We start from the raw sequence: 129,358 nt of genomic DNA on the forward strand, positions 1-129,358 counted from the left end.
CCCAACAGCCTCCAACTAAGATGAATGCAAAGAATTCCACACCAAGACACATGATAATCAAATTGTCAAAAGTCAAAGACAAAGAACAAGAGAATTTTAAAAGCAGCAAGAGAGCAAAGAATGAGAGAATTTTAAAAGGAGCAAGAGAAAAGCAATTTGTCACATGCGAGGAAACTCCCATAAGCCAGTTTGTTAGCAGAAACCACATAGGACAGAAGGGAGTGGGATGACATATTCAAGGTGCCGAAATTTAAAAATAAATTGCCAACAAAGAATACTATATCTGGCAAAAGTTTCCTTCAAAGATACAGAAAAAATACTTTCTTAGATAAATAAAAGCTGAGGAAGTTCATCATCACTAGACTTGCCTTGCAAGAAATTCTAAACAAAATCTTTCAAGTTGAAATGAAAGGATGCTAGACAACAACATAAACCATAAAAGTATAAAGCTTTCTGGCAAATATATAGACAAATACAGAATACTATAATACCATAATGATGGTACATAAGTCACTTTTAATTGTAGAATAAAAGTTAAAGGGCAAAAATATAAAAAATGAGTACAACTATATAAATATGTTAATGGACACACACTATTGAAATGTAATTTGTGGCATCAATAACATAAAATGTAAAAAGGATAAATAAAAGTAGAGTTTTGTACAAAATTAAAGTTAAGTTTTTATCAGCTTAAAATAAATTGTCACAATATATGGCATTCCCAAAGAACATGCCTATAGAAGATATACAAAAGAAAATGAGAGAAGAGTCAAAGCATTTCACTATAAAACATCCATGAAACACACAAAAGAGTAAAAGAGGCACTAAAGAGCTACAAGATAAACAAAAGAAAATTAACAAAATGGCAATAGTGAGTTCTTTATCAGTAAAAACTTTAAAAGTAAATGGATTAAAGTGCCCAGTGAAAGGACATAGGGTGGCCGAGTGGATTAAAACAACAAGATCCAAATATATGCTGTCTAGATTTAAGGCAGGTATAGGCCGAAAGATAAACAATGGAGAAAGGTATTTAATTCAAATGGTAACCAACTGAGGGCAGTAGTGGCCATACTAATATCCAACAAAATAGACTTTAAATCAAAAACTGTCACAAGAGACAAAGAAGGACTGTATATAGTAATTAAAGGGTTAATTCACCAGGAATGTATAACTGTTATGATTATGTATCCATCCAACATCAAAGTCCCCAAATATATGCAGTAAACATTGACAGAATTGTAGGGAAAAATAATACTAGTAAAAGATTTCAATACTTCAGTTTCAATAGTGGGTAGAACATCTATACAGAAGATCAATAAAAAATAAATAGAACTTTAACAATGTTACAGGCCAAATGGACATTTAACGTGTAACATTTAACAATGTTACAGGCCATATACAGAATGTTTCACCCAATGGTAATAGAATACACATTATTCTCAAGCACACATGAAACATTCTTCAGTATAGCTCACATTAGGTTATAAAACATGTCTTAAATTAAGAACATTGACATCATATCAAGTATCTTTTCTGACCACAGTGAAATAAAACTGGAAATCAGTAACAGAAGGAAAACTAGAAAATTTATAATTACATGAAAATTGAACAACACACTCTTGAACAATCAATAAGTCAAACACAAAATCAAAAGGCAAAGTAGAAAATATCTTGAGGCAAAAAAACAAAACAAAACATATAAAATATTGTGGGATTCAGCAAAAGCATTTCTAAAAGTAGAGCTTATACTAGTAAGTGCCTACGTTTACAAAGTTTAAAGATCTTGAATAAACAACTTAACTTTACATTTTGAGGAACAAGAAAAACTAAGCCCAAAGTTAACAAAAGCAAAGAAATAAATAATAAAGATTACAGCAGTATAAATAAAAAAAAGAAAAACAACAAAAAATCAGCAAAACTAAAAGTTGGTTTTTTGAAAATATTAATGAATTGTAAAAGCTTTAGTTTGATTAAGAGAAAAAGAAAACACAAATGAAATAAGAAATGAAAGAGGATAACTTGTTAGCTTGAAAGTAGGAAAAAAATTTAAAAAAAAGAAACGAAAGAGGAGACAGTACAACAGAAACAAAAAAGACTACAATAAATTATGATGAACAATTATTTGTGATTGAATTAGATAATCTAGAAGTGAATAAATTCCTCGAACGTACAGCTTACCAGAACTGAACATTGAAAAAATAGAAGATCTTAACAGACCTATAAGTAGTAAGGAGATTGATCAGGAATAAAAAATATCACAACAAAGAAAAGCCCGGGGCCAGATATATTTACAGATAAATTCTACTAAACATTTAAAAAATAACTATTGCCAATCCTCAAACTATGAAAAAAAGTTTAAGGAGAGGGAAAACTTCATAATTTCTTTTATGTGGCTGGCATTAGCCAGATACCAAAGCTAGACAAAGATACTGCAAGAAAAGAAAACTATAGGGAACCAATAATTCAGTCAATCAATCAATCAGTCAATCAAACTATTCATTCCTGATGAATGTAGATGCAGAAATTCTCAATAAAATAATAGCAAGATGAATTCAACAGTACATCAGAAGGATTATGCACCATGACCTTGTGAGATTTATGCCTGGGATGCAAGGATAATTCACCATATGAAAATCAATCAATGTGATATACCACATTAACAGAAAGAAGGATAAAAAGTATTTGATCATCTCAATAGATGCAGATAAAGCATTTGACAAAATTCAATATTCTTTCATGATAAAAAAACACTTAACAAACAAGGAATAGAAGACAATCAGATCAGCATAATAAAGACTTTATATGAAAAGCCCACAGCTAACATTACACTAAATGGAGAAAAACTGAAAGCTTTTTCTCTAAGATCTGGAACAAGACAAGGATACTCACTCTCATCACTCCTATTCAACATAGTACTGGAAGTCCAACTCAGGGCAATTAGGCCATAAAAAGAAATAAATGGCATCTAAATTAGAAAGAAAGACGTGCAATTATGTGTGTTCTCAAAAGGCATGATAATGTGTGTAGAAAACTCAAAGATCCTCCAAAAACTTTTAAAACGAATAAATACACTCGGCAAATTTTCAGGATACAAAATCAACACACAAAAATCTGTTGTGTTTCTATACACTAAAAACAAGCCAAAAAGGAAATTAAGAAATATTCCCATTTACAATAGCATCAGAAGGAATGTTTCACCTTATACTGAGGAATAAAGTTAACCAGTAGGCAAAGGATGTATACACTGAACTATAAAACATTGCTGAAGAAAACTAAAGAAGTCTCAAATAAATGGAAATACATCTCATATTGATGGATTGAAGGAATTAATATTGTTAGAATGTCCACACTGTGCAAAGTGGTCTACAGATTTAGTGCAATCTCTATCTCATATTCACACAAAAAATCAAATAATTAAAACAATCTTGAGAAAGAAAAACAAACCTGGAGGCCTCAAACTTCCTGACTTTAAAACATATTATAAATCTATTCAATGCAATCTCTGTCAAAATCCCAATGAAATTTTTTTCCAAAAGAGAAAAAATTATCATATTCATATGAAACAACAAAGGATATTGAATAGCCAAACCAATCTTGAGAAAGAACAAAACTGGAGACCTCACCACTTCTGGCTTCAAAACACATTATAAATCCATAGTATTATAAACAGTATGACCCTAGCATAAATACAGATATATAGGCAAATGAAACAAAATAGAAGGATCAGAAAGAAACCCACATATATATAGTCAAATGATCTTTGAGAAGCATGCCAAAACTACACAATGAAAAAAATATGTAGCACCCAGTACTTCAATAAATGGTTCTGGGAAAATTGGATATCCACATGAAAAAGAACAAAATTGAACTCGTATCTTACACTATACACAAAATCAACTCGAATTGAATTAAAAACTTAAGCTTCATTACACTGGTGTTGGGAATGATTTCTTGGTTATGACAGCAAAGGCACAGGCAGCAAAAGCACGGGCAACAAAAGCAAAAATAGACAAGTGAGACTACTTTAAACTAAAAGCTTCTGCACAGCAAAGGAAAAATGGGTTAATATCCAAAATATATGAGAAATTTCCACAACTCAATATTAAAAAAGCCTTTAAATGTGCAAAGGACTTTTTTTTTCAAAATAGACTTACAAGTGGTCAACAGGTATATAAAAAGATGCTCAACACTCATCATAGGTGAAATGCAAATCAAAACCACAATGGGATATGGCTTTACACCTGTTAGGATAGTAATTATTCAAAAACAAGAACAACAGAAACAACAAACAGAAAATAGCAAGTGTTGGTAAGGATGTGGAGAAATTGGAATACTTGTGCACTGTTGGTGGGAATAAAAAATGGGGCCGCATCTATGGAAAACAGTATAAAAGTTCCACAAAAAGTTAAAAATAAAACTACCACATGATCCAGCAACCCTACTTCTGGATACTTATACAAAAAGTTGAAAACAGGATCTCAAAGGGACATTTGTCCTCCTGTGTTTATTCTGCATTATTTGCAAAGGCAAAATGGTAAAAACAACCTAAATGTCAATCAATGGATGAATAGTTAAAGACAATGTGGTATATACATATAAAAGAATATTATTCAGCCTTGAAAAAGAATGTTCTATGATATGCTACAACATAAATGAAACTTGAGGACATTATGATAAGTGAAATGAGAAAGTCATAAAAGGACAAACACTGTATGTTTCCACCTATATGAAGTATCTAAAGTCATCACACTCATAGAAGTAGAAAGTAGAATGGTGAGTTAGTATCTTAAAAAGATACCTGCCTCTCCTGTTCAGTGCAACATTATTCACAATAGCCAAAATATGGAAAAAACCTGTGCCCATTGATGGATGACTGAATGAAGAAATTGTGGTATGTATATACAATGGAATATTCAGCCTTAAAAAAGAAGGATGTCCTGTCACTTGTGACAACATGGATGAATACAGAGGACATTACACTAAGTGAAATAAGTCAGACACAGAAAGATAAATACTGCATGATCTAATATGCAGAATCTAAAAAGTTTAACTCATAGAAACAGAGAGTAGAGATTCTGGCCAAGACAGCCAACTAGAAGTAGCTAGTGTGTGCTGCTCTCGTAGAGAGAAGAGAGTGGTGAGTAAACACTTGCTCTTAAACTGGATCATCCAGGGGAACACATTGGGATTCATCAAGGAAGCAAAGCAACCCACAGAGAATGGGAGAAGAGCAAGACTGGACAACTAACCAACCAGGAGTGGTATGGAGCAAGGGGAGGCCTCTAACTGTGAGGAAACAATTTGAGTGAGAGTCCCTGGGGATTCACACTTCTTCCATGGATCTTTGCAATACTAGTCTCAGGAGATCCCCAGTGAGTCACCCTACCTCCAGTAGGGCCTCAGCTCATCCAGAAAAGAAGTCAATTGACTGTAATCAAATTACACCACTATTAAAGAAACAGCAGCCCACACAGATGAGAAAGAACCAGCACAAGAACATTGGCAAGTCAGTAAGCCAGAGTGTTTTCTTTCCTCCAAATGACCACACCATTTCCATAACAAGGGCTCTTAACCAGGATGAAATGGCTGAAATGATAGATATAAAATTCAGAATAAGTATAGGAAGATCATCAACTTTCAGAAGAAAGTAGAAATCCAATACAAAGAAACTAAATTACAATACAATATTAATTACAATAAAATAATACAAGAGCTGAAAGACAAAATGGCCATTATAAAAAAGAACCAAACTGATCTGATAGAGCTGAAAAACACACAACAAGGATTTCATAATACAATCACAAGTTTTAACAGCAGAATAGACTAAGCTGAGGAAAGAATTTCAGATTCTGAAGATTGGTTCTTTGAACTAAGTCAGTCAGACAAAAATAAAGAAAAAAATTAAAAAGAATAAAAAAATTCCAATAAATATGGGATTATGTAAAAAGACCAAATATATGATTCATTGACATACCCAAAAGAGAGGGAGAGTAAACAAGCATCTTAGAAAACATATTTGAGGTTATGGTCCATGAAAATTTCTCTAGCCTCACTGGAGAGGCCAACATTCAAATTCGGAAGATGCAGAGAGCCCCTGTGAAATACTATGTAAGATGACTGTTCCCAAGACACAATCATTAGATTCTCCAAGGTCAATATGAAAGAAAAATATTAAAGGCAGCTAGAGAAAAGGGGCAGGTCACCTACAAAGGGAAATCCATCAAGCTAATAGCAGAACTTTCAGCAGAAATCTGAAATGCTGGAAGAGAGTGGGGGTCTATATTAGGCATTTTTAAAGAGAAGAAATTCCAACCAAGAATTTCATATCCAGCCAAACTAGCTTCATAAGTAAAGGAGAAATAAGATCCTTTCCAGACAAGCAGATGCTAAGGAAATTTGTTACCATCAGACCTGCCTTACAAGAAGTACTTAAGGAGGTGCTAAATATGGAAATGAGAGACCATTACCAGCCACCACAAAAACATATTTAAGTATATAGACCATTGACACTATAAAGCAACCACACTATCAAATCCACATAATAAGCTAACAACATGATGGCAAGATCAAATTTGCATGTATCAATATTAACCTTAAATATAAATGGGCTAAATGCCCTCAAATAAAAGGCATGGAATGGCAAGTTAGGTAAAGAAGAAAGACCCAACTGTATGCTGTCTTCTAGAGACCCATCTCACATGCAATGACACCCATAGATTCAAAGTAAAGGGATGAAGAAAAATATACCAAGCAAATGGAAAAGAGAAAAAAGGAGAGGTTGCTATTCTAATTCCAGACAAAACAGACTTTAAATCAACAACCATCAAAAAAGACAAGGAAGGGCATTACATAATGGTAAAGGGTTAAATTCAGCATGAAGACTTGACCATCCTTAATATTTATGCACCCAACACAGAGGCATCCAAATTCATGAAGCAAGTTCTTAGAGACCTATGGAGAGACTTAGATAACTACACAATAATAGTAAGAGACCTCAATACCCCACTGACAGTATTAGAAACATCATTGATGCAGAAAATTAACAAAGATATTTAGGACCCAAACTGAACACTTGACTAGATGGGCCTAACATGTATCTACGGAACTCTCCACCACAAAACAACAAAATCCTACATTCTTCTCATTTGCATGTGGAACATACTCTAAAATCAACCACAAAATTGGTCATAAAACAAACCTCAGCAAATAAAAAAAAAAAGAAAAGATACCAGACACAATCTCAGGCCACAATATAGTAAAAATAAAAATTAGTACTAAGAAAATTGCTAAGAGAGGAAAAAAAATGGTGGCTGAGAAGAAGGACTAACTTGCAGCTCCTTTTTGGAAAGATGGAGTAGTGTGTGGAGGCTCACATCATGAATTTTTGCTCCTGGAAATACTGCAGGAATATACCAGGAAAGCAGAGAGAATCCACAGACCCTTTGAAGGAGGTGAAGTCCTGCTGCAGGCACCATAGGATAGTCAAAGAACTGTAAATTGGCTTGCTTTCTCAGCTGGGAGGCTGTAACCTGGGGCACATTCCTCACCTCTGCTCACTGACTGCCTGGAAATAAACTCGGTGCTGTTGGAGGTGTACAATGGGAGTGAGACTGGTCTTTTGGGCTGTGGGCTGCCTGGGAAATGGGTGAGGCCGGTGGCTGCCAGCTTTCCCCCACTTCACTGGTGATCTGTGTGACAGAGCAGAGGCAGCCATAATTTCACTGGGAACATAACTCCTTTGACCTGGGAACCACATGCCCATCCCCCACAGCAGCTGCAGCTGCAGCAAGCCCTGCCCAAGAAGAACTGAGCTTAGACACACCTACCTTGCCCCCGATTGATGGTCTTTCTCTACCCACCCTGGTGGCCAAAGACAAAGGACATAATTTCTTCGGAGCTCTATAGCGCCACTCACCACCTGATCCTCTCTACACTACCACAGCTGATGCACCCTTGAAAGGGCCACCACTTGGCTGGAGTCCAGCCAACACAAAACCAGTGTACTTAACAAAAATACAACAAAGGACCCTCAAAGGATCCACTTCACTCCCCTGCTACCTCCACCAAATCAGGGGTTGGTATCCACAGCTGAGAGACCTGAAGATGGATCACATTACACATCATAGGACTCTTTGCAGACAACCCTCTCTACCAGCCCAGAGCCTGGTAGCTCTGCTGGGTGGCTAGATCCAGAAGAGAAATAAAAATTAGTGCATTTCAGCTCTCAGGAAGCCCCATTCCTAGGTGAAAAAGGAGAGCACCATATTAAGGGAGCACCCCGTGGGAGAAATGAATCTGAATAGCAGCCCTCAAGTCCCAGATCTTTGCTCTGACATGATCTATCCAAATGAGAAGGAACCAGGAAAACAATTCTGGTAATATGACAAAACAAGGTTCTTTTAACCTCCCCCCAAAATCACTCTAGCTCAACAACAATGGATCCAAACCAAGACAAAATCTTTGAATTGTCAGAAAAAGAATTGAGAAGGTTGATTATTAAGCCAAACAAGGAGGCACCAGAGAAAGGTGAAGTCCAGCTTAAAGGAAAAAAGAAAAAAGATACAGGATATGAATGGAAAAATCTTCAGTAAAATAGATAGAATAAGCAAAAAACAATCACAACTTCTGGAAATGAAAGACACACTTAGAGAAATGCAAAATGCACTGGAAAGTCTAAGCAATAGAATCAAACAAACAGAAAAAAGAAACTCAGTGCTTGAAAACAATGCTTTTGAATTAACCCAATCTTACAAAGAAAAGACAAAAGAATAAAAAAATAAATAAACAAAGCCTCCAAGAAGTTTGGGATTATGTTAAATGACCAAACCTAAGAATAATTGATGTTCCCAAGGAAGAAGAGAAATCTAAAAGTTTGGAAAGTATATTTGAGGGAATAATTGAGGAAAACTTTCCCAGCCTTGTTAGAGATCTAGACATCCAAATACAAGAATGTCAAAGAATGCCTGTAAAATTCATCACAAAAAGATAATCACCTAGGCACATAGTCATCAGGTTATCTAAAATCAAGACAAAAATTGTCTTAAGAGATGTGAGGCAAAAGCATCAGGTAACTTCTAAAGGAAAACCTATCAGATTAACAGCAGATTTCTCAGCAGAAACCCTACAAGCTACAAGGAATTGGGGTTCCATCTTTAACCTCCTTAAACAAAACAATTATCAGCCAATAATTTTGTATCAAGTGAAACTAAACTTCATAAATGAAGGAAAGGTAGAGTCTTTTTCAGACAAACAAATGCTCAGAGAATTTGCCACTACCAAGCCAGCACAATAAGAACTGCTAAAAGGAGCTCTAAATCTTGAAACCAATCCTCAAAATACACCAAAGTAGAATCTCCTTAAAGCATAAATCCCACAGGACCTATAAAACAACACCACAATGAAAACAAACAAACAAGGCACTCAACGAAAAACACAATGAATAGATTAGTATCTCACATCTCAATACTAACATTGAATGTAAATGGACTAAATACTCCACTTAAAAGATACAGAATGGCAGAATGGATAAGAATTTACCAACCAAGTATCTGCTATCTTTAAGAGATTCACCTGAAGCATAAGAACTCACATAAACTTAAGGTAAAGGGATAGAAAAAGATATTCCATGCAATTGGACAAAAAAAAGTGAGCAGAAGTAGCTATTCTTATATCAGATGAAACAACCTTTAAAGCAACAGCAGTTAAAAAAGACAAAGAAGGACATTATATAATGATAAAAGGACTAGTCCAACAGGAAAATATCACAATCCTAAATATATATGCATCTAATACTGGAGCTCTCAAATTTACAATTAGACCAAAGAAATGAGATACATAGCAACACAATAATGGTGGGGGACTTTAATACTCCACTGACAGCACTAGACGGGTCATCAAGGCAGAAAGTCAACAAAGAAACAATAGACTTAAACTATACCCTAGAACAAATGGACTTAACAGATATTTACAGAGCATTCTATCCAACAACTGCAGAATATACATTCTATTTATCAGCACATGAAATATTCTGCAAAATAGACCATATGATAGGCCACAAAACAAGTCTTAACAAATTTAAGAAAATCAAAATTGTAGCAAGTACTCTTTTAGACCACAGTGGAATAAAAGTGAAAATCGACTCCAAAAGGAACTTGCAAAACTGTGCAAGTACATGGAAATTAAATAACCTGCTCCTGGATGATCATTGGGTCAATAATTAAATGAAGATGGAAATTTAAAAATTCTTTGAACTGAATAATAGTGACAAAAACTATCAAAACCTCTGGGATACAGCAAAGGCAGTGCTAAGAGGAAAGTTCACAGCATTAAATGCCTGTATCAAAAAGTCTGAAACAGCACAAATAGACAATCTAAGGTCACAGCTCACAGAACTGGAGAAGCAAGAACAATCCAAACCCAAGCCCAGCAGAAGAAAATAAATAACAAAGAGCACAATTAAATGAAATTGAAACAAAAAATACAAAAGATAAATAGAAGAAAAAACTGTTTTTTTGAAAATATAAACAAAATTGATAGACCATTAGTGAGATTAACCAAGAAAAGAAGAGAGAAGATCCAAATAAGCTCAATTAGAAATGAAATAGGAGAAGTTACAACTGATATCACAGAATTACAAAAAATCATTCAAGGCTACTATGAACATCTTTTGAAAAATAAACTAGAAAACCTAGAGGAGATGGATAAATTCCTGGAAATATACAACCCTCTAGATTAAACCAGGAAGAAATAGAAACTCTTAAAAGACCAAAAACAAGCAGGAAGATTGTAATGGTAATTAAAATATTACCAACAACAAAGAGGTCCAGGAACAGATGAATTCACACCTGAATTCTATCAGACCTTCAAAGAAGAATTGTACCAATTCTACTGATACTATTTCAAAAGACAGAGAAGGAGGGAATCCTCCCTAAATCATTCTATGAAGCCCATATCACCCTAAATCATTCTATGAAGCCCATATCACCAAAACCAGGAAATAACATAACAAAAAAAGAAAACAACACACCAATATTCCTGATGAACATAGATGCAAAAATCCTCAACAAAATACTAGTTATCCAAATCCAACAGCATATCAAAAGAATAATTCACTATGATCAAGTGGGTTTCATACCAGGAATGCAGGAATAGTTTAACATATGCAAGTCAATAATTGTGATACACCACATAAACAGAGTTAAAAATAAAAATCACATGATCATCTGTATAGATACAGAAAAAGGATTTGACAAAAACAAGCATCCCTTTATGATTAAAACCCTCAGCAAAATTGGCATAGAGGGGACATACCTTAAGGTAATAAAAGCCTTCTATGATAAGCCCACAGCCAACATTATACTGAAAAGGAAAAAGTTGAAAGCATTTTCCATGAGAACTGGAACAAGACATGGATGCCCACTCTCACCACTACTATTCCACATAGTACTGGAAGTCCTAACTAGAAGAATCAGATGAGAAAGAATAAAGGCCATCCAAATTGGTAAAGAGGAAGTCGAACTGTTGTTGTTTGCCGATGGCATTACTGTATACGTAGAAAACCCTAAGAACTCACCCCAAAAGCCTTTAGAACTGGTAAATGAATTTAGCAAGGTTTCTCGGTACAAAATTAATGTACACAAATAAGTGGCTCTGCTATATGCAAACAGCAAGCAAGCTGAGAAACAAATAAATAACTCAACCTCATTTACAATAGCTGCAAAAAAAAAAAAACAAAAAAAAAACCACCAAAACTTAGGAATATACCTAACCACGGAGGTGAAAGACTTTGACAAGGAAAGATACAAACCACTGCTGAAAGAAATCATAGATGACACACATACACAAAATGGAAACACATCTCATGCTCATGGATGGTAGAATCAATACTGTGAAAATGGCTTTACTGCCAAAAGCAATCTACAAATTCAATGCAATTCCCATAAAAATACCACCATCATTCTTCATAGAACTAGAAAAAATAATTCTAAAATTCATACAGAACCAAAAAAAGCCCACATAGGGGAAGCAATACTAAGTGAAAAGACTAAATCTGGAGGTATCAAATTACCTGATGATAACAGTTTGGCTCTATGTCCCCACCAAAATCTCATCTTGTAGCTTGCATAATTGTCATGTGTTATGGGAGGGACCTCATGGGAGATGATAAAATCTTGGGGATGGTCATTCCTATGCTGTTCTCATGATAGTAAATGAGTCTCACGAGATCTGATGGTTTAAAAAATGGGAGTTTCTCTGCACAAGCTCTCTCTTTGCCTCCTGCCATCCATGTAAGATGTGACTTGCTCCTTTCCTTCTGCCATGATTGTGAGGCCTTCCCAGCCACGTGGAACTGTAAGTCCAATTAAACCTCTTTCTTTTGTAAATTGCCCAGTCTTGAGTATGTCTTTATCAGCAGTGTGAAAATAGACTAATACACCTGACTTCAGATTATAAGTGTATAGTCACCAAAACAGCATGGTACTGGTATAAAAATAGTCATATAGACCAATGGAACAGAATAAAGAATCAAGATATAAAGTCAAACACTTGTAGTTGACTGATTTTTAATAAAGCAAACAAAAACATAAAGTGGATAAAGGACACCCTGTTCTACAAATTGTGCTGGGATAATTCACAAGCCATATGTAAAAGAATGAAACTGAATTCTCATTTCCAACTTTATACAAATATCAGGTCAAGATGAATCAAAGACTTAACATCTAGGATCTGAAACCATAAAACTTTTAAAGGATAACATTGGAAAAACCCTTCTAGACATGGGCCTAGGCAGACCTCATGACCAAGAGCCCAAAAGAGAATGCAATAAAAACACAGATAAATAAATGGGTCTTGATTAAACTAAAAAGCTTCTGCACAGCAAAAGAATCAGCAGAGTAAACAGACAACCTACAGAATAGGACTGGGTAATTTATAAAGAAAGAGGTTTAATTGACTCACAGTTCAGCATGGCTGGGGATGCCTCAGGAAACTTACAGTCATGGTGGAAGCTAACTAGACTAATAAAGAAAAAAAGAAGATCCAAGTAAACACAATCAGAAATGCCAAAAGGGACATTACCACTGACCCCACAGAAATACTAAAAACCTTCAGAGACTACTGTAAACACCTCTATGCACTCAGACTAGAAAACTTAGAACTGGATAATTTCCTGGAAACATACTACCTTCCAAGGTTGAGCTAGAAAGTAATTGAACCCCTAAACAGATCAATAATGTGGTCCATAATTGAATCAGTAATAAAGAGCCTACCAACCAGAAAAAGCCACCAGACAAATTCATAGCCAAATTCTTCCAGCTGTGTAAAGAAGAGCTGCTACCATCCCTACTGAACCTGTTCCAAATAAATTTAGAAGGAACTCCTCTCTAACTCATTCTATAAGGCCATCATCATCCTGATACCAAAACCCGGCAGAGACACACATACACAAAGAAAACTTGAGGGTAATATCTTTAATGAACACCTACACAAAAATTCTCAACAAAATTTTTTGGTTCTGTATGAATCCAGCAGTATATCCAAAAGCTAATTCACCACAATCAAGTAGGATTTATCCCTGGGATGCAAGATTGGTTCTACATATGCAAATCTATAAGTGTGATTCACCACATAAACAGAACTAAAAACAAAAACCACATGATCATCTGAATAGATGCAGAAAAGGCTTTGAATACAATTCAATTTCCCTTTATGTTAAAAATCCTCAACAAACTAGGCATTGAAGGATCATACCTCCAAATAATAAGAGCCATGAATGATAAGCCTACAGCCAACATTATGCTGAATGGGCAAAACCTGGAACCATTCTTCTTGATGACTGGAGCAAGATAAAGATGCCCACTCTCACCACTCCTATTCAGTATAATACTGGAAGTCCTAACTGGAGCAATCAGGCAAGAGAGAGAAATAAAAGATATTCAAATAGAAAAAGAGGAAGTCAAATGTTCTCTGTTTGCAGATGATATGATTCTATATCTAGAAAATTCCATAGTCTCTGCCCAAAAGCTCCTAGATCTGATAAGCAACTTTGGCAAAGATTTAGAATACAAAATCAATGCACAAAAATCATTAGCATTCCTATACACTGACAATGTCTAAGCTGAGAGTCAAATCAAGAGTGCAGTTTCATTCATGATAGACATACAAATAATAAAATACCTAGGAATACAGCTAGCCAGGGAGATAAAAGATCTTTGCAATGAGAATTATAAAACACTGCTCAAAGAAATCAGAGATGACCCAACCAAATGGAAAAACACTCCATGCTTATGGATAGGAAGGATCAATATTGTTGAATGGCCATACTACCCAAAGCAATTTGTAGATTCATTGCCATTCTTACAAACATACCAATGATGTTCTTCACGAAATTAGAAAAAAACTATTCTAAAATTCATATAGTACCAAAGGAGCCTGAATAGCCCAAGTTAACCCTAAGCAAAATGAACAGAGCTAGAGGCATCACACTACCTGACTTCAAACTATATTACAAGGGTACAGTAAACAAAACTGCATGGCACTGGCACAAAAACAGACACATAGACCAATGGAATAGAATTGAGATCCCCAAAATAGTGTTGCTCACCTAAAATAATCTAATCTTTGACAAAGCAAGCAATGGGGAAAGAAATTCCTATTCAATAAACGGTGCTGAGATAACTGGCTAGCCATATGCAGAAGATTAAAACTGGACTCCTTCCTTACACGATATAGGAAAATCAATTCAAGATGGATGAAACACTTAAATGTAAAACCTAAAACTATATGAAGCACTTAAATGTAAAACCTAAAACTATAGAAATTCTGGAAGATGACCTAGGAAATGCCATTTCCTGACAATGATTTTATGACAAAGACACCAAAGCAATTGCAACAAAAACAAGAATTAACAAATGGGACCTAATAAAACTAAAGAGCTTCTACGTAGCAAAGGAAACTATCAACAGAGTAAACAGACAACCTACAGAATGGGAGAAAATATTCGCCAACTATGCATGCAACAGAGGTCTAGTATCCAGCATCTATAAGGAACTGAAACAATAAGCAAAACATGAACAACCCCATTAAAAAGTGGGAAAAGGGCATGAACAGACACTTTTCAAAAAAAGGCATACACATGACCAACAAGCATATGAAAAAAATGTTCAACATCATTAATCATTAGAGAAATGCAAATCAATACCACAATGAGATACCATTTCACAGCAGTCTCACTGGCTATTACTAAAATTCAAAAAATGACAGATGCTGAACAGGCTGCAGAGAAAAGGGAATGTTTATACATTACTGGTGGGTGTGTAAATTAGTTCCACCATTGTGGAAAGCAGTTTGGCGATTTCTGAAAGAACTTAAAACAGAATTACCATTCAACCCAGAAATCTCATTATTGAGTATGTAGCCAAAGGAATATAAATTATTCTACCATAAAGACAAATGCGTGCATATGTTCATTGTAGCGCTATCCACAATAGCAAAGACATGGAATCAGCCTAAATGCCCATCAATGGTAGGCTGGATAAAGAAAATATGGTACATATACACCACGGAATACTATGTAGCCATAAAAAAGGACAAGATTATGTCCTTTGCAGAAAGATAGATGGAGCTAGAGGCTATTATCCTAAGTGAACTAATGCAGGAACAGAAAATCAAACATTATACTAGATGTTCTCACTTATAAGTGGAAGCTAAACATTGAGAACACATGGACACAAAGAAGGGAACAATGGACATTGGGGCCTACTTGAGGGTGAAGGATGGGAGGAGGGAGGCAATAGAAAAACTACCTATCAAGTACTTTGCTTATTACTTGAGTGATGAAATAATCTGTACACCAAACCCCTGTGACTTGCAATTTACCTGTATAAAAAAACATGACTTGTATCCCTGAACCTAAAATAAAAGTTAAAAAAAAGAAAAGAAAAAAGAACCATACACTAGAAGAATGGTGGCCAGAAATTAGGGAGTGGGGACAATGGGATAATGTTTGTTAAAGGGAACAATCTTTCAGCTATGGGATGAATAAGTTATAGAGACCTCATGTACAGCATGGTGACTATGGTTAATAATAATGTATCTTTGAAATTTGCTAAAAGAGTAGATCTTAAGTATTCTCACCTCTCTCACACACACAAGGTAGGTGAAGTTATAGATCTGTTAATTAGCTTGATTGTGGAAACTATTTTACTGTATATATATATATGTATATAACATCATGTTGTATATGTTGAATGTATACAATTTTTATTTGTCCATTATACCTCAGTAAAGCTGAAAAAACAGTAATCTAAAAAAAAAAAGAAAATAAAGTTGAATGATAAAGAAAATTGTATAATTTTGGAGTGGAAGGAAGGGTTGAATGGAGAGTTGCTGTTCAATTGGTATAGAGTTTCAGTCATGCAAAATGCGAAAGTTCTGGAGGTTTTCTCTATAATAATATGCATAGAGTTAATGCTGTACTATACACTTTTTTTTTTCAAGACTGAGTTTCTCTCTGTTGCCTAGGCTGGAGTGCAATGGCACGATCTCAGCTCACTGCAACCTCTACCTCCCAGGCTCAAGTGATTCCCCTGCCTCAGCTTCCCAAGTAGCTGGGAAATTTTTGTATTTTTAGTAGAGACAAGGTTTCAACATGTCGGCCAGGCTGGTCTGGAACTCCTGGCCTCAAGTGATCCACCTGCCTTGGCCTCCCTAAGTGCTGGGATTATATGCATGAACCACCTCTCTGGCCCTACACTTACAATTTTAAGTGGGTAGATTTTATGTTATTTTTTTTCTACAAAAAATTTTTAAATTAGTGTTTCTTAGGAAGGAAGAAGGGAGGTTGCATAGATTCTTGGTAAGTAAAAACAATGTTAATGATACTCTATTCAAACAGAATCTTTGATTCATGAGGAATCAAGACTGTACTTCAATATCCAAGGCTGAGATGTATTGGCCTATGATCTATCCATTTTAATTAAAAATAGAAAAATCAGAAAGATGTATATGTTGTATTGGGCATAATATTATTATCTACCAGTTGTGGAATTCCTACTACATGTCAAAATACTAATCTAAGCTCTTTACATGCGGTACCTAATTTAACCCTTGCAATAATTCTATTACAGTAGGTACAATGATATCCATTTCATAGATATAAAAATCAAGCCTCAGAGTTTCAGCAGCTTGCTCCAGATAAGTAACGTATGGAAGAGAGACTCAAACCCAAGCAGTAGAATGGCAAAGCCCACTCCCTTAGAACATTCCAGAGAAAAGTCAGAGGGCTCTATTATAAGAAAACTTGCCTTAGAGTTAATTTGCCTTAGGTGATTGACAAAATCACTATAGAAGCATAAAAGCAGCAAAAATAACATTGATTCACAACATTTTGTGTAATCACTTGAAGGTAAAGGAAAGAGCAAGAATCATATAATGATCACATTTTGTCTCTCCTGATATGGCTCCAGCTTGTATTTTCCCCTTCACTGTTCTAGTGTGGGATGACCTTGACTTTCTAACACAAAAATATGAATTCTGTTGTCTTAAATTAATGCAGAAATGGAGACTCTTAATGTTTCCACTCTTCTCTTTTAATTTCTGCCTAATTATATAAACCCCGAATATAATTAAATGCTCAGAGAGGTTGCCATAATCCTTTAAGGTAGTTAGCTACTCTCTGCAGAAAGTTTAGTTCTGTGTTTCTTTAGAAAAGTTGGACAAATTGCTCTCATGGACTAGTAAGCAGATTGTCGATAGGACACTTGCTTTTTTATTCTAAGTGTTGTTTTTCGTCACTATGGGTAGGGGCAAGCCTGATGTTTCACATCTTAATTTTTACTTGGTTAGGAAAAATATGTATTTCCCTTCACAGGTGACATACTAAGGGCCATCACACCTACTACTTGGTGCATTTATAACAAATCTGAGGTCATGTTCCTGCATCACTTTTCCCCTGTAAGGCCATAAAAGGGGTCCAGGGTAAAGCAGTCACACTTTTCATTTTTCCTTTTCATGCTATACTAAATTTGTTCCCATCCTTGGTTTTATTCTTGCATTATTTTAGAGAGTATTCTCTAAGTTCCATAAAAAGTCTGAAATTTAAAATGTGTCAAGCCATATGCATATTATAAAGAATTTGAGAATAATATATTCAACTGGTGTTTTCTTATCATTTCCTTTTCCCAATAGCTCTTCTCATCCATTATTCTCAAAGGAATTTTAATTTTCATTTTTATGCATATTTTCTCCATTAACTTTGTTTTCTTTGGCTAGCTCATGGAAGAATTTGAATACTCAGTAAATGTTTTTACGGAGTGAACATTTTGTTTATTGAAAGGAGATGAGTTGAAGTAGAATCTACAGGTCTAAAGCTCTAAGAGTTATAATCTTGGGCTTCCTCCAGAATCATTCTGTTGTCAAGATCAGAACGAACCATTTACTTGAATAATTTACCATCTATGCTCCCAAGTGAGTGTTTAAAATTGTCTCTATTTTCTTTAACTTTTTATTATGGGCGTTTTCATACACACAGAAAATTAAAGAGAATAGCATAGCAAGTCCTATATATCCATAACTGTGCTTCAACACTTAGCAACATTTTCTCAATTATTTTGAAACTTTCCACTACCCTCACTTTTTCCCCCTAGAGTGTTTTAAAGAGAATCCCAGACATCACATCATTTCACCTGTATGTAATTTTATTTGCATGGAGCCCTTGTTAAAGGTTAAGGATTGTATAAGAAAAATATTCAAATGAATGTGACAAACACAAGTATCTCCCCTGGATATGCTCATGTGGTACAGTATTGAGGAGCCCTGGGAAGTTTCTAGTTCCCTTGAGTTAGAAGTCCTGACTTAGATATATGCTACCAGTGGGATTTTGGTCATGTACCTTGTGTTCTATGTCCTCAGTTCTCATCTCCAAAGTAGGAATTAAAAACTGTCCTTTAGCTCAGAGGCAAACACTGGCTTGTTATAGGGATGAAATATATAAAGAATACAGGTTCACTTTAGAAACTTCAAATACAAAGTATTAAGACACCTTTTATAGAGAATTGAGCATTGTAAACACCAAATAAATATGTTAAATGGAAGAATGTGCATGTAAAAAATGAATTAAAGTTATGTGTACAAGGTTGTGTGGAAAGTATAAAGTTGGATCACTTAAACAAATATTTTGCTCAATTGACAGAATAGGCAGCCATTTGGAAATAGCAATTGTGTATATAGCCTATAAAATGTATGCCTTTAAACCGTTTGTTATTTTAATCTTTTGTCATTAAAACGACCATATAATTGACAGATTTTTTTACTTTGGTGCTTTAAAATGCTGCGTTTTGCACTCTACTGCTTATGTTAAATGTCAGATCTTTGCATCTAGTTTCTAACCTGTGTCTTTAGGGAACATTGCTGCCTAATGTGATCACAAAATGGATCTTCTTGCATGGATTCTGGTTGATCATAGATTGTCCATAGTGATCGCAGTGGTTGACTGTTGTCAATAAATTTTTTTTCTCCCTAAATCTCTTAAAAGTAAGATTTTTTGACCTGGTTAGTTAAACTGAGTTCAATCAGACAAGATGTCTCTTCGGAAGCTACATTTTTTGTGTGGCTGTCAGGTATGCAAAGATGAAAAAGCCATGTGCACCACTCTCTTAAGAGCTTGCACATCCTTCCATAGAGAAAAACACGCAAAAGAGATCCACTGCTGGACAGAATAAAACAAGTACTTTTATGGAGGTCCAAATAAATGAGGACAGAGAAAGGAGCAATTAAATCCAGAGGAAAAGAAGAGTGAGAAAGAAACAAAATGCTTAACTAGAGGGTTGCAATTTATCTCCAAAGCCTGAGAAAATCAAATATAAGGTAATATATTTTCTTGCACTGAGAGACCACTTAAAACAAAACAAAACAATTGTATGAAACAAGTTTGAAGTCTAAAGAAAACAGCATAGGTTTTTCTTTTTCTTTTTTAATCCGCAATCTCAAAGGAAGGTTGACAATATGCATGGTATTTGTAGTCAATAACAGAAAAAAATTAATAAGATAAAAGAGGGTATAATGAGGAGTTTTTCTAAATGTACCATATAACATTGTAGGTTTAAATAGTTTCTGTGAAAAAAATAGCATCAAATTATAGTATGGTTTTTAGTCAAAGCAGCTGCTCTCATGATTTGTATATGGTTTACTGAATTCACACAACTCAAAGAGCTTTTTCAGGCACCATGTGGTTGTTCTTGTTTCATTGCACTGCAATGCTCAATTGTCTGTACAAACCAAAAAGGTTCACAACATTTAATAAATGGAGCTGATGAGATTTTTAAGGCCTTCACTCTCGCCATCCTAGTGCTATGTAACAAAGTGTGTAAAATGTAAGAATTTGTTTTTTCTCTTTTAAGAAATGTTGGGGAACCTTTGAGTGTATCACAGCAGCACTGGGAGGATGCGGTGTGAAACTCAGTTGTTGGGAAGTAGAAGGTGAGGGATACATTGATACCCACCAATTTAAAGCCATGTACCTTATCCTTCCAACTTTTATTTTAGGTTCAGGGGGTACATGTGCAGGTTTGTTAGATGGATAAATTATCTGTCCTGGAGTTTTGCGTACAAATTATTTCTTTACCCAGGTAACGAGCATAGTACCCAGTAAGTAGTTTTTCAGTCCTCACCCTTCTCCCACACTCCCACCTCATGAAGACCCCGGTGTCTATTATTCCCTTCTTTGTGTTCATGTGACTCAATGTTTAGTTCCCACTTATAAGTGAAGACATGTGATATTTGGCTTTCTGTTTCTGTGTTAATTTGCTTAGGATAATGGTTAAACATAGAGTTACCATATGACAGCATTTCTCCCCAAGCAAATGAATATCTCCCCAAGAAAAATGAAAACATATGTCAACACAAAACATGTACGTGAATGTTTAAAGCAGCTATTCATAATAGCCAAAATGTAGAAACAACCAAAATAGCCATCAACGGATGGATAGATACACAGAATATCCTAACAGTGGGATACTATTCAGTCATATCTAGGAATTTATTGACACATGCTACAACATGGATGGACTTTGAAAACATGCTAAGTGAAAGAAGGCAGTCACAAAAGACCACATATTACATAACTCCATTGATATAAAATGTCCAGATTAGGCAAATAGAATAGAGACCGAAAGGAGATTGGTGGTTGACTGGGGTGAGGTGTGGGAGGAGGAGAAATAGACAATGACTGCTAATGGCATGAGTGATGAAAAAGGCCTGGAAGTAGATAGTGGTGATGGTTGCACAACCTTGTGAATATACTAAAACCCACTGAAGTGTACACTATAAAATGGTGAACTACATTGTATGTAAATTATAGCTTAATAAATCTGTTTAAAAAATAATAAATGGGAACTGAGAAGGAAAGAAAGAAAAGTAAAGGCAGATGGTTTTCGCTTTTGCCCTGAGGAATGCACACTGGCTGGCTCTAGTGAGAGCAGGGGCCTCTTCTGTCCCTCATCCAGACACTCACCTTGGTTCAATCTTCTTTGTCTTTGGAGAAGTCTTGGGTCTGGCTCAGGACAGCAGTTCACAGAATTCCCTCTACAGTTCCCTCTACAGGCTGGCTGGCCACTAAGTAAATGGAGGGGTGTGTGTGTACAGGCCTGTGTCTAGTGTTTCCTTGGCCACACATCCTTTGGGACTCACCCTTATCTTTCCTGAACTCCAATATAGCACTAATGTGACATACAGTGCCCATCTCTTTTCCTAGCTGTCTGCATGGCGCCTTCTCCAAGAGTGAAGGGGGGAGCATGCTTATTATACAGATAGAGTCGATTGTTTGCCATTCACTGTGAGTCATGTTCACTTTAATTGGTACATAATCAATATCCATTCTACTAAGACAGTCAGTATGCTCTTTTGATGAATTGCTTTTAATTTTTCTGTGGCAGTTTGTGGATAGATTCTCAAAGGTGATATTACCTTGTTCATCTAAAACTGAAATTCTAGATTTATAGCCACATGGCAATGTTCCGACATTAAATTAAACTGATTTGAAGAAGTATAATACTAACGTTTGAAATTCTCTATGCCAGTCTCTGTATTTTTCTAATTAAAGAAGGTAATACATAGAAAGATACTAATAAAACACAGAGTCAGGGGAAATGACCATTCAATTGATAAGTGAGTTTGTATCTAAGGTTGAATTATAGTGGTTAGAATTGAATTACTAAGAGAAGATTTAAGAGTGGGTTTTAAGGCGCCATTTGTAGTTGAGATAAATTGTTTTCCACTACAATTTTATTTAAGAATTAAAATTTTCATTCAGTAGCATAATCACAAAAACAAACCAATTTATCAGGATAGTGTGAAAAATATTAGTCAAACATTGATGGCTTACAAAGATATTTTTTTCTCCCACTTTTGTTTTAAACAACTGAAGTAAGTAAACTATATTGTTAATTATTTGTCTGGGAAACATTTGTAACTTACATAGATTCTCTCTACAGTCAATTTTATTATCTGATTAGAGGATTTTAAATTTGAAAGAAATATTAAAATTATCTAACAACAGCACAGCAAGTAAGAAAGATGTAACTAATATTGGGTCTCTTGAATCCCACAATTTCCACTATGTAATTTATAAAGCTATTTATTACATGTTTTAAATTAGTGCTATTATATTTCACTTGATATATTAAGCTTTTGCATTTCTTTAGAAACCTGATATATTCTCTAAACAAGAAAGCCAAATACTGTTATACATTAATTCAACATATATTTATCACATTACTACAAAACAAATCCCTAGCTTTACAGAATTTATGCACACTAGGGAGGAAGATCAAAAAGAAAAGAAAAGAAAAAATGCATTATATGCCTGTATCAAAGTATCTTATGAAAAAGAAAAGAGAAAAGCAGGTACTTACAGTGGAGCATGATAGATGATAAAATGTAAAGATCATCATATAGCATTTTGATTGCAAAGAAAGGGCACAGATCAAACTTTGGATGTGGTGGGTGCCATATAACGGGGTTAATTTTAACTTGAGTTCTAAATGGTCAGTTGTTACCATAGTGAAGAAGGATGGAAATATGTTCCAGAATTAGTGAAGGAAGTGTGGAACAGAGTATGCAAAGGCTCAGAAGCAAACTGTGCAGTACTTTTGTTTCCACGGGGTGCTAGAAGACTGATTTTGCTGAAGCTGAGTTTGTTAAAGCTGGGTGAATACTAAGATACATGAATAGAGAAGTAAGCAGGGGTCAGATAATACTTGGACTTAAAACTGAGGGAAATAGAGATCTGTTGAAGGGTATTAAGTAGAATGTACAAAATTCACTCTGATTTTGAGGGCAGGGACAGACACCCCTGTGGCCAGGGTGATTATTTTACTACGTGACATTCTTGCTTCAAATCATACAATGGCTCCCATTCTCCCTAGGACAGAATGTAATATCCTGATAAAGTTTACAGGACTCTGCCTTGGTTTCTTCCACTCTGATGACAACAGCTACACTGGAACAGACTGTTTCATGCTAAGAAGACTGGCCTCCAGAACACTGAAAATGTTGTTTCTGACCTGGGACACTTCTCCTTTTCCTCTTTGTCTGGCCAACACCTCCACATACTTTAGATTTCAGCGCAGATGTTGCTTCCTCCAGGAAGCATTCCTTGAAATAACCTACTCTAAGCTGCTTTTCATCTACTCTGTGTCTTTGAGATTCTCTGTACCATCACTATTATAACATTGTCATCCTATAGTTTGATTGCATTAAAATGTTTGTGTTCTTAAAAAAAATCGAACATGAATAATATATGTGTATGTGTGTATAATATAGGAAATAAGAATAACCACACCAGCACTAATGAAAGCAGAATTTATGATTGCAAATTTACTTGTTTCTCTCCCCAGTGGTTATAAACTATGCTCAGTAAATGGTTGTTGAGTAAATGAATTGGGATGGTATAAAACTGAGGCAGTGAGTTCAATAGGAAGCAGTTACAGATATTTGTAGGATCTGACCAAGGGAATGGCAGTGGAGTTGGATAGAAGTGGATGGGCTCTTGAGCTGTGAAGGAGATAAAGGGGAAGAATCGACTGGACACAGGTATCAGTTGTAAGGGATGATGGCAGAATATTGGTTGACTTTCAGGTTTCTGGCTTGCACAATGGATTGATGATGGTATTAGGCACTGAAATGGGGACCTCAGAGGCCAAATACTTATGGAGGGTCAAGGTGAAGACTTTGGCTCTATGCTTATTGCATTTTGGGGCCTGTAGGATATACAAGTAGAACTGTGCTGAAGACTATGGCAGGTGGGTCTGGAGCTTCACAGGATAATTTGGCTAGAAATATGTGAGTTATTGGCATAGGAATGTCAGGGGAAGTATAATAGAGTGATAGAAAAGAGCTGAGGTGGCAACCCTACTGAACAAAGCATTAGGATTGGGAGAAGAAGAATAATGAAACTACAAAGGTGCAATGAGGTAATAATAATAATAGTTAACATTTATTGTGGGTTTACTATGTCTTACAGACAGTTAAACCCACAATAAATCCAGGCAAATCCTGTGTCATTTAATCAATCCGACAGTACAATGAAGTCTATTACGTCCCTATTTCTCACTTTCTCTTTCACATTTTATAGCTTTCAAAGTAATATATGCTCATATAAAATTCAAAATGATATAAATATATAATTTAGAAGGTAAATATCCTATGTAATCCACTCTATAAAACAACTTTTGGTAAAGCATATTGCATATTTCTTTAATTTTTCCTACTCTGAACATTTATATTGCTATCAACAATTCTTTTTTTTAAAATGTGTTATTTTGTGCAACTTACATTTTCCAAATGATCATAACTGATTTCCTTTATACTTTAAAATAGTTGCTTGGAATTCCTCTGTATGGATACAATAAGCAATCTGCTTCAATGAGTAATATTTACAGTGAAGAAAGTTAGGCTTATAGGGAAAATTAGGTTTAGAGTAAAACTGTAAGGAGAAAGTGGCTAAGTGGTGAAAACTGGACTCAGAAGAGAAAAGCCAAGTAAATATCTTATTATGGAAGCCTAAAGATGACAAGATAATGTGACAAGAAAGATGGGAAGATTAACATGCAAATGCTCAGAGATTAAGTAAGATTTAGCAAGAATTTGTTAGTGACAACTACTAATGCATGACTTCAATGTTAATGGAGTGAGTCAGAGGACACAGCTGAGGATGAATGGAGGGTGGCTAAGAGGAGATGGTTACTTTAAACAGCTTTTTCAAAATGTTGAAGAGGAGACTAAGAAAGAGGGTGGTAGTTAGAGAGGTTTATGGGGTTGAAGAAGCCTATAATCAATACCATTTTTTACAGATGATAGATTTTGAAAATCTAAAGCCATTTCAATAGCTCATCAAAATACCTTTCTTTGATTTTTAATTAAATAACTATAAAAGCATCAGAGAAGAGAGGCAATCACATTCCTAAAGATAAAAATTTATACTAAATAAATATGTAGCACGTAATTTGACCTGTATATAAGGTCACCAGAGTATATGTATGAATGAAGTAGCTATGATTTTTCATCTTTCTTAAAAGCTTGCTATGAAACATTTAAGATAGAAACAGATACAAAGAGTATTACAAGAAAATCTTTATACTCACCATACATCCTAAAATATAAAATAGTGCCAGATCATTTAAGTCCTCATGGAATAACTCTTTTGTCTTATCCCTCTGCCTTTACCTGAATAGTTACAAATATTATGAATTTAGTGAATCCTCTGCAAGAGGTCAGTTTTTTCTAAGAATATATTCTCATTTTGTCATTTTCATGGAGGTAAGATGACAGCTAATAAAAATTAGTATAATGTTGTTCTACTATTTGACAGTATAAAAATCTCAATTTTGAAACAGTTCAAAAATATATTTTATACAAGTAGTAAAAGGAACTTTAGAGGGTGACTTAAGCCATACCAACTAAGTGAATTTTCGTGTCAACCAGACAGTCTGGGCATTAATGTGAAAGATAAAGCTTACGATATAAGCTAAAACATTTGCTTTGTCTGATTCTCCTAATTTCATATCATTTCCTTGTTCTCATGGTATCTAATATAACATTTTATGCTCAAAATGACATCTTCCAGGGTAAGTCTCTCAGGCTGAAGCAATTCCTTCTGAACTATGCTATTCATCTATTGGAAAGGACATGCTGAGTCTCACAGCAGTCTTAAGTTAGGGCAGTGGACCAGGGATGTGAGATGGAGGGAGGCTAAGACAGGACATTATTCCAGACACATCAGTAGATATTAAGCTCATTGCTCTTCCACAAAGTACTCCTCGTCCATCCAGTGATTTAAATCCAGGTCACATTGTGATCACTCTGCCACCAGAGTATAGCTAACCATTTTCTGTAAGAGTGGAGTGTTCGGTTGTGCATAGACATGTCAGTAGTTTTTAGTGTTCAAAGAGAAATAGTAAAATTTTATCTAAAGAAAGAGGAACATTTTTGTACCAGATTACTTTTACTTTCTCTTTGTTTTTTTTAAAAATTCTCAATTATACCTTGATTTATTGATCATTTTAAAAACAAATATAGCTCTCGATGCTGTAAGAGACCCATTTATTTTCTTTGGAGAAATACTATTTTTAGTCTCATAACTATAACAAATCAAATCGACAGACACTTAGAGTCATGTTTTTTGAAACAAGTTTGTATCCATTAACTGGAGAGTCAATGATGAACAAGGTTCTATTCTTTTCTTGAAGAAGCTGAAGGATCTTGTGGATGCAAGACAGACATAGTTGTGCCTGCTGTTTTTAGTTCATTTAAGCCACAGGATATCTCAAAGGCTGGAATTATACTCAAAGACACATTTAACTCAAACGTCCATGAAATTTCTCTGAACTTCCAATTCTTCACCTCCTTGGTTCCCTTTCATGAGACGGGGCAATGTCTTAGAGTCTCTGCCCTACTTCCAAAAGTATTTAGGGCAATCACATAAGATAGGTCAGATAAGTCAAATGACTGCTTCCCAGCCTGTAGGCCTCCTTATTGAGCTCCTATGCAAAGTCCCTCTGGAGTCCACTCCTTATATTCCACCCACTACCACTATCCCATAGTCTAGCAGGCTACTCTCCTGCAGACATTTGATCATCTGACCTGGCAGGTGCAGTGCCATCACCATGAGGTTGATGTTGCTAACCAGCTCCTTCCTGCTTCCGTTTCTAGTATTGATAAAAGAGGCCCTGTCTTTTACTGTTAAATGTTACTCTTCTTTCTTCCCCTCTGTAGCTAACTGACTTTTCAACCAGCGTTGCTGGAGAAAGGATACGATGTCTAATTAGATTTAAGTTTAACTTTAAATTTTTAAATTATGTCTCTAATATTGCATACTCTATACTTATTTTGAAAATTTTTATTTGTTGTTTATCTAAAATTCAAATTTATCTGAGCATCTTCTTTTCCCTCCGTAAATCCTCCAACATGGCATTCAATAGCCCAGGGCCCAAGTGACCACTAAGCTTTTGGTCATGGGATGTTTGTCAAGCTCTATCAAGTTTACAGCTCCCTCTGCTGGGAAGCCACACCAAATCTTGAACTATAGCTCTGAGGCTGGGAGCATGGAGGAATGGATGGCACTGGGAGAATGGATATGTTGATTATAGAAGACAGTGAGTGGATCACTTTGCATGAAGTAGGCAGTATTTTGAATATTTGGGTTGAAAATTTTTTTCCATAAGTTGTTTTATAGTTAAGAAATTATTACAGCCTTATTAAGTCAGTTATTCTTTGACTAATTTTGAAATTATGATGTCAGTATTTTATTTCTTCTATTTGACAATAAATATATAACAAACTCTTTTGCTATTCCCTTGTACTGCCTTTCAGCAAACTTGAAGCTATCTTTAGTGTCCTATTTTGTAGCTTTTAGAGGATTACAAGATCAGAAGAAAGAAGTAAGATATGATTTTCAGGGATTATTATTCTAGCAATAGATAATTTGAAAGGACTAGATGGAGAAAATTGCTAGTAACAGTTTAATGAGGTAATACTATGTTTTGCCTCATTGTGAGAGTTGCTTATATCTTTTTCAGAGTGACTTGATAGGCGTATGCTACAAAGTTGCTGAGTTGTAGGAAAGTATTTATAGTGAAGATGCCTCTTAACTTTTGCAACCAAGCAGTATGAAAATGGACCGCTCACAGTTTCACAAAGCTGCTGGCTGCTTTTACAGGGCAGAGTATCCTGGTCAGTATATTATGAGTGGTTTTCACTCTGGTGATCAACAACAAATTATCCATAGTTTCTTCAAATGTGGAGAGAAACATACATAATTCAGAGGGTGGAAAACTGAAGTCCTATTCTGGCCTATCCATTGTATATTCTTGAATTACAGTTTTGGCGAACTGAGGAACAATGTTTGTTGGATAAAGAAGGAAGGATGGAGCCCTAAAATTTCTCTAAGATGCTGCTAGGCTTCAGGTGCTTATATGGTGGGGACTGCATTCTTAGGTCACAGAATCAGAAGAGAGACCTGCTCTTAACCATGATTCTAGTAGCAGTAGATTCTAGGACCTGGCTGCATGTTCAGGTAGACAGGGTGCAGCCTCCAGTCCCCATCAGGGTGGAAGAACATTCTGAAGTTGGTGGGTTTGTGGTCAGCTTCTGGAAAAATTGTCTATTAATGATGGGTGCCTAATTTCAGATACAAGGCAATGTTCCAGCTGTTACAGGTAGATAGGCATGAGTAGAACAGCAGAGGTCTCTCCCCACACCCACTAGAAATGTCGGGTGATGATTCAGCAATCATTGCATTGCTTCTCTCAAAGTGATACATTGTCAGCCTGCACCAGTGAGAGGAGAGTTCCTGATTGTCCACACCTGTTAACATTAAAGTGTTAATTAAAGGCAGACCCCAGGGAAAAGCAACTTCCTGGGCATGGACATTAAGAGACAAAAATGGCCGGGTGTCGTGGCTCACGCCTGTAATCCCAGCACTTTGGGAGGCCAAGGCGGGCAGATCATGAGGTCAGGAGATGGAGACCATCCTGGCTAACACGGTGAAACCTGTCTCTACTAAAAATACAAAAAATTAGCCAGGCATGATGGCGGGTGCCTGTAGTCCTAGCTACCTAGGCTGAGGCAGGAGAAAGGCGTGAACCGGGGAGGTGGAGCTTGCAGTGAGCTGAGATCGCGCCACTGCACTCCAGCCTGGGCAGCAGAGCGAGACTCCGTCTCGAAAAAAAAAAAAAAAAAAAAAAAGACAAAAATGGTGAAGTATGATCTTCCAGGTAGGTTCCACCAGAAAAAGGAAGAAAGCCTCAGATAGTCATGTGTACAACTCCGTAAACACACTGCACGTGCTCACTTCCCAAGGGTAAGGAGGACTCTGCTCATGGCGGGCAGCCCACCCTAAGGGAAGAATCATGGGAAAGAGGTGAGCCTATAAAGGTCCTAGGATCATGGTTAAATGGGGACTTGACCTCTCTCTTTAACCTTCACATGCCCTCTTGAATCTCTTCCAAGTGAACTTTCCTTTCTTTCCTGTTCTAATGCCTTTTAAATTAACTTCTGCTTCTGCTCTGAAATTTGCCTCGGTCTGGTCTCTTTTTCTGCTTTATGCCTCTCAGTTGAATTTTTTCTTCTGAGGGGGCAAAGGCTGAAGTTGCTGCAGAGCGTATGGATTTGCTGCCGGTAACTCGGAGTAACTTAGATCTCTTCCACCACTAACACAGTCACAGGGAGAGCAACCAGAAGGAGCAAATCAGAGTAACAGGTGGCTAGCCAGTGTGTAAGGGTCTGGGGCATGCTTCACAGCTCAGTCCTGTGGATTGAGTCCACCTGTGGGTCAGATATAAGGAAATTTTCAGGTGCTGTTGGGGGAGGTCAGTGTGAGTGCACAACTTGAGCATCCAGAAACTGGAATGGTCCCCAAAATCTCAGGTTTGAAGAATGAGAGAGGAGTAGCTTCGGCAGAAGGTTTTATGTGATGTCAAGAGTTGCAGATTGGTAGCCCAGCAGATGGTTTGGTTGCCTGTGCAGTATGAAAAGAAATCAGAACATGTGGAGGCTGAGCATGTTCTCTAGTTTGCCACATTACCATCAGTTCTTGTGGCCTCATACAGGCAGCTTCATATCTTCAGATGCCCTGCTGGGCCCTTAATGACATTGGGGACCTTTGGTTTACACTTTACTTTTGTTTTGGTTGATCTGGAAAGCAAAGAAGGACCAGAATCTTCTAATGCAGCCGACGTTGAATTCAGCTATGCAAACCTGGGTCAATCGGAGGCAGAGAAAGTAAAGTTGCTGCTGACACTGCTAAAGGAAAAACTGTCATCAAAAGTACTGTTATCAAAGCATCTAATTGTTCAGACACAGAAACTAGCTAAGCTTCAATTCAATTGATGAAGCCAAGGCCAGTAGCTCTTAATTACAAGGAGCTGACACACACACTTTGTGAATGATCAGTTGTGGTGTATTGCATATAATGTGTTGCCACTAGGACTTGAAGGACTGAAGTTTGAAAATTATTGACCTTTACACATAAAATCGACAGTAAAATTCCTGGTTATATTCTTATATCTCATTCTCTTTTTTTCTGATATACTTTTTTGAGTGGAAAAATACTGGACAAGGCAAGCTTTCCAGGGATTAAACAAAACCTAAAGGCCTATTTTCTCTGTGGGTTCATGGATGATGTTCTCACATGTGTTGATATGCTAAACATGTTGAGAAAACATAGTTTGAGTGGCTAAGAAAAACAGAGCTGCTCCTGAAGGGATGCTAAAGGATACCATTTTGGTATAACATTGATTTGAAAAGCCACAGTATCACTGGTAGTGGCTGGTCGCTATCCTGACCGGTTCTGTTTGAGTTTATAGATATGTCCCCATCTTAAACTAGAAAACATGACTATAGCAATAAAATCCTAAAAATAAGCTTTTGGGAAATAAGCCTCTATTAATTTAGATAATTTACCTGCAATATGTTCTACAGCAGTGAGCTGAAAATGAAGCAGAGGGGAAAGTTGCCTAGTACAAAGCCTGCATCATAACTGGTTCTCAACAAATATTTTGTGAAAGAATAAACACATTAGTAAGGGACTGAAACTCCATTTGTATGTTAAAACAACATCTTTTTCAAATTTCTTGTGAGGATTCAACCCATAACTTATTTGAGTGATTTTTAAAGTGGCCTTTAACATATGGCAGCCAAAAAACATATGAAGAAATGTTCAACATCACTAATCATCAGAGAAATGCAAATCAAAACCACAATGAGATACTGTCTTACACAAGTCAGAATGACTTCTATTAAAAAATCAAAAAAACTACAGAGGCTGGCCAGGCTGTGGAGAAAAGAGAACATTTATACACTGTTGACAGGAATGTAAATTAGTAGAGCCACCATAAAAAGCAGCTTGGAGATTTCTCAAAGAACTTAGAACTATGATTTGATCCAGTAATCCCTTTACTGGGTATAAGCCCAAAAGAAAACAAATTGTTCTATCAAAAAGACACACGCATGTTCACCACAGCACTATTCACATTAGCAAAGACATGGAATCAACCTAGGTGCCCATCAACAGTGAACTGGATAACAAAAATGTGGTGCATATACACCATGGAAGACTACACAGTCATAAAAAAGGATAAAATCATGTCCTTTGCAGCAACTTGGATGCAGCTGAAAACCATTATCGCAAGCAAATTAATGCAGAATAGAAAACCAAATACTGCCTGGTTCTCAGTTATAAGTAGGAGCCAAATATTGAGTACTCATGGACGTAAAGATGGAAACAGTAGACACCGGGAACTACTAGACGGGGAGGAAAGAAGCGGGGAAAGGGTTGTAAAACAAACTATTGGGTACTGTGTTCACAACCTGGGTGACTGGATCATTCATACCCCAGACCTGGGCATCACACAATACACTCATGTAACAAACCTACACATGTACTCCTTGAATCTAAAATAAAAGTTGAAATTATAAAATAAAATAAAAATAAATCTCCCCTCCTCCTAAAAATGTGGTTTTCTAAAAATATGACTAAGGATGTTAACAACCCATCAATGAATATCCAACTGGACAGGCTCAAGGTCTTCTTGTACTGTATAAGCAACACTAGTTGCCTAGTAAGCCAGAAGATAAACAGTTTGGAAAGGCACATGAGTATCTGTAACTATTGCCAGAGAAAAGATCAACCAATGGAAATCTGAGAGAAACAGTTTCAAAGGACTATTCAACTGAAGTGCAAAAGAAATCACAGCAATTGATCACACATTGAGTCAAATGTCAAAAAGAATTACTTTAAATAATTTGAAATATTTGTAGATTATATGATGTATTTCCATAAGGAAAACATGGCCTATATCTGGAACATACCACTTTTTTTTTTTTTTTGCCTTCATGAGTTTCACTTTTCTTCCACTTGTTTCCCTACTGGTGGCCTTTTTGAGTGCTTAATGCATGCTAGACATGAGGGCTATGAGGCAGGACAAACAGACGTATGATTTCCAGGTTTCTGGAACCCTGGAAACAAACTTACTTGTGCTTGTGGTAAAAAACGTACTTCCAACGCTTACAAAGTTTAGCTAATCATGTTCCACTAAAACAAACTCAGGTCCTATTGAATGATTTTTAACAGATAGGACACAATTACAAGATTGTCAATATTTTTGAGAAGAAAATTACTCCTGAGAAAATGAAAGGGGTTCAAGTTTGAACAGTTGGTAGGAAAATATGTTACAACTGAAATTACATGTCTTAAAACAAGAGCAACGAGGCGGAACTGACTTTGTTCTTATCTACTGATGAGACATCACCAACAGGGTGACATTTAGTCACAGGCATGTTTGCTGCCATTGCCAGTCCTAGATATAACTGAATTCATTTAAGAAATGACAACTCTGGGAGAGTCAGCAAAATAGCAGTTTTCCATATGTTTATCTATTGAAGTATCTTCACCCTAAATAGATGCTTTATGGGGGTTAGCATTGCTCATACCAAACTGCTGCCCAGGGAGTGAGCACATGGTTGCTGATTACGTTAAAAACAGTTGAGCCTCTTATATATCCATCCAGACCTTCATCAGTTTTTGCCTACACATGTGCACACACACAGTCACACATACATACCCCTGTCAAACCTGTTAGGGTGTATTTTTCTTTGAGGTGGCCCTTGATGATTATTTCAATCTAGTTCTACCTGTATAATTATGTTGGAACTATTGACCCATGGAATTAAGTGACTCAAGCAAATTATCTCCTTTTATGAAAGCCCTTATTAAAAGTAGGGTGTAACATTGCAAAATAAAATAACCAAAAAATTGACTTAATATGATCCATGAAATGAAAACTGTTAAAAATATTTGTATATAGTATGTCTTATAATTTTAGATAAAACTCTTCAGACTAATAAGATTTAATATAATCACCTCCTTATTACCGCTAAGAAAGAAAGGAGAGCACTACAATCTCCACTGCATCTAACCGGATATCTGGAAAGCATTTCTATCACAAAGGGACTAGCTGGATCAATTCGCTATTACTGGCTTCTGTGAAGGTGTGATATTATTGATAACTCATCACTAAGATGAAATGAGAATTTGCCAACTATATCTGCACCATCTATTCTATGCAGTGCTTTTAAAGGCAATACCCTCATTTTAATTAACTTATCTGTAATTCTACCTAGATATGAAAAAGAAATAAAAAGAAGAAACTGATGTAAACATCTGGAGGTAAGCACTTTGCCTATTAAATACAACAATGACAATGGTGATTGTGAATTATTCTGATGACAATGATGATTGCCAAATTATTCTTTCATTGTTCTTAGTGTTCCGCTGTGTTTAGGAGACTGCTAGTTATGAACTCTCTAATACAGCAGGCCTCCCCAGAAGCAGAAGCTACTATGCTCCATGTACAGCCCAAAGAACCGTGAGCCAAGTACACCTCTTTGCTTTATAAATTACCCAGATATTTCTTAATGGCAATGCAAGGAATGGACTAATCCACAAAACTATAGTACTCAATCAGGATATAGATATTGATACAGAAAAGAGTCTGTTCTGATAATTTGCCAACTACATCTGCAACATCTATTCTATGCAATGCTTTTAAATGCAATACCCTCATTTTTAATGTAACTTATCTGTAATACTATACTACCTGCAGATAATTTTGGGATCTGTTGTCACTTGTCTGTGGGTGATGCTTGAAGATGATGAAATAAATAAGCACTGAAAAAATAAATGCTAAAGGGAAAATTTAGAAATATGTTTTAATGCTTAAGTAAAATGCTTTGTTGTCGTTATGAACAGGTGAGCTTCCAGTAGTGATTTAATAATGCAGACATAGTTTCTTTTGTGAAATAGTTTCTAAATTATACATTAAATATAGATACAGATATAGCAGAAAGAAGATTTGGAAGTCTTTGGTGCCTTTCGATATATTAGGGGAACTGGTCTTTTGGGGTCTGAGGGCTAAATAGAACTTATAGGAAGTAAGTTGGCTTTAAAAGGCAACATAATGGATCCCTGTGTTGACTGTTTTAGTCAGACTCTTTTTTGTATCAATATCCTGATTGTAACACTGTACCATAGTTTTGTTTATTAGTCCATTCTTACATTGCTGTTAAGAAACACCTGAAACTGGGTAATTTATAAAGAAAAGAGGTTTAATTGGCTCATGGTTCTGCAGGCTGCCTAGAAAGCATAGTGGGTTCTGCTTCTGGGGAGTCCTTAGTAAACTTACAATCATGGCAGAAGGCAAAGAGGGAGTAGGCGTCTTACGTGGCAGAAACAGGAGCAAGAGTTGAGGGAAGGTGCTACACACGTTTAAACGACCAGACCTCATGAGAACTTACTATCATGAGGACATTACCAAGAGGGATGGTGCTAAACTGTTCATGAGAAACATGGTCCCATGATCCAATCACCTCCCATCAGGCCCCACCTCCAACACTGGGAATTATAATTTGACATGAGATTTAGTGAGAACACAGATCTGAACCATATCATCTTGTAAGATGTTACCATTGGGAGAAACTGGACTAAGGGTCCATGGGATCGCTCTGTATTATTTCCTAAAACTGCTGTGAATGTGTAATTTTCGCAAAATAAAAAGTTAAATAATAATTCCTAAATTTAAAGTTTAATTTAATTAAGTTTTAAACCTATAAATCTTTTCTCATACTTTTGGGATCAGCTATCACTTGTCTGTGGGTGATACTTGCAGATGATGAAATAAATAAGCACTGAAAAAATAAATACTAAAGGGAAAATTTAGAAATATGTTTTAATGCCTAAGTAAACTTATTTGTTGTTGTTATGAACATGCGCACTCCCAGTGGTGATTTAATAATGCAGATGTAGTTTCTTCTGGTGGAATAGTTTCTAAATATCTTCTAATTATACACATAAATATGGATAGAGATATAAAATTATAATCTCTGACCTTAAAAATTCCTCTACCAGTAATAAGAAAATTTGGAAACTGGCTTAAGTTATTCTTCAGTCTTGTAAGAAAAAAGAATCAGTTTAGGTATTTTGGAGATCAATCCTCTGGCTGAGGATGTCTAGAAGTGACAATAAGTATAAGCAAATTCTGCCTAAAGATATCAGACAGTTACTATGGTAGAATCAGAGGAAGTTTAGATGAGGTAAGTCCAGTACTTGGGGCTACTTTTTTCACTGGAGACACTTTATGACTGAAGAGAGAGCAACTTAGGGTTTGAGAGGCTGACCACTACTTTTGACATCTTTGAAGTTCTAGGGGATTGGGTAGAGTCCATAGCTCATAAAGGGGAAGTGTATTAGAAGCATCTTAGTCTGTTGTGCCTGCTATAACAAAAAATACCATAAGCTGAATGGCTTATAAACAGCAGAAATTTATTTCTCACAGCTCTGGAGACTGAGAGGTCCAAGATCAAGCCACCAGCAGATATGTCTGGTGAGGGCTGCTTCCTATTTCACTGATAGCCATCTTCTTGATGTAATCTCACGTGGTTGAAGCAGTGAACAAACTCTCTGGGGTTTTGAAATATCAGCATTAATCCCCCCATTCATGAGAACTTTGCCCTCATGATCTAATCACCTCCCAAAGGCCCCACATCCGAACACTATTAAATTATGAATTAGGATTCTACTTATGAATATTGGAGGGAACATAAACATTCAGTTCACTGCAAGAAGTATACTTATCCTGACAAACTGTGCAGCTCATTTCCAAAAATTTTATTCCCTGAAATGGGATTGAGTTGATCTGCAGTTCTAGTACCCAATTGTCCATCAGTGCTAGTGTTTTTAGGTGACTGATAGAAGCCAATGTAAAAACTCTTTGGAGACAGATAACATCATCCTAGGCTTCAATTTATTTTGCAAGTGTAAGGACAAGTATATAATAAAAAGATAGAGCTATACACTGAAAAAGATAATGCAATACAACTTAAAATAAACACAATCAATAGATAAAATAATAAATAATAGAACATATCTACCAGGGACCCAAATATTAGAGTTATTAAAGACTTTAAAATAACTGATTATTATGTGCAAGGATATAAAAATATTTTTGGTGTGTATATGTCTGTACATGTATCAAGTAGAAATCCTAAAATCAGAAAATACAATAATTGAAATTAAGAGTTCAATGAGGCCGGGTGCTGTGGCTCATGCCTGTAATCCCAGAACTTTGGGAGGCCAAAGTGGGTGGATCATGAGGTCAGGAGTTCAAGACCAGCCTGGCCAAGATAGTGAAATCCTGTCTCTACTAAAAATACAAAAAATTAGCAGGGCATGATGGCAGGTGCCTGTAATCCCAGCAACTCAGGAGGCTGAGGCAGGACAATCGCTTGAATCCAGGAGGTGGAGGTTGCAGTGAGCCTAGTTTGCACCACTGCACTCCAGCCTGGGTGACAGAGCAAGACTCCATCTCAAAAAAAAAAAAAAAAAGAATTCAATGAAGAGACAGCGAAGACAGAGAACAGCAAATTAGAAAGAGCTGAAGAATGATTTAATAAACTGAAAGCACATTAGACAGAAAATACTCAAAATAAAAGATGGAGAGAAAAAAGATGAAAAATGCACGTGATACAGGAAGAGATATAGAGAAAATAGTGAGGAGATGCAATATGTGTATAATTGGGATTCCAGAAGCAGAGGAGAAATAAAATGAAGCAGAAGTGATATTTGAAGATGTCAAGACTTAGATCACTCCAAAACAGATAAGAGCCATCAAGATAGAGTCAAGAAGCCCTATAAATGCCAGGAAGAATTTTTAAAATGTATAAAAAGTAATACAAGAAAGAAAGAGTGATAAAAGAGTAAGGTAATAGGTGGCTGGCAAGATGGCTGAATAGGAAGAGCTGTGGTCTGCAGCTCCTAGTGAGATCAATCTAGAAGGCAGGTGATTTCTGCATTTTCAACTGAAGTACCTGGCTCATCTCATTGGGACTGTTTAGACAGTGGGTGCAGCCCACAGAGGCCGAGCCAAAGCAGAGTGGGGCGTTGCCTCACCTGGAAAACACAAGGTGTTGGGGAACTCCCTCCCCTAGCCAAGGGAAGCCATGAGGGACTGTGCCATGGGGAAACACTGCATTCTGGCTCAGATACTACACTTTTTCCACTGTCTTCACAACCTGCAGACCAGGAGATTCCCTCGGATTCCTACACCACCAGGGCCTCGGGTTTCAAGCACAAAACTGAGTGGCGCTTTGGGCAGTAACCGAGCTAGCTGCAGGAGTTTTTGTTTGTTTGTTTGTTTTCATATCCCAGTGGCGGCTTGAATGCCAGTGAGACAGAACTGTTTACTCCACTGGAAAGGGGGCTGAAGCCAGGGAGCCAAGTGGTCTAGCTCAGTGGATCCCACCCCCACACAGCCCAACAAGCGAAGATCCACTGGGTTGAAATTCTCGCTGCCAGGACAGCAGTCTGAAGTTGACCTGGGACCCTTGAGCTTGGTGCAGGGAGGGGCATCCACCATTACTGAGGCTTGAGTAGGCGGTTTTCCCTTCAGAGTGTAAACAAAGCCTCCGGGAAGTTCGAACTGGGTGGAGCCCACCGCAACTCAGCAAAGCTGCTGTAGCCAGACTGCCTCTCCAGATTCTTCCTCTCTGGGCAGGGCATCTCTGAAAGAAAGGCAGCAGCCCCAGTCAGGGGCATATAGATAAAACTCCCATCTCCCTTGGATAGAGCACCTGGGGGAAGGGGCAGCTGTGGGTGCAGCTTCAGCAGACTTAAACCTTCCTGCCTCCCAGCTCTGAAGAGAGCAGCAGATCTCCCAGCACAGTGCTCGAGCTCTTCTAAGGGACAGACTGCCTCCTCGTCGGTCCCTAACCCCTGTGTCTTCTGACTGGGAGACACCTCCCAGCAGAGGTCGACAGACACCTCATATAGGAAAGCTCCAGCTGGCATCCAGCGAGAGCCCCTCTGGGACGAAGCTTCCAGAGGAAGGAGCAGGTACCAATCTTTGCCGTTCTGCAGCCTCCACTGGTGATACCAAGGCAAACAGTGTCTGGAGTGGACCTCTAGCAAACTCCAGCAGACCTGCAGCAGAGGGGCCTGACTGCTAGAAGGAAAACTAACAGACAGAAAGAAATAGCATCAACATCAATAAAAAGGATGTCCACACATAAACCCCATCCTAAGGTTACCAGCATCAAAGATGGAAGGTAGATAAATTGACAGAGATGAAAAACCAGCACAAAAAAGGCTGAAAATTCGAAATACCAGAACGCCTCTTCTCCTCCAAAGATCACTACTCCTTGCCAGTAAGAACAAAACTAGACAGAGAATGAGTTTGACGAATGGACAAAAGTAGGTTTCAGAAAGTGTGTAATAACAAACTCCTCTGAACTAAAGGAGCATGTTCTAACCCAATGCAAGTAAGCTAAGAACCTTGAAAAAAGGTTAGAGAAATTGCTAACTAGAATAACCAGTTTAGAGAAGAACATAAGTGACCTGATGGAGCTGAAAAACACAGCACAAGAACTTCGTGAAGCATACACAAGTATTAATAGCCAAATCTATCAAGCAGAAGAAAGGATATTAGAGATTGAAGATCAACTTAATGAAGTAAAGCATGAAGACAAGATTAGAGAGAAAAGAATGAAAAGGAATGAACAAAGCCTCGAAGAAATATGGGACTATGTGAAAAGACCAAACCTACGTTTGATTGGTGTACCTGGAAATGACATGGAGAACGAAACCAAGTTGGAAAACACTCTTCAGGAAATTATCCAGGAGAACTTCCCCAACCTAGCAAGATAGGCCAACATTCAAATTCAGGAAATATAGAGAACACCACAGAGATGCTCCTCGAGAACAGCAACCTCAAAACACATCATAATCCGATTCACCAATGTTGAAATGAAAGAAAAAATGTTAAGGGCAGCCAGAGAGAAAAATTGGCATACCCATAAAGGGAAGCCCATCAGACTAACAGCAGATCTCTCTGCAGAAACCCTACAAGCCAGAAGAGAGTGGGGGCCAATATTCAACATTCTTAAAGAAAAGAATTTTCAACCCAGAATTTCATATCCAGCCAAACTAAGCTTCATAAGCAAAGGAGAAATAAAATCTCATACAGACAAGCAAATGCTGAGAGGTTTTTTCACCACTAGGCCTGCCTTACAAGAGCTTCTGAAGGAAGCACTAAATATGGAAAGGAAAAACCGGTACCAGCCACTGCAAAAACATACCAAATTGTAAACACCATTGACACTATGAAGAAACTACATCAACTAATGGGCAAAATAACCAGCTACCATCATAATGACAGGATCAAATTCACACATAACAATATTAACCTTAAATATAAGTGGGCTAAATGCCCCAATTAAAAGACACAGACTGGAAAATTGGATAAAGAGTCAAGTCTGATCGGTGTGCTGTATTCATGAGACCCATCTCACATGCAAAGACACACATCGGCTCAAAATAAAAAAAAAAAAAATTCAGGGGTTGCAATCATAGTCTCTGATAAAATAGACTTTAAACCAACAAAGATAAAAAAAAAAAAAAAAAAAAACAAGGGCATTACATAATGGGAATTGGATCAATGCAACAAGAAGAGCTAACTATCCTTAATATATATGCACCCAATACTGGAGCACTCAGATTCATAAAGCAAGTTCTTAGAGACCTACAAAGACACTTAGACTCCCACACAATAATAGTGGGAGACATTAACACCCCACTGTCAATATGAGACAGATCAATGAGACAGAAAATTAACAAGGATATTCAGGACTTGAACTTAGCTCTGGACCAAGAGAATGTAATAGACATCTACAGAACTCTCCACCCCAAATCAATAGAACATACATTCTTCTCAGCACCACATCGCACTTATTCTAAAAATGACCACATAATTGGAAGTGAAACACTCCTCAGCAAATGCAAAAGAACAGAAATCATAACAGTCTCTCAGACCACAGTGCAATCAAATTAATACTCAGGATTAAGAAACTCACTCAAAACCACAAAGCTACATGGAAACTGAACAACCTACTCCTGAATGACTACTGGGTAAATAACAAAATTAAGGGAGAAATTAATAAGTTCTTTGAAACCAATGAGAACAAAGAATTAATATACTGGAATCTCTGAGACACAGCTAAAGCAGAGTATAGAGGGAAATTTATAGCACTAAATGCCCACAGGAAAAAGTGGGAAATATCTAAAGTCAATACCCTAACATCACAATTAAAGGAACTGGAGAAGCAAGAGCAAACAAACTGAAAAGCTAGCAGATGACAAGAAACTAAGATGAGGGCAGAACTGAAGGAGATAGAGACACAAAAAACCTTTTAAAAAATCAATGAATCCAGGAGCTGGTTTGTCGAAAAGATTAACAAAATAGATAGACTGCTAGCCACACTAATAAGAAAAGAGAGAAGAACGAAGTAGACACAATAAACAATGATAAAAGGGCGATCACCACTGATCCCACAGAAATACAAACTACCATCAGAGAATACTATAAACACCTCTACTCAAATAAACTAGAAATTCTAGAAGAAATAGATAAATTCCAGGATACATACAGCCTCCCAAGACTAAACCAGGAAGAAGTTGAATCTCTGAATAGACCAATAATGAGTTCTAAAATTGAGGCAGCAATTAATATCCTACCAAACAAAAAAAGCCCAGGACTAGATGGGTTCACAGCCAAGTTCTACCAGAGTTACAAAGAGGAGCTGGTACCATTCCTTCTGAAACTATTCCAAACAATAGAAAAAGAGGGACTCCTCCCCATCTCATTTTATGAGGTCAGCATCATCCTGTCACCAAAACCTGGCAGAGACACAACCCCCCCACCAAAGAAAAGAAAACTTCAGGAAAATATCCCTGAAGAATGTCAGTGAAAAAAAATCCTCATTAAAATACTGACAAATTGAATCCAGCAGCACATCAAAAAGCTTATTCACCACGATCAAGTTGGCTTCAACCCTGGGATGCAAGGCTGGTTCAACATAGACAAATCAATAAACATAATCCATCACATAAACAGAACCAATGACAAAAAACACATGATTATCTCAATAGATGCACAAAAGGCCTTGAATAAAGTTCAACACCGCATCATGCTAAAAACTCTCAATAAACTAGGTAATAATAAGAGCTATTTTTGAAAAACCCTCAGCCAATATATTGAATGGGCAAAAGATGGAAGCATTCCCTTTGAAAACTGGCATAAGACAAAGATGCTCTCTCTTACCACTCCTATTCAACATACTATTGGAAGTTCTGGCCAGGGCAATCAGGCAAGAGAAAGAAATAAAGAACACTCAAATAGGAAGAGAGGAAGTCAAATTGTCTCTGTTTGCAGATGACATAATTGTATATTTAGAAAACCCCAGCATCTCAGTCTAAAATCTCCTTAAGCTGATAAGCAACTTCAGCAAAGTCTCGGGGTACAAAATCAATGTGCAAAAAATCACAAGCATACCTATACACCAAAATAGACAGCCAAATCATGAGTGAACTCCCATTCACAATTGCTACAAAGAGAATAAAATAACTAAAAATACAACTTACAAGGGATGTGAAGGACCTCTTCAAGGAGAACTACAAACCACAGATCGAAACAAGAGAGGACACAAACAAATGAAAAAACATTTTATGCTCATGAATAGGAATAATCAATATCGTGAAAATGACCATACTTCCCAAAGTAATTTATAGATTCAATGCTATCCTCATCAAGCTATCATTGACTTTCTTCACAGAATTACAAAAACGACTTTACATTTCATGAGGAACCAAAAAAGAGCCCATATAGCCAAGACAATCCTAAGCAAGAAGAACAAAGCTGGAGGCATCGCACTACCTGACTTCAAACTATACTACAAGGCTACAGTAACCAAAACAGAATGATACTGGTACCAAAACAGATATATAGATCAATGGAACAGAACAGAGCCCTCAGAAATAACACCACACATCTATAACCATGTGATCTTTGACAAACCTGACAAAAACAAGCAATGGGGAAAGGATTTAACAAATGGTTTTGGGAAAACTGGGTAGCCATATGCAGTAAACGGGAGCTGGACCCCTTTCTTACACCTTATACGAAAATTAACTCAGGATAGATTAAAGACTTAAATGTAAGACCTAAAACCCTAAAAACGCTAGAAGAAAACCTAGGCAATACCATTGAGGACATAGGCCTGGGCAAAGACTTCATGACTAAAACACCAAAAGCAATGACAACAAAAGCCAAAATTAACAAGTGAGATCTAATTAAACTAAAGAGCTTCTGCACAGCAAAAGAAACTTATCATCAGAGTGAACAGGGAACCTACAGAATGGGAGAAAGTTTTTGCAATCTATCCATCTGGCAAAGGGCTAATATCCAGAATCTACAAGGAACTTAAACAAATTTATAAGGAAAAAACAACTCCATCAAAAAGTGGGCACAGGATATGAACAGCCACTTCTCAAAAGAAGACATTTATGAGGCCAAAAAACATGAAAAAAAGCTCATCAGAAATATGCTGAAAATTAAAGATGAGAAGAGAAAATAAAATCAGGTAGAGGCAAATAGAGATTACTTTCAAAGGAATAATGAAAAAATTGACAGTTAACTTCACTACAGAAATAAGACAAGCCAGACAAAAAGTAACAAAATGTTTAAAGTATTGAAAGGAAACAGCTGCTAATTTAGAATCCTCTAGCTTACAAATATGTTTTTAGAGTAAAAGTAAAATAAAGTAACTTTCAGACAAATAAAACAAATAATTTATAACCCCCAGATCTGTACTAAAGGACACATTGTAATGTGTTCAAGTGAAAAATCAAACGAATCACTACTATATGGAAACTCAGAGATACAGGAAGGAATAAAGAAGAGTAAAAAGGATACATACGGGGTTAAATCTAAAGCATTGATTCTCAAATTTCAGTGTAAATTAGAATCATTCAAAGGACTGAGCAGAAAACTTTATGAGTCTCTGAATTTTAGGGAGGATTTCTGATTCAATATGTCAGGCATGGGAGTTTACATTTCTAACAAGTTCTCAGGTAATTCTAATGCTGCTGGTCTGGGACCCACACTTTGGGAACCACTGAGGAATATTGGTTGTATAAAAAAAGGTGAAGTTTAAAATTTACATTAAATCTCAATCTACTCACATGTGAAAAATTATTTTTGTGTGACAACAGTTGCCCTGTCTAGTAGGGAAAAAAAGATGATTTTTTTGATAAATAGTCTCTGTAAATGGTACTGAGTAAACAGGTTATTCACATAAAAAAAATACTTGATCAATTTCTCACATTATGTGCAAAACACAGTCTGGTGAATTGCAAGTCTAAATGTGAAAGGCAGCAACAATAAAACTTCTAGACAGTAAACTGGAGAATAAATATCTGAGTAATTATGGAATATTCTAAGCAGGACCTAAAAAGCACTATTCATAGGAGAAAAACTGAATTACTTAAAAATTTAAAATTATGTTGATTAAGAGACAAGGCTAACAGAGTGAAAAAAAACAAGCCATGGACATGGAGAAGATATTCACAACATGTGCAACTGACAAAGGGTTTATATTCAGAATCTATAAAGAATCTCTACAATTCAATATTAAAGCAATCAACACCCCACTATAAACATCAGCAAAATCTCTGAAATGACACTTCACACAAATAATGTACAAATGGCCCCAAACAACATGAAAGTTTAACCTCATTAGTAATGATGGGAAAGCATACCAAAACCATAATGCAATACCCTTGTTCAAAATCAGAATGGATAAAATTAAAATTATAGACAATAGTAAGATTTCTGAGAACATGGTACAGTAAGAACACTCATATATTGCTGGGGGGTTGGTGAAACAACCACTTGGAAAACAGTATGGCATTATTTACTAAATTTGGAGATGCACATCACATATGACCCAGAAATTTTCATTCCTAGGTCTCTCCGTGTACACCAAAAGACATGTACCAGAATCTTCATACATCATGGTTCATAAGAGCTCCAAACTGAAAACAACCCAAATTTCCCTCCACAGTAGAATGGACACACATATTGTAGTAGGTGTATAAAAATGCAATTCTATGGCTGGGTGCGGTGGCTCATGCCTGTAATCCCAGCACTTTGGGAAGCCGAGGCTGGCAGATCATGAAGTCAGGAGTTCATAACCAGCCTGACCAACATGGTTAAACCCCGTTTCTACTAAAAATACAAAAATTAGCCAGGAGTGGTGGCATGTGCCTGTAATTCCAGCTACTCAGGAGGCTGGGGCGGGAGAATCACTTGAACCTGGGAGGTGGAGGTTGCAGTGAGCCAAGATCACCCCTTGCACTCCAGCCTGGGTGACAGAGGGAGACTCTGTCTCAGGAAAAAAAAATGCAATTCTATGCACCATTACTGAATATGAGGGAGCTGCTACATACAACAACACTGACAAATCACACAAATTTAATATTGAATGAAAGAGGTCAATCATAACATTACATATAAATGATTACATTTAGCTTCAGAAACAGAAAAACAAAATTGTAGTTATGAAGTTGGTAAAATTAAAAAAAACAAACAAGGATTACTTTTAAAATAAAGACAGTGTGGCTTCTTTTGTTGGAAAGAGGCCAGTAGTTAGGAGGGGAATGGCAGGGGACTTTCTGGCTACTCACAATGCTTTGTTTCTTAACCTGGTTGGACACTTACATGTGTGTTTCCCTTGTAAGATAGAATTGAGCTGTACATCTTTATTTTGTGCCCCTTTTTGTGCATATATTTTATTTAACAATAAAGGGAATAAAATGTTTTAAAACATAAACTACTTACTCTATTCATTTTAAATTTAGCAGTAAACCAAACTTTTCTTTCTAGTTACTTGAAAACACCTGAAGTCCTTGATTTAATTATTTTTCAATAATGCTTTAATTAATCCTTTTGTTTAGATAATTTATTCTCATATTCCAGTTCCTACATTACTTTGCATTAATTTGGCAAGGTAAATTAATATTGAATGAAAATCAAATGCTCTGATGTCATCTGAATAAACACCTTGTTTAATTTTAGATGGCTTCGTATATTCATTTTGGTTTCAGAACTGAGTTCAAATGTATAAGTAGAGAGAGAATAACAGTATAATCACTAAAGGTTTGTAAATATGATTTAAAAATCTTATATATACCTATCCTGACCTACTCCAACAATCCTACTGGGTGATAGAGACTATTTCTATCATATGTTAAAATAAATCTATTTGAAGTGATTCTATTATTGGTAAATAATAATAAAAATGTCATCCTTCAACCTTCAATACTGGTCATATCATATGCTGGGCCAAAAAATAAATTTTATTTTATAAATTCCCTTAAAAATATAGTCAATATGTCCATCTCAGAGAACAAAATTAAGCAATTGTTTTTTCATCAAGGTGAAAGATCTGAGTTTTAACTCTACTTACAGGCTAACAAGTTAGCTGGCTATAGTTTCATGGATGCCGATGGAAGATGCAAAACTCCTGGCTTCGAGATAAAGGATTTTGTCACTCAGGCATAGCGGCCAGTATGAGCATCTGCATATCTTGCATTGACTGGTCCCCTGAGCTCTAATTCCCACAGATAGCTAAGAAAAGAGGATCAAGTGATACTGGCATAAACAATGGGTGGCATTACTGCAGAATAGCTCTGAGTTTAGGGAATTCAGATAAGCCTGCCTACCTTTTGGTCAGGAGAGAGATATCACAGCTTTCAAGGCTTTGTTTCAGATGGAGGTACTATCTCTATCTTCCAATATCTTCCAAGACTATTTACTGTACAAATACCCTTGAAAAGACAATCTAGAAAAAAGGGCAATTAGTGCCTTGCTCATAAGACAGGTAGAAACAAAACGGATCCAGGGAGAATTGTCTCTCCATGTTGGTGATGACTAAAACTTCTTCATACAGTTGATATGAAACATAAATTTTCTTCAACCTCTAAAATATTAGAAAAAAATGATTTTTTCAAATTTTTTAAAATGAGAACAAAAAATTTAACAGTTCACATCACATTCAGAATGCTTGAGAAAGTCATAATCACTTAAAATTCTAGAAGGACCTTATATATAGTGCATATATATAACACACATATACACACATTTAAGTAGTTTATTTTCCGCCTTCCCCATTTAAAACATAAATTCCTTGACAGTGATTGTGTGTGTGTGTGATTTATTGTCTTATTCAGGTTCCTACATTAATTTGCATTAATTTAATTAATAAATGCTCTAGCTCTACCATACAACCCCTTTCCTTCTTTCTTTTGGTCAACACCATCGCCATGAGAAGAGCAAAAACAAGTGTGCCTGTATTTTGAGGGTTCTCATAGTCATCAACATTGAAAATGACAAGATAAGAAATGTCGAGATAAGAAAATGACAAAATTTGCTTATCTTCAAGACCACCTCCTATACACAGAATGCAGAAAAATGCCCCACACCTCGTGGAACTCAGTAAATATTAGTTGCATTGAATTAACTTCAATTCAAGACCCCATTCTACAGTTTATAAGTCAAAAGTTGCTCTTAGTAACATGCTTAGTAATATGTGCTGTGTTTTGAAAATAGAAAATATCCCTTTTCCTCAAATCCATAGTCATATTAAGCGCAAGGACTCCTGTTTATTTATAATGATTCTCATATACAGATGCATACAACTGAAGGAAGGATGGTATGTGTTTCCAGAAATATTTGCTTTATGATGAGATATGAGTGAAGTTCCTATTTTTTTCTTCCTTTGAGAGTTACGTTTTTATTATCATTTACCCTAGTGCTCATTTTCATCCTCTTCAACAGAAATTTAGCAGGGAGACTGTATGGTTGAAAAACTATTCATATAAGTTCCTACGGAGGCTTAATCATCAGTACATTGCCTTGGAACCACTCTGGTCTTTTCTAAATTAAACATCTCTGTCTACAACAAATGCGAAAAGTACAAAATGTTTCAGTACTCCTTCTACATCAAAACTGCCTCCTACAGAAACGAGAAAATGCGTGTCAATGTGAATTACCGTCTACAACAGCTACTCTCCAGGCCGATCTGGGGTCTTGCACACAAAGGGCGAGAGAGGGGCGTGGGGAGGCTGGAAAGCATGGTTGCCCCGCCTGGCCCGGCGACGCCCGCTCAGCAGCCTCCTGAGGAGTGGGGACGAAGAGCAGCCTAAACTTAGGGCTCGGGATATTTCGATGCCACCCAAATTGCCGTCCTACCCCAACGAGGCAGGGAAAGGAGCGGAGCGCGCGCGCGAGCTGAGTGAGTGCTTACGTCGCAGCGAGATCTGTGCTGGGATAATTAGAGAGGAGTTGGGCTGAGCCGAGTCCTCTTTCAGCAGCAGAAGCCGGAGCCGCCGCCGCAGCCCAGTGGGGCGCCCCTGACTCGGACCGCTCGGGAGAGCCCCAGGAGAGGCCAGCGCCGCGCGGCAGCCGCCCCGCTGCGCCCACCTTCCCGACTGCTCCCGGAGAGCTCACAAAGGCGGTGGCCGCCTGAGTGGCCTTCTCCATCCAGGCATTCGCGTCCTCCTCCCCACCTTCTCTCCCGAAGGCGAAAATGGCAGGGCCAGGCGAGGACCTGGGACAGCGGTGGCCCTAGCCCTGCGATCCTCACCCCTCCTGCTGGGAGAGGCTGCGGGCTGCCCGCGGACGATGTGGCCGCGGCTGCTCCCGAGCGCATCTTCGGCCCGGGTCCCCGCCGCCACCCCTCATCTCTGCTCCTTCCATCCCGCCCAGAGGAGTTGATGCCGCTGTCGCCACCGCCGCCGCTGCTGAAGCCGCGGCTGATGGATGCCAGGGAGTGCCGCATTGCTTAGCGACCCCGCCTCCGGGTTTGCTGGTAGGAGCGGCTGCTCTTTCTTCTTTCTTGCTTTGGGGTTTTATAGAAAAGATAAGGACATTTTTATTTTATTCTCCACAACGTCCTCCCCTTCTCTCCGTTTTTGAAATGTGCATTCCCAGAGATATCCCCGGTCCTCTCCCTCCCCCTCCCCCCTTTTCTCCCACCCCGCGGCAAGTCCGTGGAAATGAAGGGCTAGAGGAAGGCAGAAGTTGGGGGTGGGGTTGGGGGAGCCCACGCTGGTACCAACGCCACCAGAACCCCTGCTGGTGCCTTATGAGATCACGGTGTATCTCAGAGGGGAGGTGGGAAGGTGCGCTATCTGCAGAGTCTTCACCTAATTGGATCACAATAATCTTAAATAAATCACACAAATTTGTCTTTTAAAAATAGCGTCTTTGAATAAGTAGAGGGAGAAATAATCTCCTTTCTCCCCCCTCTTTCTCTCTGTCTCTTTTTCTTTCTGGCAAAGATGATCTCTCTCCGCCCTGGAGCTCAGCGCTGAAGAGCTACCTTATTATTAATCAGAATTTCCATCGCTACCCCTGGCAGGCGTATCCTTCAGCAGGGACCGCAGGAATATTCACAGTGCAGGGGCTGAGATGTGCGTGGGCGTTGTTTTTGTTACATCTTGGAAGATAAGAGAAGAGGACAGTACCAAGATCAGAACCACCCGTGCTAGATGGAATTAGGGGTGATTTGTTAGGAAAGAGAAAGGACAAGAAGAGGAGTGCGGAGCCCTTCAGGGGTTCACATCTCTTTAAAGGAAAGGGAAGAGGGAGCCAAAGTGGGGTGTTGTATTTTAGGGGGCGGAGGAAGAAGTTTACACCCCCCAGCCCCCCAGCAAAGCTGGGGGAAAGCAGGAGCAACAGGGCACTTGATTGGACACCAAGATTATTAATTTCCTGTAGGGGAGAGGAAGCAGGCAGCAGGAGGTCTAGGGGCTGGAGTCTGGTGGTGGCAAGGGCCGGGTTTGCTTTGGGACAGTCAACAAGGGCTTCTGAGGGAAACCTCGGGGATAGGCAGAACAATGACTCATTTGCAAGCCGGTCTCTCCCCTGAGACCCTGGAGAAAGCTCGCCTGGAGCTCAATGAAAACCCAGACACGCTGCACCAGGACATCCAGGAGGTGAGGGATATGGTCATCACCAGGCCAGACATTGGCTTTCTGCGCACAGATGATGCCTTCATCTTACGCTTCTTGCGGGCTAGGAAGTTTCATCACTTTGAGGCCTTCCGCCTCCTGGCGCAGTACTTTGAGTACCGGCAGCAGAACCTGGACATGTTCAAAAGCTTTAAGGCCACCGACCCTGGCATCAAGCAGGCACTGAAGGATGGCTTCCCTGGGGGCCTGGCCAATCTGGACCACTATGGCAGGAAGATTCTAGTCCTTTTTGCTGCCAATTGGGATCAGAGCAGGTAAATCCTAAACCCAAACTTGTATTCTCCTTTTACTCTCCCATTTTCCAGAATTTATCCCGAGTAGTGTCATGGTTTTGTAGATTTGATATTTTGGTTTATTTGGCTTGGAGAAAAGAAAAACGAACCAGGAGATGAGTTTTTGGTGGGCACCCTGGGAAGGGAGGAGGGCTTGTATTTTTACTTTTAAAACTTACTTCACTAACACCCACTTTCTACTGCAGATTTAAGGTGCTACCTTAACCACATTATTGCACGGAGATCTAAATCACTTAACTTGTAAATAAAGCTTCTCTATATGTTTCACCTTCTGAAAAAGTTTATTGGGCTGGATAAACCAGTATGAAAATGGGGACAACTTTTCCTCCTTCTTCCTAAAAACATTCTTAAACTAGACCCATCATCATGGTCATCATCATCATCATCATCCTCTCTTTGGTACTGACGTTTTATCTTTTAAGCATAGCCTAATGTTCGACCAAAAGCAAGTGGTTTTGTTGCTTGGGAAGTTCTCTGCTTGGTGATGTGTAGAAGAAGGAATAATATGATGTGTGTCCCTTCAATGAAAGGAAGAGTTGCATCCTCTGTCGCTGAGCATGTCTGCTGACACTGAAAATGTACACTGACTGGTGTATGTGTTCTACACCTGCCACTAATCTAAAGAATCTGTTCCCTGTCTCATGTGGTTTTTCATCTTTTGGAAGGAAGTGGAAAATATTCATATGTGTCAGTTGGTGGACTTTTTGAGCTCATGTGCTACTTAATAGAGAAGAAATAATATTCTTTTTATCTACATTATTATAGAAAAATGTAGACAATGACACTTCTCTGTACTCCATCAGAACTGTTTTCTCAGACTGAAAGATATAAGAAATTATAAAAGGCTCTTGTGTAAGGTAGTTTCAATTAAGTTCAAAGTTAAATATATTTCATGGGACTTAAAATGCTACCAGAGCTGTGAATCATAAGAAGCTGCTTGTTAAAACATTGGTGTATTTTTAGTTCTGTGAATGGTGACTTTCAATGCATCTGGTTAGTTTAAATCATCTCTAGAGCCATCGTACAAGACATTTACAGTTATCAAGAGGGCTTATGGATCATAGAGATTTCCAGATAGGCTTCTGAGTCTTGGTATCTTAGAATGTAAATTAATATTTTTAATTATTTTTTCTCTCATTTTATTGTGATTTTTTTCCCTGTAATTCCAGGTTGAGAATCACTCTGTTTTTTTAGGCAAATAGAAAGACAAACTACTACCTGAAGATTCATAATGCTAAGAAACTCATACAGTTAGCCATTCAGAGGGAATGGAGTTTTGTTACTTACTTTGGCCAGTTATAGAGATGTTATTCCAGTTTTTATCAGGTAGCTTAAAATTTTAAAGAATTACAACGTTTTATCCATTGACCACAATTTTTGTTTAAAAATGTTTTCTTTTCATCATAAAAGTACACTGTAGGATCAGGCAAATCAATGACTGTATATAACAAAACTGAAAAATTTTATTCAAGGAAAAACTAATATTCTATATGTCAGATTGGAACTTTGTTAATTGAGCTATAGTGAAATGGAAACTGGAAATTTTATATTTATATAAATCTCAAAGTCTCTCAGAGATACCATTATGGAGGCAGATTGCATTCAGAGAGGCATACATATATATCAGACCTATTTTCATTAATTTCTATAAGTGAACTAATATTCATAATGATTTGTAAACCTAATTAAGATGAAAGTCACTTATAGTTTTCATATGTATGAGAAGGTGATAATTCTGAATTTATTAAAGACACTGTTTCAGTTGTCTATCTCATGCTTCCATATAAAGGGCAGATAGCTAGTAATCAAATTCTCTTTCCCTAGAAATCTATAATGGAAAGGGAGTTAATAATTGGTATATAGAATTATATTTCATTAAACTTACACATAATCTTAAATACTAAAATGTTGTATATTAGAACAAAATGAGAAGCTGTGTTCTGTAGAAATACCCTGTGAAGATGTCTAGACTTGTAATTATGAATTCTATTTCTATGGCTGGAAATAAACAGGTATAATCAAGAAATTATAGCACATCAAGGTGAAAAGGTATACAAGTGATTTAGAGCTTAGTCAAAATTTCAGTCGAGTTTCTTCCTATATTAAAAAAATAATAATTCCCTCTTCTTCCCCACCTTCCTTTTATCCCAAATCTACTTAACCCAATGACAGGGACTAGTAGACAAACAGATCTGTCATCTTTGCACCCTCTATAAACCTTTATCACTGGAGCATGTGCATAAAAACTTCCTTGGCTCCTGCTCTGAAACTCAAAGGATAGCTGCCTTTCTGCCAGTGCCAGGATGTTACCAACCCTTCTTAGCCTGAATCCCTTTCCTCTACCCCGAAGGCTCCTTGACTCCTACAGAAGTCTGCCTCTTTCCTTAGGTGTTTAAGTTACTATTATTGCTCTGTTAGGTGGATAATGCTATGTGCTAGTTTCTCTTATCCCTCATCCCTCCCCTGTTCTGTGAGTGAGATGTTCTCACCTTCCAGGCCCTGATCCCGCCAATCCAAAGCTACCTGGATTTCTCCAGAAGACTGCATGTCTGAAAATAATGCTGGCAACATTCTCTGAGTTGTTAAGTGAATCACCTGGCTTTCAACAACTTAAAAAGTAGCCTGTTTCAAAGAAACAGTGTGTGAGAAGTGTAGATGATTATGTAGGTAAATTCTAGAAATGAGGCAGAAGAAAATGCCTCAGTTTATTTGGAAAACAGGTTATTTATAACTTTCCAACTACAAAAGGAAAAACAAGATTTTATGAATTTTGAAACAATTCGTAAAGACCCCCAACAGAATTGATCTAACAAAAGGACTGTCATGTTATTATATTTAGCACAGCACTTGAACTAGAGTAGATGCTCAATAAATATTTGAGTTGAATTGAGTTATGCATTTGTATAAAAAGAATTCTGAGTAGAGATTTATTTGATATACGCTTTCTCCTATATCAGATTTGTAGGACAGTTTTCTGTGCTCCTCAGGACACTGAAAACAGTAAAAGCGTGTGAGACAGTGACTATAAATAAAATAGTGTCTGTTTCTGCTGCAATATAGTGTAGTTTAGTTTTAGGTTATTGTAAAGAATTGGATGATTTCCAAAGCCTTTTTGAGAGACATGGCATCATTAAGAAGACTAATGTAAAATCCTAATATTTACAGTGTACTCACCTTCTAACAAATCTAAAACAAAATGGAAATACTCAAATGTCAAAATGACTTGCAGTGTGGCCTGTGGTTCTTCCAAAAAAGAATAAGGCAAGCCCAGATGACCTGTTACATTTATTGAGCTGTACCTTGGAAAAGATTCATGTAATTTTATCTCCTTTTAGATTGCCTTACATAATTTCTGACAACAAAAGTAAATGCCATGGAATTAAAAACGATTTGACTGTTACACTGCATCACAAAGATGCCTTCGTCCTCCATGTATTGCATGTTGTTTTCCTTCCTAAATGATAGTGACCTGCTTAGGACTCAGCAAATACCTTCAAATGGTTCGCAGGATCTTATCAACAGAGTGTAAGGATAATGTGCCGTAAAGCTAGCAGAGGTAACACTGCTGGAGAAGAGGAAGCTTGGAAAGAAAGTACATGGCATTCTAGGTCCTAGAGCATGCAAGCATGTATCTAAGAAATTGAAATCCACTGTCATAATTGTTGGAGATATTCATGAGTGAAATTGTGTCACCTGAAACATAATGATGATAGGAAGTGTCAGAGTTCACCTATAAGTTGTCAGCCTGCAAGTCATATTTTATTTCTCTAGATCTCATTAGAAGTATATACTTCACTATACTTTAGTACAGCAAACAACCATTTATCTGGAATATAGTTAATAGTCATTAGAAACAATAATTCTCAGTAATTCTCTGAACTTTAGTATAGCAAACAACCATTTATGTGGAATCTAGTTAATGGCCATTCGAAAACAAACGCAGTTAGAACCAAAATGATTCTTAGTATGGTGGCAATCCAGAAAGCACTGGCCACCTTGCATGGTCTTTGGCTTATCATAGTGGACATTGATTACCACTTACAGTAGTGAAGCTCTGGAAGGGGCAGAAAACTGATTGGTCAGACATTGATATGATCCTCTAACTTATCCTGGAATTTGCCCAAAAAACTTGTCAGTTTGCTCCTATTGTGTGGCTTTTTCATACAAAAGCAAACATTATATGAATGGTTGCTATTTGTGGTTCAGTTTGAATTATGATTATGCTTGCATTTACTAAAATAATATGGCCAATGTTCAGAATAGAAGGTTATGGTGATGATAACTTACAATTTAAAACATAGCCATAGACTACACAGATGTGCATTAATGCCAATCACAAAGCTTTACTCATCTCTGGAATTGTACTAAAAATAATAAAATAAAATAAAATGAACAGGAATAGATTAAAACAGTCCAGGGCAATTATCCAGATAATTATGGAGAAATGTTTTTACTCAGCAATAAAAAAAGCAAAAAAAAAGAAGTTTAATTTTTCAGTTTAATTTTTCAAGAATTCTTTTCTCAGTTTATTAACATATTAAGTAATTCCCAGCTTTTTGCTTCACATTGTCATACCTACTGGCAGAGTCTGGAATCTAGGAGTCCTTTTCATAAAAATTCCGGAGGCATGGCTTTGCTGTCTTTTGGGTGGATACTGGTTAGGGCAAAACCACAAATGGCAGATATGTATTCCGTGAGACTTCTGTCCCAGCAGAGCTTCCATCTTGCTTCCTTTCAGGGAAACTCTTTTAACAAATCCTCTGCTAACTGCAACTTATTTCAAGCTATACTCTTGGCACATATCACGGCAAATAGGGGAGGAAAAAAAGTTGTCCTGAGAAATGTTGGAGGAATACTGTGATGAATCTCTGCAAAAATAGGACGATCTCCAAAAACTGGGGCAAATGTGCAATAATTAGTAAAATAATCCCGAAATAACAGCAAAAACTACAAGTGCCAACCTTCAGTAGGACGTTGACTAAGTCTGGCCTGAGCCAAGCTATTTTCATGTTTCAAAATCAACTTTAAACAAGGTCGAGAAGCAAAGGACTGGAGGCTACTACAGTGTCCTGAAAGGATGCCTCAAAAGAAATGTTTAATGATATTTTAAAACATGAGCCAATAGTTAGTATATTAACAAGTTATCCTTAGTAAATTAATACATCTCCTCCTTTCTGTGGGAAATATTAAATTCTCTTACTTTACTGAGGGCAGGTACATTTATTTCACTATTATAGTAAGTGGCTATTACACTATTATCGTAACATGAAGGAAAGGATACTCCTGTATGTGGGATCCTTATGATACCGTACGACAAACTGAGTGATTAATATTTTGGTCAAATTAATTGAAAAAAATACACTTTGATTGAGCATTTGTTATGTACATAGCATTTTAGTAGGTGCTTGGGGGCAAATAAAGACACATACTTCATACTTTTAAGTGATATGTAAGCTCTCTGGGAAGAAAAAGCATGTAAAGCTGAGTAACTATCAGAGGTCATATGCAGCTAATGAGGATACTGTTTACCAGTGCTAGAAGTTGGGGACAGGTGGGTAGCTGTGGGCTACTCAGTGTTGTGTAGGAAAGACATGGCCTGCTTGGTTAACTGAATTCAACAGTTATTGTTCCGTTTTATTCATTATTCATTTTAAAATAATTCTACTGTGTGTATTGTAGCAATTAAGCACTTCACTCATGATCATACAACTGGTAAGTGAATTAGTCGCTTTGTGTGTGTGTGTGTGTAGACAGTTACCAACCTAAATCTAGGGAAAGGAAAATGTATAAAAAAATCAAATTCTGATAATTAAAGATAATTCCATCTATGGTTTAGAAAATCTCGATTAAATATAACAAAACAGGCAATTAGGAACAGAACGTTAAGATGGAAAAATAAACTTTCTGAAGTCAAAGACTTTACTAACTAGATGTTTGCTTAGAGTACTTGGCCCTGATAAAAAGTGTTGCCTTTCTGATGTGTTTGTATTCTCCCAGCACAATTCTGTTTTATTTTATTTTATTTTTTTGGTGGCAGTAGATGCAAAAGTTTTTTCTTTACTCATCTTCTTCAAAGAAAGGCATTTTGCCCGTAGATGTTTCATTTCCAACAATTCTCTTGTTCTCACTCACCTACATTTCCATAGCAGTAAAATTAAAGCAAGGGTCAGACATGTAATCTTCTGTGCTCAGTAATACAAGCCAGACAGATGAAATTTCAAGAGTTCATATTTATTCCAGGGATTGTAGATTTATCCATTTCTTATTCTGAGTCCTAAGGATGTCTTATTGCTTTTCCTCCACCAAAGCTCCCAATTGTGGTGAGGCTGGAGAGTGCCAGGATATTGACTTCCTGATCTCCTATTTTCTGACATATATATTATGCTACCATGAAAAAGCAGACCAGGCCAGGCACGGTGGCTCACGCCTGTAATGCCGGCACTTTGGGAGGCCAAGGCGGGTAGATCACCTGAGGTCAGGAGTTGGATACCGGCCTGGCCAACATGGTGAAACCCTGTCTCTACTAAAAATACAAAAATTAGCCGGGCCTGGTGGCGGGCGCCTGTAATCTCACCTACGCGGGAGGCTAAGGCAAGAGAATCACTTGAACCCAGGAGGTGGAGGTTTCAGTGAGCTGAGATCGTGCCATTGCACTACAGCCTGGGCGACAAGAGCAAAATTCCATCTCCGAAACAAAAACAAAAACAAAAAACAAACAAACAAAAGACCAATTATCTATTCATCAAACTCTGTTCTGAGTAGGAGGCACCATGGAGAAGGAAAGAGCACTGGTCTATGTGGTATTAGAAGGATTTGGCTTCGAATCTAGGTTCCCCGTTTTTCCTAAGGTGGTTTTAAGCAAACTGTTTAATTTTCTCTGAGACCCTCTGTCCTCATCTGTAAAATAATAAGAACAAATCCAGCTCAGAGATTTTGCAATTGTTTTGAGATTAAGATAATGCATTTGAAATTGCTTTGGAAATCTTAAACTATTACCCAGATAGACATATTATTATTATTACTACTCAGTAATATAAAACACTTAGAAGGCTTCATCAGCTTTACCACTAACAATACCCTGAGGCATTAATAAAGGTAATTTTTCTCCTTTTTTCCCTCCCCCTAGCACCTTCTACTATGAAGTGCTTCAGACATTAGAAAATGTGGCTTAATGAAAACTGAGGGGTGGAGGCAGCCTTAATGAAGAATTTAATAATGGCTGATTGATTTAGTGACAAAGAGAAATTGCTGGTGTTATGCTGCTCAATGCGAAGCCAAGATGCTAGTTTTTTCTTGTCATGCTGAAAAGGTTGAAAAGTAGAGGGACGTGACCTATTTGTCATTAAGTTGATCTTTGCACTGATTGAAAGCTGTGGTAGAGGAGGAGATGCTGAGAACCCCGGCAAAGAAGCATGGGTCAGGTAGTCACCAAAAAAATTGCATGGCCAGAGGCAGGAGAAGAAGCTTCTCTGATCTAAAAAATTGAGGGGGCTCCTGGTTGCAGGCAGGGTGCCACCCCTCCACAGTGTGGCAGGACAAGGCTCTTGTCCTCTTTCTGGTCCAGGAGCATGTTTGTATTGGGCTGACAGGGAAGCCTTAAGTGAATGTTATATTTAAATGATGCCATTATGGCACTTTGATGACTGTTGTACGTAAAATAAAGCAGCATGGTCTATGCCCTTGGGAAATAGTTTGTTCTTAACATATATTATTGTGCACCCACAGTGTGCAGTGCACAGTATTTGGTGCTGAAGATAGAAAGTGGTATCAAACAGTGAAAGAGTTTTTAAGCTAAGCTTTTATGTCTGGGGACATAGAACAAACACTGAAGCACTGTAATTTCAGAATATGAGAGAGAGGGCGCTGAGGTCTCCAGCAGACAGAGGCAATCTTGCAGAGCAGGGAAAGCTGGTGGTGGGCCCAGAGAAGGGTAGGACTTAGGTGAGATGAAAAGGAAGGGGAATGTTCCCCTAGATTTAAGTGAACATAAAGCATCGGAGTGTACCAGCTTGTTGGGGGTTGAATATGACAAGACCTTGACGGCTGGGGTGAGCCTATGCATGGGTGTACAAAACAAGAAGTATGGTTATTAAGGGAATGGTGCAGTTTTGAAAGAGCCATGGGGGAGTGGTGTTGTGTGCAGGACAATTTTTCAGGCCAATTAATGTTTTAGGACAATTTATCTCACAATAGAGGGTAGGCAAGATTTCTGGAAGAGAAAGATGGGAGAGAGAAAAAGAGACACAAGTGCCATTATATTAGGAAATAAAGCTAGGACTCTAGTAGAAAGAGTTAGATGCCAAAGACGTATAAATATATAAAAGACAAAAAAAAATTAGGACTTGGTGAATAAATGTAGAGGGAGAAGGAAAGGGAATATTTGAGAATGATTCTTCATTAATTGATTAATGTAGGCAATCCCAGAGGAAAATGGGAGACACTAAATTGAGTTACACTACTATATTTCAGGTAGCAAGGAGTCACTAAGGTGCTGATGTTCAAATGGCAACTAGAAAGATGAGAATGTTGCACAGGACTGACACTAGCTCTGTGGATATCGAGCCGTCACCAATGTATTGGCTAAAGGGATGAGTGCATGATTTGGTAACTCCAGGAGATACTATATGATGACAGCAGGGGAACAAAGTCTTATTTCTGCATTTGGATGATTGCAGCAGGGAACCAAAGATGAAAGATAATAGACTGACCAGAAAAGTGGAAGGAAAAAAAGTTCAATGCAGCATCACAGAACCAAATAGAAGAGTTTCAACAGCAATAATTGCAGAAAATATTTATGGTTTCTATTATATGTCAAGTACTGTTAAAAAACTTTACATATATTATTTTGTTTCATTTTGTCCTCACAACAATTCTATGAAGTTAAGATTAAGTGGTTAAAAAGTACAAAAAGCAAGTATAGAATATGTGAATGCTGAAAAAGCAAAAGTCATACAATTGTAGAAGTCATAGAAGTTAACATTTATTGTTTGCTATGTGATACCCATTGGGCTAAGTATTTCACATTCTGTCCTATGAGGTAACTATTATTATCACCATTTTTAAAAGAGAAAATGGAGACTTAGAAAAGTTCAGTAACTTCAAGGTGTGTGAGACCAAGCTGAGATTAGACAAATAATCAAGGATCCCCATTTTACTTTGTATTTGTTAATAGCTGTGAGTTTTACTTTGAAAAAGGCTTTTAAGTTACATAAACATGCCCCAAATAATTAATTCATGACTATATACCCTACTGTGCAAGGAAGACTGATTTCATAACTGAAAAATTTCAAGAGGGATTAGATGTTTTCCTTCTGATTGCACAGGTAGTACATAGTTGCTATGCATATTAAAGTCTTCTCCATATGTTGTTTATGTGTTCTAGCAGCTTTTATTCTTTTCAAGAGCAGTATTCTACATAGTCTGGTGTCAGTTGTAAAATTTCTTATTGGTGTCATGATTTCTTCTTACTACATGCTACGCAGCATTCTTTTCACAAATTCAAATTTTACTTAATGCTATTTTGAGAAGCACAATCAGGAGTCAAGAGCTGCAATAATGTGCTAGTTTTGATTTATAGCTTTCTTTCAGCATACAAGAGAAGAATAACAATGGTGGAACTCACACAGTTTCAATGTAAACCCCAAACATGAACAAGTAGAGTATTTCATTGTAGTGACCTCTAATTTGTAAATTATAACAGTTAAAATAATTTTAAAAAGGAGAGTATGGCAGGAGTCCTGAAGAGATAAAATTCATAGATGCTACATTTCTTTGGAAGATATTTTACAGATTCTGGCAAGATCCTGTGTAGTACTGTTCTGCTGAGGAATAGCCTGCTGAGCTGCTAATGGTAATAATGTGAGATGTTTGACAAAGAGGACTGGAGTTAAGTCAAGAGTGGTTTTGACCTGCCCATTGAATGGAGTTAGCTAGTGTATTTTTATGTTTCTTTTTCTAAACTTCTAAATTAATGTGATTTTTATAAAAATCATTTGATTCTCTTCTTGGAAGCAGATATTGAATTCAAAAAAGGTGGTTAGACTTACTGTTGAAAATTTTGCAAACCTACTTTTCTTCATTGCTGATTTTGGGATTTGCCTTATATTATTTTCTTTGGAATAATGATATGTGTATCAACTTTTGTCTTGATTTTGAAACAGTTTAGGAGAACCATACTTCAAGTGTGTTATTTAAAACACATTGCCTCTTGTTTTCAGTCCTTATTGGTACCTTGATTAATTTTTACTACATACAACGTGTATCATCCTTCCGAAGCTGATTTCAAATTTAAATTTTATTTAATGGCATTTTGGTATTAATGCTATTTGATTTCTTGTGGATAACATAAGAATGGTAAACCTCCTAATGAGGGAAACCTTTGAAGCTGGACTTTTTGAATCCTTAATTTTCTTTACTATGATATTATTATTAATTTCAGAAATTAAAACTTCTTTTTTTGGTGGGGGTCTGAATTTCAACCAGAAATACAGTCTTCCTGCTCCAACCTTCCAATGCCTGTGTTTATAGGTTTCAGGTCCTGACAGTGTGTCAGGCCATTATGTTTAGAATGGAGGTAGGCCAGCCATAAAGGGACTTTTAAAGGTGTTCACCCACACATGTTTCAGAGATTTAATAACAAATGCATAGTAGAGCTCTATAAAAAGTTTTATTATTTCATATATTCAGGTAGTTTTTTGGATGCTGTATCCCTAGGCCTTTTGACTTTTATAATAGTAATAGCCTATCCTAAATATTATCATTTCTGATTTATACTCTGCCTAATAAACTATATCTATGCTTATCATTCTAACAAAAAGTATGCTATGTGTGTATTCCAACCAACATTTACTGAACACCTGTTTATACCTAGAACTGTGCAAAATTGTACAAATGTTTTCACCTGAGTCATCTCTTTGATGACTCTCCGGTGCTGCCCCCACCCCTCCCCCAAACATGGCCAATGAGATAATGAGAATAGCATGAGATAGGGACAGTTAACTGATCCTCAGAATTATAAATCAGTGACATATCCAGGACCATATGGCTAATGAGGCGCCGGGCAGAGATTGCATCTTGAAGTCTTCTGACACCATGCCCTGTGCTTGATTAATGCTAGGGTTCTAAACAAGATTCTGTTCCAAACTGCTGATTTTACAGGTGAAGAAATGAGGTCCTGAAATGGTGAGAAATTGCCTGAAGTTCTGATGTTAATTATTCTTTCCTTTCTGAACTACTATGCTTTCTCCTAGCACATCCAAGTGTTTTTAGAAGTAAAAATAGACCTTCTTCCTCATATATCTTCACTGTATCATACTGCCTTCCTAACGAACTCATCATTTCCACTAAATGGGAATGACTTTGACTCCTAATCCACTCGCCTCTCCATCCTGCCTCTTTCCTGAGGTCCAGATCTCTTTCTCTAGCTATTCCTGAAATCTCCCCTGAATGTGTCTGGAGAAAAAAACTTAAAATGCAAGGTGTATAAAAATTGAAATTGTTAACATCTTCCATAAAATTTCTGACCCCTCTTAAAGTGCTGAGATTTCTAGGGATTCCTTTTTTAGAATAATTATCTGATATTTCTCTTAGCTCTGACGGCATTACCTCCTTCACTTCATTGAACTTAGAGTCTATATGCTCTTAATTCCAGAATTTTCAATTTTGAGCTCTCCCATGAGTTTAGGATCCATTTTTTTCAGAAGCTTGCTTGATATACCTCTCTGGGTGTACTATATGTTTCTCAAATACAATAAGTTCTATTCAAAACTTTGTATTTCCAGCCATTTCCAACAGTATCCTATTTTTGCATTATTGATATTGATTAAAAATTTTACTATGTATTCAGGCTCTGAAGCTAAAATATGTGTCATTTTTTATCCTTCCCTAATTTCAGTCCTCACATTGTCACAGTATAACAAGATTGTCTAAAATGCCACTCAAATTTGGCTTCTTATTTTTGTTCTTAGTTCCATTGCCTCCATTGAAGCAGTGTCTTAATCTCCAACCAGTGTCTTTCTACTCTAGTCAAGTCCCTTTTACAGTAATATAAAGAGCATTTATTGGGTTACTGGAACGTTCCAGGAACTAACCTGCTAAGGTGAAAAGCAGAAAACAAAACAAAACAAAACAAAACAAAACAAAATGAAACAAAACAAAACAAAAACAGATCCAACCCTTGAATTAGGATGGCTTGTATTATTGTTGGTAAATTTCCATGACTTTTCCCACTTTTATTTATATTTATCTCCTTCTCTTTCTATCCCTTCCACCTTTCCTGTTCTTTATGATACAAACTCAATACAAGTAATTTGAATTGAGTAACTTTTATTGATAGCTGTCATGTACAGTGTTTTCATTTATTGATGAGACTCACTCAAATCTCATTCTCAGTTTTTTCAAATACAAAGATATGAAATGTCAATATTACGGAAGGCATTCTTGAACCACTTAAAACATGTGATGCCTAGTTTTGGGTTAGTTGAATGAGATTTTAGAAAATCATAAGAAGGCCTGGAGGTAAACTAAATGATGATAAAATATGAAAAAGCATTTCCATTTGTTTGGGCAGAATACATGTTAAATTCGACTATGTTCTTGGAGTACATATAAATTAAACCTCTTCCTAAAATAGGTTTTTAAACAAAATTATTTCCTTGAGATTCTGAAGGTACTTTAAAGTGAATTTTTAGTGTGCTAGAAAATATTTTATAGCTTTTTGGAAAAGTGGTTGTCAGACCTAATTTAGTACTTTTCTGTTGCGGATAGGTACACACTGGTGGATATTTTGCGTGCCATCTTACTTTCTTTAGAAGCCATGATTGAAGATCCTGAGCTTCAAGTGAATGGATTTGTTTTGATCATAGACTGGAGTAACTTCACTTTCAAGCAAGCCTCTAAACTCACACCAAGTATGCTGCGATTAGCTATTGAAGGCCTGCAGGTAGGATATGGAAATTACCTACTTCCTTGGTCTCTTGTGTTTGACTTCTCTTGTCTAATGTGTTAGAATGAAAAAATGTCTTACTTACAGAATAACAAAAGCAAAAAAAATTTGTAGTTGTTGAGCACAAATATTAAAATACTAACTGAAGAAAGGATTATAGAAGAAACGCTGAAGGAAGAGAGTTTGTGACACTAGCACAGTGCTCCGTCTAAACATAAATATAGGTAATGAGCTGAGATTTTTAATCTTGAAAATCAGAACAAGCAACATTTTTTAGATTGTAATGATTAGCTATTTAGGCTTGTTTTTGTTTCTCTTTTCTGTGCCTATTAATTAGCTAAATATTTTCTTCATTATTTCATTTAACCTGGTGAATTTGGGATATGATCAGCAATATGTTCAACTGTTGGAAAGTCAATCAATATGTTTTTTGGTCTCTAAGATGCAAAGATCATCTCTCTGAAATTTTCTTTAGAGTTCATTGGTTTTTTTGTGAGTGGGAACGGCTGTCACATGGAATTTATACAGGAATAGTGCTTCTTCCAGTAAATAATGTTTAACTACTTGGGAATTAGAAGATGGGAAACATATTATTATTTAGTGGTCTGTCGTAAACCTGCTATTGTCAAGTTGCTTTTAACTTCCAGGGTGTCCTTCTATTCTCTCTCTTTGCTTTATGCTACTTTGTGTACAACACTTATGGAATTGATTTTAAACTTCTAAAAATATTTGCAAGTTAGTCCTTGAGTGATGTCATTCATTAGACTGGGGCATCAATGTTGAGTAAGCCCAAGTCATCTAGATTTTTACTCATTAGTAATTTCTGACTGCATCTATACACACCTAAATTGATAACTGCTGACCTCTTAAAAGTGGGCAACTTTTCCAGGTGCGGGAAATCTTTGATTTCTGCCTCTGGACTGAATAAGACACACTAATGTTTCTTCTCCATATAGGTTTTTCCTGATGTAGGCTTCCTGACTTGCTCTTGGTGAGACAGCCTTGCTCCTCTCTTATCTTAAACAATGCTTTTTAAAAACCTCCACAGGGACAGTTAATACAGGATGGTAGAGAGCATAAGATAATGCATGTTTGGAAATGTGTGTATCATATAGAATCAGTCCTAACTCTGCCCTTTTTCCAGCAGTATCGTATTCTTCAGTTTGTGAACAAGATTGGTTACCACCCACTATGTTACCTAACACAGAATGGTAACCTAACCTTTTATAATTGTTATCCTATTTAACCTGTGTCTTCTCTTTGCACTAGAGCTAGGCTAGGCCTTCAGCTCACGAAGGACTGGAGAACTCATATTTTTTTCCCAAGAAATTTAAAAAAAAAAACACTTTAAGAATAGACTCTTGCTATTTTCCAACCTACTTTATGGAGTTTTTAAATAATACTGTGATAAGTCATTGCAGGAGAACAAACTGACAATTTGGAGATGTTTGGGAGCTTCCTTGTTAGCTGTAACTACTATCAGAAGTTCTTTAAGTGCTCCCTATGAATACCACAGGAACTACACTCAGATGAAACCTCTGTGCTTATGTCTAGTGAAGGAAATAATCCCGTTCCCTGCATGGACCTGTAATGGCTGCACATTTGGAGCTGCCTTCTCTCTGTTCCCCACAAATATCTCAGCCCCTTTCTCCTTTTTCCCAGAACACAAGACAGAGTAAGAAGGGTTGATTCCTCCTAATTCCCAATTAAGAAGCCACTTAAGAGAAGAAAGCTCTTGCTGGAAATAGATTTGATGTGTTACTAACCTTTAAACTTATTTTTATTTTAAGTCCAAATTGACTTTTTAATGCCATATAATTACATCTATACCTATGTATGTGTCTGTATCTGCATCTGTGTCTACTATATGTGTATCTAAAAACAATGGTAATTCTGAATAAGAATATAGGATTGCTAGAAATGTTCCGTTGCGACATGCATGATCTCATATTTAGTCTCGTACTGAAGTAACACTTTCTGACTTTTTAAATCAAGTCACTGTTTTACTTTGCATTTGCTATGTGAGAAATATTGTGTACCACTATATGTTTCATTCAGAATATGAATAAACATTTTTCTCAATATCAACATAAGACCACAAAATGTTTGAAGTGAAAATACATACACGGTTTTAGGTTGCTAAACACAGCCACCACCATGCCAAGACCATCAATACCACAACAGTAATAAACCTCTTCTAGTTAGTCAGTAAAATGAAGAAATGAGAAGATTTTAAATAAGTCAATTAGACCTTATGCCTTAATTCTGCTATCATGTCACCTTTATTTAGACAAACATAAGAAATATTATAGGGAATTGAACCAAAAATAAGAAAGGCTATCAATCTAGCAGCCAGAGAGGAAACTTACGTGCATTATGAATGGGATGTAACTCTGTTTTGAAGACTCCTTGTCTCTTTTCCTCTTGAGTTGGCTGTAACCTATCAATCCACATCATAAACCTACTTTTTTTCATAAGCTAAAGAGTATTTAAAGTGACCTGGCTAGAGATAGCACCGTATACCTTGTATATAGATACATGAACCATTATTATATATATTCATACATGAACCATTATTATATATATTCATACATGAATATAGTATAAGATCAATTAAGGGACAATGTGGAAGGGTAGAAATAGAAAGGTTCTAGAGGCAGACAGAACACGATTTGGATGGCAACCCTGCCATGCATCAAATACTTGGGCACTTATTTGAATCTCAGTCTATTCATTTATACCAGTTTTCAAGTGTTATTATATTAGAAATGATACGTCTTGTACCTGGCAGGTAATATCAATAATTAAAGTAATTGATGTGGATCAGCTCATTTTTCAGGTGCCATATTTTTCTGGATGTGTGCTGCCTTTCTCACAAGTCAGTGACTACATAAACTGTGATGAATTAAAGTTGAATGACTTTGGGAATCTGAATAATACCATAATATTCTTTTGGTGTTCAGACTTTAGATACACAGACTGCATTCTTTTCTACAATTTTTCTGTAGTTAAATAGCATCTAGATATTTTTATGTTGGGTGGCAAATAAAATACATTTTCATGTTGGAAGCAAAGAATGAGATTGTTTCACCTGGTGAAATTTAACCTTTGTTTCTTTTGGAAGAAGCTCCAGGCATAGCTGGAAAGGTAGGGATTGTGGAGATATCCTTGGCTTTGAAAGTTGAGCGAAAGTTTGCTAAGTGGACAAAAACAGGAAGGACATATTGATCAGAGCAACACTGGGGTAGTACTCTGAACAAACATGCAGCTATAGGAAGCTGAAAACACAGGATGAATCTTTGTTAACATGGCTAGAATGGCAAATGAATTGAGGAAAATAACCAGAGATGAGGCTGGAAGGGCAGGCTGAACCCTGGCTCTATGGCATAAAAGACTGCATACTATATGGTGTGGCTTGTGCTTTCCAAATATAGGAAGGTTTGGGACAGGAAAGTGTCCTAATCACTTCTCTGATTTGAAAACATCCTTTGGATAAATGAACTGACTTAGATCAAAGGAAAGAGAAGTTAGATCTGGAGAACCCCATACCACCTTTGAAATAATTATAATAGTCTCATTTTTGTAGGATAAGAAATGAAACTTTAAGGAGTTTAAGATGCCTAATCAAGTTTTCTCAGCTGTCCTCAAGGCTTGAGTTCTGGTGCTGGTTGTCTGACTCCAAAGGCCAATGTCTTTCGTGAATCTTGTTTCTGTTGTTTCCAGGCCTGTCTCTAAGAAAGAGTAGGAAGGCCCAGATCAAAGTAACTTCTCCCACCAATACTCAAATTTTCACATATTAATGTAGGTGAAATTTATGTATTGGAATAGACAGTGCAGTTCTAACTAAAGATGTCGCAAATGGCTGGCCTGTGGCTTTGGACTTTTTTGACACCGCATGGCAGAACCATGTTCTTTTCCCAGTGAGTCATCTCTTTAAGTGACTATTAGCCTCCCAGTTCTCCAGGATAAAGCATGAAGGCCAAGGGGAAGCCACTTTGCTGATCACCAAAGATAACTTTTATTAGTATAACAACAAAGTGATAAGCCATTCATAATATTGGTCCAAGGTAAGTTTATATGCTTTCTCTGTGCAAAAATCTTCAAATGTTTTCAAATATGAAAGACAACAACCATTTTTACCAACAAAATGTATTTCCTTAATAGGTAAGGCACAGCATCAGGCTTTTTTTTTTTTTTTTTTTTTTTTTGTGGAAAGGAAGTATTCAGGGTGGCAAACAAAAAAAAAAAGAAAAAATTAGAAAGTATTCGGCTTTATTTGATAGAAAAGAAAAAGAGAAAATTGTCTTCCTACTTACAAGAAGTTAATTGATTAGAGTAGTCATAGAAACAGGAAGTTTCTTAGAAAATCAATACAAGATTAAGTGAATGTGACTGGTCGACTAAGATATCTGCCTGGAAAGCCAACTAAAACACAAACTGTTTAGAAATACCTACAACAGCTTAGACTCTGAATTTACAGTAAAATTACGTGCTTTTTTGGGGGGAGGGGGAGGGTTACTTTTTTTTAAATAAAATATCTCTAAAACTCTTTATTAATGAGAAACTTGGATTCTTTTATAAATCCAGAATCTCCCAATTTATAGATGTTTTTTAGCTTGCCCTAGCCCTACCCTGCTGCGCTTGAGACATATTTATCTGTTTTTCTCCCTTGGCTCTGCCCTACTGGGTCTCTGTGCTTTTGCCTTCACAATTTCACAGAACTCCCCAAACTCCATCTGCCATTAAGTACATAATGTAGTCAAGGCATGGCTTGCTGGCAAGGGGTTTGGCTGTAACAAGGGATTGAATAGCTCTTTGAATTGCTACATAAGACTCAGATATAGGGCCATCACAAAATGCCTAAAATAGTGCCAGATATTGTAAGAGCTCTTATTAAGTAGAACTTGTGACAGAATAAAGAATATGTAATCAATTCACTGGTCCTTTCATTTGACTCAAGGGCCCAGTGTTACCAACAGCCACCAATCTGCTAGCTCTGAGAGCTGTGATCATTCATGTGGAAGGCAAAAAGTGCTTCTGCTACACATTCTGGCTCTAAGCGTTTGGAAGCCCAGTCCTACCTAGGGAATCTTGCCAAAAATACAGGACATGCTAATGACTTGGAACATCACTGTCCAAGGCTGGGGCGTGAGGAGCTCCCTTAGCTTTGCTATAGCATTTGCTTATTCAGTCCTTCAAGTCCTACCTATTTGTAATTTCTAACAGCTTTGAAATTGCGTGTGTGTGTGTGTGTGTGTGTGTGTGTGTATGTGTGTGTAAGATGGTTAAGGGAGAGTGTAGAAAAGAACTTAGTGAGATATTGACTAAATTAGGAATTCATAATAAAACAAAAGGAGTCTGTGTTTTACAACAGTGTTCTTTGCAGTGGTTGTTAAGCTGCCAATAGTTTTCAGGCTTAGAATGCTTTAGACAATAGCAGAAACCTCTTGTTTACCAGCTACATTTTAAGCTTAAGGCAGCATTATGATGCATTGGTGGGAGGGGGCTGAAGCAATGCCTATCTTTTTGAAAGTAAGCACACAGACTCATGAACTGTATTCATTCAGGCAGCCTGGAGATGGGAACGTTTATTTCTACATTTTGTATGCACAGGCATTACCACATTGAGAAACAGTGACAAGGGTAGTTTGTAAAAAAAAGTGACATTTTGTTCGTCACATGCATAGCTGACTGAGCTAAGTGTGCTTCTTCTTAGTTGTTACTTAACCTAAAACAAAATGAATGAAAACCCTAAAGTTGCTTTATTTCATGGTGTGAGAATGTAGTTTGGCTGAGAGGTTTAGTTCTCAGAAGTAGGACATTGTAAGTCTCTCTTAAAAGCTGACAATAGGTAAAAGCTATATATAATATTCAGTTCAGCAAGCAGGCTAAGGATTATATAATCTTTGATAATGGACTAGATTAATTCTGTACATATACCTGTGTAGGTATGTACATATAATTGATGTATTTTTCTTGTGTTAAAATTGCTGTTCATTTCTTTTGATTAGCAGCTAAATCTGTGAAAAGTGTCTAGTTGTAGGAAGCAGGTGTCAACCTTGACAAAAAGTAAAATAGAGAAATGAGTGCTCTAGGGTTATTTAACATTTACTGAATTAAAGAGAATTACTAATTATTAATAAAATTTAATACTTCTACACCTTCAACCACTGACAATGTGACTTGTTATCATTTTGCTTCAAATAATAGAATAATTGAAGTAATACAAGGGAAAGAAGAAAATAACACTTTTTGGTCTGAGTCATTGAGCTAATGACAAATGGATAAAAAGTAATTATCTATAATGAAGAACTGAACAAAGCATATGAACTACTTTGGATTTCATTTTATTGGCTATGTTTAGACATGTCCTGAACTAGAGAACAAAAAAGATGAGTGAATGCAGGCCCTCTCTTATTCTTTTCAGCAGCAATGTAAATGCATCTTGATGTGTTCTTCTTTCCCAGCAAAACCTCGTTTTTTTCTCTCTTCAGATCAAAACTCCAAAATGCGAACATCAATTTATCCTTTTAAAACACTAGGACTCAATGGCATCGATTTTTTCTGTAGATACTGATGAAATTGACATACTTGTCTTTTAAATGTCTATTCATTTCATTTTTATAAAATTTATCTCATGAACACTTAATTAAAATCTTTCAAAATATCAATTTAAAGGGTTAGTTTTGTTTTCTTATATTTAAAAATTCTGGTACTATATTGCCAGAATCTTAGAATTGAGTGATTCTCTCTTATCCATGAATAATACTCTTGTTCTATTCTCTTAAGATTGTTCTGAAAACTAAAATACTCTTTTTTCTATATATTCTGAATAGCTTTTTTTTTTTTTTTTTTTTTTTTTTTTTTTTTTTAAATGGGCTTGGTTTTCTTCTCATCTGCATTTGGAAAAGCCACAATAAACTCACAAGAGGAATGCCTCCTTGGATTCATCCTGGGATACCATTTGATGCACAATTAATAACAGTGTGTTTCTATGGCCTAAAGTCAACTACATTTTGCAAGTCTTCAATTTGAGTTTTAAAACATGGATGAGTATAAGGTCATTACTTAATTTAATGATAGGTGCTATAACCAACACACCAAAATGTGCACATTGACTCAACCATCTCTCACATGAAGTCTAAGTGATGGTGCTGCTCCTTTTGATTCAGTGGCCCGTATTCCTTCCACCTTCTTGCCCTGCTGTCTTCTCCATATGGTTTCCAAGGCCACTTTGCTGAATTTTATTCCTTTTCCCTGTAGGGTAAAAAGCAGGGAGAATCACATGTGATAGATTCCTATGGGTCAGATCTGGATGTGTTGCACATCATTGCCTTTTGCATTCCGCTGGCTAGAACTCAGACAACGGACAATCATTATGACAAGGGAGGCTGAGAAATTGAATATAACTTGGTCTTAGGAAGAGGAGGAATGGGTGGGCACCTTGTACTCTCTTTCACAATGCTGACCCTCTAAAATAATTTTGATGATTCTTCAATCGGCACTGTAAGGGGTGTTTTGCTTATGTTCTGTGAAAGGAAGAGTTGATAATCAGGCAGTGTTTCGAGGAACTTTAATTCCTACATTCAAGTACAAAGGAATAAATATATCATCCCTACAATTCATTCTATGTACTGACTGTTCTCTGTACCTGACTAGCTTTGCATAGGTTAAGGGGCAGGCAATTTCTATTTTTTTGTATCAGTATAGCTATTTCTCTATAACAAATGCAATACACCTGTGATTCAATCAATTCTACTCCACAAATTTCCCTGGCTCCTGTGATGAGTATTTCCAAACATCCTGAATTTAAAAAGAAAAAAAAGGTAAATTATTCCTGTAAATTCTTAAGACCATCTCTAGGACAGCTGCATTAGTCTGGGTTCTTCAAAGAAATAGAACAAATATATAAGGTGATTTATTATATAAGACGTTGGCTTATGCAGTTATGGAGGCTGAGAAGTCCCAGAATATGCATTCACCAAGCTTGAGACCCAGCAGAACTGATGGTTTAGGTCCAGTTCAAGTCCAAAGGTCTGAGAACCAAAAGAGCCTATGGTATAAGTTAATAGTCCAAGTTCAAGTTCAAAGGTGGGAGATGATCAGTGTTCCAGCTCAAAGACAGATGATTAGAGTGAGACTCTTACTCTGCCTTTTTTTTCTATTCAGACTTTTGACAGATTGGATGAGGCCTCTCCCCCCGGGGGAGGGCAGTCTGCTTTACTCTGTCTATCCATTCAAATGTTAACCCTATCCCAAACACCCTCACAGACACCCAGAATAATGTTTAACCAAATACCTGAGCACCCCTTGGTCTAGTCAAATTGATACAATAAATTATCACAATAGCTACACAGGTTGAATATTCCTTTATCCAAAATGCTTGGGATCAGAAGTATTTTGCATTTCTGTATTTCTCAGAGTTTGCATTATACTTACCAGTAGAGTATCTCAGATCTTAAAACCCAAGATCTGAAATGTTTCAACAAGCATTTCCTTTGAATACCATATCAGTGCTCAAAAAGTTTTGAATATTGGAGCACTTCAGATTTTGAATTTTCAGATTTGGGATGGTCAAACTGTAGCAATATAGCTGGTGCTTTGCCTTGAAGTTAGAAATCATCCAAATTTGGGATTCAGTTGTCATACAATGAGAATAAGACATTTTTAAAAAGGAGGTGGCCTAACAAGAAACTTTCAGAAATGAATACTAGCTGCTACAATACTGAGAGAGTTTCACGATAAAGTCTTGTTATATGTGTGGACTTAGAGAATAGAATCACTGTTAATCTTCAGCATGTCAATAAGATTCACCATATTATCAAGATTTATCAAGTACTTTAAAAACTGGTTGGAGGTTTACTTACTGCTTAGCCACATACTGAAAACATGCAGAAATCAATACAATTTTAATCAGTATAGAAATTAATAAATAAAATTTAAAATTACATTATCATTACTTAGTCTATCAATTATATTATATACTTCAAATAATCAACTTTCCTCTTGGGAATATTTTAGAAGCTCTTTATGTTATAATTTTTCCCTCTTTTTATTAGTCCCATATTAGAGCTGTCATCCTAGAAATTTAAAAAATTTCACCTGTGTGTCATCTTAGCTCTTTCTCGAATTTCATTGCTGCAAATCTTAGAATTCTTTTCTCTCTCTTTCCTTTGTTTTGCTAGACTCAATCTTAAGGGTTTTTGTCATTGTTCACTTATCTGAAAGAGTACGGAGAGAGGCGGGTAAAAGTGCAGAATATTTGCATTCTCTAAAATGTGTTTATTTTGTTTTCACATTTGTTTGACAGTTTTACTAGGTATACAAATATGACTTCAAAATAATTTTTTTCTTAGTACTCTGAAATTATTATCTTATAGTTGTTAGGCATCCATTATTTCTGATGAGAACCTTGGCTTCAAACAAGTTCTTATTACTTTGTAGGTAGCTGAAATCTCTCTGTAAAATATTTTAATATCTCTTTTGTTATGTTTGGCATTCAAGCACCCAACCGGGAGGGGATCTTTTTATGTGTCCACCAGACACTTCATACATTTTTCAGTTAAAAAAAAATTATTATTTTTTCCTCTGATTTTTTTTGGTGTTTCTATAGCATGGATTTTGTATTTGTGTTCTTAATCCTCTGTATATAATAACATTTCTGTTTTGTAATTACATATATTTGATTAATGTTTTATTTTTATTTTGAGACCATTGTATTATAGATTTATATGCAGTTGTAAGTAATAATGCAAAGAGATCCCATATGTGTCTTTCCCAATGGTAGCATCTTCTAAAACAATTGTATAATATCACAACCAGGAAATTGGCATTGGTACAGCAGGAATGAAGGACTTGGTTGCCTACGCAGCCTTCTCTGGCATCACTCATATGGGGATGAGATGTCTTATTACAGCTTGGTGAGGCTGTAACTGTAGGCTCCCCTCTCAGCCTTTGCTGGTACGGGTGAGGATGAGGCCATATTTTTTTTTTTCCTGATATTTGGCTAGAATATACAGTTATTACCTAAAATTGTTGCTAGTATGTATCTTTCCTGGTTCTTTGGTTAGTGAGAACAAGCTTTTCTTATGGCTTTTAGTCTTTGTGTGCCCATAGGGTTTTCCAGTTTCTTTAGCTTTAAATTTGGGATCTATGAGGCAAAAATCAAACTAAGGAAGCTTACCACCGTGTCATTATTTGGGTATCAAGGCCTCTAGCTGGTATGCCTTATTCTCCTTACCTTTCAGAGTATTTTTAAGTTTATTTTATATATAATGTTTAGGCATTTTAGTTATACTTAATGGGAGGAATGGGGAAAATTATAACCATCCCATCTTCACGGAAGTAGAAGTTAGAGCCACATGTACATTTTATCTTCTAAAATTTTATCAAACTGTCTGATTTACTAATGTTAGTCTGCCTTATTTGGTTTCTAGTAGTGTTGAAAATTCATCATAGTTTGTACGGTCTACTGTCATTTAAACTTGTGGAGGGAGGTAAGGAAAGTGTGCTTATTCAGTCTGCCATGTTGACTTGGAAGCTCCTTAATGCCTTAAAGCCAATGATTAGTTTATGATTACAAGGTGATAAAAATGAAGGTCATTAGCCATCATTTTTACCTTAGCATAAAGGTGCTAGGAGATAAATTATTCTTTTTCTATATGGTAATTGTATGGTGATGATGATAATGATGATGATAAAGATGATACTCTTCGATCTGGATCCCCAGAGAGGTCTTTTTTCACCCCCTGGGGTAAAATATGGAACAAATTTATTTCCAAAATCAAAGTTCTAATGGATGTACTTATAATTCTTGGCAAATAAATACAACCAGGCTTGAACTAAGACTCTTAAGCTTACAAAACCATGCTTATTTGTAGCTGAGTAGTGATGCAAGCAGATGGGCAACTTTATCACTTGGTTTCAAAAGATCTCAGGGAGATACATCTGGTCAGCCCATTATTTCTCTTAAGATGACTAAGGGAAAGCACATTCTGCCTCACATAGAACAATGATGGGTTTCTGTAGGACTGGACAACAAACTATATTTAATGATAACTGAGGCATGATGTCTTAACATAAGGTAGACAATAAACATCAAAGCAGGTCCTATTAAATGCTAAATGTGGAGACATAATTTAGTTAGGGAAAGGGAAGTAAAAACACTCTTATGTAAATAACAGGAAACTCTGTTCCAGTTTTATAGATATTTAGAACTAGGAAAGACCTTAACTCAAAAAGAGTAAAAGTAACCTAAATGTTGCTTAGGAACCATCAGAGGAAGCCTAGATTGACTCGAGCAGCACCATGGAGAGCTCTCTGGAACTCAGTTGTTGTGGTGTGTCCTTTTCTCCTTTGCAGTTCTGTTTCTCTCTAGCCATCAAGGCTTTTAAAGAAGGCCCCTCTCTTAGAATAACTTGAGGCTGCTGCAGAAGTAGGGCTTTCCTGCATTGTCCCTGAATCTCACAGTTTATGTGTTTGAGTTGCCAAGCTTCTCCCTACAAGAGTGCTTGTTTTTCATTATTCAGCTCCTGTTTTTAGAGTTGGTGGAATTATTTACTGGAAGCTCATGTGTTGGTATTAAGAATAGAATTATCCCCTCCCTTTTCTTTTCCCTTGGAGGCTTCCCATAAGGTTATTTATAACCTAATTTACAAGCACAAAACATTCTTAAGTTATATACATTAAGAGAGAATTGATGTACTGTGATTTGAGTTTTATCATGAGGCCATATAAGGAAGAAAGAGATTTACTTTTTCTCATCCAAGCAAGCTTCTAGGAAAATCATATTTTGATTATCTGCCTTCTTCATAAAGGGATTTTGGAGAACAATTACATAGGGTATAGTCCAATCACAGTTTTCTCTTCTCTTGACAACTGCTAGGATAGGTTAGACTTTAGAATCAAGCATTCCTGGGCTTAAATCTTGCCCCTATCAGGTCCAGATTTTAATTTTGGATAGAATACTTAGCTGATCAAAGTCTTTGTTATCACATCAAAAATAGGGCTAATGCCTCTACCTGGTATTGTGATGATTATATGAATTGACATACATGAAAGAAATTGGCATGGTACCCAGTCCTATAAGGTTAAAATCAGCCTTGGTCATTCATTTCTTTTTTGTCCTATGCTCAAGAAGAGAATGTAAGTAAACTTAGATAACAAGAAGATTAACCCTTCAGGCTGAAATATGTTTTTTATATAATGTAATTAATCAGCCAAACCTGGCACGTCATACAAAACTCACCAACAGAAGTTTGATATGAAGAACATGTACCATCCCCATTTTCTGAAAATAATGTTCTTTTTAAAAAACCATAGGCAGTCATAGGCAGTTTTTCTCTTAGAAGTTTATAGCCACTGCCTCTGGCCTTCCATGTTGTAAGATAATGATTAAAAATGATTATCATAGGTATTCGCTCTTTACAACAAATGGAAATCACTTGTTTATTCCTAGGACATAAAACTTGAGATTTTCACTCTTGGGAATGTCACAAATATTTTCTACTGAAACCACATGAAGAGATTTGTATAGACATGATTAATATACACATATCTCCTCACTGTTCTCAACTAGATGAAGAGACCCTCAATGGTAAGAAAAACACTCAATTCAGCTAACTCACCAGGTGGCAGCAAGGAGGGTCATACCATTGGCTCTGGGTGGACTAAAGGCATATGGTAGAATTTTGATTATTAAAACTTCCACCTGACATGAAATAGGGTAGGATTCTCTTCAGAGACCACACCCTGGAGGGTTCAATATCTCAGGCATTTGAAAGATTTACGATAAGTAGTCATCAAAAGGACTATGAGAAAGATATCTAATGTATTAGAGAAATACTTTCTTGAAAAATGGCGATAATAAGATTTGGAAATAATACTGGCCAGGTTGTGGCATTTTAACATCAGAAGTATGTTGGGTGCAATTATTGTAATTAGTTGTCACACTTGGAATGGCAGCATAGGGGACGCCTAGTACTCAGGAAGCTTTGGATATAATTATTAAGCCATGTGTTCCTATGAGAAATATAAATGGGAAGACAATAAAGGTATTAAAATAGTCAACCAAAAGAAATCCAAAGGATGAGGGCAGCTATCCCAATATAAGCTTAGGATATCGTGCCTACTTTCTTCACCTGAGCCAGTTCTCAGACTCCAAATCCATGAACTGAAGAAGAACATAGATCCCCATGAAGAAAGACCCTGCAATACCAAGGGTATAAAATTACTTCAACAGTTGTTTTCAAAGAGATTTACAGTCATTCACCTGGGTAACTATACACGGGAATAAGGGGGTTGCCCAGCTATTTAAAGATCTGTTGGACACGGGAATTAAGCTGACATCAATATCCGGAGACCTGGAAAGCCCTTATTAAGCACGCCTTCCCTCCCACGTTAGAGTGGGAGTGAATAGGTGCAAAAGATGAATAAATGGAGTTTTAGCTGTGATCTGATTCACAGTTGGTGGACTGAATCCATAGCCCAGTTCTTGGGCTCATTGTCATTGGTTGGGAAAAAATTCACTGTAAGAAGGAAGTGCTTTGAGACCAGTAGCATCTGTGAGAGCTGTGATTTGTCTCACTATCCTGTTTTAAGTTCCTCTCCACAAGATAATATTAACATACATGAAGCAAGTGAAGCTGAGTGGTATAAAGAGTGAACTGTAATGTATAGTGTGGTGTGCTGCCTATAATGTATAGTGTGGTGTGCTGCCTAGATTCCCTTCCTTAGGACCAAGGCAGTTATACTCCCAGGTGCCAGGAATGTTCGCTGCTGATAGCTCAAGCTGAGTCCCTCTCCAAGAATTGCCCTTGCTTAAAGGGAGCTACTTTGCCAGACTTTATGTCCCAAGGGAACATAAGTAAACATAATGTGATAGGTTCAATGCACAAGTACAAATACTTTACCCATTTCCTCCATTATGGACAATTCTGAGAGACCACCTCAACTCCAGAGCTTTCTGTGGAGTTTCCTCTGTTGTGACTGCATCATAGTTGAATGTCTCCGTCTGCCTAGTTTCTTTCTCTTCCTTATGAGTTTTGTTCCTGAGATCACTCCCTGATAAAATTTCTGTAAGCAAATACTAGTCTTGGCATCTGTTACCTAGGAAGTGCCACTTAAAACACATAGCACTATTTATGATATTTATCATAAATTTATAAATATATTGATAATTTTAATGCTGAAAAATTGTGACCCATATAGTAGGCATATAGTAAGGAAATAGAGTGAGACAGATTTCTATGAAGGATGATCTTTCCATGTTAAGAGTAATATTTGCAAAGTGTAAAAATATGAACAGTGATTATGCATAATATTAAGTGGAATATGTGCAATATAAACAAATGTAAAATATTGTCACTTTGATGTAAATAATACATTCGAAGACAGAATAAAAGGCATTGGAATGGATACAATGCTTATATGATACTATAATAGGACTATGGTGAAATTTTCTTTTTTATTTTCTGCATTTTACATATTTTGCTATTAGGAACATAATATTTTCACTCTAAAATCTTTATTTCAAAGAGACATGATGTATGGTAAAAAGTAAAGCAAATTATTTTTCAAATAAATGTATAATGCATTATGTTAAAAAGGTTAGTCTCTATTTCAAAAATAATATTAGCATAGTTTGATGCGCAAATTAATAGAATCAGGCAGTTGCAGCTGCTCATCTTAAGAAAATTATGCATTGTGAATACATATAGCTGTGATGGGTCACATTTGGGACAACAAAGGAAATTTATAGCAAGACCTGAGGGAGCAGAGTTAGTGAAAATGTAAATATGCCTTAGAGAAAAATATCAGACATCTTTTGAAAAGCATATTTTATGAAGTTATCAGATTCATATAAAATCCCAAATATTATGCTAATATTGTACCTGGCATGTACTGATCAGTTTTTGGTAGGGGAAGGGAAAGAAGTTGAATTCAGTCTGGTAGCCATCAATAAGCACCATTTAAAAACAGTTTTATGAAAATCTAGAATAAGATAGCCATGAATGAAGTTAAAACAAAAAAGGGGAAAAATTACATCGTATGAAGACACTCACGCTTTTAAACAATATGCATTGTTCTTGTCTGTTAGTTATATTCTTATGTTATTAAAATCATTTCAACAAATGGCAAAATAAGTTTTACAGGATTTTCTTTGGGTATGTGGAGAGATGTAGGGAGGGAAACAGCATGAGCTAAGGTACAGGGGCAAAAATGCATATATTGCATTATGGGTATCGTAATGAGTCTAGGCAGTCTGATGTGACGAGTTGATCAAAGGAAAGCAAGCAAGATAAAGTAAAGAAGTCATCTGTTAGATAAGGGTCAAAATGTGATGCACTTTGAATTTAAACTCTATTTTATGAAGAATGGAGAATCAGTGGCATCTTGAGTAGAGGAACAAATCATGAAAAATGGACAATAGAAAAATTAATGTGACATCATTCATTTGTTTATACTTTCACCCTATAAATACTCATAAAATGGGATAATTTTAAAGAGAAAAGTTCAAGAAGTAAGAAGTTTAGAGACTTTCATAGCAAACCAGCCCAGAGATGCTAAAAGTCCACATTAGTACAGGCCAAGCGATAACGAAAAGGAAGGGGGAGATAGTTTTGTCTGTGTCCTCTCCCATTCACATTTTTCTTCCATCCTCATTTAAATCTCTGTTTCATCTCACCTTGGTTACCTCAGAACATAAGGACATTGCCTTGCCTTTAGCCTGTCCCTGTTCAGTCTCTCCTGTGCATGGTGATTACAATTGTCTTCTGAAAGCATGATCTCTCTCACAGTCACTCTCTCCGGTCCACTGGTTTTCTTATCTTGTTTCTTCTGCATAGACTAGAAGTAAGGGCTCTGCCATACTATGTGTACCTGAAGCTCATCAGGCTTAACTTAAGTGAAATAAACCAGGAGTCTTGGCAAGACAACAGTTTGGGACTTAATTTAGAATGCTGCTTAAAGAGATTCTTTGAAAAAAAATTAAATAAGTTGTTATGCATGTTAAAATCTCTTGTGGAAAGGGTTTGCTTGAGAAGGTTTATATTTGCATTTGCTCTGTATCTGATGATAAATTGTGTTTATTATATTAATGTACTGTGCATTTACAGAGAAGTACATTAATAGCATAACATCTTACATGAATTTTTAATAATAACATTTATTTTCTTCTAAAATCTGATCAAATGTTGGTAAATCATAAGCAACTATTTGCATACTTTAAAGATTTAAGGGTTACAAATTCACAGTTGGACATATTATTTTTCATTTAGACTTTCTAGACCAATAATTAAGTGCACATGAGTGAAAAACTGAGTATTAAAATATCAGAGAGCACCTGAATGTGATTATTCTCATTTAATAGGGATTCTATTTCTTGGCATTTTGTGTTGAACTGTTGGCTATGCTATACAGATCTAAATCAGTTTTGGCAGATAAGCACATGCTATATTAGATCCTGTATGAAAAGTTTTGTGCAAACATGTCTAGAATCTTAGAATTTTAGCATTTGAAGGAAACTTAGAAATCGCTGAACATCTTGTGTACACATAACTTCCAGGCACGGTGGCTCATGCCTGTAATCCCAGCACTTTGGGAGGCTGAGGCAGGCGGATTGCTTGAGCCCAAAAGTCTAAGACCAGCCTGGGCAGCATAGCGAGAACTTGTCTTTAAAAAACAAACAAACAAACAAAACAAGGTCATGCAGCTTTTGTTTGTGCACATTCAGAGCGTGCTAGTGTACTACTTCACATAGCAGCTCTTTTCATCTCTGAGTTTGGCAACAAAAGTCTTTCCTAAATTTAGCTAAAATCTTGAACACAGGATTAATGCCACTCTACTGAATGCAGTGTCTTGTATGAAACAATTTTTCAAAGACATAGGCAGCCTGTTTCTTTGAACACTGGAAGCTATCTGATATTATTCATTTTTATATTTTTTTCTCCAAATGTTTATGACCTATTCTCTATCTCTTTCTCTTCATGACATAGTTTTAAAATAGTGTATTATTCACCTTCTAAACTCACAACATTTTGCCAGTTTATCGTCAATGCTAGGGACCGAATGTTTGTGTTTGCCCTACCCCCAAATTCATAGGCAGAAACTCTAATCTCCAGTGGGGTCATTGGAAAGTAATTGGGTCATAAAGGTGGAGCCCTCATGGTAAGATTAGTGCTCTTATAAGGAGAGACACACAAGAGAGTTTGCTTTATCTTTCTCTCTCTCTTCCACATGAGGAAATCAAGAAGGAGACTCTCACCAGAACCTGGCCATGCCTGCACCCTGATCTTTGACTTTCCAGCCCCCATATCTGTGATAAACAAATGTTGTTTAAACCACCCAGACTATGATATTCTTGTTATAATTTTTCATACTAAGATACCAAAGTAGAAAAGTAATCACTCCACTTGTGTTTTAATAGTGTGGTACACATTTCCCACTATTAGAAAAGTATCTCATTAAAAAGCTAAAGGCTGTGTTAATTTAAAATTTCAAATGCTATGTAAAAGTGCGAACAACATATGAAAGGAAAAGGAAGTAAAGAGCCATTAGATCTTACTTAGGGAGAGGACTGAGAAAAGAGATATCCATAGAAGGCCCTTTTGAAAGAAAGAAAATGCATTGTTGGAAGCATTATAGACTAAGAAACAGTTGATGGAGAGATGATCATATACATGATGCATTTGGGTATCAGGAAGTAGGTTAGTTTAGTTGTATCTTAGTATTCATGAATAAATAGGTAATAAGGTTGGAAAATTGAGTTGAAACTAAATAGTAGAAACACATGAATACCACTGTAAAAAAAATAAGTTTTTTGTTTGTTTTGTTTGTTTCTGTAGGAGAGTTATTGACTTGACAGGACAAGTGTATTTTAATAGATAAATCTAGCATCCCTATGATAAAGAATGTATTAAACAGGGGAAGGTATTATAACAGTTGCAACATGCAGTTGGTTCACTTTAAGTATGTCAGCAGCCATATTTCTTACAAATACTGCCTGATGATGGAATTCATATGTAGCAAGGAACCTGGGCATTAAAACAGATCGATGAAGCAGTTTTTGTCAAGAGCATGGTGTGACCAGTTCTCATGCATCGTCCTACGTGGAGAATGGCTTTTAGACCTGAAGATGCATCACCTTCGCTTAGTGAAATGCTCATAACCTCTGCACACTGGACATTTACCAAGTCATACAGAGAGAGCAGAGTAAAAACTGTGCAAGCGCCGGCTGCCAGAAAAAGAAGTACAGTTTATCACCATCACAGTGTTGTCTTGTAATATTCCATTGTCTCCTTTCATATCATTTTATCTTATTTCTTTGAAATAGAATTTTAAATGGGCTGTTAATAAAAGTGTGTAAATTTAGTTCTTTTTTTGTTCATTTCTATCCGTGTCGGATCTTTCATCTCATCTCTGTTCCTGTGGAGCTATTATAAGAGACAGATAAGAGACTGGATTCTTGAATTCATTGTGTAGTGTTCAATCTTCAGTGGAGTCCCAGTTATCCAAGAACCTTGTCTAATGTTCTGTTTTAATGTTTTCAGTGCTCTAGCAGGGAGAAGAAGGAATGAGTCATTTTGAAGTCAAGCTTTATGCCACCTAAAACTATCTGTTGTTCAGACTCATGTATGATTGCTTGTTTGGAGAATTGCTCATTCTCTGCTGGCTGAGCATAAAGGTCAGCCCTATCTTCAGTAATATTTTCTCCAGTTCTGCTTCCCTTTGTCTCTTTCCATAGCTCCAAACTGGACTTTGCAGTCCAGGTAATATTGAAGTGGAACTAGGCTGTAGACTGTGCATATCCAAATGATAGCATATACTTTTTTCTTCATGTTAATATCTGAGACCAGCACATACTTTCTTCTTTATGTTAATAAAGGAGTGGCTCAGCCAAACTAAATAGAGTTAATCCTAGCACTTTAAAGGTTACTTTGTTTGCTAGCATTAGGGCAGAGTCAAAGTACTTTAGTAATTTAGTAAGGAGAATACACACACACACACACACACACACACACATACACACACACACATATTCTCATATATTCTCAAATATATATATTCTCATATATATATCTCATATTCTCAAATATACATCTCATATATATATATATATCTCATATTCTCAAATATATATCTCATATATATACATTCGTATTCGAGGCAGGGTTTCACTCTGTTGCCCAGGCTGGAGTGCAGTGGCACAATCATGGCTCCTTGCAGCCTCAACCACCTGGGCTCAAGTGATTCTCCCACATCAGCCTCCCAAGTAGCTGGGAATATGGGCATGCACCACCACTCCTGGCTAACTTGTTGTATTTTTTGTGCACCACCATGCCTGTCTAATTTTTTGTATTTTTTGTAAAGACAGGGTTTCGCCATGTTGCCCAGGCTGTTCTCAAACTCCTGGGTTCAAGTGATTCTCCCTCCTCAGCCTCCCAAAGTTCTAGAATTGCAGGCGTGAGCCACTATGCCTTACCTAGAATCTCAATCCTATCTAAAATGTTACCATTACCTCTGTTTGCACAAGCAAGTGCCAGTTCTAACTCCAGCTCACACATCTGTTAAAGGAGGGGGAAATGGGGAGATGTTGGTCAAAAGAGACAAACTTTCAGTTATGCAAGATGAATAGTTCTGGAGGTCTCATGTATAGCATGGGGACTATACTTAATAGTAACTGTATCATATACTTGAAATTTGCTAAGAAGGTAGACTTTAAGTGTTTTCACCACATGCACATACAAATAGTAACCATATGAGGTGATGGATATGTTAATTATCTTGATTATAGTGATTATTTCACAAAGTCTGTGTCTACCAAAACCCTAAGTTGTACACCTTAAATAGATACAATTTGTATTTATCAATTATGCCTCAATAGAGCTGGGGGAAAAAGAATACAATGATCTTTTAAGTGGCTGTTTCCAGAAGATTGTCGGAGAGTAAAACTCCAAACTCTGCTGCAAAGACACCCAGGGATGTATTGGAAGTCTACCAGTAGTACTTTTCTTTTTTAATTGCCTTAGCCTCATTATGAGGAACTTGGTCTTATTTTTCTTTCTTTGACACTTTACTTGATTTAATATTATATCAAGTAAGATATTTACCTCTTCATGAAGATTAAATAGAAGAGATTATAGTTCAAGCCAGAACCCCCTTTTCACTATTTACTGCCAATATCTTATAGTTAACTTTTCTTAATAGTTCTTTGGGAAATTATTTCTATTCTTTTAAAAATTATTCTTTTAGCCCATTCACTTTCTTTTCTAATTTGTCTAATTGATTCCTGGTCTTGTTGCAGGGCTAATATCCTAGATTGGGTTTACTTAACTCTTGCCTTAAACCTACAGTTTCTTGTTTAATTCACCTACCTTTTCCCCTTAGTTTTTGCATCTATAGTGCCTGTGATTTTTCCCTGTTGGCTTTTATCTCCTTTTCCTATTTGAAAATACTTTGAAATAATTGATATGACGATTTTTTTCCTCCAGTTATCTCACTATTTGTGCTTTTCTTTTAAAAAATATTTTTCCTTTCATTTTAAATAAAATCTCAGGAGTAGGAGAGACAAATATGTGTTTTCAGTCTGTCACTTTAAATCAGAAATACCTACTTATAATGATACTTACTTTATCAAAGGCATTCTGGTAAAATATAGAGTAAAAAATCTTATTTCAATTAGAAAGGAAAATCCATGGAAGCAGGCATGGTGTCCTACACTTACTAGGGGAGTGGCAAAAATGGCATTTAACAAATATTCCTTAAATTACTTTATCATCAATAAAATATGATTTTTTAACCTAAACAAAGAAAATTATAAAAGTGAGTGTTGGTTGTAGAGTGGGTGAATACTGCATGGCTATAGGAGTACGTGAAGTAGTATATTCTTAGTATGATACTCAGCTCTGGTTTCATATTCAAATTTTGATCTCTTTCCCACTTACCAGTGAATACAAAAATTATAGGTAAGTGGAGTAAGCAGCAGATTTGAAACTGTGGTAGGGTCCATGCTTACGTTGATCAACAACAGCTTGATTATATCGGACTTTAAACTTTCTGTGCCTCAGTTTCTTCAGGTATAAAATTAAGATCATACAATGACAGGTTTGTCCAAGGCATTATGGATATTCTATAAATACAGACCAGCAAAGTTTTTCTGTTGTCTATTGTTTCTTTATATAGGTAAGAGTTTTTTGAATTAGTCATTTCTTAGTTGTATTTTTTTCTACTAATTTTTCTCAATCTTTAGATAATGTATCTTTGACTCAGGTATATGGTTTATCATTTTCATGGTGGCATATTAGCCATTTTTGGTTTAAAGGAAACATTTCACACTAATATTATTTGGTTTATGAAGATGAAAGATTTAAAATGACAAGATAATTTGTCAGCTTTGGGGGGTAAGGAATTATTTTATTAAAAATCAACTTTATCTTTTAGAGAACAACATAAGATTATATTTGAAATATATTTTTAATGTACATAGTGAAAAGAAGATTTTGTTCTTTTTTGTCAAATTGATATAGCAGTAATAGTATTAGAGAGATAAATATTAGAATGTGGAACTAACGATGGGATAAACATAGATCAATAGACCAGAATAGAGGACCCAGAAATAGACATACACAAATATGTCCAACTGATAATTGAGAAAAGTGCAAAAGCAATTAAACAGGTGAAGTATAGCTTTTCAACAAATGTTGCTGGAAGTAATTGGAAAAGCATAGGCAAATGAAACAAAAGAACCTCAACTTAAAGCTCAAACCTTAGGTGAAAATTAATTCAAATGGATTATGTATTTAAATGTAAAACAGCAAACTGTAGAACTTTTAGAAAAAAATAGGATCTTTAGGATCTATGGCTGGGCAAAGAGTTCTTAGCCTTGATACCCAAAGCATAATCAATAAAATAAAAAATTGGTAAGTTGAACCTCACTAAAATTAAAAAAAATTTGCTCTGTGAAACATCCTGTTAAAAGGATGAAAAGACAAGCCACCAATAGGGAGAAAATATTTGCAAACCACATATCTGACAAAAGACTTTTATCTAGGGTCATATAAAAATCATTAAAAATTCAACAGTGAAAAAACAATCCAATAAGAATATGGTTAAAACACACGAACAGACATTTCACCAAGGAAGAGATACAGATGGCACATAAGCACATAAAAAGATGTTCAACATCTTTGCCATTAGGGAATGCAATTAAAACCACAAGGAGATATCACTACATACCTCTCAAAATCATTTAATTTTTTAAAAACTGGAAATAGTAAAGGCTAGCAAAGATGAGGAGGAACTGGCTCTCTCATTCCTTGTTGGTAGGAATATAAAATGGTACAGGCATTTGGGAAAACAATTGGCAGTTTTCTGTAAAGCTGAACATGAGACCATACGATTCAGCAATTGCATTCTGGAACATTTAATGCAGAGAAGTGAAAACTTATTTTCACACAAAAACTTGTACACAGACATTTATAGTGGCTTTGTTCATAATAGCCAAAAACTGGAAGTAACTCAAATGTCCTAAAATAGGTGAATGGCTAAAGCTGTAATACATTCATACCATAAAATACTACCTTGCAGTAGAAGGAAAAACAAATAAAAAAGCTATTGATAACACACAACAATTTTTGTGGCTATCAAGGGCATTATGGTAAGTGAGAAAAGCCAATCTCTAAAGGCCGCATACTGTATCATGTACATAAAATTCTCAACAAAATCCATCAAAATTACAGAGGTAGGGAAGAGATTAATGATTACCAGGGGTTAGGAATTGAGGTCAGATAGATTGAGCGTTACTCTGAAGGGGTAGCATGAAGGAGCCCTGTGGTGATAGAACATTTCTGTATCTTGAATGTGATAGTGGTTACACAAAGCTACATAGATAATAAATTGCCTAGAAATACATACATGCACACATTCACAAATGAGTGCTTGCAAAATTGGTGGCATATGGGCCGGGCGCAGTGGCTCATGCTTGTAATCCCAGCACTTTGGGAGGCCGAGGCGGGCGGATCACGAGGTCAGGAGATCGAGACCACGGGGAAACCCCGTCTCTACTAAAAATACAAAAAAATTAGCCGGGCGTGGTGGCGGGCGCCTGTAGTCCCAGCTACTCGGAGAGGCTGAGGCAGGAGAATGGCGTGAACCCAGGAGGCGGAGCTTGCAGTGAGCCGAGATCGCGCCACTGCACTCCAGCCTGGGCGACAGAGCGAGACTCCGTCTCAAAAAAAAAAAAAAAATTGGTGGTATATGAATAGGCTCCGCAGATCGTATCACTGTCAATTTTCTGGGTTTAGTCGTTATTCTAGTAATTTCACTGGGAGAAGCCGGGGAAGGGGTGCATGGGACCACACCCAGCTCAGTTTTTGCAACTTCCTGTGAGTCTATTATTATTTCAAAATGAAAAAAAATAATACATCGTTAGATAGATTTAGGTACTTTCTGAGTGGTGAAAAGTAAAAATATACAGTCAGCATCCCACTGCCAGCATTGTGCCAATACAGAGTATAGCAGGCACAATAAATACTTGTTGAATGAGAAGAAAAAATATTTTATATCTTTTGAAGAACACCATGGCGTTATCTTCAGAAAGCATTTTTGTTTTGCATCATTAAAAGAAGTAGGGTATTTTGTTACTGTTTTGTTTTTGGTCAAATCTATATGGCAGAGAGAATAAAAGGGATAAAAGCAGAATTCTTCAAAGTCAAATCTACCTATTTGTTAACTTTTACAAGTGAAGGGTTTTTTGATTTTTTTTTAAATGTGAGGATTTTTTTAGGATTAATACATAAATCTTAAAATGGAACTTACCATTGGGTACACACATATATACCCATACAAACATGAACACATATAAGACTCATGTTCAAGGAATGGGAAACAGATGGTAGAAAAAAAGAATATCAAAATCTGATCCAATGACAATCTACATGGATGAGGTCGGTTAGAGTGTTGAAGATGAAGATGTTGGGTAAAAAGTCTCATATTTTGTCTTCAAAAATCTCTGGAATCTACCTAGCTGAGCTACACTATCTATTCTAAGAAGTAGAGATTAGGTTTCAAAAATAAATGAAGATTGAAATACCATAAATATGTCACATACTTCCATGTTTGAAATGACATGCATTGCCCCAGTGGCAGTCAGATTTTCATGTTCTGTAAAACAGGTTATTGAACCAGCTTTTTTTTTTTCTAGTTTCGGAATTGCTTTGTTCAGTTAGGTATCAAGGGTGGGTGGAAAGGCAAGGCATGTAATCTTTTTCACTTCTACTCATACATTTCAAGGAAAAAGTTGAAGCTAGGGAGGTCTCTTAACCACACAAACACACACCCATATACACAGCAACTGTTGGAAAGAACAGTTCTTTATTCAGAAGATCTGTTCTTCCTAGAGGATTTTATGCAATAGTGATGCGGCTGGGATGGACATTTTTTCTTTATATGACTGAGATTGTGAAAGGAAAGACTGTAGATGTGTGTAGTTGTACTGATATGTATGCTTGGACAAACAGAGATGCTTGCATATCTTCCACATACATATTAGTAGACCAAATACTAGTATAAACACTCCAATTCCATTGTAAAATTTGAGGGAATGGAAGCATTGAATGCACAATAATGCTAGGGGCAGACAGTAAGTGCTAATCATTGACATCTCCACTCCCATGAACTGCATCATGGTTCAACAACTTGTTGAATATTATTTCCTGAGAAGCTTTATTTGTTGGAGGACTTTGTAGCAATGTAAAATAAAACTTCTAGAGAATAGCTTTGGGTGATTATTACTTTCCAATAAAGTCACAGGGGGTAAAGCAAAAGGAGGAATTCTACTCAGGCCATCTGAATTTCCTGGTGTTTTAATTAGAATCTTCTCCAATTAACCAAAATTAATAAGTTTCTGTAAGATTTGTTTTAATAAATGCAAGAAAAGCTCAGTAAAATCTTTGAAGCATTGAATTAGATGTTCTTTTTTGTGTTTAGAGGTACATTCATTAAGTGTTTCTGGATTTTGAAAAGAGGGTAATGATCCAAGCTGAACGCTTGCTTTTTTCTTGTGTTAAATAAAACTAACAGGTAAGAGGAAGTAGATCTTCTTAAATTAGCTAAACTGAGGTACCATCCCCTTTTCCCCTTACCTTTTCAGGAAACATTTAGAGACAGAATTAGAGTTCCTCATCAGCAGTTTCAGACTGAGGGGCTGCCTACATGCTGAGCCCCAGTCTTGCTGTTGTTCATGTGTGCTTTTTTGAAGAACATGTGCCTGAAACATCTTTAGATCCTCTCAAGCTATCTTTATAATCTACTGCCTCACAATCCATATGGACACCACACAGTTCTAAAAGGAGGTGGTAGAGCTAAAAGCGTTCTGGCAAATGATTGGAAATCATCACTCTGGCTCAGTAACCTCCCTCTTCTCTCCAACTCCTTAGTCGAGCCAGCTCCATGATATTGGTCAATAACTTAAATTAGAGAGAAAAATGTGTATTCTTATTATTTTCAAATATACAGATTACTGTGGCACTCAAACATGCCTTTACATGTATTCATGAATCTTTTATTTTTTATATTTTTTCTGTGTTTCTGCTTTTCTACATCTCTACCCTGGCCTGAGCTATCCCAGCTCAGGAACATCTTCATGTGTGTGGTCTACAGACACTTGAAATTCACATCACTCTCTCAAATATGATTCTTTTCAGTTTCTAGTACAATTAGTGGTCTCTCAACTAACCCAGATTAAACTGTGGCTTTCAGCTATTCTCTCCCACGTCCTCTGCATACAACTGTTCGTGAAGTTGTAGAGCCTCATGTCACTCATATGTTCAACATGGGTACCTAGTTTTTCTTTTATAGTTAACCCCTTGGTATGACTCAGATTTGGGCTCTGGTTACCCTGCCAGTACTAACAGCTTTGACTTGACATCTCCAACTTCACTTTCTCTCTACTTGAAATCAAGTAAAGTAGAGAATTTTGCAGGTATTTAGCAAACAACCTTGGCAGGCCAAAACATAAAATCACTGTTTTTTGCTCTAAGAAATGCACACCAAAGACACCTACGACCCTTATTCCACTCATATCTCCATCAGTTCTCAAGTCTGACTCCAGTGCTTACCCAGCCCTGACCCTCACTGCCTTAACTCAGATTTAGATGGCCACGATGTGAATTGGGGGAACCTGGTATATGGATGTCTGTCTCACACATTACTTAGTCATTAAAAAAAGCTAAATTAAACTAAAATAAACTAAACTGAAACTCTACTTGCTACTGCTGTTTTTTCTTGTGACTCAATGTCTCCACATTAAATTGGTTGCACTAAAATATAAATATTAAAATGTGAAGTTTCTATATCAAGCCACATGCCCCTACTAAATCAATGTTCCCACAGCACAGCTTCAATGTGTCACTCCCTCTCAAGAATACCCAGTGCCTTTAAGATATGCACAAACCTTTCTGTGAGGCAGCTGGCACTATCCAGGTAGGCTCCACATTGTCTTCTCAGCTGTGCTGTCCAGACTTCCTCACACTTACCTTCAACTCCAGACAAACAGTTCTGACAACTAGATCCTAAAGGTGGCCTGATCTTTCTTGTCTCTGTTCCTACTGCCCCTTCTTCCTGGGACACTCTTCTACCAGATTCTAATTGACACTCCCGAGACCCATTCCTAATGCTATCTCTTTTGTGAGTTCTTTCCTCATCCCTCCAACTTTTCAATCTCTCATTCTTTCTCTTCTTTAAGCCTCTTAACACCTTATGGAAGTTATCTTTCCTTGCTTTATGTTACTTATTCTCTACCAGAAAATAAACTCCTTCAAGGTAAATACTACTTCATTCACATTCCCCTTACATTTCCTATCCTTGAGTAAGTCTTAGTAAATATTTGTCAAGTTTAATTAATGCTTAGAGTCCTATATAATTTGTCTTGGTGCCAATTTTTTTTAAAGGACGTGATATTTTTCTATTATACGTATTTGTAAATGTGTATACATGCATGCATGTGTACAGTACATTGGCCATTTCAGAACATTTGCAAAATATAAAATGTACAAAGAACAAAGTAAGTCATCTATTATTACACAAATTTAATCAGGTTAATATTTTGATGTATTTTTTCCCAGCCTTTTATATTATTTTTTAAATAAATTATTTTTTCCTAATTTATTAACCTAATATTGTGTATTGATTTTTTTTTTTTTTGGTCATTAGAAATTCTTTGAGAATGCCGCTTACTGGCTCTTTGGTATTACATATTATAAATACATTATCCACATATTCTTTTGCTGAAGTAAATTTAAATTGATTCTAACATTTTTCCTAATTACAAAATGTAAAAATGAAACAAACATTCTTGCACAAAACATTTTGCCCAAATTAATGATAATTTTCTTATAACTGATGTCTGGAAGCAACATTAGGGACATAACAAGTATGTTTTGAAGTTTATTTCAATAATATTTTACCAATGTATGGTCCCTTCTCAGAATATGACAGTTGCTGTCTTGCCAAACCCTCATAGCACTGTTTCATCATTAAATTCAATCTTGGCTAGTTTCACATGCCTGATGTAGGCAGAAGTGTCTTGGAATATCCACTAAAGACTTTAGCTTGATTCTTACTGTAATTTTTTCCTCTCAGTTTCTCTAGCCTACATTCTGCCACTTACCTCACCTTTTGCAATTTTAGATATGAGGACATCAGCACTTCTAAATGTGTGTTATCTAAAGTAGCTTGAAAGTCAAGTAGGAGATCCCACCCATTATTGATATACTAGCTGGAGTAATAGTAAGACCTTTTTGCTGTCAGATGACAAATTGGAGCTACAAGCCTCAATATGGTTCATAGAAAACTAATACACTCACTCCTTTGATTAAAAGTGGCACAGTTATTTGTGACCCTTACTGTGCATTTAGTTTTAATAAAGGAGCCTGACTTAGGAACACATTTTTATAAGGCGGAAGTTTTTGCTCTGTGTTCTCCCCTGCTGTTGTACTTGATTGATACTGGTGCTTCCTAGACTGCGAGGTGGTGTGAGAATGACTTTGTGTCACATTCTCTAGGCTATTTTACTCCCGATTGTATCAGGCACATACCAGCAGCAGCTGACTTAAACAAGCCCTGTGTCTTCCTGTTGAGGTGTGTGGCTGTGACTTGCTTCCATCTGTTATCAGCCTTCTCTGGCAGAAAAGGTAACTGGTGAGAAGGCCATGTATGTTTTGCTCACAAAAGAGATCTTCTTGCCCATTCAGTTATGATGACTAAACATGTCACAGATTAGTTTTTAGTGTTGGTTTTACTTTGAGAAATAGTTAGCTAGGTAAAATTAGCTCTTTAGCTATGTAGAACTCCCTCTTTCAAGGGAGAATATTTTATATAGTATTCTACTTTAAGTTGTCTGTATTTTACTGTACTCAGGATTCAGACATTTCACTCCATATGCAAAGCTGATGTCATTGAATCACTAATAAAACAGCAGTCACCAAAGCTGAGAGTTTTATCCTGGTATAGAGATCTATCCATACAAGTACATTAACATCATATCAAGGGTCCAGGCTTGGGCAGGGGGTGGGTTGTATTTGAAGTGCTGTTAGGCAGCACCAAGTGATCAGCTGTAGGCATAGAAAAACTGTAACAAAAGAATGATTTGTCAATAATTAGAATATGCCTCAGATTTTGAGATAGCCTAATCATGTCTGGCCCACACATGTCAGAGGCCCTGTGCATATAGTCATAATATACTCCTGTAGGTTTTTTCCCCATAATAATTCCTCTGCTCTATTTGGTAATTCTGGGTATGTGGCTGAGACTGAAAGGCAGGGATACCTTTGCTGATACAGACACATTGTCTAATAGGTTAGTGGATTTATTACTGGAATCTGGGAGTCAAGAATGTTATAGATTATTTCAGTACATGTGGTCAAAACAGAGGAGAAAAAGAAAAAAAAAAGAGTAACATTGTGTCCTCCCTGCCATGGAATCAATATATAATTGTTAATTACGCGCCGGGCACAGTGGCTCATTCCTGTAATCCCAGCACTTTGTGAGGCCGAGACAGGTGGATCATGAGGTCAGGAGTTCAAGACCAGCCTGGCCAAGATGGTGAAACCCTATCTCTACTAAAAATACAAAAATTAGCTGGGCGTAGTGGCGGGTACCTGTAATCCCAGCTACTCGGGAGTCGGGAGGCTGAGGTTGCAGTGAGCCGAGATTGCGCCATTGCACTCCAGCCTGGGTAGCAGAGTGAGACTCTGTCTCCAAAAAGAAAAGAAAAGAATTGTTAATTACAAGTGATAATTAAGTGGTAAAAGAGGAAATGAAGTTATTCATTGTATATTTGGACTATGCATACAGTTTTTTTCAGATTTTAAAAAATTAAAAATTTGGAAATGATAGTCTACATTATGATTACAATAATGATAAGACCATCACAAAACTCTCATTTTTCCATAGGCAGATGACAATTATGTGCTATCTTGTATGAAACAAGTGGAACTCATGCCATTGTATGGGCCTGCATTTTCATAAACTGGAGCAGCCATGAGCACCACGTTGTTTTTTAAAGTTAATTAGAAATAATGCCCAAGTGAAATGATGTTGTCTGATAGGCTGCTCTATAGGTTGCATAAAGAAAAACTTAAAGGACTTAATAAAAGGATAGTTCTTAGTTGCAGGGAAAATTCCTTCCAGTCATCTTGAGTAGAAGTTGAAAACTCTCCCTGTCAAAACTATAAATAGTGATTGTAGAATCACCAAAGCAATGCAGCCAAATCCTTCTGCCTTCAAAATGTTAGCGTGAGACCTGTTCTCCCTACAGTAAATGCCCACCCACAGTTTAAAGAACACGATTTTTAAGAATCCATGGCAGATTTTCTAGTAGTGTGCACTGAGAAGACATGTCACTTGGGCATTATCTCTAACTTTAAAACAGCAATAACAACAAACAAACACCCTCAGACAGAAATGAAACAGAGTAAAGCTGCAGATCTCTATAATGGGAACTGAATTCCCTAAAAGGGGAGTGACAGGGCAAAAGAGAGATTTTCTAGGAGTCACAGTGTTGTGAAGTCTTCTTTAGCCAATATTAACACGTATAGAATGGGGAAATGATAATTTTTTTAATATTAATGGCAGAAAGGATATGTATGCCTTTGGATAGAGCATATTCTGTTGACTACACTTAAGAGAAATACATGTTGACACAATTATATTCATGATGGAAAATTTATTTTCTTTTTTTTTTTTTCTTTTTTTTTTTTTAAATTATACTTTAGGTTTTAGGGTACATGTGCACAATGTGCAGGTTTGTTACATATGTATCCATGTGCCATGTGATTTCCTGCACCCATTAACTCGTCATTTAGCATTAGGTATATCTCCTAATGCTGTCCCCCCCCGCTCCCCCAACCCCACAACAGTCCCCGGAATGTGATGTTCCCCTTCCTGTGTCCATGAGTTCTCATTGTTCAGTTCCCACCTATGAGTGAGAACATGCGGTGTTTGGTTTTTTGTCCTTGCGATAGTTTACTGAGAATGATGTTTTCCAGTTTCATCCATGTCCCTACAAAGGACACGAACTCATCATTTTTTATGGCTGCATAGTATTCCATGGTGTATATGTGCCACATTTTCTTAATCCAGTCTATCGTTGTTGGGCATTTGGGTTGGTTCCAACTCTTTGCTATTGTGAATAGTGCCGCAATAAACATACGTGTGCATGTGTCTTTATAGCAGCATGATTTATAGTCCTTTGGGTATATACCCAGTAATGGGATGGCTGGGTCAAATGGTATTTCTAGTTCGAGATCCCTGAGGAATCGCCACACTGACTTCCACAATGGTTGAACTAGTTTACAGTCCCACCAACAGTGTAAAAGTGTTCCTATTTCTCCACATCCTCTCCAGCACCTGTTGTTTCCTGATTTTTTAATGATGGCCATTCTAACTGGTGTGAGATGGTATCTCACTGTGGTTTTGATTTGCATTTCTCTGATGGCCAGTGATGATGAGCATTTCTTCATGTGTTTTCTGGCTGCATAAATGTCTTCTTTTGAGAAGTGTCTGTTCATGTCCTCTGCCCACTTTTTGATGGGGTTGTTTGTTTTTTTCTTGTAAATTTGTTTGAGTTCATTGTAGATTCTGGATATTAGCCCTTTGTCAGATGAGTAGGTTGCAAAAATTTTCTCCCATTCTGTAGGTTGCCTGTTCATTCTGATGATAGTTTCTTTTGCTGTGCAGAAGCTCTTTAGTTTAATGAGATCCCATTTGTCGATTTTGGCTTTTGTTGCCATTGCTTTTGGTGTTTTAGACATGAAGTCCTTGCCCACGCCTATGTCCTGAATGGTATTGCCTAGGTTTTCTTGTAGGATTTTAATGGTTTTAGGTCTAACATATAAGTCTTTAATCCATCTTGAATTAATTTTTGTATAAGGTGTAAGGAAGGGATCCAGTTTCAGCTTTCTACATATGGCTAGCCAGTTTTCCCAGCACCATTTATTAAATAGGGAATCCTTTCCCCATTTCTTGTTTTTGTCAGGTTTGTCAAAGATCAGATAGTTGTAGATATGCGGCATCATTTCTGAGGGCTCTGTTCTGTTCCATTGATCTATATCTCTGTTGTGGTACCAGTACCATGCTGTTTTGGTTACTGTAGCCTTGTAGTATAGTTTGAAGTCAGGTAGCGTGATGCCTCCAGCTTTGTTCTTTTGGCTTAGGATTGACTTGGCAGTGCGGGCTCTTTTTTGGTTCCATATGAACTTTAAAGTAGTTTTTTCCAATTCTGTGAAGAAAGTCATTGGTAGCTTGATGGGGATGGCATTGAATCTATAAATTACTTTGGGCAGTATGGCCATTTTCACGACATTGATTCTTCCAACCCATGAGCATGGAATGTTCTTCCATTTGTTTGTATCCTCTTTGATTTCATTGAGCAGTGGTTTGTAGTTCTCCTTGAAGAGGTCCTTCACATCCCTTGTAAGTTGGATTCCTAGGTATTTGATTCTCTTTGAAGCAATTGTGAATGGGAGTTCACTCATGATTTGGCTCTCTGTTTGTCTGTGATTGGTGTACAAGAATGCTTGTGATTTTTGTACATTGATTTTGTATCCTGAGACTTTGCTGAAGTTGCTAATCAGCTTAAGGAGATTTTGGGCTGAGACCATGGGATTTTCTAGATATACAATCATGTCATCTGCAAACAGGGACAGTTTGACTTCCTCTTTTCCTAATTGAATACCCTTTATTTCCTTCTCCTGCCTGATTGCTCTGGCCAGAACTTCCAGCACTATGTTGAATAGGAGCGGTGAGAGAGGGCATCCCTGTCTTGTGCCAGTTTTCAGAGGGAATGCTTCCAGTTTTTGCCCATTCAGTATGATATTGGCTGTGGGTTTGTCATAGATAGCTCTTATTATTTTGAGATACGTCCCATCAATACCTAATTTATTGAGAGTTTTTAGCATGAAGGGTTGTTGAATTTTGTCAAAAGGCTTTTCTGCATCTATTGAAATAATCATGTGGTTTTTGTCTTTGGTTCTGTTTATATGCTGGATTACATTTATTGATTTGCGTATGTTGAACCAGCCTTGCATCCCAGGGATGAAGCCCACTTGATCATGGTGGATAAGCTTTTTGATGTGCTGCTGGATTCGGTTTGCCAGTATTTTATTGAGGATTTTTGCATCAATGTTCATCAAGGATATTGGTCTAAAATTCTCTTTTTTGGTTATGTCTCTGCCTGGCTTTGGTATCAGGACGATGCTGGCTTCATAAAATGTGTTAGGGAGGATTCCCTCTTTTTCTATCGATTGGAATAGTTTCAGAAGGAATGGTACCAGTTCCTCCTTGTACCTCTGGTAGAATTCAGCTGTGAATCCATCAGGTCCTGGACTCTTTTTGGTTGGTAAGCTATTGATTATTGCCACAATTTCAGAACCTGTTATTGGTCTATTCAGAGATTCGACTTCTTCCTGATTTAGTCTTGGGAGGGTGTATTTGTCGAGGAATTTATCCATTTCTTCTAGATTTTCTAGTTTATTTGCATAGAGGTGTTTGTAGTATTCTCTGATGGTAGATTGTATTTCTGTGGGATCGGTGGTGATATCCCCTTTTTCATTTTTTATTGCATCTATTTGATTCTTCTCTCTTTTCTTCTTTATTAGTCTTGCTAGCGGTCTATCAATTTTGTTGATCTTCTCAAAAAACCAGCTCCTGGATTCATTAATTTTTTGAAGGGTTTTTTGTGTCTCTATTTCCTTCAGTTCTGCTCTGATTTTAGTTATTTTCTAGCCTTCTGCTAGCTTTTGAATGTGTTTGCTCTTGCTTTTCTAGTTCTTTTAATTGTGATGTTAGGGTGTCAATTTTGGATCTTTCCTGCTTTCTCTTGTGGGCATTTAGTGCTATAAATTTCCCTCTACACACTGCTTTGAATGTGTCCCAGAGATTCTGGTATGTTGTGTCTTTGTTCTCGTTGGTTTCAAAGAACATCTTTATTTCTGCCTTCATTTCATTATGTACCCAATAGTCATTCAGGAGCAGGTTGTTCAGTTTCCATGTAGTTGAGCGGTTTTGAGTGAGTTTCTTAATCCTGAGTTCTAGTTTGATTGTACTGTGGTCTGAGAGACAGTTTGTTATAATTTCTGTTCTTTTACATTTGCTGAGGAGAGCTTTACTTCCAACTATGTGGTCAATTTTGGAATAGGTGTGGTGTGGTGCTGAAAAAATGTATATTCTGTTGATTTGGGGTGGAGAGTTCTGTAGATGTCTATTAGGTCCACTTTATGTAGAGCTGAGTTCAATTCCTGGATATCCTTGTTAACTTTCTGTCTCGTTGATCTGTCTAATGCTGACAGTGGGGTGTTAAAATCTCCCATTATTATTGTGTGGGAGTTTAAGTCCCTTTGTAGGTCACTCAGGACTTGCTTTATGAATCTGGGTGCTCCTGTGTTGGGTGCATATATATTTAGGATAGTTAGCTCTTCTTGTTGAATTGATCCCTTTACCATTATGTAATGGCCTTCTTTGTCTCTTTTGATCTTTGTTGGTTTAAAGTCTATTTTATCAGAGACTAGGATTGCAACCCCTGCCTTTTTTTGTTTTCCAGTTGCTTGATAGATCTTCCTCCATCCCTTTATTTTGAGTCTATGTGTGTCTCTGCACGTGAGATGGGTTTCCTGAATACAGCACACTGATGGGTCCTGACTCCTTATCCAGTTTGCCAGTCTGTGTCTTTTGATTGGAGCATTTAGCCCATTTACATTTAACGTTAATATTGTTATGTGTGAATCTGATCCTGTCATTATGATGTTAGTTGGTTATTTTGCTCGTTAGTTGCTATAGTTTCTTCCTAGCCTCGATGGTCTTTACAATTTGGCATGTTTTTGCAGTGGCTGGTACCGGTTGTTCCTTTCCATGTTTAGTGCTTCCTTCAGGAGCTCTTTTAGGGCAGGCCTGGTGGTGACAAAATCACTCAGCGTTTGCTTGTCTGTAAAGTATTTTATTTCTCCTTCACTTATGAAGCTTAGTTTGGCTGGATAGGAAATTCTGGGTTGAAAATTCTTTTCTTTAAGAATGTTGAATATCGGCCCCCACTCTCTTCTGGCTTGTAGAGTTTCTGCCGAGAGATCAGCTGTTAGCCTGATGGGCTTCCCTTTGTGGGTAACCCGACCTTTCTCTCTGGCTGCCCTTAACATTTTTTCCTTCATTTCAACTTTGGTGAATCTGACAATTATGTGTCTTGGAGTTGCTCTTCTCGAGGAGTATCTTTGTGGCGTTCTCTGTATTTCCTGAATCTGAATGTTGGCCTGCCTTGCTAGATTGGGGAAGTTCTCCTGGATAATATCTTGCAGAGTGTTTTCCAACTTGGTTCCATTCTCCCGTCATTTTCAGGTACACCAATCAGACGTAGGTTCATGATGGAAAATTTAAACAATAGCTGGCATTTGGCTGAGGGTCTTAAAGAGATACTATAAAGTATCTAGATGTGAACCTAGAACATCAATTTTCAATTTAAAAATTAATGCTAAAAAGTTATCTACATTCTAGTGCATATTTTGAATTAAGATTTTAGCATTTGAGAGGGCACAATTATTTCAAAATATATTCGTATTTCAAAAATTGAATATTCTAAAAAAAGTTACCTACAAAGCCACATATTAATGGGAAATGATTGTATCATTTTAACCACTATTTTAAGTGATTCATCATGGTAAATCCATATTATTTCTTAAGACACTTATTAAAATTGAGACACTATTTTTAAAGAATCATGAAAATGTAAATATGTGATTCATGTGCATTTCGTTTAGAGAATGCTTATCAAGTAAAAACCCTTTCTAACCATTTATTTTAAAATACAGTGTTGTATATCTCTAGAGACTGACATCTCCTGTAACAGGAATTGACTATTCATTTTTTAAGCCATTCAATTATCTTTTTTTCTCTTTTCTCTGACGGCAAACTCCTAAGTGTTAAATAACTTGGTAAGAAAAAATATTATTTATTATTACTTTCCTATATATCAGATTAATTACTTTTTTTCGGGTGAAATTTGGCTTCTACACAATTCCTTGCATCTAATCAAGTTCCTTTATTGTGTGTCTGCCAGGACAGCATGAGATTTTAATGAGGAATGAAAGTTAAGTGGACAGAGGTGGAGCTTTCTCTGTCCTGTATACAATCCCAATTTAAACTCTTATCTCTGTATAAAGGATGAAATATTTTGTTTTCAATCCATTCATTCAAATATGGCTCATTACCAGTTATAAGTGAGGCACAGAAAAAACATTCCAATTAGCTGGTAATTAAATAGTTTCCTGACCGTCTCTTCTCAATTTGGCAGAAGACACTGGTTGGAATGTTTTGGTAAAAACCTTTGCTTTCATCAGGAAAGCAAGTGAATGGCTTGCCTGGATCTGTCTATCCACTAGTGATAATGAGCAGCGATTTGGAACTGGGAACAGCATGACTTTCTTCAGGAATCAGAACCTTCCAGAAGATGAATAAGACTGGTATACAAATAGCTAATACAACATTCTAAAAAATGGATACAAGGTACACAAATGCTCTTATACTATCTAGAAAAGATACCCCCAAAAGTAATATTTAGGGAATCACGGTGTGGTTAGCATGTCAAGGCAGACCAAACTTAAATTCAAACACATCTGAAGGAAGCTAATAGTGATGTTCCTGAGGGAATTAGCAATACCAACTGCCACAAAATCACTTCTATCTCTAAACCAAATCACTTTCAGAAAGAGTGATATTATATATGTTGTACACCTCTCAGCCATTACCAATAACTATTATCATAATTCCAGAGAGGTACATCAAGTTTCATATCATCTATATAAAACTTGGAAAAAAACTTGAGAGCATACATCAAGATTCTTATTGTGTCTTCCTCTGGTTGGTAAAATTATGAGCGATTTTTTTAAATTATACTTTTTTGTATTGAAAATGTCTAGAGTAAGTATCTTTTATATGTATACACATAGTGTATTCTTAGTGTCAAGTAGGAATAATGCAATATTTTAGGTCCTAGTATAATTTTATGGGTAGAGTTATGGAATTAAACATGTAATTTCTAGGTGCTGGGTGATACACCTTATCACTATAGGCCCTTTGCTATGGGGCCTATAGTAGTTGAAGCTAAATGTTTCAAAAAAGTACAAGAAAGTGATTAAAAAAATATTTTAAAGGCTGATAGATTTAATTTTAAATAAGTAAATTGCACATACAATTTCTGCTTATGTTCACACTGAAAACACATATTAACACAACTGATTGGTTTAGGACCCTAGACAGTGTTACTTGTGACCAAAGTTGTGGATTTAATTCTCATAGAAAAGTTCATTTTGCTCTCATTTGGAGCCATAAACTGTATCCTGACTGACTGTACCAGAAATTATACTGATTTATTTTCTTCATAAATCAGACAATATTACTTGTAATAGTATTTATCCTAACACATCATTTTTGTGTTTCATCAAAATTTATTTAAAAGTTAGAATAATATGCTATGGTTCAGATTCTTTACTTTTTCGTTTCGAATAGTTAGATATGTGAAGCAAACATGTTTTTGCTAGAAATATATGAATAATTCACTGATACACATACACACACACATATAATGATACATATCAATTAATTTACCCCATAAATGACATCCAACTTTCCATTAATTGAAGCATTGAGGCAAGTCAATCTTTGCATTAGGCACAAAGTGCTTTGCTCAAAGAAAAAAAAGGGAGTGGAAGCAGGTGAATTGGCAAAACCATTTGGAAGTTAGAAATTTTATTACCTTTTTTCAACCCATCTTGGCTGCACTCTTCCTGATTGCCAGGCCATTCTATTTCATTGTCTCCAGTGAAGAACTGTGTAGCCAGCAGAGTCAATGATTGGCATATTGTATATTGTGAGTTTTATTATTACTTTGTACTTTGTAGGTCAAACAACTGCCACTTAAACCACAGTGTGAAACTACCTCTGTAAAACCAAAAGTGCTTTAGATAGATCTCAATCAATTTAGAGGCTTATTTCACCAAGGTTGAGGACGTGCCTGGGAAAAGGAGACCCAAGCCACAGTAGGATCTATGGCCTGTGTTTTTTTCCAGAGAGCATTTTGAGGACTTTAGTACTTAAGGAGAGATGAGTGGGCAGGAGGGAAAGGGGAAAGAAAACAAAAAAAAACAAGGGAGGATAAGTAGTGAGATAAGGGGTCACATTCTTGTGAAGCTTTGATTAGCTGCCCACTGAATCTACATATTAGGTGTGAAGGGAGGGTCTAGAAGAACAGTCAATTATGCATTCATCTCCTACTACTTGGTAAATCTGCATTTGTCTCGGCTGGTAGAGAGATGATTTCTAGTCTTGTCTTTGTCCTGGACCTGTGAAGATAAGCTGTTAATTTAGATTGTCAGGATGAGGGAGACCACTTGGGAAGCTATGTGGCCTTCTATCTTGCAGCTATCTATTTAGGAACAAAGGTAGTTTTTTGTGTGACTCAGTTTCCAAGCTTAACTTTTCCCTTTGGCTTACTGAGTTTGATGTCCTGACATTTTATTTTCCTTTCACTCCTCCATGGTCATTTCCACGTTTGTAAGATGGGGCTGGTGGTTAATACGGTAACCCTGTATCTAGAGGGTGTGCTGAATAATTAACAGATATTGTGAGTGATCAGTAATCCTATTAAGTGTTGTTCCCATTTTACAGCTAAGGAAATTGTGAATCAGAGAAGATAAATAGTTTACTTAAATAGTTTGTATCTAGGCCTATTCAGTGAACATTTATCTACCTCTTCTGGGACACACACACACACACACACACACATCACATTTTTGAAATTCTGGGAATATAAAGATGAATGAGGCACAGTCTGGCTCAGAGTTCAGTACAACAAAACAGAAATCTCTTTGGATAGTTCAAGAACAAACGGATTTAATACAGGGAGTTAGTGTTTAAGGCCTCATTGGAAGACATAGGGCAGTGGAAGTTAAAGGAGGACTGCAGCTGAATCCTTGGTTTTGAGGCCACATCCCTGTGGAAGTGATTCAGAGTCAAGAAACTAGTGCCCACCTTGGCTATTGCTGTCCCGGAGGCCTCTCACCTCTAAGTGACACCTAGAAAGAGGAAGGTGGGATTCAGACATTGCCGCAAACAGTCTCTCAGCTAACAAGGTGCTTAGCAGCTGCCACTGCAACAAAAAGGTGACTACTGCCTCCCTTTGGTCCCTTAAATCTTGCTCAGGTACATCTCATTGGCAGAACTCTCCCATTTAGAATGCTATGTTTAACCTTACATTTCCACCTTATAGGGTAGGGGATGATGTGAGTGGAAATGGATTACAGGCCAGGGACCAATAGACCGTACAGAACATGTAACCTCTGCATTTAAGGAGCTCATGGTTTAATAGTGGAGGCAGACAAAGAGACAGTTTCAGGGTCATATGGCAAGTGCAGTGATGGACCCAGGCTTTTGCTAGTGATGGCAGAGAGTGGGCTTTTATGAGTGAGAAGTGAGAGAAGAGATCAAAAAAACTTCCTGGAAATGATGTTTTTGGAGCTAAGTCTTAAGGGATTAGTAAAACCAGATTATACTCAAAGGGAGGGAAGGCCACAGTAGGTGTGTGGGAGAGAACAGTTAACAAGCTGTAAAACAGCATGTTGACCACAGAAGTGAAGGGGAGGCAGGAAAATGACATGCAGTTGGGCATGATTGGAGGCGAGGAAGATCACAGTGAGGGAAAGAAAGAAATCAAGGACTACGTTCTTGTTTTGGACTTTGATGCCTGACAGGTGACACTAAGCCAGAATTTTAAGCTAAATCTACTTGATTGCAAAGTCAGAGATTTCCCTGCTCTTTCACTCTGCCTCAACTGTGATTGGGTATTGATCAAGTATATCTAAAGATGTGTCCAAGAAAGCCCATGACATTGTGTGCAAGTTATGTGTATATGTTTGCATATTCATGTTTTTTCAGGAGAGAAGAAGCAGCATGACCTTCTTGTGATTCTCAAAGTTTAAGAATCATTTGAGCTGGCCAGGTGCAGTAGCTCACACCTGTAATCCCAGCACTTTGGGAGGCCAAGGTGGGCGGGTCACCTGAGGTCAGGAGTTTGAGACCAGTCTGACCAACATGGTGAAACTCTGTCTCCACTAAAAATACAAAATTAGCCGGGTGTGGTGGTGCATGCCTGTAATCCCAGCTACTCAGGAGACTGAGGAAGGAGAATCACTTGAACTCAGGAGGAGGAAATTGCAGTAAGCCGAGATTGCACCATTGCACTCTAGCCTGGGTAATAGGAGTGAAACTCAGTCTCAAAAAAAATAAAAATAAAAATAATAATAATCACTTGAGCCAGGACTTTTGGTTTAATAGCTGGTATTCCTTTAGTTTTATTCTAGAGATTGCTTCAGGTAGTGCAGCAGGTTAACAATTTTTAAAGATCTTTTTGCCATAAAGTACCAAGATGTTGGTTTCATCACAACAAAAATATTTCCAGGTGCATTGCTGAACTCTCAGGAACGTGAGACAAATCCTTCTAAGCCAAGCACACACAGAAATCTACAGGAGAAACACAGGAGAGTAGGTGAAGGCTGGGAGGAAATTATTAACTACAGGAACCTAGAACTCTGGAGAATAGTGGTTGCCTGAATTGTAGGGTGCTCAGGAGGAAAGACTAGGCTTGCACACATTGAGGGCAAGTGGGGGACTGGATGCGAGACCTCATTCCTATAGGTGCTACATTCTTAGGGAAACGCTAAACTAGGAAAATACCTGCTGGCTAGGAAACCTGTAAGGAAACCTCTCTGTCACTCCCATATCCAGGTGAAATAATAATTATTAATAATAATAATAAGGTACATGAGTATTTGTCTTAGTATTCTCTTCATTATTTAGGTATATACTATCTTCTTTTTATTTATACATATTTCATAACTTTAAAATATACTAGGCCTGTATTTCTGATTCATTTTATTATTATAATAACCTCTCAGTGAATGAAAACCACATATTTACAAAAGAAGGAAGACACTGGCATAAAAAGTAAACGTTTTATCTTAAGCTATTTTATTATTTATTGAACTACTATTGCTTTATAGGGTATTATTCTTGGAGATAGAAGTTGCTTTGCAAAATGAAATTTGGCAGCTCTGCAAATCAATATGCAAATACTAGATTAATTCACTACTGCTCCTAAGTGTCCAAAATAAAAACCAAATATTTTTATGGGGTTATGCCCTGCAAGTTTTTGACCAGAGACTCTTATTCAAGAGAACATTTAAATTGAAAAAAATACAATTATTGTAGTTCCTTTACTTTTCCTTTCTTCCTGCTCATGCTCTAAATAGAATTCAGAAGAATACCAAGTATTATGATGCCACTTCAGAGGCACTTCTAGTAGGCTAGTTTTTTTTTCTTTTTAAAGAAGACCTTTGTAGTCAGTTCAATGTGTAATTTTGAAAGAGTAGCAAGAATCGGATCCATTTATGTAGAATCGTTAATATACTCAAGTGCAGTGTCAAATGTTGCCATTCATTTGGCTTAAGGGTCCCCTTCATATTTTGGAATGGGCGAAGGCTGTACCTGTTTAATCATGGGTAGGAAGAGGAGGAGGTTGGCTTTACATTTTCCTCCTGTGGAGTGAGATCAGAGAGCTTCGATTTTCATTTAACCTAGCAAAACGCATCCTTAAGTTTCTTACAGTACAACTCTGCATTTTTGTTTTGCTTAAGCATGTTACTTTTTTGTAGTTAAAATAAGGAAAAGATAATGTTTGTAACAAAATTGATAAAATAAGATAAAGAGAATAAAGTGAGTTTTGTGTCTGATGTTGCTCACACTACAGATGACTACATAGGGATTTAATAAAATATTTTATTTAAAAAATAGATTTTAATATAAATATAAATAATTTAAATGAAACCTTTATACAATGTAGATTCATTATTTGACAAGTCTCTAATTACTTTTGTTTTTGTTTCTTGGCCTGTACTATTAGCAGTTTACAGGCTTAAAATACGACCCTCCTAAAAATGCTGAAATTCTTATCAATAACCTATTCTTAGGAAGGATTTGATTTTATACATTGCTTCAGTTACTGTATGAAAAGTACAATGTTTAAGGTGATAAGGTTCTTCTTTTCTCTCCTTAACTCTACAGATAATTTCATCTAAGTATGTGAAAGAATAGATTTGTATACCATATAACCTTTCCTAAACCTTCTCAGTCTATTAAAGCATATTTTGATTGTTTTTTTCTCCATTTACTCTAGGATAGTTTCCCAGCGCGATTTGGAGGAATTCATTTTGTTAATCAACCATGGTATATCCATGCCCTGTACACCGTGATCCGGCCTTTCCTGAAGGAGAAAACTCGGAAAAGGGTATTTGTTACTTTGTTTTTTAATCCTTTCTCCTCCCCCATCCAATGAATTATGATGCATAATGTGTATATAATGTTAGCTATAGTAAAATGTACTTCTATATTGTATATAAATCAACATAGAAGACATTTTAAGATTCTTCCAGATCTTGTGGTTGTGAACAGTGTATCTGTGAAAGAAGCATTTAAAAGCTAGCTCTCCTACTCGCTCACAAAAAGGAGGACATTTTAGCACATTCATTGTATGTTAAAGACTCAATTTAAAGGCCAAAAAAAAATCTCTTATGCTATGTTACTATAGTGTTATTAATGCATTTAATTTGAAGTAAAGTCTAAACAAAAGTTATAATTTTATATGCTGGTAAGTGGATTTTTTTTCACAGTATGTACCGCAATGAATGTAGTGAAATCTGTGGTATCTAATATAATTTTTTACAATGATTATCATGATCAATCACACATTTTGAAAAGAATGCTAATGTGTGGAAATTTTAATATTTCTTTAAATTACATGTTACTTGAAGTCTCTTTAAATTCACTTTCATCTAACAATGAGGATAGTCAAAGTGCATAAAACAAAATAATTTTTCTGAGATTGAGATAATTTATGTAAAACATTTAATACAATGTAGGGCACAAGGTAAATACTGAACACATTATTTTTATTAAAATACATCTCGATGTACATTTCACTAATTCTTGCAACAGCTCTGAAAAGTAAATTTAGTAACCATTATTTCCTGTTTTAGAGCTGAAGAAACTAAGTCCTGGAATGGATAAATAACCTGCTTACTCACATACACAGAAGAAAAGTTGTAGAGCTAGTATACAAACCCAAATATTTCAGCCCCATGGATAGAGCTATTTTTACTTCCTGGTGCTGTTCCCAGTTTTCAAATGAAAACTGGGAACAGCAAAATACACTTTCCTCTAAATCTATATGGAAGATAATTTTCCATGTTTCTCAATGACCTAGAAGGCACTTCAGGTAGAAGCTTTATCGTGAGTGTGAAAGTGCAATAATTACATATCCATATCAAGCATTAATGAACAAAGGGTTTACTGTAAATGAATTTGCACTCCTGAAAGTGCAATAATTACATGTTCATATAAAGCATTAGTGAACAGAGGGTTTACTGTAAATGAATTTGTTGACAATGTTTTAGTAGTTTAGGAGGAAGAATTCTATAAACAATTATAATTTATAGTAAAAATTGTTTCTACCACCAAGTATTAAATTAATTCACATTTTGGAATTCAGAAAGTGTATTGAAGTGCCTCACAAGTGTTTTTCAAGATTTGCTTTAATGAAAGGATGATCAAGTGATCCAAAAAACCTGCAGGGGCTTTTAGTACAAATTATACTAGTGAATGCTTATACAGTATTCACTCAATGCCACATGCTGTTCTCAGTGCTTTGCATACGTTAACTCATTTACTACTTACAACACCACTTTGGAATATATATTGTTATTTTTCTCATTTTATGGATGGAAAAATGAGGCTTGGAAGGTTTACCAATTTGCTCTGAATCACAGCTAGCAGACAGTAGAGCCAGACACGTGAATTTATGGGAAGAGAGTTTCAAGCAGAAGGAATAGCAAAGACAAATGTCTTTAGGTAGAAACATGCCTAGTGTATTTGACAAACAGCAAGAAGGTAGAAAAGCTGGAGCAGAATGAGCTATGGGGGAAGATGATAGGGGATGGAGTAGGTGGTAGAGGATGGGATAGGAGGGACTGTGTTGTACCAGATCGCATAGGGACTCATATACCATTGCTGGAATCTGGGCTTTCAGTCAGAGTGAAATTTGAAGCCCTTGAAGGTCACTGAATACAGGGGTTACTTGTTCTGAAATTATTTTTAACATGATTCTGCTCTGTTGAAAAAGACTGAAGAGGATCAATTCTGGGAAACGAGTGCACTGCGTTTTGGGGTTTTGTAATTGAATTGGACAGCTTTGACAACCTAGAAGTATGCACTGCTAGCATTATTCCAGATGGAAGGAAGGTATCTAAACTTTACCATTTTAGTTAAAATTATATGACTTGGAAATTTTCATATGAGAAAATAATTCTATGTTTAAATACTTTAAATTTCTACTTATATAATCAATACACAGTGCAAAGCTATTAAATTTCTTCACTGGTATTCCAAGTGAGTCAGTATCACAATATTACTCACGCACCTTATGCTTCAGATGCTATAAGTCTATGTGCTGAAAAACTAGTAAAAGAGAACTGAAGAAGCAGTTGTGAATCTTTTTCTACAAATTTAGGTGTACAAGAATCACCTGTGTCTTCATTGTCTTAAATTAAATTAAATTTGGCTTTGAGTCTCCAACTTACTGGGCTGCTGGGAATATCACTCTTAGTACAAGTGTCCTTTTCCCTCAAAAACTCACCAGTATCTGGAGTCTTTCACGCAGAGCCAAACTTCCCATCCATCATGGCCACTTCTGATGTCCTCACTGTTCAAACTAATATTAGTTCCTTAAACTAAGGTCTCCTACTGCTCCCAAGTTATCTGTGAAAAAGGGGTATCTTTGCAGAAGCTAAAATCCAAGGAAACCCACTACCTTAGTGCATTCTTCAGCAAGTCAATAGTTGTGCTCCTGCTACTTAAAAGTTGATGGGAAACAGGTTTTCCTACTAATTGGCACAAATTTCTTCCTCTTAGTCAATATGGCCAATGTTGTCTTCTACTCCTTGGTGATTCTCAAAAGTCTTTCATTTATTCTTTTCCACTCCAGATCACCTAGCATAATCTCTTTAATGGCACAGTACAGAAAAGTAAAATAAAAAATGGAAGTATTATTCAGGCTAATTCTCAGAATTGTAAGGTATTCAGAGGCATAGGAACCAACAAGGACCAGACTTCTTGCATGAAATGGAGGAAGAGAAAAAAATATAAGGAGAGAAAAATAGTAAAATGTTAATAAATGATGTTATTACACAGAACTAGTGAAAACAAAGAAAAATCCCAAAGTAGAAACTTAACAATTGGGCAATTGCAGTGCATTTTTACTGCCTGGTCTGGAGATGCAATTCACATGTAAGAGTTCTAAAAGCGCATCATCATATAATATATATTTTTTCAACAAATCTTGGCTTTGGAGAAATAAGAGCATTACACTTACTGAATTGCCAAGACAATATATGCATGATTTAAGTAAGGAAATTATATGATATATTAGAAGATGGGAGGTGCTGTCAAGAAACATGATACATAGAAAGTGGATAGGCTTCCCAGGTTGGGCAGGGTTACAGTATTAAATAGGTTTACCAAGGAAGGCCTTCCTGACAAGGGGAATTTTAAGAAGAGATGTGCAGGATGTAGGTCAACAAGCCATGAGGACATTTGGGAGTAGAAATCTCCAGACAGAAGAAATATCCGTTATAAATGTTCTGAGGCAAGTGCATAGAAGGAGATGTGTTCAAAGAAGTAATTCTTATAGGACCTTATAGTTTCATGCTAAGAGAAAGAAGTCAATGGGGAATTGTGAGCAGAAAGATATGACCTGACTTATATTTTGACATGGTCATTCTGGCTGCCCTGTTGAGAATAGAGCGTAGGTGGAAGAGTGGATATAGAGAGGACAGTTAGGAGGCTCATGCAAGAGCACAGCTGAAAGGATAGTAGCTGTGTTATGGGTGTAGGGGTAGAGCTAATCAGAATGGTTGGATTCGGGATACATTTTGAGGATAGCACCAAAAAGATTTACTGACAACTGAGATGATGAGGTGAGTAAAAGGCTGAGTTGAAAGTTTTTGTCTGAGAAAGTGGAAGAATAGTGACACCATTAACTGATGTTGGAGATAGGGAGGAGCATATTTGAGGTGGGGGAAGATTGTGAGTACAATTTTGAACATGTTAAATTTGCAGCAGCCATTGAATATTTAAGTGGATATTTTAAGTGGAGAGTGGAAATACAGTTATGGAGGTTGAAAAAGGGGCCTGGATTCAAGACATACATTTCTAGTGCAGGGATATTATTTTAAAGCCACTGACTGAATAAAATGAACTTAATGAAATCACCAATGAGAAAGTATAGTTAAAGAAGAGAAAAAATCCAAAGACTGAGACCAGTAGTTCTCCAGTTAAAATATTAGGAAAATCAGGCTGGGCGCAGTGGCTCACGCCTGTAATCCCAGCACTTTGGGAGGCCAAGGCGAGTGGATTATGAGGTCAGGAGATCAAGACCATCCTGGCTAACGTGGGGAAACCCCATCTCTACTAAAATACAAAAAAATTAACTGGGCATGATGGCATACCTGTAGTCCCAGCTACTCGAGAGGCTGAGGCAGGGGAATCACTTGAACCCAGGAGGCGGAGGTTGCAGTGAGCTGAGATTGCAGCACTACACTCCAGCCTGGCTGACAGAGTAAGACTCCATCTAAAAACAAGCAAGCAAACAAACAAACAAACAAGATATTAGGGCAATCAGCAAAAGAGACTGCCAAGAAGTATTTAGGATGGTAGGAGAAAATCAGAGCTGCATGAAGAAAATGTTTCAATAAACAGAGTCATCTATTATATCCATTGCTACTGAGGGTTAAAGATATATAAGGACTGGGAATTGGATACTGAATTTAGCAATGAGAAGGACCTTGACAAAAGTTGTTTTCATTCAGTGGTAAGAGACAAAGCCAGACTGGATTCCATTTAGGAAAAATAAGGAGAGTATTTGGACTATGAATATAGACAAGTCCTTGGATGAATGTTGCTATAAAGAGAAGGAGAGAAATAGGAAAGCAACTGGAGATGGAAGTAGGGCCGAGAGAGGTTTTATGTGTCTGTGTGGGGGGAGTGGAGTCAGGATGTTCTTTCTCTGATGGGAAAGATCCAGCAGAGAGAGGAAATCTGAGGATGTGTGAGAGAGAGGAGAGAACTGTTAAGAAATACAACCGAGTAGGGGAGAGAGGATGAATTCTAGTGCGCAGGTGGAGAGGTTGCCCTTTGTAGGGTTTATCTGTTCATTGTACTAACAGTGAAGGCAAAATACATAGACACAGATGCTGGTGGGTGGGTTGATGTCATCTGGTTGTCCTATTTTCTTAGTGAAAGTGGAAGCAAGGCCAAAGCGGAAAATGATGCTGCGGAAGGAGGCAACAGAGTGTTAGAGAAGAGAGAGGAAGTAGTGTGCTAGGATTACACTGACTGCTCCAAGGATTTATTACCATGACTCTTGCATGAGTTGAAGAAGATTTCTTATGTGAATGATCCCATTTGATAAAATAAGAGTTATATATCTAATAAAATAAGGGTTGCACATGCCATAACTTAACTTTCACAGGAAAATTATTTTCATTTCTTCTTATAAGAAGAACACAGGGGTACACGTGTGTTTTCCTGGATATAAATACTGGCTGTTGTGCCCTCATACAGGAGAGGGAAGGTATAAAGTTTGCAGTTAACCACGTGTACTTTGGGGCAGATGGCATCTTCTACCTCCTGTGGTCCTCATGTCATGTACTCCAGGCAGCTGTTTGCTCTGCCTATTTTGACCAGTGACCTGCTGTTATCTGCTTTTACTCTTCTATAATTTGTTGAAAATGCTTATTAAGTGGCAACTACCATTTTCTAATTTTATTTGATATTGTAGAGTAATATTTCTTTGTTTTCCAATGTATTTACTTCAGTGGATTCTAAAGGTACAGAAAGCAAATATGAATGTGTTAGCTTATTCTTCTTGAACTCAAGAATGAAATTATGTTTGTTGCTTATAAACTATAATTTTGAAATAAATATTATATAAATTTAGATGAGACAACAGTGTTGTAACAGAGAAGGCCAATCTGTAGTTTTGAAACTGAAATGAAAGAAGAGCAAAGGTAGCAGTTTATGGAAAAACAAATCTTGAGTATGTGGCTTGAATATGTCTCCAGTTTTTTTTTTAAAGCACTATCTAGACAAAATAATTAAGGTATGCATATAGCTTTACATTTTTAATTCATTGTTTCTTTTTCTATTTGGACAGTCAGTATGGGAATCTTTAGTAGAGAAGATACTGGCAACATTACAGAACATAATGTCCTTTGGGACATGAACTTCACTCAGCCTTTCATTATGATGATGCTAATCTACTTTGGTTATTTAAATCACCCACTTTGCATTATAAAACAGTAATTTAGTGGTTACAGTATTCTTATTTTTATTGATGATAAAGAGAAAGCCTTGCAAGTGACAGGTTTTGGGAGTAATAACTTGCATAGGCTCTGTAATTGATGAGTCCTTTATGAGAAGGGTCTGTTTTCACAGCATGCATTATACACATCATCAAGTTTGCACAACTAACACCAGGATGATGTACAGATCAGCATGTACACATTATTCTGCCCATGTCCCTGCCTATGAAGCAGGAAACCAAATTTGTGGTTGCAGCTCTTTTAGCCAATAACTCTCTGACCTTCCAGAAATTACTCAAAGTGTCTGAGCCTCAGGATTTTGGTATGAAATATTAGGATAACAGTACCAGCTCTGCCTGTTTTACAGAGTAGATGACTGGCTAAAGTACTTTAACAGACATGGAAAACTCATATTTGCTATTGCTATCCTCACATCCCCCCTGTAGGATTTAGATGGTATTTAGTTTCCTCTGTGTCTTTCCCTTCCTCCCGTCTTCTTGCATTTATAGATATTTTTGCATGGTAACAACCTGAACAGTCTACACCAACTAATTCATCCTGAGATCCTGCCCTCCGAGTTTGGAGGAATGCTGCCTCCTTATGACATGGGGACATGGGCAAGAACACTGCTAGACCATGAATATGACGATGACAGCGAGTACAATGTAGACTCCTACAGCATGCCTGTGAAGGAAGTAGAGAAGGAACTCTCCCCAAAGTCCATGAAGAGGTATGCTGGAGGTAGACTGGGGAGTGGGCTGGGCCAGGGCAGGGAGAGGCATCCTGAGTCAAACTCAAAACTTTCTATTTTTCTGGTGGGATTTTAAAACTCGTTATGCCCTATGATTGTATGTCTAAGAGTTTTGAGACAAAGATAGTCATTTTCTTATAGTGAGAACATTTAAAATTTATTCTCTTAGCAGTTTTCAAATATACAATACATTATTATCATATATTTGAAAACTATAGTAACCCTGATGTATGATAGATCTCCCAAACTTATTCTTCTTGTCTAATTGAAACTTTGTACTTTCTGACGAATATCTCCCCATCCACCCCCGAAACCGTCCTGCCTCGTCCCAGTGCTTGGTAACCACCATTCTACTGTCTATTTCTATGAGTTCGACTTTTTTAGATTCCACATATAAGTGAAATCATGCAGTATTTTTCCATCATATTGTATTCCATAAATATATGCAATTATTTGTCAATTAAGGAAAAGATAAAGTAATTTGAGGTAACCTCAACTTAGTGTTGTTCTAAGACAGTCTAACAGGGCCCTTGGAAGTCACCAAATCTGGTGGTTTTCAAATTGTATCCTGAGAAACCAAGGGTTTTGAGGGGGTGCCTCAGGCCAAGTAGGTGGAGTAGAGAGAGTGCCCGTTTCCACTGCAGCGGGAGCAACTCTCCTATAAGCAATTTATTGGATTTCTGTGTAAGATTTCTTTTGAAGAAAGCAACCACACACACCAGTTCAAACACCGTGTTCAAAGTTTGTGGTCCTTTTTCAATATCTCTGCCAAGTCTTTGTCTAAAGGTCTAAACATTACTGGTACAAAACATTGTATTTCACTTCAGTTTTAATCTTTATAGAGTTCATTGTTGAGTCAGAGTCCAAATACCTGCTTTGACTCTCACAGCACTTTTATGCCTTTCTTCTTTCAATCAATAGTCTGGGGAGTTGTCAGACATGCACAAATGCTTACCTGGCTCTGAGTTTGCATTCTGTCACAAACAAGTAGATGTGTACTTCTCAGACTTCCCAGGCAACAACAGCTCAGGGTCCATCTGGATAACAGTAACAAATATTACTTCTGCGGTTCATTTCACATTCACAGAAATGTGGGCACCGTAGCCCCTGCAAGCCTCCCCTCACCTAGCTCAGGGAGGATACAAGGACAATGAACGGGTCATGCCAATGTCTGGCATCCTTCTCTGATGAAAGCCCATAGCTCTGACTCATGGAGTAATGTGCCTGTTCTTTAAGGATAGTCTTTTTTTTTTTTTTTTTTTTTTGAGATGTGTCTAGCTCTGTCACACAGGCTAGAGTGCAATGGCGTGATCATGATTCACTGCAACCTCCACCTCCCTAGTTCAAGGGATTCTCCCGCCTCAGCCTCCCGAGTAGCTGGGATTAAAGGCTCCCAACACTGTACCCAGCTAATTTTTGTACTTTTAGTGGAGACAGGGTTTCACCATCTTGTCCAGGCTAGTCTCGAACTCCTGACCTCGTGATCCACCTGCCTCGGCCTCCCAAAATGCTGGGATTACAGGCGTGAGCCACTGTGCCTGGCCAGGATGGCCTCTTTTTTGCTGCTGCCTCTGTTGTGATTGTTGTTAGTATGTGTGTGCGTTGATTTCCTCTCTCCAGGCTGCTGTACGACTCCTTGGAAAGAACAGAAAGGCCAGAAACTTTCCCTGCTCTAATTTTCCACTAGTTAGCAAGCTTATATTTAAACCAACTTTAGGCTTCTTAACTCCATTCTTTTAGAACAGAACTTCTCGAGATCTCTGCTCTCCTAAGGGGTTCATGGATGGGCTCTCAAAGGATTCTGTTAAGTGCTAAAAGTTGTATGCAAAATTTTGTGTGGGTAGGTATGAATGTACTATATGTATATGTCATGCATTTATTTTCTGGGGAGAAGTCATATATTTCATCAAATTATTTAAAAGTTTTTAAAAACAAAAGTGGTTAAAAGCAACTTCCCCTAAAATAGTTTTCTTCTAATAAAGTAATCCTAATGATAACAGTTGTTATAATCTATCATTTACTAGGTACTTATCATGAATTAGCTGTCTTTTTTTTACATTAATTTATTAAATCCTCACAACAACCCTGTTAAACAGATACTGCATCCTCAGCGTTAGGTAGTCTATATATAGTGGAGCAGGGCTCCATTGCATGAGATGTGGACTGCTTCACGCCACTGACATAAAGCCTGCCTACCCTTCGTGGCACAGAGGCCCTTTCTCAGGAACTGAACTACATAAGGATTTGGAGGCAGCTGTCATCGGTGTCCACTAGTCTTCTTCTTTGTCAGCTAATGAGGCCCTTTTTCTTCAGCCATTCTGCCTGAGGCATGATTCCTCATGTGGCCCATCATGTGAGCACATTTTTCTCTATATCTTCTACACATCACCTGCACTCTGCTCAGCTGCACCCACCCCCTAAAAATTATTTAACTGTTCTTGTTGATTCCAGCCTTACCTGCTCCCCTACTCACAATTTATTATCCACATGGCAATCCAAAAATCTTTTTAAAATATAAATCAGACCTTGTCACATCTTGGCTTTATTTTTATTTTTTTGAGGCAGGTTCTCTTTGTGTTGCTCAGGCTGGAGCACAGTGGCGTGATCATGGCTCACTGCAGCCTCGACCTCCCTGGGCTCAAGCAATGCTACCACCTCAGCTCCACAAGTAGCTGGGACTACAAGTGCCTGTCACCATGCCTAGTTAATTTTTATTTATTTATTTTGTAGAGACCGGGTCTCACTATGTTGCCCAGACTGGTCTCAAACTCCTGGCCTCAAGCGATCCACCTGCCTTGGCCTCTCAAAGCACTGGGATTACAGGTGTGAGCCACCATGCAGGCCTTGGCTTTATATTTTTAATGACTGCTATTTATACAATGAATAGAATCACCTCCTTATCATGGCTTACAAGATGCTACCTGATCCGACCCTGCCTCCCTCTCTCCTCCAGGTGTATCCCGTCTTCTTCCTCTTCCCCTGCTTTTCAGACACACTAGTCTTCTCTTTTTGCTCTTGTCACTGCCACCTGGAATGTTCTTTTCCTTCATCTTCAAATGGGTGGTCCCAATCAAAGGTCAGCTCCTCAAAAGAGTCTTTTGATCTTTGTCACCCACCTAAGACCTCCTGTTCCCTCCTCATTCTGGTCACTCCCTGTCCATCACCCTTCTTTATTTGATTCTCTTCATAACACTTTTAGCCTGTGAAATTGCTGATTTTGTTTAATTTTATACCCGCTCCCCACCCCAAAGTAAGCTTCAAGGAGACCATATTGCCTATGTTTACCCTATTCTCTGAATCCCCAGTGCCTGGAGAAGGTCCTGGAAAAACAGAGGGTGCTCAGGAAATACCAGTTGAATGCATGGAGGAGTGCTCTGCTGCCCATCAGTGGCCCCCTTTAAGTGCAGTATTCGTAACTGAATAGGGAACATCTGACCTGGTATTGGCACTTGCATTTAAGTTGCAGGTTCTCACTCTGCAGGATAGACCTCACTGGCTTCTTTGGGTTACTGTTGTTGTCACTGTTGCTATTGTTCAAGCAGCCAAAACTGACCCGTATGGGCGTTCCTAAAACTGGAAAGTCTCTTTACTTACCAATCCATATCCTCCTATTGTTTATGTTTGTCCTCCAATCAGATTATTTTAATTGATTAAGGCCCATCTTGTTAGATATAGCCTAGTCTATCCACCTTTTGTATCCTGATTCTTTTCTCCAATTAATTAGACCGTTTTCTCCCCTGCACACTTTGCTTATAGCCCATTAATGTCCCCAATCCTGAGTTTTCTGCCAGTGTCATGGGCTGATTAGTTTTAGGCATTGTTTGGTGTATGTTTGGTATCATATGAAACATTTATGATTCTATGGAAAACTCCTGAAGAATGAGATTAAGAAAGGTGTTGCACTTGATTCTTGTGTTCTCTGTCAGGGAATGGCAGTTCGCCATCAACGACAAGAGAAGATTGCTCCTATGTTCCACACTGATTCTCCTTGGCCCTTTTCTTTTTGTAGTTTTATGATATCTTTAGATTAAGAGGGAGAAAATAATTCCATCACTAAAGAGTTGTGGATAATTCTTCTTTTGGGTAAATGTAGCTAGACATGCAAAAAGATGACTTTGTCTTTTGGTATAAATTTATGGAGGAACAGCATAGTCATGTGTAAAGATACAAAGTTCACTAGACTAAGTATTTTAGAACTGGAAAGTGTCTTTTACCTTATGTCGCCAATGCCTATGATAGTGCCTGGCACATAACAGTAGTGAGTAACAGTACTTATTTTCATGATACGTACTTCTGATTATTGAATAGTGAATATATTATTATTGAATAAGGTTAAGCATTTATTATTGCTCTGTGCCAAACCCTGTTCCAATGCTCTGTGTATGTTGATTCATTTGCTTCTTGAAGCAACTAATAAAGTAGTAGTATCCCCATTTTATTGATAGAGAGACTGAGAAACAGGAAAGGTAAGTGACTTCCACATGTTGCATAACTACAAAGTAGCAATGCTAATATCTGTACATAGGCAATAGTATTCCATGAGCCATTTCCTTAACCATATGCCAGAATTTGTGCCGGGGTTTATGGATGCATCGTTGCATCTGATCCTCATTATAAATGTGTGATGTGGGTATTATTTTTCCCATCTTAAAAAATAGAGAACAAAATCTTAGGAAGTTTAGTCTTCCCATGATCACACAGCTAGTAAACTGCTGTTATTAGCAACTGGAGTTATAATCTACTTCTGTCCAAAATCTAGTTTCTTAAACACTATGTATTGTAGATGCATGAGAAATGAGTATTGGATATCTAAATCTAAATTACTAGTTTTCAAGAAAGAAAGAAAAGTTATTCATTGTGAAAACAATAGAAGCTGCATAGAAACCCCTGAGATAGGCTGGGCACAGTGGCCCATGCCTGTAATCCCAGCACTTTGGGAGGCCAAAGTGGGTGGATCACTTGAGGTCAGGAGTTTGAGACCAGCCTGGTCAACATGGTGAAACCTCATTTCTACTAAACATACAAAAATTAGCCAGGCATGGTGGTGCATGCTTGTAATCCTGGCTACTTGGGGAAGGTGGGAGCATCAGTTGAACCCCGGAGGCGGAGGTTGCAGTGAGCAGAGATGGCACCACTGCACTCCAGCCTGGGTGACACAGTGAGTCTTCGCCTCAAACAAAACAAAACCAAAACAAAGAAAAAAAAACCCCAGAAACTTCTGAGATGTATGAGTTAACGATAGCTCCCTCTGCTGTGGCTGGAATAAATCAATTCATTAATACTTCTGATCCTGCACAAATAATCCTGTTCTGTCATAAAAGAGAGTAAAAAAAAATTGGACTAAAATAACTATACACTTGGGACAACTAAATACCAAAAAGAAAAAGAATTAATCGCAAATTGTTTCTGACTCACTTTTGTTCTGTGATTGAGGCATTGTTTCACATATGGAATCAGCATTCATCATCCAACAATCCTCATATCTGTAGTGCATGCTAAAAGCAAACTAGAAACTTAATCCCATGTTGAATAATACACTGTAATTTAAAATATTTTGTTAAAAATGTCATATTCTCCAATATTGTTTTCAAAAACAGTCATGAAACACAGACTTAGAATGTGTATATGTGTGCATGTCTGTATAATGTGTAATAGAATATTATGGCAAATGCTTAACTATTGTGCCTTGTGCAGTCTGAAGAGCTTTGGTAGGTACTTATGGAACATTATTAGGATATACCTCAATATTTATATAATATATTTAATTTTATGAAAAATTTAAAATTTATTTTCTATAAAGAAAATAGAATTGCTTTCTCTGTTATCCTCATTACTCTTCATTTTGAGTGCTTAATACTGAAGTTTTTCAATATGGAAATTATTTACTGGCTAGAAGTCAAGACGTGAAGACCTTACTCTTTTCCAAGCCCTATGATGCACGTTGTATTCACAATAAGGAAAGAAACTGATAAAGTCCCTGCTTATGGAACTTGCAGTCTAGTGCATATCAGTTGTCAAGTTAATACTTTAGCACAGGACATTAAATGAGCCTCTTTCTCTTTGAACATGAATTCATCTGAGAGCCAATTTGCTTGGCTGGGTCTTACCTAAAAACAAAGTTAAAAGTCTAATTACTTAGTCTTTTGTGCAATTGTCTCCTTTGTTAAAAAGTATTTTATTCATGTACTTTAAATAAAGATGATTATGTATTATTGCATTTAAAAGTGACACAAAATCTCTATTCTCTCTATTCTTTCTATCTTATCCTATTATTATCTTATATCCTCATCTATTCTCTCTTATGCTCACACACACAACTTTAGTAAGTCCTTTTTTCCGTGATAGGCATCTAATGCCTATTTAATATTGAGATAAAATAGTGTAAATGACACTTAGGAAACAAAATCTCTCAATTTTTTAATGCTTTCACCTTCATTTTCATTCCCTCTTTAGGAAATAATTTAAGTTTATTTAAATTTTATCAGTTTATCAGTTAATCCTGTAATTATTTTTTTCTTTGATAATTAGTTCTGTTGCTGTTCTTTTTCATTTGCATGTGCAGTTGTGTTTTAGCTTATAGTCTTTTCAGAAGTTAATGAGGTCTGCTAAGAGGCATATTGCCACAGCAAAAGCCAATTGGCTGGAATGCAGCAGCAGGGGAAGAATTCATTACCAAGGAGAATTCTAAAAGGGCAGCTGCTTACTAAATGCTATAGCTATTAAGATGGCAGCTTCCTGCCATGACAGAGCATGTTTCATTGATTTTCCTCTTTCCCATTCTCATATTGTTTCCTAATGACAAATTGAGAGAAGCCCCACCTGCTATCAAGGCATGTATAAGTGGGTTTTCAAATTATGTGCTTTCCTAATCATAAAATGTTGCTGCCTAAACAAGAGGGGGTTTTACTTTTTAAAAATCTATAACTGTTCCGTGAAATTTTCAAGATGAAGGTTGATTTTATTTGGATATTCTACTAGGACATTTAACAGAAACATACAAATTTTGATCTTTTTGTTGATACAATCGTTAAAGTTAAAAAATGACGGTCAAAAAAAGGTGCATTCTTGTTGCATTTTTTTCATATTTTTTTAAAGACTGGAATTAAGCCTCCTGTTATTTCTATTTAGTTTATCATAATAATCATTTCACCGTAATTTTTTTTCCATTTGGACATGTTTTATTGGAAAACATCTATCCTACACTAGAAATTTGTGATATCTCAAAGAAAAGAATCTTGCCTAACTGTGAAGAGCTCTTAAGCCTCATATTGTCTATTTAGAATCATTGGCGGCTCACTATTCTATTTAGAGGCCAGAGGAGATTTTTTCCTCACTCCAGTGCAAAACATCACCAGCAGTGGTTTTTCTCTAAATGTGCAACATCCACAATTCATAAATTTCTTGATATAGAGGAAGGGAATTCACATTCTTGGGGGAAGTAATGACAAAAAGACAGAGGAGAGAATGTCATCTGCACAATTACTTGGTAATAACTCACTGACGCTGGCTTTATCCTTTCCAGATCTCAATCAGTAGTGGATCCTACAGTACTAAAACGCATGGATAAAAATGAGGAAGAAAACATGCAACCATTGCTTTCTCTGGACTAATAACTTCTCTACATCCCCTTCATGGATTAGAAATGGAAAGTATTGGTTTTCAGCAACAGGGACAACACTGTGGAGGAATTACCAGCTGGAAACCGACTTATTCATGTTAATGTAGCATAATATATAATAAGGCATCAGGCTTTCCTTGGCCTGAACCATGGGGGCCCTGGGCTGGATTTTTAAAATGTCAATAATTTATTCTGTAAGTGCCAAGTTCTTTGTAAATATGATATAATCTTCATGTCAAGTTTGTAAATTTCGGTAGTAACTCAGTTTGGAAAAAGGTTGGCTCAAAAGTCTATGCCAGTGATACAAACTATAACAAAAAGCAGAAAAGACACAATCAAAGCTAATTAAATGTAGCCCTCTTTCCTATGAAGCCATATTTCAGCTATCATAGTGATTGTTTCATTGTTTTTCTCTGAAACTCTGTCAGTATTCAAACATTCTCTTAATGGGCACACACAACTAAATGATTCCAGGAAATTTTATGATTAGTGTATTTCCTGTCTAGTGATTTTCATTTCAGAGAAATGTGTCTTAGTAACTATCATTGGCCTTGCATTTTGGAGGCAAGGAATGGCAGATGAGCTGGTAAACTGAACACTTGAACTCTTCTATGTTGTTTAATTCTTGGAATCTTGTGAAAAGATGTGTTTCCTCAATTAAGATGTAGAAATGTAAAAAAGAGTGGATTCTTTTTAAATTGCTGTCTTCACAATGTGCCCTTTATTCAAGACCCCATTATATTTCTTCCTAATGTACTCTAAGTACATTTCCCCTCCAAAACTCTTTGACTAAGAGAATGAGAACTCCTATGTGAATAGTGTTTTGACAGCTAATTTTGAACATAAAAATTTCCACTTACAGATGAGGGGCTAATTTCTAATTGTTGTGCACTGGTTAAAAAGTATATATATATATATCTATCTATCTATTCACACATATATATTTTTACTGAGCTCTAATAAATCCTTGATGTGACAGGCTTATAAAATAAATCATAGATATTCAATGATCTTATAGATAATTACATGAGATAACTCTGGAAAACTACTTCCACTGAAGTTAATGAAAATGAGAAATAGTGAAACTGACTTTCAGTATACCTATTTAAAGGAATTCCAAGTGAATTTATAATGCAATCTTAAATATGTGCCATCTTATTTGAACTATATTTTTCCTTCGAAGAAGCAATAGGTCTCAACATAGTGTAGGTAGCATCAGGTGACACAAAGCCAATTTTATTTTCAAATTTAAGTTAATTATCTTCGTGATCCTATTTATCCACGATTTCTTTCAGAAAAGGCTGTAAAAACACATTATATTCAGGAGATATAATGAAATTATTGGAAGGCATCTAAGACAACATGTAATCATTCATATGTGGATTTAGAAATTTGCATATTTAACATTTTATTTCATAAAATTTATACAATTACAGCAAATTTTAATTTTTTAATTTTAAATTTCAATGTGAAAAAATGATTTTTATCACCCATAACAAATTTTGAGATTGAGAGTTTACCATTAAAATATTCTTTTGGAAGAAAAATATCTCAGAAACTCTTGGAAACCAACAAAAATAAAGGCATGTGTCAGCCTTCACATTTTTTAGCCAAAAGCTCCCAAAATTTGTTATAATTCTGCAGCCAAAAATTGTAAAAGCAAGCTGAATACACCAATGTACAGTGTATCAATGGACTGCCTCATATGTGTAAAAATACATTAATTAACACAAATGAAAGATACCTTAATAATGCCAACCTCCAGTCAAGTGCAGAAGAATAATGACTGTCAGGCACTCTGCTCTCCTTGTGACTTTTACAGAGATTGGAATGCACTGGGGACAACATGTCTCAGCAGTTGTTAACTTTATAATAATTCTCACCATTGATATTCTTACATTCTTGCCTACCTGACATATATTTTGTAGCCATGGGCTTTATAGACTATATAAACCTTAGGCAGTATAATCCATTGGAATAAAATAGAAACATTGTAAGTGCAGAGGGCAGTCAACTTTTCATTCTCATGAGTTTCTCTTGATGTGTACCATTTATTGCCAGTTTTCAGAATTCTGCCAGTTTCAGATGTCAACCAGCATTGGCAGCTTCTTTCCCCTATCGTAAAGTTAGTGTCATATATAAAAATAACTAGAAAGGCATATTTTATGTGTATGCCTATCTAATTATAAGTATCATTCACACTGTCTCCCAGACCCACATTTGGAAAGTTTGCATTGCATTACTGCTCATCTTTAGATGAGCAATTGAGAGTTGGCTAGATTGTGTAAAATATTTTAAAATGAATGAACAAATTACAATGATGATGCCTTTTGAAATTACCATATCTAGTTCACTCTGAATAAACTCATTTTCTAGTAATGTTTGTGAACCTTAGTCAAGAGATATTCATTCAACTTTATAAATTTACCCGTCAGCACCAGCTAGCTAGCACTGTTTAGGAATTTTTCCCTTCATGATATTCTGTGTCACATCCTATGTCTATGTATAACCTATACACTATAGTTGTATGCCTATAAGCACTCCTATACTCTTGTATTTTAATTGCAATAGTGTACCTCCACTCTCTCTCTCTCGTACACACACACACTAACACACTAGACTGTTTGCCCTAACGAATTTTCCTCTGTACTTCGAGAGCTATTTTAGTTGTCTTGTCACTTGAAATTTGTGGGCTTCAAAGAATTAACCACATTTGACTTAGTGTGGTCCAGTAGTCCATTTACTTCTTTCACCCTGCCTGTTCCATCTTCTATTTCTGATATTTTTTCTTCCAGTTATTTCAGGGGCAGGTGATTCCAAAGCTGGTTTAAAAATAAATAACTTCTCTTATGTTGTCAGTGATGTTTGCCCGCATTTTTGACTACTATTTAAGAAGGAAGAGATTATCATGAAAACATACTCTAAGAAATATGAAGAAGTGCCTCTTTGAAAATGGAATAAAGCAGTGATACTGGCATATGGATTTTATTTGTACTCTCTTCCAAAAAGTAAATACGTAAATCTATATTATATAGGTGAAATATAGATATCATTTGAAGAAGGATATTTAAGGCCTTTATTTGAGCATACTCACACAGTATTAAGTCTCTGTTGTGTAAGTTAAATACAGTAACTTTAATACATGTTAATGATAAACGTGGCACTATGCTAAAACGGTATACAAGTATTAAACAGTTTTGCAAGCAAGTTTTTGAAGTGGGCATGCATGAATTCTTTCATTTCAGTAATGGTTTGCATAAGTGTAGACAGAGATATTTCCTAAGTTTTTTCATATAGAATACTTATTTACTTTATAGTACCAAAAATTCATACATTCATAAGCAGGAAAGCCAAAAATTCATACATTCATACTTAGCTTTTTTAATACTGTTAACTAGGTCATATTGTTAAACATGTGAAGTGTCTGTAATATTCCTGAGGGAACAGAAGTCCCTCTATTGCATCAAGAAGTTGGAGAGTTGTTTTAGACATTGGGGAATATGTTTATGACTCTTCACAAAAAGGAACATTCAGAGCCATGGAGTATGTTTTCAGGGACAGGGATCATTTGCTTCTACAATGTAAAGGTTTATGGACATGTCTGTGGTCCTTTAAAGAAGTTACATTAAGAAAGCTTGCTAAGAAGCTGTACACTCTTCTGTTGTTTTATTTAAAGGTCTGCCTTGTGTGGTTGGTGAATAATATCTCAGCTTATTTTTTGTGTATATTTATTAATGATTACATGAAAAGTTGCCATCAGCCATGAGGACACTTCAAAAAATTTTCAACACCCAAAATAAAATGAGCAGAGCTCTAGCATGATATTTGAACTTTCAGATGTGGTATATGTACATTTTTTTACAACAATAAGCTCATAGGCATATATTCCATTTTAGATCTGCTATATAAATACATAGCCTGAAACATAGTAATGCATTTGAAATTTGTGAGGTCACTGATCATACAAGAAGAGGCAGATTATAAACCAATGTATTGGAACAAAAGAAGATTGGTTAAATATGCAAGGTGTGTAATTATCTTCAGTAATGAAAAGGATTTGTTTTCTTGTTTTTGGCCTTTGGTTTCAGTTGAAAAAATAGCTTCCCATATGCTACTGGAACTATTTGACATTCTTTACTACATGAAAAGGGGCAAATAAGTAAAAATACAAAAGAAGCTTGGCTTTGTAACATTATTATATTGTGATCTCAATGGCTTAGAGAATATAATCTTTTTTAAGAATTAAAGATTTTATTTTATAAATATTTGGAGGTTAACATCAGACATGAAGATAGTGCTGTGGATTCTACTATGTACTAAATATGGGAATGAATTCCCTGGTACTATAGGAAAAAATATAAAATAACAACTTTGTGGATTGAAACACTCAAATTAGCCTTTGTTTCAAGGAAGCAGGTGTACAAATGATGCTATTGCAATAAAAAAAATGTAGAAATCAATTATAGGAGTTAAATATAATCAATGCACTCATGGTAAATAGTGGAAATTGTTAAAATTTAGAAGGTGTTTTGTCATTATTTGACTTAGATTTAAGTCTCAATGCAAATATGTCTGTCCTCGATATAGGTGCATTTATTCCGTAAGACTTACTTTTACCTGGTGAACGAGATGGACTTGGGTGAAAATCAAAATAAATTTTAACCACAGTTTTAAGGGTCACCCAATCCTCAACTACTTTAAAAAATTGCAATGAATTTTAATTCATTTACTTTTAACAGAAATACAAAGCATTGTCTTGTTTCTAATCCAATTTTTCAATTTTTCAGATTTTATATTTGCATAAACAATAAATAAAACTCAGAAAACCAAATAGTTTTTGTTTTCAAAGCTATCCAGGAAAAATAAAAGATGTCTAACAGGAAATCATACAAGTCCTTGAAGAATACTGAGTATATTATTTGCTATTTTATTCCAATGTTATTACTTTTTACTACTACATACTACTTATTTAGTACTACACACTATTTACTATTTGGCCTTTTGAAGGAGTTATAAATTCCAATACACTATAATTTTTGAATAAGTATATGTTTCTGTTTAAATGTACACTTTTATTTTGTATATTTTGTATTTTAAATGTACACATTTATTTTGCACATTGTTAAGTTAAATTTGGTAGTCCTGGATCTGCTGCATCTATAAAATGGAGATTTCTTTAAAAAATCATCTAAAAATTAACAATATTTTTATTTTGAAAGAAATTGTGCTTAGCTATTTAAGTTGATTCCTCAGATTTGTGATATTTATATGTGTGGGGATCAAAGAGGAAAATACATAGTAATTTGTTTCATCAAAATGACATATTCAATATTCTATAACTTCTAGTCAAACTTTCAAATGAAAGTTTGAAAGAAGTAAACGAATGTTTTAATTACATATAGCAAAAGAATGATCAGTAAATAAAATAACTAGGGTTTTCACATTTGCAATAGAATAACTGGATTAGGCAAGAGATTAAATTTAGAAATTTGAATTACAGAAAAGCATTGGTTTAAATAAATCCTCAAAAAAGTAATCCCAGGTCAAAATATGACGTGAAATTAAAAAAAAATTCAGCCTGATTTGAGAAAGAATGCTTACTCAATAAATATATATTTGTGTCTTCTGTGAGTTTCCCTCATTTATCCTATCTGTGGATAAAAAGTCATCTAATAAGGTATAAGAGACTCAATTACATTTGCCTAGGACCATCTACAAGTAGACTTCATGAATTTCTTAGACTCAGACTCAGAGGATTTCCTTTACACAGGATTCTTGAGGTTATCAAGAATCATTATTGCTGCTCCCTCCTAAAGGCAGGCCAGGAGAAGCCACATTTCCAGCAGTAGTATCCTCAGTGGGAATGAACCAGAAAACAAAGAAAAAGCCAGAGATATTGTCTCCACTCGTTACCAAAAAGTGTGTTCCTTCTTCAGGAGGATCGAGTAGAAAATATTTTTAATTATAAGCAGAAAGCTATTTCAAAATGTCAGGGGTTCCTAATATCAACAGTTAAATACTTGACAAGTGAAAAGAGGCCAAGGGGAAGTGATGGTCAAATCTCTGTTGTGAAGCAAGTTTCCACACAGAAACATCATAAAAAACACGTACCTCTGAGCATCACTTCTTTCTCCAAAAGTAAAAATAAATATGCTGTTTTCCTCCCTTTTTTCAAATTGGTATCATAAAAGTATAAGAAGCCACAAATGCATTGTTGCCACTTAAGAAAAAAAATCCTATATTATACATATATGAACATAATTCACTTAGTTGCATATGATTGAAATATTTGCATGCTGGTTTATAAATTATTACCTAAAAGTTTTACGAAATATAATTATAAAGTTTTAGTGCTAGAAAAATTGTTGTTTTTTGTGTCTTGTATTCATAGGGAAGACTGGTAATATCCCTTACTACCTCATTCATATAGCTAACAATTTTAATTGGATGGCTAATGGATATGGCGGATTTAATATTTACAAAACCAAACTACTTTCACTCTGACCCTGCTTCCCCTTTAGCCTTCTCATCTCACTATGTGTCGACCCAATCTTCCAGTTTCTAAGAATAAAAATTTTGGAGTCATCCTGTCTTTCCCTCCTCTTTTCCTCTCAAAACTACATCCCATCAGCTAGCTCATGCTGTTGGGTCTTCAAAATATATCCACACTCTAACCACTTCTCTGATCTTCTTCATCAATGTATTGGACCAAGTCTTCAACATTTTCCATCTGGAATATTTTAATAATCTAAAAACCAGTCTCCTTGCTTCCAGAGTCAATTTTCAACACATTAGCAAGAGTGAGTCTCTTAAAATGTAACTCAGATCATTTTGTTCTCAAAACCCTCTGAAAGAGTAAAAGCCAATGTCTTTATATCGGTGTATGAGAAGTGTTGATATGAAGGCAGTAAGCACCAGTACAGCAACATACCATGGTTTCTGATTGGGCTGGCATTTTTGCTGGTACTATGCAAAAATAGTTGTTAAATACTTTAATTTCTTGCTTTTGAAGTTCTTTACCCCATTCTTGCCTTTTCTTAGATCATCTCTTAAGAATCTCTCCTTTATTTACTGCTGCCAAACTGTCATCTTTGCTGTTCCAGGAACTTGGTAAGCATGCCTCTACCTCAGATCTTTTGCATTTCTGTTCCCTTTGCCTCTAATTTCAGATATCCACGTGGTTTATTCCCTCATCTTCCTCAGGTATTTACTTAAATGTCATATTCTTTGTGAGGACACTCTTTCCCAATTTTAGATGAAACAGCCCTGTGGTTCTTCATATTCTCCTTTCCTGCTGTATTTCCCCTCCATAGCATTTATCACCTGATACACCATACAGATTATTTATTTACTTTGCATTTTCCCCCAATAGCAATGTGAACTCCACAAGGGCAGGAATTTTTGTCTGTTTACTACTGCATTACTGGTGCCTTGAACAGTTCCTGGAACTTAACAAATCCAAAATGATTTCATGAAGATCCTAATTTGTTTCAGCAAGTTATATAACAGCCAATAGTATGAATTGAAAGAGTTTCTTGTTGTCTTAATTTAAAAAATTTTGTTATTTATCTTCAAAGGGGAAATTTTACCCTCTCATGATGATGGAATCATGAATCAAAAATGATATCCTCTTCCCCCCAATTGTGGTCTCTATCACTGAGCCTAAGTTTTACATCAGTGTTTCAGTTTTGTCTTTAGAAGTTACTCAACGATCACTGGAACCTATATCTATCCACATGCCTTACTCTTGGAGAGACTACAAGATAGCTCAGGGGAAAAGTCATTTTGAGATTAAAACTATATGGAGTTGTTCTTTATGGATTATCATAGTTAATTTCAATTTTTAAAAAAATGCAGGAAGTTAAAAGACTATAATTCCAGTATTGGAAGCCAGTTTAAGAGAATATGACTATGTAGTTACTTTTAATGGAAAGGCGAAGAAGAGGAAGAAAAAGGAAAGGCATTGTGTTCGTACCTTCTCTGCAACAATTATAAAATGAATGAGGAAGTATTTTGGTGTTTCTAAGGTCTTTCCATGATCTTGAAATCTATATATTACAGTCATTTAGTCCGTGAACCATTTTAACAATTGGGTTTCATGTTACATATCTTTAAATTTTTATGTTGAAAATTTATAGCTGTGACACAAGATGATAGAAATTGCTCATGGTCACATATATTCGAACTGGCTTTTCAACTTGCTCCCTTCTCTTTTAATTTCAGCTATCATTTTTAGAGCCTTACAGTCACAATTGTTCTTAACTATCCCAAATTTTTATTTCCTATTTGGACTGACTTCTCCATAATTTTAGTAACTAAATGACCTAGATATTGGTTCTTGGTGTGATAGGTTTCTGATTTGTATCCTTTGCAGTTTAACTTTTAATCCTTTCCAAACATATGTTATTCCTTTTCTTCAGCTACATTGTTGTGCCTTTCCCAACACTGTAATAATTTAAACCTCCTGTTTTATAATCTTCTATCAGAACCTATATTAGGAAGACACTGAATTTAAAGAATCAGCAGGTGATGTTGAAGAAGCAATATAACCTGAATAATAAGAATCGATGTTTGAAAATGTTTCAGAAGTTAACCAGTCTTTTAGTGGCTTTGTGATGGGTAGGGGTTTTATTCCTCTTTGTGTACTATGTAGGACATTGTTAACCAATACAGATTATGTTTCATGTCAGTTACACAAAGATATGGTAATCAGGGTTAACAGTTCGGAAAACATTCTCTAGAGAAGAGACTAATGATTCTTGCTCACAAACAAGGCAGAATTTCCTTCTGTTTCTTAATATTTGATCCTTGATAGTCTGTACAGTGGAAACCATTTCCCTCTGTGACATCCTTTTTTGCCAACCTATATGAATGTGTTTAGCGTCACTTCAGATACAGAGTTCAAGCTCAAGTATACACAGCACATGAAAATTCCTATAGTTCATGTTCTCTTAGGTTGAATTTTCTTTTCATAATTTTTTATGATTGAATCCTAAGGGTACGTTCCTTGGTAAATTGTGTTAATTATGTCCACTTTATAATGGATTTAACAATTTTACAAAGCAGATCATTTATTCTGAAAACCATTATATTAATATTTCCTTTTTTGCAGAGAAACTATTGTCTTTTTTGATTTCTGAGGATGAATGAAGTACTGTTAAATAAAATGCCACTAAATGAAACTTCAGATTCAGAAATGCGGGTGTGTGTATATGCCCTTTCAGTTTTTTCATCATTAACTAAATTTCTGTAAATTTAGAAAACATCGTATCTGTGGAGCCAAGATGGCCGAATAGGAACAGCTCCGGTCTCCAGCTCCCAGCCCCAGCGACACAGAAGATGGGTGATTTCTGCATTTCTGCTTGAGGTACCGGTTTCATCTCACTAGGGAGTGCCTAACAGTGGGTGCAGGACAGTCGGTGAAGCGCACTGTGCGCGAGCCGAAGCAGGGCGAGGCATTGCCTCACTCGGGAAGCGCAAGGGGTCAGGGAGTTCCCTTTCCTAGTCAAAGAAACGGGAAACAGACGGCACCTGGAATATCGGGTCAGTCCCATCCTAATACTGCGCTTTTCCAACAGGCCTGGAAAACGGCACACTAGGAGATTGTGTCCCGCACCTGGCTCGGAGGGTCCTATGCCCAGGGAGTCTCGCTGATTGCTAGCACAGCAGTCTGAGATAAAGCTGCAAGGTGGCAGCGAGGCTGGGGGAGAGGCGCCCGCCATTGCCCAGGCTTGCTTAGGTAAACAAAGCAGCCAGGAAGCTCAAACTGGGTGGAGCCCACCACAGCTCAAGGAGGCCTGCCTGCCTCTGTAGGCTCCACCTCTGGGGGCAGGGCACAGACAAACAAAAACTCAGCAAGAACCTCCACAGACTTAAATGTCCCTGTCTGACTGACAGCTTTGAAGAGAGTAGTGGTTCTCCCAGCACGCAGCTGGAGATCTGAGAACGGACAGACTGCCTCCTCAAGTGGGTCCCTCACCCCTGAGCAGCCTAACTGGGAGGCACCCCCCAGTAGGGACAGACTGACACCTCATTCAACCGGGTACTCCTCTGAGACAAAACTTTCAGAGGAACTATCAGACAGCTGAATTTGTGGTCTCACGAAAATCCGCTGTTCTGCAGCCACCGCTGCTGACACCCAGCCAAACAGGGTCTGGAGTGCACCTCTAGTAAACTCCAACAGACCTGCAGCTGAGGGTCCCGTCTGGTAGAAGGAAAACTAACAAACAGAAAGGACATCCACACCAAAAACCCATCTGTACATCACCATCATCAAAGAC

At 36.7% G+C, this 129,358-nt stretch overlaps 1 protein-coding gene across 1 annotated transcript; it reads left to right on the forward strand.

Moving 5' to 3' along the window:
* Positions 1-47,764: 47,764 nt before the first annotated feature.
* Positions 47,765-119,749, forward strand: CLVS2 (clavesin 2). The gene is made up of 6 exons (XM_032158153.2): positions 47,765-48,306; positions 48,779-49,725; positions 62,530-62,704; positions 104,472-104,582; positions 111,219-111,439; positions 118,983-119,749. The coding sequence occupies exons 2-6, from the start codon at positions 49,337-49,339 to the stop codon at positions 119,068-119,070; spliced, it is 984 nt and encodes a 327-aa protein (XP_032014044.1). The 5' UTR covers positions 47,765-48,306; positions 48,779-49,336; the 3' UTR covers positions 119,071-119,749.
* Positions 119,750-129,358: the final 9,609 nt, after the last annotated feature.

Source organism: Hylobates moloch, unplaced genomic scaffold, assembly GCF_009828535.3.
Source record: "Hylobates moloch isolate HMO894 unplaced genomic scaffold, HMol_V3 SCAFFOLD_2, whole genome shotgun sequence".
NCBI classification, from domain to species: domain Eukaryota; kingdom Metazoa; phylum Chordata; class Mammalia; order Primates; family Hylobatidae; genus Hylobates; species Hylobates moloch.

What these genes read in the sequence shown, in the direction of transcription:
- CLVS2 (XM_032158153.2), top strand. Translation starts at nt 49,337, where the DNA reads ATGACTCATTTGCAAGCCGGTCTCTCCCCTGAGACCCTGGAGAAAGCT. An exon ending in AGGAGAAAACTCGGAAAAGG is followed by an intron (nt 104,583 to 111,218) that starts GTATTTGTTACT and finishes TTGCATTTATAG; the next exon opens with ATATTTTTGCATGGTAACAA. An exon ending in TCCCCAAAGTCCATGAAGAG is followed by an intron (nt 111,440 to 118,982) that starts GTATGCTGGAGG and finishes TATCCTTTCCAG; the next exon opens with ATCTCAATCAGTAGTGGATC.